General features: G+C 38.4%; 5 protein-coding genes across 6 annotated transcripts; 4 read left to right on the forward strand and 1 right to left on the reverse strand.

Annotated features, from left to right (window-relative positions):
• Window positions 1-57,688: 57,688 nt before the first annotated feature.
• On the forward strand, window positions 57,689-112,336 carry LOC145988837 (uncharacterized). Its single transcript, XM_083124065.1, has 2 exons — window positions 57,689-59,350; window positions 112,224-112,336. The coding sequence occupies exon 1, from the start codon at window positions 58,006-58,008 to the stop codon at window positions 59,338-59,340; it is 1,335 nt and encodes a 444-aa protein (XP_082980191.1). The 5' UTR covers window positions 57,689-58,005; the 3' UTR covers window positions 59,341-59,350; window positions 112,224-112,336.
• On the forward strand, window positions 78,065-112,291 carry LOC145988838 (uncharacterized). 2 transcript variants are annotated; one of them, XR_014441794.1, is made up of 3 exons: window positions 78,065-79,637; window positions 81,357-81,421; window positions 112,224-112,244. XR_014441794.1 is itself a non-coding variant. In XM_083124066.1 (2 exons), the coding sequence occupies exon 1, from the start codon at window positions 78,296-78,298 to the stop codon at window positions 79,625-79,627; it is 1,332 nt and encodes a 443-aa protein (XP_082980192.1). In that variant the 5' UTR covers window positions 78,065-78,295; the 3' UTR covers window positions 79,628-79,637; window positions 112,224-112,291. The 2 variants fall into 2 exon arrangements, 1 of the variants encoding a protein (XP_082980192.1); XM_083124066.1 differs by lacking the exon at window positions 81,357-81,421 and having other exon boundaries at window positions 112,224-112,291.
• Window positions 83,465-84,640, reverse strand: LOC145989095 (uncharacterized). Its single transcript, XM_083124390.1, has 3 exons — window positions 84,507-84,640; window positions 83,706-83,943; window positions 83,465-83,563 (listed from the first exon to the last, which is right to left on the reverse strand). Exons 1-3 carry the CDS (start codon window positions 84,638-84,640, stop codon window positions 83,465-83,467), a joined length of 471 nt encoding a protein of 156 aa, XP_082980516.1.
• On the forward strand, window positions 92,241-93,551 carry Teh3 (tipE homolog 3 phospholipid transfer protein). Its single transcript, XM_083124391.1, has one exon. The coding sequence runs from the start codon at window positions 92,247-92,249 to the stop codon at window positions 93,549-93,551; it is 1,305 nt and encodes a 434-aa protein (XP_082980517.1). The 5' UTR covers window positions 92,241-92,246.
• Window positions 112,337-112,553: 217 nt separating the features above from the next.
• Teh2 (tipE homolog 2 phospholipid transfer protein) lies at window positions 112,554-120,760 on the forward strand. Its single transcript, XM_083124067.1, has 2 exons — window positions 112,554-113,225; window positions 117,812-120,760. Exons 1-2 carry the CDS (start codon window positions 112,564-112,566, stop codon window positions 117,855-117,857), a joined length of 708 nt encoding a protein of 235 aa, XP_082980193.1. The 5' UTR covers window positions 112,554-112,563; the 3' UTR covers window positions 117,858-120,760.
• Window positions 120,761-121,896: the final 1,136 nt, after the last annotated feature.

Below are 121,896 nucleotides of genomic sequence, written 5' to 3' on the forward strand. Positions count from 1 at the left end.
CTGTACGGAGTGAACTGATAATTTTAAGCGTTGAAAAATATATCAATGGATGAGGCTTTATAATGCAGAAAACCCGGTGTAAATATCTCTTACGGTTTTCATGATATACATTTCCAAAGTTTGGATTGTGCGATTTTTGAAACACTCTGTATAAGATGCTGAGCATCACGGTATTCAAAACATCGCTAAATTATTTGAGAAAGCAGGAAATGGGGTGTTGGGGGACAAAGGGTAAGAAATTGTTACTGACTCTATGGAATGTTCACAACGTTGATAAAAAAAAAAATTGCTAACTTACGATGTATTGCAATTTGAACTTAGAATCATCAAAATTTCGTACATATTACAGCAAAAGATCACAGTCGCCAGGCTGATATTTTTACTCGCCATGGCGACCTGGCGACCGAGATTTTTCGAGCCCTGACTCATTATCGAAATATTGCTATTTGATGTTGCTCGAAGTTTCTTTTTCTTCGTTGTTTGTTCAAAATATCATCCCTTTTCTATTACTTATCTCTTTTTGGGGAGGGAGCAAGTGGCTCTGTGTGCCCTGCTATATCTGCCAATGCGACACAATATATTAAAAATTTGCCCCCTCTAGGATTGACTTCGCCCCCCCCCCCCCCTACAAAGAATTCCTGGCTACGGGCCGGGATTTGTACCACTTTTTTAATTGACGTTTTCAAGATAGGAAATATGTTGATATCACACGTGCAAGCTAACTCTCGGAGGATTTGAACCCATGACACTTAATGTAACAGGGAAAAGGGATAGAAGAAATTACTTCCCCAGCATTTGAACACTCGATTTATTTCTTAATAGCTTAAAAAAATGGGATTTCAACAAATTCCAACTTACGTATAAAAAATCTTTACACGAGCAGGATTTGAACACGAAAGGGAATGTAAATAGAAAAAATATTTTGACAGGATTTGAACACTGATATCTTTCACAAGATGTTTTACAAAAGGATGAGAAACACGCTGTCGAGATTTCAACACGTGGCATTTTACATTAAAAAAAGTGACTGGTAGGATTTGAACCCGTGACACTTTACGTTGAAAAAAGAGAGACTGGCAGAATTTGAACCCATGACACATAAAGTAACAGGGAGGAAAAAGAAATACCTCGTGAGGATTTAGAAACGCGATATCTTTGTCGAGAGCTCACAAAAGATGGGAAACACATTGTGAGGGTTTTAGCATGTGTTACTTTACGTAAATAAAATAAGAACTATCCTGGCAGGATTTCAACCCGTGACACTTGATGTAACAGGTAAAAAAAAGATTTAAAAAAATACTTTGAGAAGATTTGAACACGTGTCGCTTTGCGTTAAAAAAAAAAAAAAAACTTTTACTTGGCAGGATTTGAACCCGTGATACTTAATGCAACAGGGAAAAAAGCATAAAAAATACCTCGCTGGAATTTGATCATGCGGTATCATTCTTGACAGTTTAAAAAATTGGAAAACTCGATAACACCGTTATGAAGACCTTACAAAAGAACACAAACACGTTGCCAGGATTTCAACACATGTCACTTTACGGAGAGAAAAAAGTTACTCTGGCAAAATTTGAACTCGATACAGGGGATTTATTTTTAAAATAATACCCCGTCAGGATTTGATAAAACGATATATTCCTCAAGATCTTACAAAAGATGGGAAACACGCTGTCATGGTTTTTTAGCACGTGTCACTTTATTTAAAAAATAATACTCTGGCAGGATTTGAACCGGTGACACTTAATGTAAATGGGAAAGAAAATTTAAAAAAAATACTCCGAGAGGATTTGAACACGTGTCGCTTCACGTTTTTTTAAAAAGACTTTTCCCTGGCAGGATTTGAACCCGTGACACTTAATGCAACAAGGAAAAAAGGATAAAAAAATTACCTCGCTAGGATTTGAACTTGCGATAGGCCTATCATTCCTAACGGTTTTAAAAAATGCGAAACACGATAACAGCGTTTCAACTTGTGTAAAAAAAAAAAAGAATTACTTTGGCAGGATTTGTATCCATGACACTAAACGTAACAGGGAAATACATGAAAACAAATACCTCGCCAGGATTTCAACAAGTTCCAACTTGTTAAAGAAAATGAATAAGAAATACTCAAGCATGATTTGAACCCGTGACACGAAAATAATTTCCTGTTAAGGCTTAGGACATCTTGTCTTCTAGCATCCGACCAATCTTTTGTATGGCATTTCAGATACTTCTTTAGCGTCTCAGATTGCAGGTACTAAAAGGTGCTAGAAGAAAATATTATCTATCTTCATTCAACCGATATATCGCATCAATCGTATGATAACTTCACAAAACATAACTACTATTTCGTCAGTATCAGTACTTCCAAACACACACACACACATATATACATACTTTGCGTATTCTACCCCATCCCTTTTATAAAGTTCTTTTACAAAGAATTAAGAATATGATAGGTGGACAAACCACCAAATCGTTGTATAGCCTAGGTAAAAGGTGAATGTTTGTTTCTGTTTAAGTCCACTTTATGCACCGAAAGGCTAATCGTGACTGAACCTACAGTTTTAAAGTCGGATCCGAACCACTTTGTGCCTCCACCGCGGATCGAACCCGGGGCGACGACGCTACCACTAAAAGGTAAAGGTGAATTGCACCGCCCCATGAAGGCACACAGAGGGTGTGGAGGTGATGTGATCAGCACCATGCTCGGCCGCCTTTCCCCTTCCCCCAGGTATCTGTTAATGAGAGGTTGGGTAAAGCCTCATAGCCGCTTATATACGGACACCGTCCGAAAATTTTCTACCTAAGATCGGCAATCAAACCAAAATCTCTCACGTGGGAGTCAAACGACATACCGGAAGTCCACCGTGGCACCAGTCGTTAGTTCAGTAAATAAGAGCCAATGCTAAAAGTCAATGTTAGATAGGAATATTCTCAAGAAAGAGGATAACATGCAGATCAGTGTATTACAGACGGTTACTCCGTATCGTCATTTGCAAAGCATTCTGACTCCGCACCACAAATCTATTGGTTTTACTGAAATTATTATATTAACATGTTATCGGTCGTACCTGCTGTCACCGATATTAGTAAAGAAGACATTTTGTTTCCGAAGTTTAAATTTTACAATGCCGGAGAGACGAGCATTCAGTTGCATCGCCTTTATGAGGACCACGCCTGCATATTGCGTGATCGCACAACGTACACTGTTAGTTTGTGCGTGTGGGTTTGTATGCGAATGTGACGACATTAATGTTTTCTTCACTTATTCATTTTCTCTCTGGTTACAGTGACGGCGCCCCATTGAAGGGGAGGGAGCTCACTCCAGAAAAAACTAGAAATATGTGGTCTTAAGTTTTGTGGTATTTCGATATTAAATGACTACCCCTCAATTTCTTTCTCGTGCTGTCACTCTCACTGTCTCGTTAGGTGGCACATTATTTCTCCAGAGTTTGTCAGTTTTATGCGCAGATAGGTTAACTGAGACTGCTCTCACAGTTTTAATTCAGCCTGGGAAGAGATCTGTGAGAACCTGTAAGTTTTTAAAATCTCGTAAAGTCTTGTAAAGATATTGCCATAAACTCGTTTCTGTAAAAACTGAGAAATGTGATCTATACTAGTGAATCAAAATACGTAGAAAGACTGTCGGGGAGATTCAGCCTACGGCAAAAATCAGCGAAATAAGCTGGGAATATAGGATATACTATATTATTCCTAATTCATTCCAGACAAATGTTGGGGAGGTGGCACTTTAGTAAAAAATATGAAAACATGTTTTCATATTAATATCATGGATGCACGATCATTTTCATTTATGAACATTCCACAATATTTTGAGTGGTTCTTATGATGAACACAATAAAAATAACAAACCAACATTTCATCGCTGAAAAGAAAGCACTGTGTATAAATATACAGTAAGTATACTCTAAGTACAACCTTGGTGACAATGAAGTTCGACCAGAAAGGAATACGTGATTAAATTCACAGAGGCATAGGTGGTGGAATGGGTGACCCGCAGAAGTGACGCATGTGTGTAAGAGGAGGCGTGTGAGCAGGCAAGAATCGTGATCCCAGCATGTTGCACCCAAGGTCAAGTAAAGAACGAAAACGGGGAACTATACGCCTGACATTGAACTTCGACCAGGCACCAGACCCATACGGGAAATTCCAGATAGTGGCGCATTCGACGGAAGCATGACGTCACGGACACGATAAGGGAGTCCGCCGTATATAAGCGCGTGCTGTGCACCGAGAAACCGCAGTGCATCATCACCATGGCCAGGGGCAAACCTATTGACAACACCGTGAGGAGAAGAGTGGTGGAGTTGCAACGGGATGGACTCAATGAACGGGAAATAGGTCGCCAACTGAACTTACCCACGTCAACCGTCCACTGCATCATCAAACACCACCAAAATACGGGTACTACAGAGCCAGGTAAGGCCCCCGGTCGAAAACGCCTGCTGAGCGTGCGTGACCTACGGATATTTAGGCGCTATATCCAGACCAACAATCATGTTTCTGTGGCCGAATTACGACTGTGGACTCGAGAACGCTTTCACATTGAATTGTCAACCAGAACCATTCGCCGTTACCTACAGCGATGCGGTTACCGAGTGTACAAGGCGAAACGTAAACCCTTCCTTTCCATGTTGAACAAAGGCAATCGACTACGGTGGGCACGAATGTACCGGGGATGGACATTTCGGCAGTGGAACAGGGTTTTGTGGACGGACGAATCCATTTTGAATGTTGTGTACGGCAAAATACGGAAAACAGTCAATTGTCGGAAGGAGGAACAGAATGAAGTAAAATGTTATGCACGTCGGGTACGGAAACCTGCGTCAGTGATGGTATGGGGATGCATGACGGCATCTGGGGTTGGCCCACTACACGTCTGTGAGGGCATTGTGAATGCACACGCCTATACACGCATACTGGAGCGGCATCTTCCCACAGTGCGATGGCACCTGTTCCACAGGCGGCGTCTCATCTTTCAACACGACAATGCCAGGCCTCATACAGCGCGGCTGACAAGAGAATGGTTGACTCGCCATCACGTGCGAACTCTGCCATGGCCACCATCGAGTCCCGACCTCTCGCCCATTGAGAATGTGTGGCGAGTTCTTAAGCGACGTGTGCAACAGAGGGGACCCACGACAGTGGCTGCTCTTATCGCCTGCCTGCAGGAGGAATGGCACCGCATCGATGTGGAATACCTTGAACGACTCGTCCGCAGCATGCCCCGACGCATTGCCACAGTTATTCACCGACGGGGCGGCGTCACACCATGGTAAACAGGATTCCCTCTAACAGTGGTCGAACTTCAATGTCACTTGTAGTTGGACGAAAATGTTTTATTTTGTGTGGACACCATACATTGCTGCGTTGCAGCGGAAATTTATGTTTTCCTTTGTTCCATGTAGCCTGCTAAATAAAATATGTTCAGCATATGCATGTGTTCTCCTTCTTTCACAACGCACTCCTATATTTGTGACTGGTCGAACTTCATTGTCACTAAGGTTGTATATAGAGTCAGTTTCCCATGTTGACCAAAATTTCTTGATGCAACATTAATCATATGTCCTCCTGAAAAACACTATGATATATTCTTCCATGATCGTGCGCTCGGGTGTATTTATCTGTATATTTTTTTGGCCAGGGAATAATTATTAGTTTGTATTCGCATTTGTGAAAAAAATGTGTCGAAACGACGTACGGTTGCGTATTGCCAGAAAAAGTACTGTGCGTTTGTGTGTAAGTGGTTCGTGGATATAATTTAATTATTTCGATGGAGAAAAATCCGCATGGACTCCTCCAAAGCCTGATTTGACTCAAAGATAAAATTACGTCTGAAGACATTAATAACATCAGGGAGAATTGTGATTTTTAAAATAACAGTGACCAACCATTCATCTGTATTCCGACTGCACGACAAGTATCTTACGTATACGTCACATTAGGGCCGAAGAAGGCTTTGCATGTGTACAAACTTGCAAAACGAAAATATGTGCTGTAAATCCGGTAGATACTAAGGAGAATTCTTCGCGCCTTGAAAAAGTGCGGGCGGGGGATGTCGAATATTATTCATAACGATTCTTATACGTGGGACGGACTGGCACGAAGCCAGGATTGAGCGGCTTCTTATGCCAGACGTTTCTACATTGCAGAAGGTCAAACCTTCGAATTGCACGCCAGAGTGAAAGAAAGAATAATCCTGAAGGTGGCATCTGAGAGATTTTACATACAAGGGAGAGATACGTTTACGGCGCTAGTTACTAGGATGGGGATTTTTTCATATTTTATTTATTTGTATAAAAACACATGTTCTAATGTTTTTAATTAGTATCGCAATGTTTCGAGCCTTGTAACGCCTACATATGCCCATTTTGGCCGACCTCCGTGGAGAAAGTGTTAGCACAGGGATCCCGGCTTCGAATTTGGCTTCGCGATTAGCCAAAAGTGGCAGAAAGAACCCTACTTTGAGATTTGGTTTCTAATCTCCAAAAATGACATTTGGGGTACTTTTTACTTACTCCTGAATTCCTTCACTACTTTGGGTGTCTCTATAGCACAGTGTAGACGGTTATATCTTGTATGCGTGTCCTCTTAGCCATATAAATTTCATCTCACCACAATTCATTATAGTCATCGTCGCGATTAGCCAAAAATAACAAAAAGCGAATCGAAAAATAAAAAAATGCAATAGAATACAAAAAAATCGAGACAAGAGTGTAACTGGCTATTTTCATAATTTTGATACCTATCTGCTTGCCTATTTTACAAGTCGTTAGTGCCTATCCACTTGAACCAGAATAATCAATGTTCAGAGGTTTTACTCATTGGGCAGAAATGCAGCTTTCCTTTTCTCTTTCTATGAAAAATCGTCGGTTCTTCCCCACATAATTTATAGATGTTTTATCGTTGTGGTGTAAAGCGAATCCTCTTGCTAAGTAAGGAATTTCCCCAGAACGACGACTAAAACAGAAAATTTTCCTTCCCTAGGTCCAGTTCCGATCAGCATACCTTGAGCGTAAAGTAGACTTAAATCAAACTTTAAAAAATTTTCTCGAGCTTGTTGAACTTTGTGATAAAAAGACTGAAAAGTGAGTCTTCAAAAATATTACGCCTAATAAAAGATATATCCAAAAACCTGGCAGTTTGGTGGGGCGATCGTCCCCATCTCCCTCCCCGTAGATCCGCACATGGGAGGGGGTTTGGTTTGGCGCCTCTGTGGCCGAGCGCATTGAGTGGTCGAGTCCTGATCTTGCCATCGGAGGTCACAGGTTCGAGTTCCCGGCTGCGCATGGATGTTCCTTTGTGACTTTCTCTTAATCAATTTCATCTAATCATCATTCATCTCCGTCATAGTGATTAGCACGACGAGATAGAAAATCGACGTAAAGTAATAAAAAATACAAAATAAAAATCTATTGATCTTGACCCATGTAAACGACGTAAGCTGTAAGCGTAACCATAACATAACATCTCCACGTCATTTTATTGTTTTTAATTTTAATACACCTTGAACATTATTCGTTACGAATAATACAAATACATGCCCACTACAACACCACTTCATTCAAGAATAGATTTGGAAGTGGTCGGAAAAAAATCCGGCTTTTTTGGGGTGGGAAAAACGGAGTTTTTTACCGCGGCTTTTTTGGTCGGACTTTCTTCGGGTATTTTCACAAAAGTGTCTCAAATCACTGGAAATACAGGAGTTGGCAGTATTTTTCCTGTTCCATGGTTTTCGTTTATCTCCCTACTGTAAAATAGACAATCATTTCTAAATGTAAAATACAGTTTACAATATGAAATTTGTGGCTAGACATAAACAGTGTTTTTTTTAAAAAAGCTGGCTTTTTTGAATGGGCGGTTCCTTCCGTTATCTTCATATTTCGGTAGGCTTATAAAATATATCTGTGTAGTATAAACACATGCACATAACTAGAATAGTTTTGTATGTGTTTTTAGTGGAACCTAATAGTATGATACGATTTTCAATGTTTGAATTTGTTATACGAACTCATATATGAAGCAATAAAGAAAATATTGCTCTACCTTTTGAAAATCTAGTATCAAATCTCTTTACATTAAATTTGTGTTTAGTAAAATATACTTCTATTCTGACTTTCCAGTGCATCATGCATAATTTGGTTAAATGGCCGCTAAACCTGGTCACAGAGCAACTAAAGTGAGAATCATAGAACTTAAGACCTTCTGTAAACAAAAGCACGTGTACCCTAACAGTGTTGCAAACTTATGAAAAATAATAATTCACATAGCCTACAAGCTGTAAAAACATTCCATTTGTCAACAGATGCGGAATAAGCAGTGTATCACAGATGACCTGTTAAAAGTTATTGAATGTATGTAAAAAAAAAATGTACATCTTGCCTGTTGGCCAGGGACGTAGCTAGGTTGATCAGTTCGGGGGGGGGCCCAAAACTTAAGATTTTTTTTCTATCAAACCATTAAAAACTAACAAATTATTAATATACCATATAGGCCTACATAAGTATATGTACAGTATGTGTGTGTGTATGTATATATATATATATATATATATATATATATATATATATAAAAAATTGTTGGAAGAGAACATTATTTTCTCCTGTAGCCCCCAAAAATTTCTAGATAGTCTTCAAAAATCCATGTATTTTCTCTTATGTCAGATTTTTGAGACTCCAAGAACAATTTCATTAGACCTTACTCCTTAGACTTGTAAATTTCCTCGAAGAAAATTAAGAAGTACAGAAAACCCTCTTCCGTCAGTTTAGATATAAAAAGGTGCTGGAATCAGGTGCACAAGTATGACAACGGTGCGAAAATGAAATGTTTGTGTAATGAGTTCAAGATAGGCATCCCATGTATATTGTTTATACCAGAATAGAATCCGGTGGCCTTTAGTGCAAGGCGACACCCTTAACCACTATTCCATGGGACATGCACGAGTCTTTTGTGGCGTCGTACTGTACACATTGGAGAATGATGACGATATATATGAAATTTTATGCACACATCTAGTTTCTTAAAAGTAATCTTCTTTGCGCGTGCAAAACTGAATATATGATGGCATAGAAAGAACAAAATTTCCGCGCGCTCAAATTATTGCGCTCTAGTCTTTCAGGGTTCCATCCCTGGTAGAAACTCCAAAATTTCTGTGATGGCCTAACATCGTGAAGACAATTGAGAAGCTACTTGATATCAATATGTAAGCGAACCACTCTCAAAACTAGATGGGACTCGATGTGATAACCACGCGTCACCGAATGGAAAAACACTTCGGAGGCTTTGTCCTTCAAAATTAATTTTACTGAATAACTGTAGTTTTCTTTAGAGGACCTAAACATGGCTTTTTTGCACAATACAATGTTGTTTTCTTTCACCCTACTTTTATAGTTTTTCATTCAAAGGATTCCACTCCCGAAACATGAGCATGACGCACTACGAAACCAGAGGTCCAAGGTTCGGACCTTGGACAGGTGTGGTTGAATCATGTCTCGCATCGCTATTCCTTCGGATCATCATTCAATCTCATCGTCGCATTTAACCCAAGAGGTAAAAAAAGGCGTAAAATAACGAAATAGAAATTATTGATTGACTTGGATCATTTTACTTCACTTTTCTGACACTTTTTGGCTAATCGTGAAGATGAGAATGAGTTAAGATTAACTTGACGAAAGGACCATCACAAAGAAGGCACATTCTCAGGCCGGGATTCGAACATGGGACATTAGCGTAACCTGCTAACCACTCCACCACGGAGTTGTCGGCCCAAATAGAAATGAAAATTAGAAAATGCCGTCTTGAATTTGCAGGAACCGAGTTCACCAGCAAGGGCAAAAGATTTTCGCTCCCACTAGGATAGGCAAATAACAGAAAATGCTTGATAAGTAATTTGGCTCTCCATATTTCATGATATTATTATGTAAGTAACTATTATTCACTATATAACTTTGGATTAATTTTATTTGTATGTCTAGCCAACTTTCCCGCCTAAGCAGCAGCCACAGCGTCTGCATTTGCGGGTGGAAGCCAGAGTTGCTAAAGGTCCAGGAGAGAAAATCAGCAAGCGTAGATGGGTTCTGGACTGTAAAGAAACTCTTCATCTGTAACGTTTTCAATTCGGTCCATGATTTTCTTTGCAGATGAATTTAATTTCGGTCCAGGAACCTTATTTCCTGAAGAATTCAAATACGGTCAACGAACATTATTTTTCCGGATCAGTTTAAATAGGGTCAAAGTTCCGTCTTGAAATGAAACAATTCGCAACTTGGTACGAATTTAGATTGTGCGAGAGAAAAGGTTGTGGTCCTATAACGGAATCCTATAGACCAAATTAGAATGTATGCGTTCCCTAATCTTTAACAATCCCAGGTTTGTTAATGGTCCAGGTATTGTAAATAAATTCATTTCACATCCGGGAGAGAAAATCAGCAAGTGTAAATGGGTTCTAGGCCTCAATTCGGTCCAGAAACCTTTTTTAATGGAACAATACACTACGAGGACCGAATTTAAATTGTGCGAGAAGAAAGGTTCCGGTCCTGCAACGGAACCCAATAGAACCCATAGAAGTTATAGACAACCCAGGTGAACGCTAAATAAAGAAAAATCACAAAATATGCAGAATTTTGAAACATTATTTCTAGAGCATGCACACTACTATATAAACTTGACTACATACCTCGTTTCCTTCCTTAATTGAAATGTGACTTATTCTTCATCACATGTGAGATCAACCGCCCTGGGAGTCAAACCATGTCTCCTGTGTGGCACCAATTTAGAAAGTCAATGTGTTGGACATTTGGTCGATCAGTCGATCCTACTTCAATTTTTTCGAGAGGAAAACGAGCTGGCAGCTTCACACTCGAAATTTCACTTCTCCTACCCCCGTGGCGGAGTGGTTAGGACATCGTGCTACGATGCCAGATGTGCCGGTTCGAATTCCGGACTGAGCATGGGTGTTTGTTGTGTCCATTGATCAATTTAATCATATCATCACTCATCCCCATTTTCGCAATTAGCCAAATGTGGCAGATGAGCAAAGTAAAATGAACCAAATCGATCGAAATTTCACTCGCAATGCATGAAAATGAGATCTCAAGCACTCCGTGATCCTACCGGAATCTCACGTTTACAGAAGCTAACTATGAAACCACTTCTTGGATCAAACTGTTCTTCGAACTAGCTGACAGTCATCGATTGTCGACCAATCAACACAATAGGGCAAAAAGAAGCAGATGCTTCCTTGAAAATGAGTGGAAAGTTACCAAGGAAGGATATAAAGTCCCTTCATTGCAGGTTATGAACACAAGGGTTGAGTGTGGGAACCTGAAGGAACCGCGACATCTTTGTCATTCATCTCCCGCCAGAAAAGGGACAAACAGTAGAATTTTGTCTCTTGCAATTTGAACCATAAAGTAATTAACCCAGAAAGTCCTAGCTACCTGCAGTGCGTTTCGGCGCGGCCGATAACCAGAGCCACATGAAGAGAAGATTTTGTGGGAAGGGGTGACCTGGCTTAGGCCCCCTGGTGTGCATGAAGGGAAAGTGTGTTTATAAAAGCTCCCCGACTTCCCAGAAAGACACGGCCCATAAAATCACTGCATTTCCTACCAATGCATCCGTTTGTGTTCAACCAAAGTGTATGTCACCGTAGGATCCGAGCGCTTCGAGTTCCGTCGGTTGCGGGACTTGAGTCTTTTGTCAACATGGTGCCAATCAGAGTTTCTTTCTGCCAAGGTCGTTGCACCTATGAATCGGCTCTTCAGCTTGAGTGGCAAAAGACATGTTGTACGGAGGAAAGTTGCACCGGAAAAATTACCTTCTTAAATACGATGATACCTGTAAAACATCCACAGATAATTATTCGAGGGTGGTCCCGATGACAAAACTTCAATATTCTCAAATTCTTCGAACGGTACTCCAAAAACTGAACCTACTCTGCAACACAAGAAAAATGCCTCATTTAAGTATAGCACTACATTTTAAATAATGCTGATGGAATAAATCAAAAACGTTTGTTAAATGACAACGACTCCTTACCACAAGAATATAATTATTCTTTACGAATATCCCCTATAACGGTTGGGGGTTCGACGTGCTGACCCCACGTCACCCCATTACTGGTTGAAGATCTCCACACCTATAGGTAGGATTGTGGGAGGGACTGGCAGTCGGGAGATAGACCAAGGCCCTTCCGGGGTTGTCGAACCACGGGTTATTATTTACTTATAGATGCTTAAATATATGTGCAACCTCACATGTCTTTCCAGTGACTTATTGCAAGGGTTTGTTATTGTACTTGACTCAACAAAATAAGCTTACTGTGTGAGGCAGATTCATACGAACCAAAAATATCCAAAATAATAATAATAATAATAATTTACTTCAAAATTACAAAAATGTATTTACTTGTCCTTGTTTAAAATTTCGATTCTTCGAAAAGTTTGTCAAGGAGTTGAGTTGGTGTTTTTAAGTCCACTTTATGCACAGTAAGACTAATCGGGACTGGACCTACAGTTTAAAGTAAGATCCGGACCATTGTGTACCTCCACCCATGTATCGAACCAGGGACCCCTCGATTACAAGGCAACAACGCTATCACTGCGCAATCGGGGAGGCATCGTTTGTTAGGGAGGATTCTCAAAATCTGTCTTCACGATATCGAGAAAAATATGCGACTCGAGAAATCGTACAGTTTGTGAAGATAATTACTTTTAACACGTTGCGTGTTTTAGACTGTTTCAATAGTAGAATAGATATTTGGTGCGAATAATACTACTTACCCGGAGATATGAGGCATCCTGCCACCATTATACTTATTTAGCGTGTATTGCGCTCTGATTCGGGACCAGTTATAACTGTTTTCATATATGTGGTTTACCTCTGCACAAGCGGTCGTTCTTCAATCTACTCAAGCTCAAAACATTCTTTTGACGCAACGGCAACACTCAACGCCCAACCCTGCCTGTTGTTGACCTGTGAATGCTAGGGGTGGAAAGACCGCTCCCTCAAAATTCCGAGAAACAACGAAGTTCTAGGTTCCTACACTGACATCCACTATAGCTAGAACCAGGAAAACAAGGTTCGTGTTACTCAAATTAAGAACAGTATTTCTAACTGAAAGAAAAAAATACTGAAAAACTATTTTGCAATGTTTGTCATGAAAGTAACATTTTCAGCAAATGTAGAACAGTTTGCCGGGGCCACGTGAACGTTTCGAAGGGCCAGTGCCCCCCCGGCCCCCCCCTAACGACGTCCCTGCTGGTGGCCGACTTTCAGACTCATCACCGAAGTTCCCTGGCTCGAATCCCGGCATGGGTGTTATTTGTGCGTGTCCCTTCATCAATTTCATATGACGATCACTCATTCTTATCGTCGGGATTAGCCAAAAGTGGAAGAAAAGCAACGCTAAATTAAAAAATTCAAATACAAAATTTACATCTTATCCCCCAGGAGTAAGACGGTTCCGTACCAAAGGATTAATTTTCTCTCATATTTTACTAAAAAAAAACCTTGCTAGAAGAATGTGACACATTGAGATAAATTACGTTTTGAAACCGGGGTTTCTTCATTAAATTTATTTGATGTTTGAAAGTGTTATGATTTATTATTATAGATAATGAAAGTAAGCTAATACACATGATTTGATTGACTAAATTAATAATTATTAATTAGATAAAAATAATGGAAATAACTCATTTGGTTTGATTGATTCGCTTTATTTTACTTCCCCTCTTGTGCCACTTATGGCTAATTTGCGAAGATGGGGATGAATGATGATGATATGATGAAATCGATGAATGGACATTCACAAACATCCATGCCCAGGCCACGATTCGAACCCGGGACCCCTGGCATCGTAGCGCAATGTGGGGAAAGAAGACTGTAGAATACAGAGATATTTTGAGGCAGTCACATTTTATTGTACGCTACATATAAAATAAAATGCATATTTGGGGGTGAATTTTTAAATATTGTCACATTTTTCTTCTCTCTTGTTGAGAGGTGTTCATTTTAAATCAACCTCCCTCAGCCTACGGCCTGCCCTCCTTCACCCGCAAAAGTATTCCGGAGTGTGAGGATGTCACCATCCGGATGGTGAACACCTCTTGATTATATATATATATATATATATATATATATATATATATATTCGACTCCTGCGTCCCACTCCTCCCCCAACCCAGGAGGATCGTCACTGACAATGTGAAATCACACTATCATATGCCGACATTCCACATACCAGTTCCGCTTCTATACTTGACTTAGTGAGAAGTATTGAGGTTGGCAACAGCCTAATAACGGATTTCTTCCGCATCATGTAGTCCGTTCTATGAAAGTACGCTAATGGAAGAAAAATGTGTAAATTACATTGGATTATACATTTTAAAATATATTTTTCATAAAAGGTTTCTGTTTATAATAATAATACGTGATTATTGTATAAATTACAATCGATCACGTGAACAGCAAGAAAATAGCGCCAGTTTCGAACATGGCGACTTCCATGCGTGCAGGAAGGTGTCTCCCGTGTTTTCAGAGTACTCTTTCGGAAATACAGCCGTTTGAAACGTGGCAAGAATCAGGTTGTTCTTACCGTTTATGTAACGTTGTGTCGGTGCTATCCAGAGCAAGCAGTGAAGTTGGTGTCCAAGTGTAATTGTCTGTCTGCGTCTTTGTGTTTTCGGTGTGGTGAAAGAAAGGAAAACAACCGGTCAAGTTGTGAGTCCCGCGAAAAAAAAACAACGTTGTTGCTCGTATAAACAAGTACACCGATTTTGAGATAAGCGCAATACAACGCGAGGTGGTTTCATATTCTTCCAATGAAAGAGCCGTCCTGGCCACTGTGGGGAAGATGTTGATAGTGATGATTGATGACGATCTCCCCAATTTTATCAGTCGACGTTAAATCGCCTATTGTGCCACGTTGAGTTCCTTTTTGGGAAGCAAATTTGACAGACCGTACTCTGACAGGATGATGTCTAGCGCCTAAAATGTCTCAAGTTCAAAAAGGAACTGCTGAATCAAGGTAAGAAAATACATTACTTGCATGAGACGTGCGTAAATAATGTGCTTATTATCGTTTTCTAGTGCACGAGAAATCGAGAGAAAGATAAACAATCTCCTTTTATTCCCCGGATTATCTTTGTTTAGCTTACTGCTAAAACTGGCGATATATTTGTTGCACAAAGGAGAAAACAATACTCTACATGGAGAGATCAGAACGCTACATTTAAAAAGTAGCTTCGCTACAGCTACAGCTACTCTTCCAAAATGTAGCTTCGCTACAGCTACAACTACATTTACCAAAAAGTAGCTCGCTACGCTACTCATGTGCGCTACTCGCTACTTCGCTAGTTTTGCGCTACTTCTGCATAAAAAAATTAAAAACAACCATATGGATGGGTATTAAAAATCTCCTACTACTGGTAAATAAATTCTGTTATTTATTATTATGATTCCCGTCATTCAATAATTTTGATAGCATTGTCACTTCAGTTACTTATTTTTACTATAGTTTTTGAGAATACCATACCTATGCAAGTGGCATATCAATTCAAATTTGATATATGAATATTGCAATTAGGGTGTTATCCGAATTAATGATTAAAACTATACACAAATAAAATTTGGTAGGATTATGTAGCCTATTCATGTTCACATCAACATATTTTTCTTCAGAATAAATATTTCATTTTTTGTAGACTGATAGGAAGGCAGCATTTTGAATGAAAAGTACCTGGAGCCCTTTGATTACAAAAGGGCTCCAGGTTCGATACCCAGCGGAGGCACATAGTGGTTAGGATCCAGTCTCGATCAGCTTATCTATGCATAAAATGGACTCAAAACAAAAACTAGGAAAGACGCCAAGTTAGGAGGATGGGATCGTCCTGCTCCTCCATTCCCCACACTGCTCATCATTCAACATTCTTCCTCGTTCTCACAATTAGCGGAAAGTGGCAGAAAGCGACTAGATAAGAGAATAATTAAATAAACTATTCATACTCATTGTCATGATTGAGAGAAGTGGAAGAATAGATGAGGAGTTAAACAGAAGAGGACAAATGGGTGGTGGACTATACCAAAGCGTTCGAAGATTAATATGGAACAGGGGTGTACCTATGAAATGCAAGAAGGTAATATATAATATATACTATGTGCCAGTAATTACTGGATCAGAGACTTGGACAATGTCATAGAGAAACAAAAAGAAGATGCGGGCAGTGGAGATGAAATTTTTAAGGAGTATATTGGGGAAGACTAGAAGGGATAGAATAAGGAATGAGGAGATCCGACAGGCAGTGGGTGTGGTGAAGGTTCAGGACAGACTAGATCAGGCACACATGAGATGGTTCGGACACATGAAGAGGATGGATGCAGAAAGACTACCAGTAAGAGCTTATAATGCAAAAGGAGTGGGAATATGGCCAAGGGGGAAACCAAGATGTTGGTGAAAAAAGCAGATAGCAGAGAGTGTTAGGAGAAGAGGACAAGATTGGAACACCGTGGAAAGAGAGGAGTGGTGGAAGACCAGGAAAAAATGAGAGGCTTGACTTCTATGCCGACCCAGCAAGAGGCAGGAAACGGCGAAGGATGATGATGATGAGAATGTCATGATTAGCAAAAGTTACAGGAAAGTAGGAAAAATACATAAATTTGAAAACAATGTATATTAACTAAAGAAAATTGTTGTTTCTGCATACTTTTTGCAATATGATAAAATATATTTAGGAAACTGTCGTGTAAACCTGAGTGTTCTAAACGTATTGTAATTTTAAAATTTGTGAACAAAAATTATCGCGAAAATAATTGTAATTCCAGAAACTGTATATCATTCCTGTAACAATAATTTCTTGCTGGTGAGATTCTGTATACTGACGATGATCAATGCTAACGTACTGAGCCATTTATTGCTGGCACTATTCCCTTGTCACTGTAGTGGAAAATCCATCGCTCTTTTTTGCACTACAAGTTGTATCTTACACAGCAATTAATGACATTTTGATGTCTCTTACACCATGGATATCCACAGGATTTGTTCCGGGGGTGAAGCAAACGAGGCACTTTTTCCAGCGATGCAGCAAACGAGGCATGTTTTTCTTCAAAATAGCGATGCAGATAAAAAAACGTAGCTGTTAGCTGGAATATATTCATATATGTCAGTTAGTTATGTGGATATCTGAATTATTCAGATACTAATTAAATAAATTACGCGGATATATATATAATCTACAATCTAGATAATCTGTGTCTTCATGTAACAGACTATCTTAATGAACCTCCTGCAAAATTAAGGGTTATTGTCGATTTTTTCTGACGCTGTTGTCACATTAAATTCACCTCAAAATGCTGAGAAAAAATGTAGCTGTAGCGAAATTTTCGCTACAACTACAGGACTTTTGTAGCTTCGCTACCGCTACAACTACAATTTTCAAAATGTAGCGTCGCTACAGCTACAGCTACAAATTTTGTAGCTAGCTACAGTAGCGACGCTGCAAGTAGCTCGCTACTTCTGACCACTGTCTACATGTCAACAATGTTGGGCAATAATTTGGTGGAAGAGGAAGTAATAAAACCAAAAGGCTTGAATTTACTGAAACGAATCTCTAACTCTCTTGTATAACTTTGGCGCTGTCATAATGAGAGAGGAGGGGGGGGGGGGAAAGGGGGATCTGTAAACCCAGTGTCAGATAAATGGAACTTTTGGCGTAGAAAAATATGTTCATTCTTAAACAAGAACACGTATTTAATAACTTGTAGAAAATTTCTTATACTTCAATGTGTAGATTATCAGTTAAAATAAGAATACGTTTTTCCATGTTACGTAAAATTAAAGGTTGCGAGTGAGCAGCATATGATAGCCGCACCATTCACAAACAGCTGGCGCGGAGTGATACGTTACTCGAAGTGAGACGGTTGTTTACAGAGGGTCGGAAGGTTCGTGATTCTTACTTTAGTCACGTATTTTGGCTGGTTGTGGCAATGGTTCTCAACCTTTGTGAGACACAGCCCAGTAAATGTATTTCTTACAAGTCGATGCCCTGATCCCAAACGTTTCACTCATAAATACATTTCTGATCTTTAAAGTGTATGTGGAAATTAATATGCACCCTTAATTAATATTAATATATCAATAAATACATTTCTGATTTTTAAAGTTTATGAGGAAATTAATATGCACCCTTAATTAATATTAATATATCAACTATGCAGTGGCGCAACCACAGGGGGCATTCCCCCCCCCCCAAATCTTGGACGGACATGAGTTCTAGGGGGCAAACAAGGGTACCTGCAGGGGGCAATTACCGCCACAAATTTCAAATTTTATGTAAGTATAATAAAAATTCATTTTGAAAAATTTTCTTGCTCGCTTTGCTCGCATTGCTTCATTTTCTTACTCTTATCAAGTTCAGAGCCGTAGCTAGGGGGCGGCGGGAGTCGGCCCTGGGCGCCAAACGATGTAAATGAGAAAAGTTGGAAAAGAGAGAATGCTATGGCGCCCCGTTAAATTATTTGCGTCCTATTAAATCAATATTGATTTCAGTCTGCAAAAAAAAAAAAAAAATGGATCTAAAAATTTTCTTGCTCGCTTCGCTCGCAACATATGGTTGCTTTCTGTACTACATTGTAAATTACCAGAGAGAGAAGAAATACTTCCCTTAATTGATTTTGTCTCAAATGCATAAACAATTGTTTTGAGGAAAGGGAGCGTGCACATTTCAGAGACAATTTATATAATTCTTGCTGTTGGTTTATTATGAGGTCGATGAATTGATTGTGTAATGTATTTTAATAATATATGTTGTGTATACATGTATTAAAGAAACTTTGAATAAGTACATAATTTAGTGTTGGCACGTTGCATATGTATTTTTTAATTTACGTCGCTGTATGTTGCATATGTGTGAAACATAACATTCATGATATATTATACACGTTAATGTAAGAAAGAAAAAAATAAATTCGGTATGCATTTATCATGCATTTTCTGTCTTTCAAAAATAGTTTGTGTGCTTGTTTCCCATTATTAATGTGAAATTGAACGTGTTGAACAAATAATTCAAATCGTTTGTTCGACCAGACATGCTTTAGCACCCATACCTCTGGGTGTAATGGACCTTTTGCGGTCCGGCGGTTGAAAAATACTGGCACTAAAACGGAAGCAGAAGCAAATAAGACTGCCCGCAAATGGCAAAAAAAAATCTATTTAAGAAATCTGGACTTGACCTACAGTTTGAAATGAGATCCGGAGCACTCTGCCTCCACTGAGGATTGAACCTCAGACTCCTTCTTATTACAAGGCACCAACATTTCTTTCTTCCACTCCAGAGGCCCATTCATAATTATAACAGGAATCTTCTATAAAAAAAACGGTCTTTTTCCAACAGCACTACTTGCAATTTGTTCTCTGTGATTTACAGGCTAGATTAAATCTTAAATCTCTGATGAAGTAGCTAACAATCTTGTTAAGTATAGAGAACACATGTCAATGTGGGGTGTCACATTGAAGTGACAAGCAACATGGGCCCCCTCAATCTGTAAGGAAGAATCCACCATGCATGCACAAACAAGACCGAGGCGACATGATGTGCACCATTGAAGGAGCATTCAGACTGAAGTCACAGATGACAAGCGACACAGTCTCCTTCAGTATAAACCAAAACATTCACTGTGCATGCAAGAATAACAGACTGAAGCAGCACGATGCACGCCATTAAGAAAATAGTATGGACCGAGCAACAAGCAAGTGACATGTTTAGCTCGTTGTCGCACTTCAGTTGAAAAGGTTGAGTGGATTACTAAGTAATCTGCTTCCAAGTGACACACTTGTTGCTTCGGTCTGAAAGTTACCTGAGAAAACGGTACAGACCAAGTGACAAGCGACACTTGCAGCTTATGTTACTTCGGTTCGAAAGGTTGCATTTACTTCTAAGGGTTGGTTTCCAAGAGCCACGTGTCGCTTCTGTTTCAGAGCTCCGTTAAACAGGACACACATTCACGTACTACGTATTTTTAATTGTCCCAAAACATCGAATATCTTGATATTAACATTTATTTCATACTTTATGAAATCAACATTTAAATTGAGACACAAACATGTAAATCCTTGTTTTAAGTCCATTTCATGGTCAGATGTGCTCATCAGGAGTAACTACACATTTAGTTTTAACCCTAGCTTACCCGTGCCGTACAAGTAACTTGCATACCTGTTTTTTTTATCACTAAGATTCAAGAAACCATTTTATAATTGAATCACTGCTTCCTTTGCTGATTATATATGTGCAGTTATTTATTAATTATAATAATTACAAAAATTACTATTAATAAAAAAAATAACAACTTTTGAAAGTGTGTCTCACATATATTTTATCATTCACTGAAACTCACAAAATCCATAACGAATTTTTATTAATGCGTCTTTGTCTGTAGAAGTGCAGTTGTTTATTAAATACAGGGTGTTTCTGTGACCGTGTTACAGACTTGCAGGGATGATGGAAGGGAACAAACGCAACAAAATGAGATAAGGAACCCTGGTTCGGAAATGTCCGAGTCAAAAGTTACAAGCCAAAGCCTTCGAAGGGCACGAGTGTCGCGGCTGAATCCAGTACTATGGAGTATACGCTAGAGGAACTGGCTGATATGGTGTTTGTGTATGGACGAGCAAATGGGAACGCTAGGGAAGCAGAAAGGTTGTATCGGACCACGTATCCACGGCGAAGAGATCCAGCGCACACCATGTTTCCCAGACTTTTCCAACGATTACGGGAAACCGAGCAAGTGCGACCTCAATTCCACGAGCAAGGAGGACAAAGAACTGCAAAGACAAAAAAGAGGGGGGAACCCCCAAAATATGCCCTCCTCCACCCGCATACTTTCGGAGGTATGCGCTTATGCCCAGGTACGTACCTGAAAATTAACCCAGGGTGTCAGTTCAGCGATTTTTTTACGGAATCCCCCGCTTTCCTTTCATTTATCCTTTATTTTCCTTTTTTTTGTTTACAGTAATTCACTGTGGCATTGGTATGAATGCCCCAGTGTGAAGAACCAAATTTGTTCGGTTTTCCTGAACAAAGTTGCTTTTACAGCATTCTACGAGGAAATAAGTAAGATTAAAATAAAGGTTAGTAATAGTAGGAGGTAAATGTGTGTTAGTGGTAAACATTAATAATATTTATGAATACAGATTCAAAATTACATAACTATGTAAGTGGTTGGCTAATATTTTGTTAGGATAGGTTATATTGGGTGTCGTGTGTATTAGTGTTTATGAATGAGATGAGGGGTAGTCCTTAACACGATTCTAAGAATGTTAAGCAGGGTCTATGTTAGAGTATGTAATGTTTTAGAGAGCGAAGTATTATTAATGGCTTTGAAGTGTAAGTGTTAATACTAGGAATGAAGAAGGGATATGAAAGAACGAGTGGTGCTTGACGCAAGGATATTTGCGGGAGACCAGCAAGAGTTGGCCGGGCTGGGATGAACGTCGGTACGACGGTTGGTACCCGGGACATCATCAGGAAGGAAATAAGGAGGGAGAGATTTCCTGGGAAGTGTCGGGTTCTTTAGTATGTTCGGTATAAGAAATATGCAGAATTGTCAAGATTAGTGAGAGGAGTATGCAGTGTGTTTAGTGACAAGAATAAAGAATATTAAAGGGAGTGTAAGATCACAGTTAAAAAAAAAACAATAAAATAAAATAAAAAGAATTAAAAATAAATCTGAGTTCGAATTCCGTTAGTTTCTTAGTCGAGTCCTTGCAGTGTTATCCTTTGCTTTTCTCCGGGGAGGCGTGAGGGATGCATGCTTCTACTTTCCGCCGCAGCACTGTCTTGTGTAGTAGTGTCTCCTTCTTGATGTTCCTGTGAGTGAGTGGTTCTGCTTCATTATCTCTTGGTGATCTTAGTTCAAAGGAGGGATGTCCTGTTGTTGTTGTTGAGTTTGTCGATGGTGGATTCCTTGCGATCTTCTGGGAGGTATATTACATTCCGGAGGTAGGGGTTGAATGGGGAGGTGGGTGATGCCGGATATGAAGTTGGAAAGTTCCACTCTCGACACCAGGTTTGTTAAGTCATTTAGTAATGTGAAGTGCTCGGGATTCCTTATTAACTGGTACGTGCTGAACTTTGGTAGCTTTTGTCTTAAATCTTCGATTTGTTTGTTCGATGTGTGGCAATTGAAGGCCTTATGTTCCGGTGTGTCCGTCTCGGTATTACATTTCAGGCATTTATCAGTCTGTCTGAGGTTGTGCTTATTTAGGTGTTGACCGTAGGGACCGTGTCCCGTTAGGAAATATATGAGACCTCTCGTGGGGTGGAAATGGTCCATCGATAGTCGCTCTTTTACGTTTGGCAGGAAGCTGTGAAGTCTCCTTCCTTGTGTAGCTTGTGTCCATTCTTGTTGCCAGACGCTAAACAAGTGGTGGTGAATTTCTGGTAGGGCGTATTCCAAATAGGTTATAGATTTCATTCTATTCTCCATTTCTAAAATAAGCTTGAAGAAGCAATGCTAGATCCGGTGGAAGGAAAGGACAACCATCCATTAGTACACGGGCTGTGGCACGTGAAATTGGTGTGGCCCATAGTACTGTTTGGAAAGTTCTGAGGGAGCAGCAGCTGCGCCCTTACCACAGCGTGTCCATGCATTAGGTCTAGCTGATTTCGCACCCCGCGTCGTGTTTAGTGAATGGTTACTGCAGCGCTGTGTGGTCCACCCCCAGTTCCATGTCTGTGTGCTTTTCACCGATGAGGCCTATTTCACGAGAGACGGGATGGTGAATAGTCGCAATATGAAAATCCTCGTGCCACAATCGTGAAGAACCATCAAGACAGATTTACTGTAAACATGTAGGTGGGCATTGTCGGCGAACATTTAATAGGTCCGTATCTTTTACCGCCACTATTAACTGGACCAGTTTACACTGTGTTTCTGAGAGACATCCTCCCCGAGTTATTGGAACATGCCCCACTTCTCGTTCGTCAACGCATGTGGTTTCAGCATGATGGGGCTCCAGCCCACTTCGTAGCTTGTGCTCGTGATATTCCGACTCAGACTTCCCACAGCTGCGGATAGGGAGAGGCGGACCTGTTGCTTGGCCTGCCCGTTCACTTGATCTGACCCCACTTGATTCTTTTTTGTGGGGTCATGTCAAAAGTGTTGTCTACGAGACACCTGTGAATAATGTAGAGAAACTCTTAGCAAGAATCCTTGCAGCCTGTGACGTGATCCGAACGACTCCTGTGATATTAGAGCGGGTGCGACAGAGCTTATTGCGACGCTGTCATGTCTGTATCGAGGCAGGGGGGACGTCACTTCGAACAACTGCTGTAAATGATGGCTGCAGTTACTACTCATTAAAGCCATTAGAGTAATTCTTCTGTGTTTGTTTTCCACTTCCCCAGACATCTTTTATGGTTCCCCTCCGCGTTGTTCGTGGTTGCCTGCCCTTCGAAGGTTCTGGCTTGTAATTTTTGACTGGGGCATTTCCGGACCAGGGTTCCCTACCTCATTTTTTTGCGTTTGTCCCCTTCCATCATTCCTGCAAGTCTGTAACACAGTCACAGAAACAACCTGTATAATAATTACGATAATTACCATAATTACCAACCAATTGTACACTGTCACTGGCATCAGTGTCTCGAATGAGACGCATTCAAGTATCCCCTAGGCAAGCTAGGGTTAAAATTGTATCTGAAGCACTATGCAATAAGCGTCCACTGGGATTGGCCAACATCTGTCTCTTGACTGTTACATCATGTAAATTTTTTTTAGCTAGTTGTAAAATAAGTATATCAGTACAAACCTGCAAATTCATAACAGTAACTTCAAGTGAAATAAGTTAGCTGTAATTGTTAAAAAGCCAAAAAAAGCCAAATTTCCGTTGTTTTTTTTTTAAAAAAAAAGCCGTCAATTCAAAAACGCCGGCTTTTTTGCAACTCTATTCAAGAAGCAACTACATCTTAAATTGCTTGACCATATTTAAATAAATTGAAGAGCAATTCGCTCTAGGTCAGAACCTGCTAATTTTCCCGCATTAAATTTCAAAGGGGGGCTTTGCGGATGCAAACAAAATGCAACGTGCCCTCCGAGAAATGCGCAGTGTGCCTACATGCAGAGGAATATCGCTCGACGCCTTCGATATTGATCTAGGGGACATGGTTCCTTTTCTTTCCGCTAGATGGGGCAGCGTACGCGTATGTGTGGCATCCATACCATCGCACCGTGTGCTACAGAAACTTGAAAGGTAGACGATATATACATGGAAATTTCCAAAAAACATGGCAAGAAAACTTGTAGGTGAGTAGACACGGTACCTCTTTACTTTTATCGTGAATACGCATGTTAATCCTTGAAAGATCTGAAGCTAGATATGGCTGTTGTAAACACCATGTTTCTTGTCACTAGTCAACATGCTGCAGATAGTGCACTATGCTTGTTAAAAATACTGCAATGAAAATGTTTCCATCTAGTTTGCTGTGAATGAGTGCTAGGTCAAACTGTACAAGGGCAGTCTAGTAATTCCAATCATCATGTCAGAACGACACACCGAGATAATATCTAGAATCCGACAATCAATGTGAGTTAATACCGCATTACGACCCCCTAAATTTTTACCTGTTTAATACTTAACAGTTGAGAGTAGTGTTGTTCACTCATTAATATACAGTTACATTGATGTGTTCACACTAAAATGGCATGGTAAACAATACGTGCGATCGGATTATTGATACCAATTTCCAACAATTGAGGCATTGTTGCTCGATCTTGACATTGACCTATCGTAACAGTTTTATTTATATGAATATACTATTTGCCTAGATTATACACATTATCGTGTGTGTAGACCAGGGGTACCTTATGACTCCTACTGCTTGGAGGTAACACGATTCTTTCCGAGTACAACAATAGAACTGAAGGGGAAGCAGATATCCAAACACAGGATTTAAAAATGTGTTCTACTTCTTCCTCCCTTTGAGCATCATTTATAAATAGAGGTATAGGGATAATGCCATTCCCTCTAAATCCCAACATGTTTATGAGCAATATGCTTCACATGTTTTCGAAAATATGATCGAAATTGCGTCAACATAACAAGAAATTTTTTTGAAGAATATCAATATATTTTTTCGAATAAACATAACAACATTGCATGCTTAGTTCTAGCGGTTATAAACTTTTATCAGATTTTTCCTCTATGTTTTATGACACAGGTATCTCAGTTAAGTTTGTATTTTAGGTTTTATTGAGCAACCCAGCAAGACAATTCCAATTACATGTTTTAGATTACTACGAGGGATTAAAGAGGGAAATTTTAGCACTATTTTTAGAGGTGAATCAACATTTTTCTCTGATCATGTAGGAATTTAACAATGTCATGTTTTTATGACACCATAGCGCTGGTTTTACATAGATTATCCAGCTCCAAAGCGTATTAGAACATACCTACTTATTCTAGAGATAAGCAGACAGATAGAGATTGAGAGAGAGAGAGAGAGAGAGACGAGAGAGATTGACACACAAACACACACACACAGAGTTTATGTATATTGATTATATTAAAACGTTAAGATAACAATGTAGTTGATTTAGATTGTTCAACTCTCATGTTTATTTAGTGTAATAATGTAGTAGGCGAACTTGCGAAATATAAAAGTCTAAACTTATTTATTCATCATTAAATGTTCGTATCAGCTTTGCGTGAATACAATATAGGATGATTTACTGGCAGTAAAACTACAATTATACGATTGGAAATCAAACGAAAATCTTAAGTTGTTTTAGGTTTTCATCTAACACATTTCTGCATGTAGGATTGCATAAGTTCACTGCATTTTAGCATAGACTCATTGCTGATCCACATATATTTTCAAGTCTGAGTTAGTGTCTGTATATCTCAAGAAGAAGAATATTTGGGACGCACGAGCAGTCACTTGTGAGCCACTGCGAAAGTCATCCTACCAATCTGTCCTCGAACTGAGACCATTTGTAAACTTGCAGGTGTGTTAAGCGTGAACATAGATATTGAATTTTCATTTGACGGAGAATTTCTATAAGTTTTAGACTTCCAGAGGGCAAGAAATCACAGCTCTTCACTGGTGCAAGTGTGTGGAGAAGACGCCATTTTAAAGTTACAAAAATGTAGTTTTGAAGTTCACTTCATGAGAGTTCCAACCCTGAGGTTATTTTATAAATACCACTTGTTATTCCTCATGTAAATGTGAGCAGTCTCTCTTTATAATTATTTTCGAATATGTAAGGTTTCTAATTTGACTCTCCCTTGCACATGTGGTACAGCGATTTCAGACTTCAGACTGGAACAAAAAGAGTCGTAATTGAAAGAAAAAGTGTCAATCGAATGGAGAGCACAAACGATATAGGGATAAGTTAAATTTTGTTCAAGAATCATCATTAATTGGGTCTTCCTGCAATGTTGGAGTGTACGTGAAAATATGGTTCTCTTTTTCTAATAAATAAACAAATAAAAGTGCAGAATAGGAACACGAAATTACCAATCCCTAGATCAAAGAGAAAGCTTTGTTTATCTCTCCTAACAAGTCCATACATATGACGTGTAATTGAAGAATCGTATTTTTATATCAATACATTTATATCCAGCTTCATCTCAACAGGTGATCTCTCGTACACCGAACCCCAATTCTTTATTATTATATTATTCAATATAGGCCATACTTTATAATATTGCGCGCCTTTTTAGAATTACTGCATAATCTGTTTATATTGTATCACTCTGACAGTGTAAAATACTACAATGAGTACTACTGGAATAGATAGTCATTGTTGAAGTACCCACACGCAAGAATAAACTAAATCAGATTGCAATGCATGCGGTGAAAGTAAAATTATATTAAAACTTTAGTCATGACATTTATTGGCTGATCCGGCTTTCACGTTATGTACTGCAGTGAAATCAGTCTTAATTTTTTAATGTATTGGAGATACACGCTTGTGGTCGGCCTGTTGAGCTTAATTATAACTTTAAATTCAAAATTCACAAGTATTTTTAAGGATACCTTTGTTTAAAAGCTATTAATTTGATGTTAAAGGAAGCACCAAAATATCACTTAAAATGCAATGGCAAAAATTTGTCTTTAAAAACTTAACCACCAATAATTTACCTCAAAATATTGCACAAGTCGGGTAAAAAATATTGCACTTCAACTCAGAACAGAACACATATTAGTTTTTCCATCTCACCGATGGGAAGTTGCATCCTAGGATGTATGCAACCAGAAAAAAATACGCGATGATATGTGTATGTTGGAGGATGAAATCTTAATGTGGCCTTTTCTTTTCATGAGCTGTGATCATATTGTACCTCCTTCCTCTTCAATTGTGTGTGTTTTCTTATTGTTGTTACATCTTTCGTAACAACATAGATTATGGTTGACCAGCAGCGTGTGTCTCGACAAAAGTTCCAGGAGAAGTGTGACGAAACATAGCCACAAAAAGAAACATAGTGATACTTCTAGAGCAATCTCTATTTTTGTGAAAGTGGTCATCTGAGCTCGGAAGTTGATGAAGACTTCTCTTTCTCCGGCGACCTTGAAAACGGTAGGGCCGATCACTGTTGCCATGCACCCAGTGGCGTGCCCAGGATTTTCGAAAGGGGTATACTTTTTTTTAGTCCTCAGTCCTCATTTTACCATCTTCTCCTGCCTTTGACGTTCTTTTATTTTAGGAATACTGGGTCAAGGGGGAAATGTTATGACTTCCCACCAAACATCCCTTGGGCACGCCACTGCAGCACCCCTTTTTGCTTGATAATTGTTGGCACCTGGGAGGGAGGGGTACATATGAATTCATATAATATTCAGATGCTTAGATATAAGCTACTGTAACGCTACCGCACCGGCCAACTAAAAAAACAAACTAAATACTACATTGCTTATCATGTTGCATATCGTTTTCGATGTTCCTTTTGTGTTCTTTATAGAAAAACTATGTCATATTTGTAATAAGACAGCCACACTCCTGAAGACGGGCTCTGGTCCGATTCGTGATTTTTATATTCTGTAAATATGACATTTTTTTCGAATTTTGAAAACTCGTGGAACTATTTATTTCTTAGATTAAGTGGTAGAATATGAAAACCTACACCTGTCGACTTGCAATCAAAGAGTCCCGGGTTCGATCCCGGTGGGGGCACATTGCACAGCGGCTCAGACCACACTGAAAAATGCACGTAGAGTCCTCTTCTCATGAATGGGACAACAATTAATAACAGTTTATGTTAATGAATGAAATATAAATAATCAAGTACAAGCGTGCAATTATCAAGATGAATTTAACTTTCAATGTTATCATTTTTATCGTCAAACTTATCAACACCTTTCTACCAAATAAAACAATAACAAGGAAACGCTACTTGCAAGTATGATAAAAAAAAATACAAGTTCAAACCATTTTGGGTACTAAAAGTCACAGAGAAATGCGATATATGAACTTACCTGAAAAGAAATGTTCACCCCACCGCTCTGTGCTGTTTGTTTTGTTCATTAATGTTGCCACGATTTATTCTCGCCATGACGGCGTATTCTAATCAACAATCGGAAAACTCTGTGCCGTGAATTGCACCTTCTGTTCTTTCTCGGAAAATTCTAGGATAAACGTGAGTGCCTGTTAAACCCAAACAACCTAATATTGCACATCGTAAACTAGATTCAAATCTCCCCCCGCCCGCTTGAATTCCGAATGTTTACAAGAAGCCGCCACAATAATGGCTGCTCGATCCCACAATGCAACAGTTTGTGACGTACGTGAAACACACCTATAGGGAGAGATAAAAACGTATGTAGCTGCGGCATTGAACCTTCGGGTTTAGTAATAGCAAACGGTTAGTTAAATGGATAGCAAATGAGCTTGATCCTTTGCTTTTAAAACTGATGCTGTATTGCAAGACCTTAAGAAAGTATTCACTATATATTAAAAAAAATATATGTATAAGTAAATTATCCAGTATATATCAATCCTGTTCCATTCAAATTTAGACACTGAAAGTACTTCGTTTAGTTTCATTGAAAATTCTTCAATGAGAAAGACACGGCAAAAACGATTTGTGGCTAGGAAAGATGGGGAATTATAATCAAACGTCTGACAGATAACTAACCAGGGCATGGGCGCATCCATCGGGGGGAGAAAGCAAGCAGGGGCACTTGCACTCCCATTGAAAACGAGTGCTGAAAATTTTCATTCCGTTCATAGTACTTTTTTATACGTAGAAAGTAAACTGTTATTTCCTTTTCAAATAATTCAAACTGTAATAACGATAAGGTTTCTTTCCATCAAAATCGGCTTTACAACAGTCACGAAGACATGAATTGCCAAAAATACATTCTGTCCCGGGAAACTCTGGAGGGTCGTTCCATACCAAATCATCCAATGGTGGTTGCATGACCATTTTAGAAAAAAATCATTTTTCTTACATGTTTCTAGATACCAAAACCAATGTTAAAAAAAACTTGTCCCTGATTCTCAATTTTTTCAACATGGCGCATGGCTTTGTTGCTCATGAAGCAGTTTACAGGAACCTCAATATCTCAAAAACCATAGAGCTAGAGACCTGAAACAAAAATCATTTTGTAGATAAAGAAGTATACTTTCTGTGATATTTAAATATGGTTTGCTCAAAATTGCATCCTAAGTATGAAAATTATGGTAGAAATTTGGGTAACAATAGTTAAAAAATTGGATTTTTAAGCCAGATTTTTTAAATGAAAAGGTATAGTGTAAGGCTTGAATTTTTTTTCTGTGTAGAGCTACCTGCAGGGTGTCTGCAAATAAAACATCAGTGCTTAGAAATGCACCAATTCTTTTCAGCATGGGTTCAAAAATGGCTGTTTATAGAATTTTGACAGTTTTCGAGGTTAAATATCTCATATGGGTCCTCATGAAAAAACCTGAAATTTAGCATAAAGGAAGCCCTGTGTGAATCTAACTCACAGTAAAAATCTCGAATTTTAGACTCAATTCGTTTGGTCAGTATGAGATAGCGTATGTGACCTAATTTGTGACGTTGCGGAGTAAGGTTAAGCTACATGCATACCTATAATAATGAAACTTTAAAAAATGGGTTAAAAAGTGTCAGAAAATATAGTAAAATGGGATTTTAATGCTTGACTTACCAGAAATTGAAATTACAAGGTATGACAATTGAAGACTTGCGAAATCTCATTACAAAGGGTTTAAGTTATTTGATACCCACGTCCAGTTGGTATTGTCAGCTCCAGTTTCCTATTCATTCTCTTTGTCAAATCAGGCAGAATTCCTTGTTCTTTCACTAAGGTCCTACTCACTCTCACTAAATGATCAGAAACCTTCAGTTCATCACTGAAGGTTCATATTTTCTCTTGACGAAGTGGTAGCAATCAAACTGATGATTCTGACCTCTTCAACATTAGTTTTGGCTAATTTACATTTCTCGCTTTATATAAATTAAAGTATTGTACTATCCATGCAAAGGATTGTTGGGCCTTGCCGATATCGTAGTGGTAATATTGCCTTGTAATCAAGGGCACATAGTGTTTCGGATCCTACTTTAAACTGTTGGTCCAGTCCCGATTAGTCTATCAGTGCATAAAGTGGACTTAAAACACAAACTTAATTAATCAAAGGATTGTCACACTTTCTTTCTTTTCTTTCAGTTCTAATAATTTCTCAGAAACAACTATCTAGTTTCACTGGCACTCCTTGTGTGATTACATTTCCTTTAGTGTTTCTTTGGATGGCACAAAGACATCATCGTTTCCAACCTGGGATTTATGCGAGTCACTTTCTTCAGACATGAACATTTTAGTAAAACATGTCGGGCATATTGATTTACCTAGTCTAAGGCTTACTGGACACTTTTTTGGCCTTGCCATGTGATACAATTTGATTAAAAAATTACCTTACTAAACGTTTTCTTTACGTGCTATTACAGAAGATCACAACACACTTTACAACATAAAAAAAATATTTTTGAATGGCATTTGCATATTGTCTCAGTCATCCACCTGTAGCCTTGACCTAAGAAGTTTTTTTTCGTTTTTACTAAGTTCGTTAAGATTAATTAAGTCCTTGGCAACTTTTACCAAAAGGTTCTTTATAACAGTCCTGTCCAGTCAAAAATCCTACAGAACACTCAATTTCCAGTAAGAAATAACAAACATTCACAAGTTACTACTTTCAACCTGTCTAACAAAGGAAGAATGAAATCGCAGATTGTTCATGCACAAATCAACTCCTGGCTTGCGAACACCCTATCAAAACATGTATTTGAATCTTCTGTTGTGCATGCCTCATATCTACTTCTACGAATGTATTTCCTTGGAAAAATAAGTGGAAAGTACAGGAACATAAAATAATATCTTCTACCAGCGAGCTTTGACCCTCCCAAATAGATAGCTAGTCTACTTTTAAGCTGCATACACTGCTACATTTAAAAAATCACTTGCTGACACTTGGGTTCCAGTAAATAAAATGTTGAGGAAACTCACAGTTTTGGAGCTGACAACACCAATAGACGTGGGTACCAAATAAATCAACCCCTTTGTAATGAGATTTCGCAGGTCTTCAATTATCATACCTTGTAATTTCAATTTCTGGTAAGTCAAGTATTAAAATTCCATGTTACTATATTTACTGACACTTTTTTTTTAACCCAATTAAAAAAAAGTTTCATTATTATAGGTACGAGGGCTGCTGGAAAAGTTTCTGCAATCAATATGAAAAAAGACATGTGAAATTCTACGAATGGCTTTATTGTTTTTCAAAGTATTCACCCTTAAGATCGATACACTTTTGCATAGGCTACGCTCAAACCAATTTTGAAAGCATTTTTTCCACTCTGAAGCTGATACCTCAGAAACAGCTGTTCGGAATGCATCAACAGCTACTTCAGGCGACACAAATCGCTCACCACGCATCTTATTTTTCATGTGTGGGAACAAAAAGAAATCATTAGGTGACAAATCAGGTGAGTACGGACAATGAGTCATTAATTCGACATTTTTACTGGACAAAAAATCAACAGTTTTGTATGCTGAGCGGGAACTGGTGTTGTCGTGGTGAAGAATAATGCGATGATTTGGGTTTGTTTTACGCAATTCATTGATGATCTCTGGCAAATAAATTGTTGTATACCACTCAGCATTTACAGTCCTTCCATCTTCTAAAGCTATTGTTGCCACATATCCGGTATAACCGAAGAAACAAGCAATCATTTGCTTGCCAGCACTCCTCGAACGAACAACCTTTGTTGGTTTCGGCTCACTTTCAAACACCCAAACAGTGGATTGCTGTTTAGTTTCGGGTTCGTATGAATAGATCCAAGTTTCGTCCCCTGTAACGATGTGGTACACCAAATTTGACTTGCCTCGGTTGAATTTTACACCAATTTTACACGAGCCTGTTTTTGAGCTTCGGTCAAGTTGTATGGGATCCAACGGCTTGAAAGTTTCTGTACGTTCAGATGACCATGAAAAATCGTATGTATTGCTTTCATGTGAATGTTCAAGGATGCCTGAATCTCACGGTATCTCACATGCCGATCTCTCTCAATCATTTCACGCACAACATCAACATTACTAGCAACAACAGACCTTGATGGACGACCATCACGAAATTCATCACTGAGAAATGTGCGACCACGCTAGAGTTCGGAAAACCAATTGTATACAGTCCTATTGGATGGAGCTTCATCCCCAAAAGCCAAATGAAGTCGCTCGATTCATTGTTTCAGTGTTAAACTACATTTGAAATCATAAAAAATCATTGCCCGAAAGTGTTCACGAGAAATTTCCATTTCTCACACGAAATTACTTCTTCAAACTACTGTGAAAAATAAACGAATAGGCTTAAACAAAAACAATCAAAGATAATTTAAACATAAAAATTGTCTATTCTTCCAATTTTTATAATAGCCGAACACTAGCACCACTGTTGGTGGTAGTTTGCAGAAACGTTTCCAGCAGCCCTCGTACATGTAGCTTAACCTTACTGCGCAACGTCACAAATTAGGTCACATACGCTACCTCATATTTACCAAACCATTCTAAAAGTTGAGATTTTTACCGTGAGTTAGATTCATGCAGGGCTTGCGCTAAAATTCAGAATTTATCATGAGGACCCATATGAGATATTTAACCCCGAAAACTGTCAAAATTCCATGTGTGAGCCCATGCTGTATAAAAGGGTTGTATTTCTAAGCACTGATATTTTATTTCCAGACACCCTGCAGGTAGGTCTACACATAAAAAAATCAAGCCGTAGACTAAATCCCTTCATTTAAAAAATCTGGCTTAAAAATCCAGTTTTTTAACTACTGTTACCCGAATTTCCACCATAATTTTCATACTTAGGATGCAATTTTGAGCAAGCCATACCTGAATATCATATAAAGTACACTTTATTAGCTACAAAGTGAATTTTGTTTCAGGTCTTTAGCTCTAGTGGTTTTTGCGATATTGAGGCTTCTGTAAACTGCTTCATGAGCAACAAAAGCCATGCGCCATGTTGGAAAAATGGCCGCCCCAGGAGAACCAAGGACATGATTCTCTTAACACTGGTTTTGATATCTAGATACATGTACAGTGTCTCTCAAACGTTTTAGGACAACGACATTTTAAACTAGGCAACCCAATTTACACAAGGCGTTGGTGGGTTGCATGTAGAGTTAGGCTCAATTTCAGGGTTGCCACATGCACATTAGGTATTTATAAAATACGCGAAAGAAAGATATCCAAATATTATTGCATAAAACTAGAAAAAAAATCAGTATTACATTTGTTGCAATACTCTCAGAAAGAAACAACGTCGATTTTCTAGTATTTCATTGTTGATGTGGAGAGAGGAAACGAAGGGGAACAAAGGAGAGGAGAAAAAAGAAAGCAAAAGGAGAAGAGTAAAAGTAAAGAAGGGAAAAAAATAGAAGACAGAGGAAGTGGATAGAAGAAGTAATGAGGAGAAAGGAGAATGATGCGAGGAGAGATGAGGAAAATGGAGCAAAGAGGAGAGAAGAGAGGAAGGAAAGCGAGGTGATAGAGGAGGAGGAAAGGAGTTTGGAGAGGAGAGGAGGAGACGAGAAGAGGGGAGTGGAGAGTTGAGTAAAAGAGAGAAAGAGAGAAGAACGAAAAGATGAGGAGAACAGTGCCGTGGAGTCGGAAATATAAGACAGGAGGGGAGATAAGAGGAGTGGAGAAGAGTGGGATGGAGACAAGAGGCGAGAAAAGTAGGGAAAGCGGTATGAGATAAAAATAGAGGAGAAGGACGAGAAGAAGGAGAAGATAAGAACAGAAGGGACTGTCGACGAGAGGAGAGAAGGGGTAGTTGCAGAAAATACATCTCGGCGTCAAGAACTGATGCATTGATAAAATTATCGACATGAAACATTCATTAACATTTTATAATGTTTTGGAGAATGTATTAGATCGGTGCGAAATTCCTTTTGGCCGAGTTCAGAGCAAGATAAAATCTTCCACGTAAGATCTTTGATTTTACCTGCGATTATACCACTAAAAACATGAATGTAATTTTCATATTTATAAGAATTATCCAATTTTTCTCCTCTTCTCGGTTCGTTGAAATTGAGATTTTGTTATTTAACATTTCCCCTCCTCCCATCGTTAATTCCAAACTGAATCATTCCTATTCATACGGCGTGGACAATGAACGCAATGGGATATGTCTAAAACTTACGAAATGTTTCTGCCACCGAAGGGGTTTGAACCTACGACCATCAGATTATCAATCCTTAACGGTAACCACTACCCCACAAGCTTTCGCTTCTAAACACAGGTATAAGGAGTTGACCAATGTGAAATGCAGATCCAACACCCCTCGTACATGTCATGTGCAAAGAATACTTGTTTGTAGCAAAGAAAACGAAGGCTATACGGCTCGGCAAAAACATTTAATGGAGAATTGCACATGATGGAAACTTTTCAGTCGATATTTGTGAAGGTATCTTTGCTTTGAACTCGAGTGGAAAAAGGGGTAATATTAGTGTGTCCTGAATTGCCACAAATATAAATGGTTATTTCATTAATATTTGTCAATGTCTTTGAAGCAGAACACAATTATCGTTAGAGTATCATAATTCAAGATCTTATACGTGAAAATATCCCTTTGATCGTGTGTCAATTCATTTATTTGTTTATTTTTTTTTTTTTAGTAAATTCCAGTTTTAGGACAATCTATCCACCATGCACTATTATTACAAATAATGTTGCCATGCTCTTGTTTAAAAGAAGGAGAAATATTTTTTAAAAGAAAAAGAAAGAACACCTCGTATGGAGGATCGAACCTCGGACCGCTTACAATGCTCTCAAGAACTCTAACCTATACACTACGTCCTTAATTATTCTGTCGCCTCAATATTGTAAACGTTATCCTGCAAAAAAAAAAAAACGAAAAAGAAGTTCAATACTCTCATATTGCTCTGTACTTCTATAATTACATGCATTTGAAATCTTACTCTTAATTTCTTTCTTGGTATTAGTATACCTAAGGTTGTGAATATATTTTATTTGTAATTTTATAACGGTTACATGAACATCTACGAAATAGTTCCTTATAACTTGGTATCTGTAAAGAGATACATTCGAGTTTTCAAATGATTTTAGACGACTAGATTTTGGCAAGGGATTATGTGTGATCCGTGTCCAGTCACCATTGCATAAACAAACGTTTGAAAACTATGTGGAATTTTCATTCTGAGATAAGTTGCCTTACTTGCTACATGTATGCGAACTACACTCTGTCCCACTTATCTCTGGAGCAGGTGAACAAAACAAGTATCTGAGCAGCGATGAACACATGAGAGGAACGGAATTGCGTGGAGGGAGGAGATCCACTGCAGTTAGCAGCCTTTCCAGCAGCGTGTACTGCCTCGCTCTGTCAACTCGATCCCCCTTCCCCTCTTTCCCCTTCTCTTCCGCTATGCGCGGCTTTGCTCCAGACATGCTGGGACAGGGCACAGTTAATTGTTTTCGCAAGAAGTATCTCTGTGTGCCACACATTTAATTCTTACTCACATGAAAAAAAAATGTTGTCAATTTGCATTCAGGGGGTAGTTTCACAGTTACAAACTATTTTGGCCTTGATAAGAAGTTTAGTGTAAATAGTAATTTTGCTTATATTTTTTAAAAAAAATTGAGGTCGTCTAAGGTTGAAATCCTCATATTTAGGGCTTGAACTCGTCACGTAAGATGTTGAAGACCCCTCCTGTTCTTTCTGCGTGACCTTCTTTTTATTTTTCTATTCATTATTCATCCTCATCCTCGTAATTAGCCAAAAGTAAAATAAGAAAAGTCCTCCTCCGTGATCGTGCGTTCTAAGGCACTGTGCTTTGGACTCCGACTGCGGAACGGCATGTGTTCGAGTCCGCCTGCGTTCAGTCTCTGGGTTCTCGGCCTGTGTTTACGACCGGTAGCAACCCACCATCGTGAGGAAATTGGGGAGCTACGAGTGAGTAGCGTAACCAAGTCTCGTAAATCTCCTATGGGGGATGTTCCTGGGTAAACAAAAAATAGTCGATCAGACAATTCGATTGTCGAAGGCGATAAAAGAACTTCCGGTTTGAGCAAGTTTCCAATATAAGCTAGTGGAATACAGATTGTCTTCGAGCTTACTTTGTTAAAAAGGAGCGGATACAAAATGGATCACTTGAAATTTTTAAGTGACAGAGAATTAAAGATACCTCGAAGAAATTGACCAGTTCCCGGAGCCATTGGATGAAGATTTATGGAACAATAGAAATCGTTACTGAGACAATGTTGATCCTCTACCAATGGTTTCGTTTTTTTTTGTTTCGTTTTGTTTTGAGTTGATGTTTTAAGTTCACTTTGTGCACAGTAAGGCTAATCGGGACTGGACCTACAGTTTAAAGTGGAATCCGAACCACTATGTGCCTCCACCGGGTATCGAACCCAATGGTTTCGTTGGAATACATTAAACAAGAAAGTTCATTTGCTTATAAATTAAGCTACAGATGTTTTATATTAAAAAAGAAGTAAATAATAATAAATTATTAAAGGTAAAAGGAAGATTAAATACACCGATGAAAAACAATTATATTCTACTTAGCCTAATAGTTATAAAGTGCACATTTTATTTCTCATTAATAAAACCACAAATCAATTTTGTACTTAAAACAAAAAAAAACTTAAATGTACTCTGATTATATCAGAATGGATAATTTTTCGACATTGTGAATCTACTACAACACAGCTCTCTTAATTGTTCTTTCGTCCACAGATAATAACATGCATGCTTGTAAAAATTTACATCTTTTAAATTTGTTATGCCAACATATGTGCGTTAGAAAATTATAATTTAAAAACACTTAAATATTTCATTGGGTTTATTTAACGGCGATGAAGTGACGTGTCTAGGGCCTAATTTCGCTTCACAAAGATCATTTTGGGCGGTATTGAACTGAAAAACATGATAGCTAAAATAAATATAAAACAAAGAGCAAAAATACATGTGGCAAAAGCTTGGAAAATGGTGAGAATTCAATGACTAATATTACCCCTTTTTCCACTTGAGTTCAAAGCAAAGATACCTCCACAAATATTGACTGAAAAGTTTCCATCATGTGCAATTCTCCATTAAATGTTCTCGCCGAGTCGTATTGCCTTCGTTTTCTTTGTTACAAACAAGTATTCTTTGCACATGACATGTACGAGGGGTATTGGATCTGCATTTCACGTTGGTCAACTCCTTATACCTGTGTTCAGGAGCGAGAGCTTGTGGGGTAGTGGTTACCGTTAAGGATTGATAATCTGATGGTCGTAGGTTCAAACCCCTCCGGTGGCAGAAACTTTTCGTAAGTTTTAGACATATCCCATTGCGTTCATTGTCCACGCCGTATGAAACGGAATGATTCAGTTTGAAATTAACGATGGGGGGAGAGGAAATGTTAAATAACGAAGCGAGAAGAGGAGAAAAATTGGATAATTCTTATAAATATGAAAATTACATTCATGTTTTAAGTGGTATAATCGCAGGTAAAATCAAAGATCTTACGTGGAAGATTTTATCTTGCTCTGAACTCGGCCAAAAGGAATTTCGCACCGATCTAATACATTCTCCAATACATTATAAAATGTTAATGAATGTTTCATGTCGATAATTTTATCAATGCACCAGTTCTTGACGCCGAGATGTATTTTCGACATTGTGAATCTACTACAACACAGCTCTCTTAATTGTTCTCCTCTCGTCGACAGTCCCTTCTGTTCTTATCTTCTCCTTCTTCTCTCCCGTCCTTCTCCTCTATTTTTATCTCATACCGCTTTCCCTACTTTTCTCGCCTCTTGTCTCCATCCCACTCTTCTCCACTCCTCTTATCTCCCCTCCTGTCTTATATTTCCGACTCCACGGCACTGTTCTCCTCATCTTTTCGTTCTTCTCTCTTTTTCTCTTTTACTCTACTCTCCACTCCCCTCTTCTCGTCTCCTCCTCTCCTCTCCAAACTCCTTTCCTCCTCCTCTATCACCTCGCTTTCCTTCCTCTCATCTCTCCTCGCATCTTTTTCCTTTCTCCTCATTACTTCTTCTATCCACTTCCTCTGTCTTCTATTTTTTCCCCTTCTTTACTTTTACTCTTCCCCGTTTGCTTTCTCTTTTCTCCTCTCCTTTGTTCCCTTTCGTTTCCTCTCTCCACATCAACAATGAAATACTAGAAAATCGACGTTGTTTCTTTCTGAGAGTATTGCAACAAATGTAATACTGATTTTTTTCTAGTTTTATGCACTAATATTTGGATATCTTTCTTTCGCGTATTTTATAAATACCTAATGTGTTTGTGGCAACCCTGAAATTGAGCCTAACTCTACATGCAACCCACCAACGCCTTGTGTAAATTGGGTTGCCTAGTTTAAAATGTCGTTGTCCTAAAACTATTGAGAGACACTGTACAAAAACCTATGCACTGAAAAGGGTTTTTTTCTAAAATGGTGACGCAACCAATTATTTTAAAAATGGCTGATTTTGCATGGAATGACCCTGGAGCGAGCGAGCTAAAACAAGTCTCTGCGCAACTGGTGTCTCGAGAGGACTCGACCAATGAATGCGTGAGAGGGATTGGAATTGCGCGGAGAGGGGAAAGCGAATGCAGATACCTGCCATTTGTTGGAACGTGTTCTGATTCGCTTCGACAACTCACTTTCTCCTCTTCTCTGCGCAACCTTGATCCAGAGATTCGCGGGATAGGATATAGATTCTTACTAGTGCAGTGATTGGAAAGAAGTAACTTATTTCTTTCAATTGAGAACTAACGACATTTGCTAATTACTTTTCTGTACGATTCAACAGTATAAAAAACAAATATATTTTTAAAAATCTTCATATATCCATTTTGTTACGAGCAAATGTTGAGCGCGACGTAATGTTTACAAGAATAAGTGTTTACTTTCATTGCTACTGCCTCGAGCCTCTAAACTGTCAAATTTAAACATATAAGGTTAAGTGTAATTAAGGTGCTGATTCTGACCTTTTTGTGTCTGCTTGCAATCTAGCATGAAAACATGCTACAGTAGTTTTTAGCATATCCAGAAATGAGTAACTTAATTTTTATGTTTGTAACTGAGCCAAATAACTGTAGAAGGTACTGTAAATGTCAAAAAACTGGATGTTAATATACTTAGCCTCCTTCAAGTACTTGTAGGAAAAGTTTTATGGACGAGGTAGCATTTGCCTATTTGTTCTCCCCATTGGAATGCCAGGTACTTGCACTTGCTAAGTGGTTATGGCTTAACGCTCGAGAAAACATTAAGTAATGTTACCAAACTGATGGTGTACGTAGAGTGCAAAATATCAGCGAATCGTTCTGCTAACAATAACACTAACTCTTCATGTTTAAAAGAAAACGTACTGAAAATAGTGATGTTCAAATGTTTCTATAATCGCCCCAGTAATTTTTCACGTGTAAACGTTATTCTATACCCGTCGTAAGATTGAGGTTAATGTAAACAAATGCACGTGATTGCGAGAAATCCTATTGGTTGTCCAAATGGAGCTGTGCGCGTAGGACTATACTGCATAGAGTACTGCATGGGACCACTTTTGCTCGCTCGTACTCGTTCGATTGATTGATTGATTGATTTGGTTTATTTTACTTTGCTTTTCTGCCATTTTGGCTAATCAGGAAGATGAGGATGAGTCATGATATGATGAAACTGTTGAAGGGAAACTCACAAAGAACACCCATGCCGGGATTGGAACCCAGGACCCCTGCCATTATAGCGCGCTATGCTAATCACTCCGTCCCGGAGGTCGGCGTACTCGCTCAAGTATCCCACCCTTGAGCGTGCTACGCTCGAGCGCAATGTTATTTTAATGTTACAATAATCGTAGACACATACCCACAATCCACTATTTCATTTTCATATATCACTGCGTATTGGTAAGATATACTAAACTACATTTGAACTAGGAGATGTTCACTTAAGTTTCAATTTCACTGAGTCTATCATTTCACGGTCCATATTTGAGGGCAAACTACAACAGACAAATTACGGTTATACGTGTACTACTGGGCTTCGAGTGTATGCCGCTCGTTTTGCCTGTTCGAGCATTATCCGGTCGCGTGAAGAAGCTATTAATTCCGTAAGCTATCTAGCGTCGTCCGTCCGAACTATTTGGTGCTCGAGAGAAATCCTCTTCCTGCAGCACTATAAAAGTGCATGTGATAAAGCCATACCACTCAACGTAGCTACTATCTTGAAGTTATGGGGTCTTGTATTATAAGCTGTAAAGCTACAACCAATATATTCACGGTCAAAATAATATCAGTACTAACACGTAGGGAGGGAAATATTTCTCATAAGTCACGTGATTTTGTTTACATTAACTTCGTTCTTACAATGGATGGAGAATAACATTGTTAGGAAATTTAAAGCAACGAAATACACAATGCAGACATGCGAACCTTGCTATGAAACCATACTTACTGAATTAATATAAGGTTTATTAATACATAAAATCAGGGCCGGATTAACCTATGGGCAACTGGGGCAATTGCACCGGGGCCCCACAAAAAGAAAGCTGTGAAGGGCCTCCATCAAAAAAAAAAAAAATTAACTAGCTGGCTATGCTTGTGAAAAATTGTATAAGAAGTTGTATTAAAAAAAAAACTTCAATATTGTCGTATGTCTACATTCTTCTGGATTCAATTGTAACACAGCTGTCAGTCGATCTGTTTGTAGATATCTGAACCTCAATATACTTTATACCATGGATTGATTTGGCTGTGATGTGGAAATAAGGCAAACTTATTCAAACAATGAATACATAACTTTCTTTCGTTAATAACATCGTATTAGAACTGTGAGTTTTTTTAGGGAAAAAATGTGGACATACTAGAGCTCTCTCTCGGTGCATCAGTGAACTACGGGACACCTAACTTTAAACAGCGCTTTATCATCATCGCGATTAACTTCAATAGAAAGAACAGTGACGTTGAATAAAGGAAATAACAAATAATCGTAAAAAGTTGGCAATGATGTTCCGGTTTATAACAATAATGAAACATACTGCTACTCTATCAATTAAATATTTTGGTTATTGCATTTTAGTTGCCTTGCTGTTGAATTGTCATGGATTGTCAGTGGCGACGTGTGAACGTTTTACTTAAAATTCACTTAGCTTCAGGATATATGTTGAAATGTTGAATGAAAATTTTGTGTAAATGTTGATACCTCTTTCTCTAGTAGTTCGGTAAGAGATTTTGTGACTATTTTAAAGTGTTTTATGGGGATGTTCTAGGAAAGAGATCAGTATTACAATTTTGCATGCACCTACCACTCAATAGATATGAGTACAAGGGCACGAATGACAGAGTTGGCTTGAAGCACAAGAAGACAAACAGCCACATTTAAACGCAGAATTTTACTGCTGCTATAGCGCTACAATTTTCGTCCTGTAACTTTATTTTCCTGCGCTATTCTCCCTGCAAACCTATCTGCGATATGTTCGATTGTGAATGACTACTGATTCTAAAATCAGGTCTACCATTTCAACTGCTGAAAATTGGTGGTTAACATATTGAGCTAATAAAGCTCCTAGTAAAAAATAATAAAAAAATGGGGGGGGCCCGCAAAACATTTTGCCCAGGGGCCTCCACAAACCTTGATACGGCCCTGCATAAAATGACACACCGTAGTTTACATAAATACGAACACTGCGTTGTATCCAAAAAGAGTGATATTTATGGAAAGATTGATTGATTGATTGATTTTGTTTATTTCACTTTGCTTTTCTGCAACTTTTAGCTAATCGCGAAGATGGAGATGAGTGAAGAAGAAATTGATTAAGGGACACGCACCAAAAACACCCATGCGAAAGGCCGGAATTCCAACACGGGAGCCCTCGCATCGTAGCTTTTATGGAAACAGACATTGCTGCCATTTTCAACAATTAAGCATAAACTCAGTAGTTCCAGTAAAAAAGCTAAAGGTATCCCTTGCGCATAACACCGTGCTTGGAAGTGGGGGTAGGACCACACGTTCTCGTTTTGGTTACAGCGAAAGGGATATGATCAGCACCACGTCTTGCTGCACCACTTCGCATACACATACTGATTTGTTCTCAAATTTGTTTCGGGAGAGAGAGAGGGAGGACTAAATGTGTTTGCCAACTGACACCATTCCTGATAAACACACACGCGCGATAGAAAAGAAGTGAAGGGAAGCAATACTACAGTTTAATTAGGGAATAATTACATCTTCAAAGGGTACTTAGTAACGGCCGGTTTGACCTTTTCCATTATGGAAACATTTCCTATTCAGGTTCGTGTTATCTTCATGTTCCAGTAATGATTATTCCAATAAATAAATAACACGAAAAAGGAAATGAAGCAGACACGGATATCTTATTGAACATGCTCGTGACGCAAAGGAAGGTAAGAAATCTAGAGGCAGTCAATACAAATCAGCATTGATCTGCTGCTGTGCATGTGTGTCCATTGGAAATGCATATCAAGAAACCTCTTTCTGAATCTTAAAGCAACTGGAAACGCTTATGTCACCATGGTGGAAACTGCAGAGATAATCGAAAGCAGAGGAATCGTGGAAACCAAGAGTGGCACGGGGCGGTGACGACTTTTAAGGGAGACGAAGTATACGATGTCTCCCCAACATCATTACATATAAATGATTAATAACCGGAGTACAAAAGCAGGAATATTTACATTCGTGCCATACTTCAATTCTTGCTAACCTCCGTGGCGGTGTTGATAGCACAGCACGCTATGAAGTCAGGGATCTCGGTTTCGAATCCCGGCATGAGCATGAGGGTTCTTTGTGAGTGTCCCTTCAGCATTCATTATTGATTGATTTGATTTGATTTATTTTACTTCGCTTCTCTGCTACTTTTGGCTAATCGCGAAGGTGAGGATGAATGTTGATAACATGAACGGATGAAAGGACAATCACAGACACAAAAGGACATCACCCAACACAAGCTCCTACTTCCCGTGAGTCCAAACGCCAGAGCCTCGCTAGCCCAGGATGTACTACGTGGAAGTGAGGTTGAAATTGGAGTGTCGTTATGGTCACCTCTTACACCCCATATCATCACTCATCCTCATCGCAGCGAATAGGCAAAAGTGGCAGAAAAGCGACGCTTAGTAACAAAAATAGAATCAAAGGAAGAGACTTCAACTCTTGGAAGCTGAAAGGATTTCCCCAATGGCTCATTGGTAGGGACATTGAATTTTCGCGATGCGCGAAATGCGAAAAAAAGATGCAATTTTGAACATTTTGCACGTAACTACACCCCCAATGATGAAATATGCATGAGTTTTATTCGCGAAGTAATGCGAAATGTGTGCTTTTCCACGAAATGAACGCTTTTTCGCGAAATAACCGTGAAATATCATCAAATTAAGTAGAAAGCACGCAAAAACCGGCAATCGAGGTTGTGCGCGCAAACTATCGATTTGTAACGAAACGTTTGCCTAAAGTTTCCTACCACTTGCAGCTGAAGAACGTTTTATCTTCGATCAGATCAGGAAGACGCTGCAAATTGGGATTTCCCATGCACATAATCTCAGTTCGAAAACTTCGCTCCCTTTCAAGCTGCATTCCTTTCTTCCCCCGAATATGAAATTTAGAAATGAAGTTATTTTGTGTTGATGTTTTCTTTTTGGTTGGACAGCTAAGTACTTGTGTATGTGTACAGTATATGAAAATGAAGTAGTTTTTCAATTTATAGCTCTTTTGTATGTTGTTTCCTCTCATAATGAAAAAGTGTGTGCCAATTTTTTTTTTCAACCGCTGGTATATACCGCTGACCTAACATAGTTTTTATTTACCATAAATTTGTGTCCCTACTCGTTGGTAACGTCGTCACCATGATAGTTTGCAACACTGGAGGAGATGCTTTTTTTCGGCAGGGAAGACACGTCAAGTCCTGTCTCTTTTCTGGAAGCCACGAAAAGTAGCAGACCCTCACGTGCCGCCGATACTTTCATAAGGCATAAAAAAATCGAGAAAGCTACTACACTTACTTTTACGGGGTGCCCTGGTAAGTTCTTTCCCAAGTTCCAAAACAGCAATCAGTGGCGCCAACCATCACATAATCTCCCCGTGACTGGTATAAATTGGCTTATTATCCAAAACCTGCATTCGAACTGAAGGAGAAGCCAGGGTATCCCCCTCTTCCGGGACTTTCGACAGGCTCTACATTTCTAAAGCCATTTCCAATGGAGAAAAACAAAATCTTTCAATTATGATCATATAATAGTTACTTATTATTAGAGCCCGGAAGTTCAGGCATTTATTTTCGTTATAATAGGCAAGCAAAAAGGCTTTTATAATGTGGAAAATAGGCACTCAAATGAAAAAAAAAGGCAATATAAACCGAAAAAAGACACATTTAGAAGTCGCTTACTTTTATCTATTATTTCTTGCAAAATGTTAAAATCTACATTGGGAAGAGCATTTCGATTTTCTCCTTCTTGATTGCACATAACTACAAGGTGTTTTTTAAAGTTCTCAACATTCATTGATAGTCGTCTGTCAGAGAGAATATTTTTCATAATAGAAAATGATCTTTCTACTTCGACAGAAGTTATTGGAGCTTACATAAAACAAGCTAATGTAGGTGGACTCATTTCGGTAACAGCATTTTCACCTTTTAGAATATGACAAATTGTTTTAAATCGTTTCAAGTCCTCTTTTGCACTCACTACCCGTTTGCACTTTTCCGCAACAGCTGACCCCTTTTCTCCTAGCACTTCCATCATCTGCTGCATGGATTCCTCGAAGATTTTCATGGATGTCTCTGGCAATGCACCATAATGTGCAAAAATAAACGACAGTTCATTCTTCAGTTCTGAATAGCACAGGAGGTTTTGCACCACTAATTGAAGCCGCTTCATTTTCTGGAAGAGCATCGATCACCTCACTGATTTTTTCAAGGTTGTTAGCATAATATATAGCTGCTGATATCCAGGTTCCCCATCTCGTCAAGACTGGTTATGGAGGTAAACTAAGCTCAGGCGCAACTTCCTGAAATTTTCTGGTTCGAGAGGGAGATTTTCAGAAATATCTTCTTTGTGTTCGAAATCAACCTGTTCACTTCTGGGTGCAACACTCTTAACTTCTTCGGCGATTCTGTGCACTGCGTGGGCTACACATGTGATATGAAGCATGTTCGAGAAGAGAATTTTCAATGCCATGGCAGCCTTCTTCATATAAGGAGCTGCATCACTGATAAAAATTAACACCTCATCATGATGTACACCATCTGGCCAGAGCAGAAGTAGGGAATTTGAGAATAACTGAGCAATTGACAAACCATTGGCTCTCTATAGTTGTTCTGACGTGAGAAGAAATGACGAGGATTCTCCGCATGTTGGTTTCGTAGTTTATATGATGACTTTGGCTATGTAGTGTCCCATACCGTCAGTACTTTCATCTATTGAAATCCAGATCTTCTTTCCACCAACTTCAGCACGAATTCTTTGCAGAGCTTCTTCGTAGCAGACGCTTAAATATGTTTTCCGCAGCACCGTTTCTTTAGTGTATTTCTCCAGGAATTTCCTCAGTGACCTGTTTTCCACTTTCCAGAAAGGTATTCCTGCTTCCATGAAAGCTTTGCACAGTTCAAGAGAAAACTGAGATTGCCTGTTGGATGAAGTGCCCACTGTTGAAATTAGGGATATCTTCTTCAGTCCGATCATTTTAGCAGCTACAGATTTATGCTTTGCTGTTGACACATGCTGAGATATAAAGTATTTTTTCTCATGGTTGATTGTTTTTTCACATATCTTGCAGAGAAGAATAGTACCATCTGTCAAAAATGTGCTTTCACCAAATTCACGCACGTAACCATGTAACTTACCACTTAATGGCACACTAAATTTCGGCATGATGACAACTACACAATCCTTTCCCTCCAAAGTGCAGAACTAAACTAAAGATAGAGAATTTGATTTTGGAATCCATGCAAAGGCCCTTGGGCATTAGTGCTATTTCTTGTTAATAACCTCCTGACACGGACGCTGGACGTGATGACGTAATTGTGCAAGTGTTTTGCAACATGCACAAGGAAATGTTAACCGAAAGGCATTATCCTAACCCAGCATGAAATACTTTTTTCTCACACTTTTCTCCTTCAGCAATGTTGAAACATGCGAAATTATTCACATAATAAACGGACGAAAAATAAATGCCAACAATGTTTTTTGGGAGAAAAATAATTTATATACATATTTTGTTTTAGAAAAAATGGTCAAATTTCATTGAAAAGGCAAAAAAAGGCATTATAATTAAAAATAGGCAGTGGAGTCCCAAATAGGCAAAATAGGCAAAATGAAAAGGCTTCTAAAACATTCGAAACAACATAAAAAACGTATATCCGGAAAAAAATTATCAATATATGCAGTAGATAAAAAGAGGCATTTTGCCAAACTTCCGGGCTCTACTTATTATTCATAAATTATTTTCAGTATTATAACTGAATTGATTTCGTAATGTTACTAAAAGTACATATCAAAATACGGTAAAATAAATTTGTGAAGTCCTTGACCCCCTTTACAGATAGTTAACAGCAAGAATTAATCCGAAAATGTACATTTTTAATACACACTGTACTATGTATAATACGTATAATAGTAGTGTGTCTGAGAAAAAATATACCAATAAAGAATTTAAATAACTCAACAATCGTTAACGACAGAAATGTCAAATAACGTTTATTTGGAAGAGAAAATTATAGAATTTTTTTAACCAAAGAACAAGAAAAAATTTCACCTTAGTAGATCTCAATGTGTGCTCCTTTGGTGGAGCGACAAATATCAAGGCGGTACTCAACCTCCATCCAAGTGTTCTTCAACATTTGATGAGTGACGGAGCCACATGCATCGATAATTCTTTCACGGAGATCATTGAGGTCTTGCACAGGTGTTTGGTAAACCATAGTCTTCACATAACCCCAAAGGAAAAAGTCCAAAGAATACAAGTCTGGTGACCGTGGTGGCCATTTAATGGGTCCACCCCTCCCAATCCAATTACCAGCGAAATTGTTATTAAGGAAGTTAGTAACACAACGGGCATAATGTGGGGGGGGGGCATCCTGCTGAAACATGTACCCATGAGGTATACGAGGTACAGCATACTGTTGCAACATTTGCAGGTAACTTGCACCTGTAACTGTAGCTTCCTCAAAGAAAAAGGACCCAATTACGGAATCTCGTGTCAAACCACACCACACATTCAACTTGGGGCTGTCGCGTTCATGTTCAACAACTGCTCACCCAATATACTACAGTTATGCCTATGCACTTTTCCGGAAATGTGGAAGGTAGCCTCATCTGAAAATGTTACGCGTGTCAGGAATTCATTGTCATCATCAATGCGTGATAGCACTTCACTAGCATAATCAAACCGAGCGGGTTTATCACTGCACTTTAGTTTCTGAACAAGCTGTAACTTGTAGGCTCTAAGCCTTAACCTTTTATGTACGATATCATGCACAGTAGAACGTGGAATTTGAAGTTGAGAACTAGCACGTCTCACAGATTTACGCGGGCTTCTCTGGAAAGCTTCCTGAACTGCAACCACTTTATCCTCGCTCACACGCTTCCGACCACTACCTTTCTTCCTCAACAAAGACCCTGTTTTCGGCAATTGTTTATGCCATTTAACAATGTAATGACGTTCTGGTGCTTCCTGTCCATATTGTTGCCGGAATCTTCTTTGTACCGTTACAGGAGACTTCAATTCTGTAAACCAAAAGCAGCACTCAACTTTCTGACGAACAGTAAACGGCGCCATTGTACAGACTACTCACGAACAAAGCCGCGCATGCGCTTAATTATGTTACGATTTTTTCCCTTCTGGTGAAAAAAAAATCCTTTCTTCCCTTTTCCAAATAAACGTTATTTGACATTTCTATCGTTAACGATTGTTGAGTTATTTAAATTATTTATTGGTATATATTTTCTCGGACACACGTATCTGACAGCTGGCTTGGTGGCCGACTTTCAGTTTTGCCTTCCAAGTTCCCGGATTGGAGTCACGGTGTGGGCATGGATGTTCTTTGTGTCCCTTTATCATTTCATCTTAGAGTCACTCATCCTTATCGTCGTTATTAGCCAATAGTTGCAGACAGGCGAGTAAAAATGCAAAAGGATATAAGTACTAAATTGGACAATCCTTATATTTGGCTGGCATGTGATCTCTCGTTCCATTATTTACAGCTGCAGGAAAATAAGCAATTCCACGTTTAATTTCCCACAGGGAAGCGTAGAAGTCCTCGTTTTCGTTTGAGTTGTTAAAGGTTCACGAATTTTACATACACTTGTAATTACGGTCTAGGGGAGAAAATCAACAAGCGTAAATGGGTTCTGGACTGTAAAAAACCTTTTTATGTGTACAGTTTTTCAATTCGGTCCAAGGAACCTTCTTTCTCTCTCTCTCTCCTTCTACCCCTATCTCCCTCTCTTCGTGTCTGTGTTCGTCCCTCTCTTTGTCCAACTAACACTTTGTGATCAACTCCTTTCCTCTATCTCCCCCCACACACTTTCTCTCTCTCCTTGTATCTCTTTTTATACCTCCCTTTGCCTATTTGGATCTCATGTGTCTGCTAGTTTCTTCTTGCATCTCTTTCTTTGTATGTCTCCCTTTGTCTGCCTGCATCCTTCCCTCTCTTCTTCTTCCCCTTCTCTCTCTGTATCTTTACATACACCTCTCTTTGAATTTATCTCTCACTGTTTCTCTCTGCTCGTGTGTGTGTGCTGGTCTGTCTGCCTCTCTTTGTTTGTCTGCCTCTCATTTTTTTATTTATTCTTCTTTGTCTGTCCCCTCTTCCTCTCTCTCATTGGATCTCTTTATATACACCTTTCTTTGCGTGTCTGGGTCTTTCTCCCTCTTTCTCTCTTTGTGTGCTTCTGTCTGCTTGTCTCACTTTCTTTGAATATTTCTATTTGTCTCCTCTCTCCCTCATTCTCTTCGTATTTTTATATATACACCTCTTTTGTCTCCGTCTTTCTTTCTCTCTCTCTCTCTCTCTCTCTTTACGTGTGTGTGCGTGTCTGCCTCTACACCTCTCTCTCTCTATCTATCTCTCTGTATCTCTTTCTTTTATATCTCTCTTTGTCTGTCTGCGTCTTTCCTTCTCTTCCTTTCTTTCTCCCATTCTCTCTGTATTTCTTTCTTTGTATATCTCTTTGTTTCTGTCTTTCTATCTGTCTCTCTTTGTACCTCATTCTTTACCGTTGTCCCCTTATCTTTCTCTCTCTCTCTCTCTCTCTCTCTCTCTCTGCGCGCGCGCGTGTGTGCGTCCGTCCGTCTGTCTATCTTTCTCTGTTTTGGAAAAAGTGGAATAACTCTTGATCAACATAAAATTCCACTTGAAACAACAAAAACACATGAAACAGTACACGGCACGTTCTTTCTTCACACATTCTTCCATCTCCACAGTATGCATAACTGTAGCTCGATTAGCTTTACGTTATTAAGCCTACCATAGATGCATGGCGTTCCTCGTCCCGTCCCTTCTCGAGTTATCACTCGACTGCGGGACACAGCCGTCTAACACATGTTCACTTGTTGCCCTCTGTCGACCAATCGGCCCCCTTACCGCCTCCATGAGTAGAAGAGAAACTGGAGCTGTTTTAGCTCAAATTTGTAGTTCCCTCAGAAAATATTCACGCTCGCACCTCCCTGTCGCCCTGGCTGCGTCACTGGCCCTATTTCGCAAACATTATGGCCACGGGCGTATTCCAAAGCATGAAAACGTTTTCCTACTCAATGTTTCTACATTTTAAGAGAATAAAGTAATTTTCGTTTCTTTTTAATTAATAACCGATAGTTGTTATTTTTCATATAGATTTCAAGGTTAGTATGTGTAATTGACGTCGCTCAACTGAACCAATCCGGCATGGATGAAAGAGAATAGGGTAGCAAAGTGAGTTGGGACTTCACTGAATGTGTTCTCGCAGCATTCGCCTGAAGCGACTGAGGAAAACTACGGAAAAAGCTCACTGAGGATATCCAGTCGTGGGATATGAACCTGTGATATACCGAATAGGAATCCGTTTATTTTAAAGTGTGACAAATTTTACAAAAACTCGACTTCTTGTACCTAGATGATTGGCCAACACGCTGGAGCATCACCTCCGAACTTAACCTTGATTCCATTCTCTCCATTTCTGTTATTTTACGTCGCTCCTCTACCTCTTCGATTAATCGCGACGATGAGAATTAATGATAAACTGTTGAAATGGCATACATAAATGCAATGTGTTTATGTTTGTTGTTTAAGTCCACTTTATTCACATAAAGGCTAATCGGGACGAGGCCTATAGTTTAACGTGGGATCCGAACCACTACGTGCCTCCACCGGGTATAGTACCCGGGGCCCCTTAATTACAAGGCGACGACGATACCACTAAACCATCGGGGAAGCACAGTAAACACAACGACGCATCCATGAGTTAACTAAACGCACGGTCATGAAAATAGGCGGCTGGGCAGAATGCGCTGATGTCACATGTGGGAAAAGCAAAGCGAGAGCGGGACAAAAGTCGCTGGTTCCCGCGCACTATGTGGCAACGTCGACAAGGCTGCGTTGCCTAGTTCGAGCGTCAGACCAACCTCTCTCCGGGTCACTTTTGTGCCATACCTGACCTTTCGAGCAAATACTGTCAGTTTGTATCACATGGATTACAAAGACCAAGCCTACAACGACATATTTCATTCTCTTAAACCTTCGAACACACGGGGCTGTGCTCCGATGTGGCAACAGCGCGAACTTCTGCCACCCGCCTAATTTCATGGTCCTGCGTTTAGGGTTCGAAACTTGGGCTTCTGGCTTCGTAACATGTTTCGGTCACCACTTCGGAACGCAGGTCAGCAAAAGTAATTTATAACATGCGTGTTGTTGCTATGTTAACCATACTAAAACCAGTGCTAAATCACCTATGTACTTTTACATAAAATACACCCATGAAAGTAATAATAGCAGCTTGGTTTACATCGCCAATGATAGTAATACATACCGATAAATAAAAAAAAACATTACAGTGTCCCTCCCCTAGGGTATTGAGTGCAATCTTGATCGACCGACCTAATGTGGACCGGGCGTTCATGCACGCATACGATGACTATTGATCCTATGCAAAGAAGGCGGCTATGGCTAATGTGTGTTTGGCCACCAGTTGGCAGCCACTCCTTGCACGAAACTTAGCGCAGTGGCGTGCACGAAGGGGTAGCAGGGGGCATATCGTTTTATTACCACGCATAGCGTACCTTACGTTTAGGGATGGTACAGAGACAATACTAGGCATTCTCTCGTCTCGTCTCGTCTCGTGTGTGAGGGGTCTGCCTTGTTCTCGCTCTCAGCTCGATCTGTAAGCATTCGTCTCGTCCTCGTCTCGGTCTCGAAGCGGAAGTCCTAGAAAGGAACATGTAGGGCTATAGGGTTGCAACAATTTGTTGCAGCATACAGAGGTCAATGTTTTTCTGTTTGACTTCCATGCCACGAAGCAAGCACCCTCCAAAAAAGGGTTTCCATCCTGAAAGTATGCAACCGTGCTGCACAGGTTGACAGTTATCCCAAACGGATTAACTTTGCAATTAGGATGAAGCAAAATGCTATGAAGGCATATAAAGGCACACTCTCACAATCTAGGACCTTCATGAAGCTGATGTAATCAGCACCACGCTTCGTTCTCTTTACCTCCCTTCCTCAACCTGGGTAAACTACAGAGCTCTATGCAGGGATATTGCTGTAAACAATCATTAATGCTAACTAATACACGACCGGGCTTCCCTGATGGCGTAATGGTAACGCCGTCACATTGTAACTAAGGGGTCCCGGGTTCGATACCCGATTGAGACAAATTGTACAGTAGTTCGGATCCCTCTCTAAACTATATGTCCAGTCCCGATTAGCATGTATGCGCATCAAGTGGATTTAAAGCAATAAACAAAACTCAAACCTATTACACGAGCATCTTGAACTTATATGTTATTTCCTGATTTATTATAAGTATTATGTAGCACTTCCTCTATAATGTGTGTCTTTTCCATTATATCTCTAGTATTCCTAACTCTTGTAGGTTTCCGCGGTATAATATACGGACCAAATATTGATTTGTTTGAGTAACAGATCTCTTTTGCTAAACCCAAACAAAAGTAGCTATGTTTACTAAATTTGTCAATTGTTGACTAAAATACTTGCTAATCATAGGCGTAGTTTCGTCCGTCCACTTCGGGAGGGGGGGGCTAAATGGAGATAACATGATTCATACTTTTATCTATTACGAATAAACATCATGCCCGTCTCCTTAGGAAACATCTCTCGACATCTTATCCAAAACAAATGGAATTGTGTTTATGTCGAGTGTTACTTTTAGGAAAGGAATAAATACACTATTATAGATGGTTGAAAATTTAATGAAAGCCACATTTCTTGTTTAGGATAAAGAAGGTATAATTTTAGTGTGTTATTATTGGTTAATCCAGTGTTCATGGTAATGAACAAATTATAATGTTGCAAGGCAAAGCACTAAGAAGAACTTGCGATTCGTTTCGTGGAGAAAAAAACTAAAATATTACACAAATTACATAGTTGTCTTATTTAAGTGCTCCTTTTTGCTCTTCTGTAAAATTCCTTAAGAATTCTTTGCAATTTCCCTTTCTATGATCAATAGTATCTTGCCTCATAGTTGATCTTAGCCCTTTTTTAAAAAAGTTTTTTTGCAGATAAAGACCGTTCAGGTGTAACCGAATGCACTGTGCAATGTTCAACATTTTGTGCAACTGAAAATGAACATCTACCCAGGGTGCAATTTGTGTCCCCACCCCCTTGCCTTCGTCAAGTTATGCCTATGCTTTCGGATCTTAAGAAAAAATACTGAAGAAATTAATTAGGGAAACCAAGAATTCCAGACTATTACAAAATTGAGAACCTAGTTTTCCACCTGTTCAAGCGGCTCCGGCGCCCATCCAGCGTCGCCCATCCAGGGTACCTGGAGGAAACTTTGAGTAAAGGCGGCCAGGGGAGTGGTGCTGATCACATCATCTCCACCTTCGGCCGGGATCAAGAAAGTGTGGGGCCCTTAGTCCACACCGAGTATACGCCTTCAGAGCGAGCGCAGGGGAGCACTTTACTTTACTTTTAGTAAGTTATTGAATTATCCGCGACAGGTGTGCTATTCTTCGTCTCTGTGTATGCTTAAGGATAAATTTGATATTTTATTAAAATAATTATCAAAGGGCCTAAAGAGAAGTTCTGACTTAAACCTAATATAAAAAAGTATACTACACATACACTGGCGTGAAGGATACATAAAGTTAAATTATTCAATTACCCTCTAAAACTAGACTTTTGATTGATTGATTGATTTGTTTCATTTTACTTCGCTCTTCTGCCCAGGCGACTTTAAAAGGACACCAAGTATGGCATTCAAAACAGGTTTTATAAGATCATTTTGCATATGCATCCTTTAATTTTCTTTCTCAAATTCAATAGTGTAAGTATGTTTGCTCGGCGCCTGACTTTGCTATTAACAAACTCTTTAATCAAAAGGAATGATCATTTTGTCATGTGTTACTTAATTTCCTATGTGACATGTATGTGACTTAATTTCACAAACAGTATGAGCAAAACATCAAATAATGATTTTCCAATAATTTCCAATCTCCAAAAAAAGATTAAGATTTTTGCTGTTATGTAACCAGCATAAGCAGGCATCCTTTGACGATAATCTTACCATTGGTTACTTGAAACAACAAATAAGCTTCTTCTTTCCTCCAGAAGAATTAATCTATCCTGAGACTCCAAGAGATACCTGAGATTCCTAGAGCAGCACCATTGGAAGTGATCCAGAAGATTCGCCCGTCACTAGAGTTGAACATAACTTTCAACTGTACTGATAGAAAATTCAAAATATCTGCATACACATTCGTGAACGTGGTGCAACGTACACAAATAACTTGGAAAGGAACGATTTCACCAATGAACTGTAATGATCATTTAATAAAGTGATTGCGTGCGATCTACACGATCGCGACACATTTACATTCACACGACATTCAGGAGTATGTCTTTAAATGGCCCGTACGCAATGCAGATCCGCAGGAACTAACTTCACTCTTTGTTCTGACGCCTTTCCCCCCCATCAAAACTGTTATTCTATTCAAGTATCTACAATGAATTGTTATTTTTATTTTTTAACTCCACTTCACGCACATATATGCTAATTAATCCAGTCCCTAGCCATAAGACCCGCAGAAATGTTGAGGTGGACGAGTTTTCTCTTTTGATCCTGTTAGGGCATGCCTAAAGAAAGGAAAAAAATCTTGGGTAGACTTCTGGCATACCGGGCCCAAGTTTTCTAGGGGCCCATAAATTCAAGATGGCCGCCGTGGTAGTACGTAGTTACAAAAATTACAATAATATATTGTCACTTGCTATTGATTAACAGATAATACCTCTGGAAAATTCTAATAAACGAACCCTAAATCAGGATATGGACAGTGCTCAGAACCTCTGTGGCGGCCATCTTGGATACCCGACACCATGTACCTTATCTTGAGACATTGTTCAGCAAAACATCTAGTATTATACTTGTGATTGCATGCCTCATAATGAAGGCATCCTCCATACACATGTCTTCCCTTCATTCAAAAACCCAATTAACCTACAAATGGTCAAAATGACATCTGAATGAGATAAGGAGACATGGTCGATTTTCTTTGTTAATGTCTTCAGAGGCAGCCAGCCATCTTTGATGTATAACGTCACACAGGCCATGCGCCACAACAGTAGGCATCACATCAACAAAGTATCACAGGCAGTAATTGTTTTGCCCTTTATATGCCAGAATGTCAAGTAAAATGTAAAATATTGCTTAGAATCCTTGCAGAGAAGGGTACGGAATTATTTCACTGAATATATCTCCATAACAGTGCAAGATTTGAAAACAACTGTAAGAATATTTTTGTTCCGTTTTTAATTCTGAACAAAATATGTCCTTATGCAAAATTGTCAAAAACCAATATTAAAGGAGTTATGATCGATTTCTTTTGTTGGTGCGTGAAGCGGCGGCCATCTTGAATTTATGGGCCTCTAGAAAACTTGGGCCCGGTATGCCAGATGTCTACCCAAGATTTTTCCTTTCTTTAGGCATGCCCTAACAGGATCAAAAGAGAAAACTCGTCCACCTCAAAATTTTGTGTGGGTCTTATGGCCAGGGACTGGACTAAATAGGAACTGGTGATCTACAGTTTAAAATGGGATGGGAACCGCTGTGCAATGTGCATCCACCGGGTATCGAACCCGAGACCCCTTGGTTACAAGGTAAATTCTATACAATGACGGCTCCTTTTCATGTTCAGAAATACTCAATTGTAGGAAGACTTGAAAGACTCCATTTATTTTAACACTGTATGCCAAGCAGCTATTGTTTGAAAGTAACAACATTATTGTTTACCAATTGCTCCAAGGTGGAATACCAAGAGAAGGGAGGACTACAAGTGGTAAATGTAGTAAGTGCCAAAAGCGAAAGTGTTGGGAAATCGCAAAAAAATGTTTTTCCACATATCTGGCACTTAACAACGTTTACGATTTTCACTCACCCTCGACGTGAAACCTCTTTTGGTACCTGAAATAATAAATTAACTTTATTTTTATGAAATGTTCATTCTTGTGTATGGAAAAACATGTTTCATTATCTGTTCCTGTTTGTAATATTCTTTTTTACGAGCTTGTTAATATTGTTTATTTAAATTACACACAGTGGTCTCTCTTGTTATATTAGTTTTCTTTTCAATTTATTGTTTGTGAATTTCAGTAACCTACGTACAAAAATTATAATAGTTTTATAGTATTATTATTATTATTATTATTTTCAACACTACAAATAAAAGTGACGAGATTACCATAAAAAACCAATTTCCAAAATATTATTTTTAATGAAAACGAAATGAGTGAGTTATTTAATAACAGTGATATATTTTCTTTGAAATCTCGTCCGTACATATGGTCCACAAAATCCACAAGGACTTCAACGTTTATAGAGAATAAATCGCACCCTGCATCTACCTTCTGTTGTATATTGCCTTCATCAAAACAAAATTTGAACTTCTATCCTTAAGTATGGCTGCCACATCACAAATTGATGATGAATTTTCTAATTTCTTGTGAAGCTTTCTCTCTTTCGTTAATTATTTTGTGCATATGCCGAATGCAATTTGGGGGTTATGCTAGGCTCTGGGGGACTTAGCCCCTAGCTCCTACATAACTACGCCCATGTTGATAATGCTAGAAAAACGGGTCATTTTCGGTTAGGATTACTTTTAAAATGGTGCTGTTTACCCATAATTTGTCTGTCGCCTATTGAAACTAATTTTTGGTCAGCTAGTCCTAACAAACAGTAGTTTCTGTGACGTAGGGGGATGGTGAGAGGTGTCTCCGTGCAGGGAAGAAATTCTAGATAAATAAACTTTTAGCAAATGTATGCATTTCTTATATGATGTCATAAGTGTGACCGTCCCCTACAAAATATCCCCCTCCGCAATTTTTTCTGGCGCCGTCGCGGGTGGAGTAAAATTTTGTGTTTATACGATATTTTGGTCATATTTATAAATGTCGCAGTGACTTTTCAGCGTTATTCTTCAACTAAAATTTTGTGTTTTAGTAATTATTATGAATTTGCGTTTCTCTTTTGTTGTTTTGGGTAATGCTGGTGAAATTTCGTATATTTTCTGTGGTCTCGTCCCAATAGTTGGAACGGAATCTATACTTCTTTGGCTTCGATCGATGCCTTTCCAGGCCATGGACAGAGCGGCGTCAAATGTTGGAACGGGCTCAACTGTCCCGACACGAAAGGTATTCTTTTTTGGGTCGACGTAAAATAAAAAAGATCGATATAATGTCTTTCCTTGGAGCGAGCAAATGTCCACACATTCGTCACTCTCGAATCAACTCTTCTTATTCCGGCGTGGGAATGGAGATTTTTTTTGTTTGGTATAAATTATTTAGGAGGGGGGCGTAGGTGGTTGAAAATTCACGTTGCCGAAAAGAGGGGAACATGCGGCACATGCCGACGGTGAAGGGACGGGAGGGGAAGCGCGGGGATCTGCAGCGAGGACGCAGTACTGATTCGGTCGGAGCACACTCCTGCCCTCTCTCGGCGGTGCACGGAAGCTGTACGTCTCGTCACGCGAACATCGCATTGCGCCTACCGAAAGTTGCAACATTGACTCCAGTGCGGTAGAAACAACCCGTGGAGTACACGTGTGTGCGGAGGAGCGCGTTGATATGTTGGTGCCTTACAGGGGGTGAGGGGAAGGAGGAAATCGTCCACATTATTCCCTTCCGTGAAGGGTCTGTCCATTGGAATATATCGGGACGTGTTTTATTTGCGGTGTACGGTAATGGTGTCGTATTGCAGAGAAATTTTTTTGGTGGAAGTTTCGGAAAAGTTGGGGTGACGTTTGGCAGTTTTTAACGTACATTTCCTGCAACATACAGAGCATACACGATGGGGAAGGAAATACCCCCAGAAGAACTCTTGATTCCGCCACAGGACAGTCGCATCTGCGGGACGATTTGCATCTGTCAGATGACTGCGGTACTCAGCTCCGTCGCATTGGTGTACCTGACGGTGGCCGTGTACATGCCCTCGATGAGGGCCTTCGATTCGGGGATGATCGAGACGCCGGTCATGTGCACCACGCTCAAGAACATCACGGTGGAGATCTGCGAGGGTGGCGGTTCGTGCGGCGAGTGGTGCCTCAGCAAAGGTTCCGGCGGGTGCACCCAGATCTTCGTCAGCATGAGGAACAACGGCACCAACATACTTTTTCAGAACTGTTCCGACATGAGCAAGAAGGTCTGCTACGGGGTGGACAAGGAGAAGGTGAAGAAGTACAGTTGCATCAGAGATCAGTGCAAGAATCTCACCGGTACGTTCAACTGCACCATGGGGGAGTGCATCAACATCACGAATGTGTTCGAGTGTAAGTTCGTGGATACTGAAAGACCGCTCAAGTGTACAGGGAATAGAGGGAAGGTGGTGTGCATAGAACTGGATGGGTTGTACGACTGCTCCAGAGGCAAGTGCAGCAGAATACGTCCGCCGTACAACTGCGAGCGGAAGTGCAGGGACATCCCCACGAGGTACAAGAACGTGATCGTAATGAGCGGGGACGAGGTGTTCTTGGGGCAATGCAAGAAGGGCATAACGAGGGAGGATACGAACGACACCGAAAGGGTGGTGTGGAAGGAGACGGATGACATCCTGATGACTTCGTGCCTGACCTTCGACATAGACTACTCGGCCAGAGAAGTGTACGCGCAGGATTGCGTCAACGGGACATTGCTGGAGAAGAACACCCTCGGAGACACCACCAACTACACCGTTCTCAGCAACATCAGCTACACCAACAGCCGCCTGCTGGACGAGAACATGGAGATCACGCCTCCAGAGAGCCAGTTGATAATCGCCAACGAGTCGAAGCTGGTCATCAACCTGGAAGGGTGCGTCAACACCCTCAGAGGGGAGTGCATGGAGTTCTTCAAGGATTACGGCCGCGACGGGTCGGACCACAACGCAAGGGCACGCTTCCCTTGCTTCTACTCTGAGCTCGATCCTCAGAGGACGGCCGTGCTGTATTTCGACCTGGAGGAAACGTACAAGCAGTTTATGGTCGCTTCCATCCTACCGTCCGTCCTGCTGGTGGTCTCCTGCGTCATCCTCGTCCTCTGCCAAAAGACCGTGGAGACGGGAGAGGACGCCAAGTTCCGCTTCAAGGCCTGTTCAGGAGGCGACAATGAAGCGACTCAGGAGGAAGACGACGGGGTTATGGCTCTTTGAGACACGTCACGTAAGACTATTTGTTTTTGCATCGAATTTTTCTCTAATGCACGCATGACAATACACAGGCAGCTTCATTGGCTTGTCGCTCAGAAAAAAATACGCTTTGTTACGATTGCTGCTATTATTATTATACCAAATAAGAATTCTATTTTTGGAAATGGTAGCTTTTTCATTTTCATTTATCCTCTTTGAGTGCTTACATCCACTTGGAAGGATCACTTGGATTTTGATTCACCAGTGCATCAGTATGGTAGCATTGAATCACGTTATTGCAACAACGCTCTGCATCCACTTCTTCAAGAAGGCTCCTGATGTCTTTCAAGTATTGTTATTATTTTTATTGCATTTCAACTTCTACGGAAGACAGATCGCTGAATTTTGGCGCACTGAATGGCATACTTACAGCTGCTTTTATGGTATGGTAATCAAAAACTAGGTTCAAGGAGCAACTTTTCAGTTTCTCCTCTCCTAGTATTTTTTTAAATTTTTTTTTTGCAAAGTTTTTCGAATCTACTCTAGCATCCAAAATTATCAATCTTGTCCTTTCGTATTTGAGAAACGGGATAATAATTTTCATGTATGGATTGAATGCACAAAAATAATAGTAATACATTCTTGTTTGTTTTAATTGTTAAGTTCACTATATGCACAGATAGGTTAATCTGGACTGGTCCTACAGTTTAAAGTGGGATTCGGGTCACTGTGCAATGTGCCTCCACCGGGTATCGAACTGGGGACCCCTTGATTACAAGGATACGAAATTACCATTATACCATGGGAGAGGCCCCAGTAATATATTCTTATTCCATTTTTCAACTTTAGGCCTGCAGTTAAAAAAAGGCTCATTGATTATCTGGGTATGGAAATTGCTCATGTAAAAGGTAATCGGTAATTTAACTAATTAAGAAAAAATCCTGTGCATTCTCAATACACGCACACACGCATACAGACACATACATTCATAGATACACAGGGTGAGTCTGTAATTTCCAAACAAGCTAATAGTTCGACACCAATTGTAACTTTGCAGACACCAACATCACTTCACGAAAACAAATGCAAGACCCCAGGTTCAAATCCCAGTGTTCTTTGTGAATGTCCCTTCATCATTTCATCATTCATGCTCATCGTCGCGATTAGCCAAAGTTGGCAGAAAAGCGACGCTAAATAACAAACCAAATCAAATCGAAAACACATGGGACGAAATTTTAAAGTATGTGTAGTCCCGCCAGGGGGAACCTCAAAAATTTTAATTGGTGAAGAGTGTCGAGTGGCACCTTATTTGATAGGTCTTTTAATTTCAAACAACTTACTTTAAAAAAGGAGGAAAGAAATAAAAAGAACGGATGCTCAAAAATGTTTCAACGAGTCTCAAACTTTCAGACGAAAATATTTATTTTAAGAGGAGAACACATCGCAAAATCGTCCTAAGTGAGAACCCGCAGGGTAAGACGAAAAGTGGTATTTTGAAAATTCCTGTTGTCAATTTTTGGAGAGAGGAGCAAGTTTCTTGATATTTTTAAATGGTAAATAAGATAGAGTGGCTTTCCCGTGGTTGCCTTGTAATCAAGGGGTCACGAGTTCGATGCTTAGCGGATGCACATGGTAATTCAGATTCCACTTTAAACTCTTGGTCCAGTCCCAATTATCCTATCTGTGCAAAAAGTGGACTTAAAATAAAACTTCAAATGAGGTAGAGTGACTCCTTGATGATAGGTATCTCTTTTTACACGAAACAATTTTTTTTTCATATGTATACGCCATTACTTTTCGTCTTTCCTTCATATTACAGTGATTTTGTAACAGGCTAAATGCATAGGCGGAATTAGAAAAGAGAAAAGGATTGATATTTTACCCATTGCCATTTTTCGAATTCAGAATAACATTTTGTTACAGAATGCAAAATGCAAAGAGCTTTAGTGACGCTGACAGTTTCTGTTTATCCCTTGCAAACTCAAAGACACTTTGTAGATTCACTTTTAACTTGCAGTGTGAGGATTCGAGCCCAGGACATTCGTGACGCCATCGAATCACTGCCATTATGGTAACTTTGCAGCAAGTCATTCAAACATCTTAATTTTGAATTCCTACAAATTTTCTTAAGACCGAAAAAAGATGGATCCTATAACGAAACGTTATGCTAGAACTCAGTTAATCGAAAGATGTAAATTAATATTCTGTACTAGTCAACACGACAGACGAATTTGTAAGAGTATAGTATCTGGGATGTGTTCCAGTTTGGGTATCCAGTAGGCTCAGAGGTCAATCCTGTTTCCTGTCAGGTAAGTTTCTTGAGGGATAAAGATGGGCGGAGCGCGGTGCCGACTACAGTATACCTTCATGTACCTACAGTATATTCATGATGTGAAATTATGAAATATTGAGAGTAATGCAAGGATAGGAATCCTTTTAAATTTATCCAAACTATATTTTACATAAATATACAGAGTGTTCCATTAAAATATGATCAAAATTTGGGTAGCATGTCCTTGGGCCAGAGGAGAAAAAAGACTACATCAAGATTGGTCCGAAAATTAATTTTAATTTTCTAACGCGCTCAAAACCATGTATAGAACGGCAAATAGTATCTTTACTGGGTTACAACAATTCAAAAATACTGCCGGGAAGAAATGGATATGAAAATGCAAGGTATTGTATTTGCATCCCCTTTTCTGACATTTTAGGCTAATCGCAACGACGAGGAGAAATGATGATTGAAGGGACACCCATGCTTAGGTCAGGACTCGAACTCGGAATCTTCGTTCGTTATTGGAAATATAATATAGGAAGCATATAGGAAGAAGTCAGCAAGTCAGTGGAAATGAAAAAAGAGAAACATTCTTTGCTTGGCAATGATAAGTATTTTTTTTAATGAAGAGCGGATTTTTCAAACTAGTCGAGAATTTCTATGAAACTCTCATCAAGAGTTAAGCTTAACGCCCACTGAGACGCGGAGAAATGCGGAAACAGAACTTCTGTTGTCTGCTTTTATTGAAGTCAAATGGTGTAACGCCCACTACAGGAAAACGCGCGGAATTTCCATGCCAGAAGTCTGCAGTTTATCTTAAAGGTTATCGCCCACTTAGACGCCGAGAACGCGTCTGTTGCCGCGTTTCTCCGCGTCTAAGTGGGGGTTAAGCTTAACTTTCTAAAGTTGCTGTCTCGTTCCCTAGTTTTGCACATTTTGTCGCTTGCTATTCTAGATGATGTGACAAATAAACACACAGAACGGAGTTGGGGTTCGCTTATAATGAATAAAGTCAAATTTGGAATTTGAGAGACGAACAAATGTCTTTGTCGAACGGCATATCACAACATATTGACGCATTGCATATCAGTGAGCAGGAACAGTGGCAGAGAATTGTGGGGAAATAGACACTTTCGCAGATTATGTTTCTAGCTTTGCACCACTCTCATGTTAGCCCTTTTTCGACATTCAAATCCTTTTGCCACCCATTAACATTATGCAAGGTGACAATTTGTTGTGTGTTTCGGATTGCTTAATTATAACTAGATCGGATTTTAGGTTTATAAGCTATTTTTTCCTTTGTAGGTAAATAAGAAATAACAAGTTACGTCACCGTTTCATTAATAAACGAAACAACTGACGAAGTTTTATAGTAGCTAAAATAACCTATTTTGCTTGTTAGAACCTATTTTAGGTTTATGCAACTAAATCAAACCTTTTTTTAGGTTTTTATATATATTTTAAGGTTTTTTCAGGATTTTTATGTCACACAGAGGTATTTGATCGGTTTGATACCAAACAAATTAATGACTAACGTGAATGAAACACATTTTCTGTTGATTTCCCTCCCATTATTTACTACGCAGCTTTCCTTTCCTTTCCTTCTTTGATAAAAATAAAATCTAAACTGTGAAATGCGTCAGGGCATTTGTAAATATGTATAAATTCAATGAGATTTGCATTAATAAAAGTTGCAAATTTTCACGTCTATGCAGAAAAATTCACGCAGAATTCCCGGAGCCAATAATTCACGGACAATTCCCGGAATTTAAGGAATTCCCAGTCACTAGCCACCCTGGTACTGTGCAGCAAATCATAGATACTTAATTCACTCTTTAGATCAACAAGTAACTTTTGCTAACAACACAAATATAGGATTACAATAATTTGTGGATAATTTTGAAAATGATGTATGGACATTAAAATTTGGTTAGAAAATTAATATTTGGTTGTTACATATAGCTATTAAAATTTCTTACGGTTCTTTTAAAATTTTGTTTTTGAAGATGTCCGAACTCAGTATTTTTCATGAATTTTGAAGCATTTGGAACCTACTTCAGGACTTTTCGCGCCTAATTTAAGATTTTTAGAACCTATTTTAGGACTTGTAGAACCTATTTTAGAATTTTCAGACCCTATTTTGGGATTTTTAGAGCCTATTTTAGTAACCTAAAAGCACACTGTTTAGAAACTAAAAATCCGAGGTCTACTTATAAGGATGAATTGGATCCCAACTCACTTTTGCTCGCAAGTGTGAGATCTCCGATCCATTTTGAAAACGATGATGGCTCCAGTGTTAAGACAGCGGTTAGTGGGAAAGTTTAAAAGTACTCTTAGATGAAACTGAAATTTCCTTCCGATACCAATGACTCATGTGGGCATTTATGCTTCGAGAAATTTTACGGAAAAGTAAATCCTGACGGTCAATTCGATGGATGATGATTTAGATATTAATGAAAGAACTTCATGTCTTGTCCAACGACTAGAATCCACGGTGATTTTAAAACGAAAATTATCAAACGCAATGGAGTTTACATCTCTCGTGCGCGTCTACACAGAGTGATACAATTTCTTCTAGCATATTTTCGTAATCACAATTATAAAACCAGATGGAACTAACTACTTTGTAGTACGACAAATAAATTACTGCAATAGGGTTTCAAAGAAATCTTGAAGTTTCAATATACAAAAGGTGTTTAAAACATTGAATACGCCTGCAGAAAGGTGGAGTATGTTTATTACATGTTTCGTTTTTCAACATTTGTAGATCAAGAATGCAAACCTTGGCTCGCAAAAGCAACACTTTTTCTTTGGAAGTTATAATAAAATACAGTGATATTTGCAACCGTGTGTGTTGAATTAAAAACTGTTTCATTTGAGAAAAAGTGTTTATAACAAATCTAGGAAACATGCTTTAAATATAGTGTAAAACGTTAAAAAAAAATAGCTGGCACACCATACGCACTATTTACTAACAACGAATGTATGTACACCTCAATGCACTAAGCTTACAAAACTCTTCAGCTTATGTAGTATTCAACTGCATATTTTTTCCAGTTCCATTACCTTAGTCACGAATATAAAGTTTGTAGTAGGTTTGTGAGGATGCTTTCATGATCACGAAATTAATGAATGATAATTAAATTGATGCATGGCAGTTTCATTACTAAATGATCACACGTCTGCATATGAGTGCAAAATCTATTCGTTTTTTCTAAGCTTTGCAATAGCTTTGGGTCACGTGATTTCTTTGCTCGCTATTTTTTTTATCTCGAGTTTGTGTCTAATAAATTAATATAACACGTCTTTTCGTATCTGCTTATTAATTTATCTCTTGCAGAAATTACTGCGGTTTTTTTTTCAATTCAAGCATTGCATTTTGTCATGATTCTAATTCGCTCGAAATTTTCCCAGTTTTCTGGGGCTTGTTTTCAAGGCATGCCTATCTCTGAATGTAGCTTTTTTTCAGGTATAAACTATATTTTTGTAGTATTTTTGACATCAAAGAATGGTTCTACATTAAACGCTCTTCTTGTAAATGTCGCGATAAAGTATTCTGAATGACGTGGAAGTGAAGAAAACTTTAGGTGTAAGATCTTTTATACTTTCTGTCTTAGTGACTATAAGTACATGAAGGTTTGGCATATCTTTGTCGATTTTAAAGAAGTCATTTCCTGTGTCGGAACTTCATTGAAACATCATTGGGTAGAGAGTGCCTTAGAAGGGCATTTCCCTACAAATCATGACCTCCACTCGACACGATTGAACACCGGTTTCCCATGACTGGCATTCACTGGAAAATATACTCCAACATCATATTGTTCTGTGGTCGAAGTTGAAATTTGAAATGGTTCAATCTCGTCTCGAAATTCGGGACTAACGCTCTCAGAAAAATTTCAGACCGAGAAGACACGCGACACAAGCCACTTGGGAACGAGTCAATCAACAGCAGCGTTTCACACGTAGCGACAGGACAGGCAGCACAAGCCTGCGTTCGACTGGTGAAATTCTCAAGCGACACGCTTCACGTGCAGCTTCGATGTAAAATCACCCTATGAGTCTCGACTCGTTAGACACAATACTAATTAGAACTTAAGATATGAGCAAATTTAAACTTAAATCAAAATTGTTATGTGTTGTTTAAGTGCAAAAACTTGATATTAAGTTGTTTTGAATAAGTATTTAAAAAAATCTATTATTTTCGAGAGTGAAGACTAGAGCAAGACAAGTTTCCTTATTCCGAGATAAGACGAGGTTGGGCAAAGTCTCGTCTCGGTACCATCCCTACTTTCTAAAAAAAGGAATAATTTTCCAACTATATGCAAGTCTTTCAGATTTTCAAGGTAAGTGAACTATTGGACAAAGAAGCGATAACAAGGTGAGAATTATCGTGGTTCCACTTCAGTGTTTTCAATCGAAAACTTTGGAAGCACCATACTTTTCTTAACTGTTCAACCCGAGTTCGTTTACAAACAAAGGCAAGTTTGTTAAAAATAATGATTGTGATAATATTACAGAAGAATCCCGATAATTCGATGTGGACTGGACCGGGACTAATTTGAATTACAAAAAACTGGGACTATACTGAATAACCTAAGGAAAATCGGAATAGGCGAAATAAAAAAACAACATAACAAAAAAACTACAGCATGTGAAAAATGGAATATACAGTATCATTATGAATATTGTACTAACATTGTTCAGTATAGTAATAACAATGTTACTACTATACTGAACTCATGTTAATGAAAAAAATAGTAGAACAATATTAAACCTAGCCGACCTCCGTGGCAGAGTGGTTAGCATAGCGCGCTACGACGCCAATGGCCCCGAGTTTAAATCCCAGCCTGGGCATAGGTAGTCCTTCACCAATTTCATCACATCATCAGTCATCCTCATCGTCGCGATTAGCGAAAAGTGGTTAAAATGAAAAATATTGATTTTACACTTTAAAAATATGTCAATTGTTTTCTGCTTCTGGACGTGGCATCATTTTCGTCCACAAACCTATTTACCTGACCACTTATCAGAAGAAGAATGTTTTTGGCTCCGATTATGCGGAACATCGCATTATCGAAACTACTGTAATGAAGTCAATGATTTCACAGCCGTAAACCAGAGCTTCACTTTTGTGAACTTTTGTTCACGTATTTTAAGGAGGTATCCATATTTTCCAACAATACCTTTAGGACTACCGAATTCACAAACCACTGAATTATGTTCTTCGTCTGTTGTATGCTTTCCATAATAATTTCATATGTATTTGGAGCCGAGATCATACGTCCTGACTCGCTATTGACTTCCGCTGAAGGGGCTTTTTCGTTTTCGTATCACGAAAAATGCTTACGTGCACGAAACAGTAATCGATTCAGAAGGGTAAATGCGTCATGAACCTATCTTAACACACAGCGATCTTGCATGCGATGTGCAAATCAACCATTTCCCAAGGAGAACGGAGCCAGCTATGGCTGAATTCGTAGATCTGGAACGGACGAAAAGTCCTGTAGTACCGTGAGTGGAATTTGGGAGTTGCAAAAGTGGGAACCTAACCAAAAATTACCAGAAAAATACAGAAATACTATACTAAAGCCCCAATAAGTGGTAAGGTTTAGTCGCGACAATTCTTCTTTTTTTTATCTCTGACCCGATATTTTTTTTTCTGACTGCACTCGGGGCGTGAAAATGTCCCGACTTTTCTGTTACAACACATTCAGGCAAAATCTGTCGTTTCGTTGTAACTGCTGTATGCTGATACGTATCATGAAATTATTCTTATTCTTGCTCATGAGGTGAAACGGTGAAATGAATTTGCAGTTTTATAAAATAATTTGAACTTCCTATCATACTTGTTTCTTTAGTTAGAATGCCTCAGAGACGTGAGGACAACTTTCTATTCTATTAAAATGAAACATCTTCGTGGCATTTGAAGATTTGAAGGTATAATTTTGGAGCTTAATCAGATGCACTGTCTTAATTCAAAGCCTCGTTGTTTCACAGTTCCTGATTTGTAGAAGCCATGGCTTCAACACTGGCGAACCAAACAAGGATTGAAAAGAGATTACGCAGGCCCCGATTTATTATATGGAGGCTCCTTTGCAAGTGGAGGTCCGGAACGTTGAAAATTTATCTATCAACAGCCGCTCTGCATTACGACATGGTGGATCTGCGTCAGAAAACCTTATCATAAAATTATTGCTTACCTCTTTCTCATACTCCCCTGCATTACGAAAGACTTGCTCCACCAAAAGAACAGAACTAACTAACTAACTAACTCTCTAGCCTTCTTAAACCCGAAGGTTCTTGGCTGCAGCAACACAGGCCTTCCATCTTTCCCTATCTTGAGCAAGTTCTATATACTCTTTTCCATCCCAACCGATTTCCCTTAGGTCCATCTCAACGTTGTCCCTCCATCTTCGCCTTGGCCTTCCAACAGGTCTCTTACGATCAGGTTTCCCAACAAGAATCCTGTAAACTCCTCTTTCCTCTCCCATTCGTGCCACATGGCCTGCCCACCTAAGTCTTCTTGATTTAATTATTCTAATAATATCTGGACATGAGTACAAATTATGTAGTTCTAAATTATGTAACCTTCTCCACTCACCTGTCTCCTCATCCCTTTTAGGGCCAAAGATTTTCCTAAGGATCTTATTTTCAAATACTCTCAATTTATGTTCCTCTTTCAATGTAAGGGACCAAGTTTCACATCCATATAATACTACAGGCAAAATTACTGTTTTGTATATTTTAATTTCTAGTTTCTTAGATATTAAACGAGAAGACAAAAATTTATGAAGAGAGAAGTAACATGCATTTCCTGAATTAAGCCTACTTTTTATTTCCTCTTTAATATAATTTTCATTTGTTAATATTACTCCTAAGTATTTGAATTTGGAAACTGGTTCAAACGAGTTGTTATCAATTATTAGATTTTGATTATTACCTAACACTTGGTTTCGGTCTGTAAGCATATATTTAGTTTTCTCTTTGTTAACTTCCAAACCTATCTCTTTAGCAGTTTTGAAAAATATTTTAGCATTATTCTTAATTGTATTCACATCATCCCCCAGTAAGTCTACATCATCTGCATATGCTAACAACTGAGTCATACCATTTAATTTTAGTCCTTCTTTAGTTTCTTTTACCTTCCTAACAGCATATTCTAAGGCAAAATTAAAAAGCAATGGAGATAATGCACTCCTTGTTTTAACCCATCATGAATTGTAAATTTGTCAGACATATTAATACCCACATGAATTTTACTTTCTGTTTCACTGGTGCATATTTTTATCATACTAACAAGCTTCTTGGGTATTCCAAACTCGACTAATATATTATATAATTTATCTCTTTTGACCGAATCATATGCTTTTTTGAAATCAATGAATAGCTGATGGACATTTTGATTATATTCCCACTTTTTTTCAATTGTCTGTCTGATGTGAAAAATCTGATCTGTAGTTGATCTGTTACGTTTAAATCCACATTGATAATCACCTATAATTTCATTAGCATATGGGGTTAGTCTTGTTAAAAGAATGTTAGATAATATTTTATATGTTGTTGAGAGTAGAGTAATTCCACGGTAATTATTGCAGTTCATTTTATCACCTTTTTTAAACACAGGAACAATTATGGATTCTTTCCACTGTTGAGGGATTTCTTCTTTATTCCATATTAAACAAATTAATTTATGAATTTGACATATTAATGAATTTCCACCATATTTAATTAACTCAGCTGGTATTAAATCAATGCCAGGTGCTTTGTTATTCTTTAGCCTTTTAATAGCATCTTTAACTTCAGTCAAGTTAGGTTCTGGAACTAAAGGTTCTTGAACTAAAGAACAGAACAGATTTTAAAGTTTTGGATATGTAAATATATATTTAGTTCTTTTAATCAAACTATGGAATTAAGTATGGCAATTTTCACCTAGTAAAATAAAATGCATTACGCTTACATGACATTACTTGTAATGCGAAATTCAAATACAAAAAATGCTTTATTTTCTGTTACCAAAACAATGGATTACCAAATTTCCTTTTAAGTTCTGAAACGTAAAGCCCCTCCTGTTGTCTCTACAGACAGATTTATATCGACTAAAACTGCATTCAATATTTCATGATGTAATGGGAGTATATTTAAAATATGCAATGGATTTCACAGCAAAAGCTTGAGCTTGCATTCTCTATTGTTGAGATGAATGTTAGATTAACAGACGAATTATCTATCGTCAACATTTAATATAAACAGTGTACAAAACGAACAAAATCCAGATAAACGGGAAATCTTAACACAAGAAGGGAAAATGTAGTAACAGTATAAATATGGAAGATATGTCGGAAAATGTTTGAAAATATGGAAATTATATGTAAAAAGAACTAACTAAAATATGTAAAATATATGCTAAAAGCTAATATATGTAATAGCATTTCTCGAGCTTGTGCCAAGATAATACAAAATAACATTGATTTTAGCATCGTATGAAGTTCGTTCCCTGCACATGAACCTCGTGTAGCCAAACAAATGTCAACGCGCGTTCGGGGTTGGGTGAGAACCAATATTATTGCGAGGCATGGGTGAAGACTAAATTTAAACGGTCTGACTCAGTTGTTACCATATGCAGATGATGTAGACTTGCTAGGGGATGATATAAATACAATTAAGAATAATGCTAACATATTTCTTAAAAGCAGCTAAAGAGATAGGTTTGGAAGTTAGCAAAGAGAAAACTAAATGTATGTTTACAGGCTGAAACCAAGTGTTAGCTAATAATCAAAATTTAATCCCTATAGGATATAAAAATGTATGTATGTATATGTGTATGTGTGTGTGTTTGTTCCAGCATAATTTTCGAACGCCTGGAGCGATTTCAACCAAACTTGGTACACATATCACTTGCAATCAGGAAAGAAATACTGTGGGGGTAAGACACCCCTGGCACCCCTAGAGGTGGGGGTGGGAAGGGGTGACATGTAAAAACAATCGAAAACGACCGATATTAGTGTGGAATAAATAGTTCTCGGGGTTGCTAAGATGTACAGTGTCACTCCAAATGCCGTTCAACTCCAAGACACCTCTGGCACCCCTAGGGGTGGGGGATGGGAAGGGGTGACATGTAAAACGACCGATATGAGTGTGGAATGTATAGTTTCCGGGGTCGCTAAGATGAATAGTGGCACTCCCAATACCGTTCAACTCCAAGACACCTCTGGCACCCCTAGGGGTGGGGGATGGGAAGGGGTGACATGTAAAACGACCGATATGAGTGTGGAATGTATAGTATTCGGGGTCGCTAAGATGAATAGTGACACTCCCAATGCCGCTCCACTACAACACACCCCTGGCAACCATAGGGGTGGGGTGGGAAAGGGGTGACATTTAAAAATAATCTAAAACGACCGATATTAGTGTGGAATCCACAGTTTTCAGGGTCGCTAAGGTGAATAGTGACATTCCCAATGTCGTTAAACTCAATGACACTCCTAACACCCCTAGGGGTGGGAGTGAGAAGGGGTGACATGTAAAACGACCGATATTCGTGTGGATTCCATAGTATTCGGGGTCGCTAAGATGAATAGTGTCACTCCTAATGCCGTTCAACTCCGAGTCACCCCTGGCATCCCTAGAGGTGAGGGTGGGAAAGAGGTGACATTTAAAAATAATCGAAAACGACCGATATTAATGTGGAATCCATAGTTTTCGGGGTCGCTAAGATGAATAGTGTCACTCCCAATGCCGTTCAACTCCGAGTCACCTCTGGCACCCCTAGAGGTGGGGGTAGGGAAGGGTGTGACACGTAAAATGACCGATATTCGTGTGGAATCCATAGTTTTCGAGGTCGCTAAGATGAATTGTGACAGTCCCAATGGCGTTCAACTCCAAGACACCCCTGGTACCCCTAGGAGTGAGGGTGGGAAGGAGGTGGCATGTAAAAATAATCGAAAACGACCGTTATTAGTGTGGAATCCAAAGTTTCGGGGTCGCTAAGATGAATAGTGGCACTCCCATGTCGTTCAACTCCCAAGTTTATTTTACACTTTAGTTAGAATTCATGATTTCCCTGTCTAATAGAAGATTGGGATAAATAAATACCCGGGCAACGCCGAACAATCAGCTAGTTATTGATTACAACTCGTTTGAATCAGTTTCCAAATTCAAGTACTTATGAGTAATACTAGCAAATAAAAATTATATTAAATAGGAAATAAAAAACAGACTCAATTCAGGAAATCAATGTTACTTTTCTCTTCATAAACTTTTATCATCTCGTATAATATCTAAGAAACTAAAAGTTAAAATATACAAACCAGTAATTTTGCTTGTAGCATTATATGGATGTGTCCTCCTCCGTGGCAGTGCGATCTAAGGCGCTGTGCTTGGAGCTCCGACGGCGGGACGCATGGTTCGCCTGGGTTCAGTCTATGGGTTTTCGGCCTGTGTTTAGAACAGGTGGCAACCAGTGGAGAAACCACAGGGAGGCATTGCCCCCACCCCAACCTTGGACCGAAATGAGTTCTAGGGGGGGAGGGGGCAGGGGGCAAACATTGACGGCCAAGTGTACCTGCAGGGAGGTAATTACCGCCCACAACTTCAAGTTTTATGCAATATAAAATACTTTTGGTAAAATTTTCTTCCTCGCTTCGCTCGTAATGCTTGCTTTTCTTAGTCTTATCAAGTTTAGAACCGTAGCTAGGGGGCGACGGGAGTCGGCCTTGGGCGCCGAATAATCTAAATGAAAATAACTTGTAACATTGATTAATTGATTTGTGGTTTTAAGTTCACTTTACGCATTTTACGCACAGAAAGGCTAATCGGGATTGGACATACAGTTTAAATTCGGATCCGAAACACTGTGCCATGTACCTCCACCGGGTATCGAACCCGGGGCCCCTTGAATAGAAGGCGACCATGTTACCACTACACCATCGGGGAGGCAGAAAAGTTGTAAAAGAGAGAATGTACTGGCTATCCGTGAAAATATGTGCGCCCTATTAAATCAATATTGATTTCAATCTGCAAAAAAATTGGATCCAAAAGTTTTCTTTCTCGCTTCGTTCGCAATTTCTCATTGTTCTCTCCATTATAAATTACCAGACAGAGAAATAAGACTTGTCTTAATTGATTTTGTTTTAAGTACATGAACAAATAGAAGGAGCGTGTACATTTGAGAGACAATTTATGTATTGATTGATTGATTTGCTTTATTTTACTTCGCGTTTTGTGCCACTTTTGGCTAATTTGCGAGGATGGGGATGAGTGATGATGTGATGAAATTGACGAATGGACACTCAAAGACATCCATACACAGGCCAGGATTCCAACCCGGGATCCCTGGCGTCGTAGCGCGATGTGCTAACCACTCTGCCACGGGAGCCGGCTGACAATCTATGTAATTTTTGCTGGTAGTTTATTGTGAGATGGATGAATCGGGTGTGTAATGTATTTTAGTGTCCACGTCGCTCCATGTTGCATATACACAATGTGAAACATATCGTACATGAAAGTTATACCTGTTAATGTAAAAAAAAATCAAGCATTTTCTGCTTTTCAAAGAACATGTTGAAAAGATAATTCAAATCGTTTGTTCGAACACAAATGCTTTAGCATCAATTTCTACCCCTTTTTGCATAATTTACGAGGGTAACACAATCTTTGATACTACTACTACTAATAATAATAATAATGTTGGTCCCGGGTTCGAATCCCAGCTTGGGCATGGATGTTTGCGAGTGTTCCTTTCATCAATTTCACCATATCATCACTCATCCCCATCTTTGCAAATTAGCCAAAAGTGGTACAAGAAGCGAAGTAAAATAAAGCAAATCAATTATAACAAAAACAAGAACAATAATCACGTTATAATAATAACATTATTATTATTAGCTTTATTATTATTAAAATAATAATTATTATTATTAGCATTATTATTAAAATTATTATTAATATTGGTACGTTTATCCTGGTACTTGCCCCTCCCAGACAAAAATTCGTGGTTGCGCCCCTGGTGGCAACCCACCATCGTAAGGAAGTTGGGAAGCTACGAGTGAGTAGCGTAACCCCGTTACGGACATCTCATACAACGGCTCAGGATTCGACGTGCTGACCCACGTTACCCCATTTGCTGTTGTAGATCTCCACACCTCTAGGTAACATTGTGGGAGGGAGGCTGGCAGTCGGGAGATAGGCCAAGGCCCTTCGCGGGCTGTCGCGCCATGGGCAATAGTAATTATTACTATTATTATATGGATGTGAAACTTGGTCCCTTACATTAAAAGGGGAACATAAATTAAGAGTATTTGAAAATAAAATCCTTAGAAAAATATTTGCACCTAAAAGGGATGAGGAGACAGGTGAGTGGAGAAGGTTACATAATTTAGAACTGCATAATATGTATTCATCTCCAGTTATTATTAGAATAATTCAACCAAGAAGACGTAGATGGTCAGGCCATGTGGCACGAATGGGGGAGGAAAGAAGAATTTACAGGATTGTTGTTGGTAAACCTGACGGTAAGAGACCTGTGGGACGAAGATGAAGGGATAACGTTGAGATGGACCTAAAGGAAATCGGTAAGGATGGAAAAAATTGGATTGAACTTGCCCAGGATATGGACAGATGGAAGGCTTGTGTTGCTGCAGCCATAGACCTTCGGGTTTAAGAAGGCTAGAGAGTTAGTGGGTGAGGAGGTGGGGAGGAAGAGGAAAGAGGGGGAATGAGTGGTTCTTGTTGACGTGCCTGGAAAGAGAAGTTTCACCCTGCGTAGTGTAGGTGCACAGTGACCTTTTGTTCACTCTATAGCTACATTGCGACTTATCTCTCACTACCGAGTTCTTTGTCTATTGCGCAAAAAATGGCGAGAGGCGGTGCTGCTGCCAGAGTCCCTCGAAATAGCAAGCAAATAGTCGTATTGGTTATTTTTTTCAGTATTCAGAAAGCAAATTCTTTCCTGCTCCGTTGTGAATGGGTGCCTTCAGGGACGCTCAACATTGGAGGAAAACGAAGTAGTGAGACCACTGGAAGCCAGGCCCGTAGGGCGCCATGCACAGAAGGGCACCATTGAAAGCTTTTTCCTTTCTTAAAAAAATACAGTAAAACCTCGTTAATCCGGACGAATGGGGGATAAGTTGACCGGATTAACGAAAGTCCGGATTTACTTAAATAACCTAAAAGAACAGCAGAAAGTGCATTAAAGTTCCGTTTATAGCAACAAAACACGTTTATTATGGAGTATTTAAAGGGCATAGGCCTAAATACACTATACAGTACAGTACAAAGTCTGCGGGAAGCAGAATTTCATCAGTGATTGATTGATTTAGTTTATTTTACTTCGCGTTTTGTGCCTCTTGGCTAATTTGCAAAGATGGGGATGAGTGATGACTTCTAGGCACATTTAAAACTTTGCATTCTGCTTTTTTTCCCCTTTTGCCTGTCCGAATTAAGCTAAGTCCGGCTTATCGGGGTCCGTATTAACGAGGTTTTACTGTAACAAAGTCACAATATGCGAAGGAGAAATTTAACTTGACAGAGGCAAGAAGAGAAGGCACTAAGACATAACTGAAATGTTATAATCTATATAATTTTTCATGCGTTTTTCTTTGTCTCCTCATTGCAAAATATGTAAGATGTAAATACAAAGGACATACAAACAATGGCATAAGAAGAAATATAGAAGGGCGCACATAAAATGCCGGTGCTTGGTAGTACGAAGGTGGGGTGCAAACCACAATCCTGCCTAGGGTGCCAAAATATGTAACTACGGGGTTGCTAGAGGCATTGTCACATGGATGTGTAATATACCAACCTATTTTCCGAAATCTCATCTTTACAATGATGTACGATACACATGACAATTTTGTCTAATAACTGCTGCCACAATTTTAGAAGTTCCTCTCGCGATAGAAAATACGTAGAAACATAGGGAAACGCACCTGACGGATTTGTTTGGTCACAATCTTACTCAGTTGTCCGCTCGTGACGTCACACCTATATGGTCCATTAATTTCAATTTGGGAACTAATGCATACCATTCAGGTGTCAAAACTGACAACTCAAACGCCGAATACAATTCAGTAAGTCATGGTGTCGTCACTAGCGCATAAAAGAAACCAGAATTTCTGAGCTTTGTAGGACACGGAACAAGGAATATAAACAATGCAAATGCACATTGAAGAAATAAACTATTCCACCTTCCGCCATTTTCAAATATCGCGGAAAATAGTGCAGCGAGTCCCTTACAACGTGGACTCGCTGGCTGATGTTATCGTAACGCGAATGTTATGTTATATAACTTTCAATATATCATTTCTGCCCATAATAATGGTGTCTGACGTGGAGATGTTTGGCCTACCTATCGGCCATCTTGAAATAAAACACCATGATGAAATTTTAGCAGAGTTATTCTTACAGAGAGTTTTCTCAGCAATCTCTCGGTTCCATCGGACTTTTGTAAAATCGATATCAAGGTTCTTAAATTAAATCTGATTTTAGAAATGGTCTTTACACATTCAATAGAGGCTAGGTGAGCCCCAGAGTCACTTTATACAGGGACAAGGCTGGAAAAATTTTTCCTGCGTGGCAGTCAGACGCTTTACTGACTAGACCACATAGGATCCAGAAATGGTCTTTAACAATTGTAAAAAAAAATAATTAAAACCTCGAAACTTAAGGAAGGGTTGCGCGGGAAAATAAAAAAAATGCTCTGTTCTAAAGTCGTGTCCTCTTTTCAAGGCAACGATTAACTCGTGTCCTTTTTTGCATTTAGAGAAATAATTGAACACGTGACATATTCCCGCGACCGACAATACTGGTAGGAAAAGCCACCCTCGTGGTAATTCAACGTTCCGTCACGAGATGGCATGCGATACAGATTTCTGATGTCCGAGCTCTGTCGTTCCACTACGGAGAGTTTGCGCAGTTTCCCTGAGAAAGCGGCCCAAAAAAGTGTCACTGTACAACTCTAGATTTTCAATTAAGCCCACAGGTTGTATCTATCATATATCATAGATACATCCTTCTCAGTTTCAACACAAACTTTATGCACACATTTTAAACATTGTAGAGATATACATCAAACAAAAATAGAAAAAATATATTTAATTATGATATTATTGCCTGCAGAAAGAAAGAAAAAGAGTACATCGACTCCAAAAGTTTCTCGGATATATTTCTATCATTACTTTCACTGGATGCGACTTTCTGTGTCTATCACGTATTAAAATTACAATTGTAAAATATCGATGACAACATTTTTAAACTGCGTACGATTTTATTGTTTTTACGCCTCGCTGGCAGAGCGCGTCGAGTGCTCTACTCTGGTCAATGTATGTATCTTTGTGAGTGTTCTTGTATCAATTTCATCTAAGCATCACTCTCATTGTAGTGATCAGCCATAAAATGGTAGAGTGACGTAAAATATGAAAGATACACATTTTATCATTTCTAAAAGATGGGTATACACTCAGATTTGACATCTGAGTGTATACCCATCTTTTACATGTATTTCTCTCTCTTTCTCTCTCTCTCGTTCTGTGCACAACTACAACTTTATTGCTTTAACAATTTCATTATGGTACTAAAGAATACTTGACAATCTCAATACACCATTCCATACTCCGTTAATATCTTAGATCAAATAACTTTCCAGTAGCTAATATAACTGCTTCTTCAATCAAATGAGTTGAAAGATTTCCAAATCTGTTTCAGCTTGTTTCTGTTAGTAGCTAAAATAGTGATACGTTTTCTTGTTTTACAGTAGAATCAGAATAGGAAGGCAGATTTTTAATTAACGTTTTCTCTGTGCAATATAGAGAGCCTTTAGATAATACGAAAATTTCAATTTAACATGAAATATTTCTACGTCGCTTTTCTACCCCTTGAATTAATCGCGGCGATGAAGATGAATGGTGGCTGGACAAATACAATGATACGTTCATGCCTGAACAGGACTCGAACTTAAGAAGTTTGGCTTCGTAGCGTACGTTGACCCTTACACGACGAAGGCCGGCAAGGGAATATTAATTTGACAGATACGAAGATCATTCAAAGATAGGGAGAAACAGTAATAATGAGGTGTCAGAGCTCCCCCACCCCCTTCCCCCTTAATATGCACCCGTGTACGAAAAATTAGGTCATTACCTGTTGTTCCGTGAATTCCCAGCATCTCTTTCACTTCTCTTAAATTTCGTGAGGATGAATATTTTCGCGAAAGAATTTGTTTTAAACATTTTTGTTCGCGATAACGTGTGTGTTGTGTAGCAAGATGGCAATTTGAAAAATTAAGCACCTTATTTTCAATGTGGACACTAAGAGGGTTGAAAAAGGAAGCCACTGTTGCCCTCTAACGTGGAAACACGAGGTATTGATTCGGTCGCTTTATGGTGCGCAGAAATAGAGTCGGGAGCTGGAGAAGCAACCCCGTGCTGCCCTCTGAAGCAGAGCATCGACGTTACGAAATTTGCGTCAGGAGATCGGGTTCGGGCTTTCAGAAGCTGTGCCGGTGCGTGCAATCACCTGAAATGCTGTGCAGGAATTTGTAGTGGCCGAGCGAGAGATTCCGGGAGCTCAGGAGCTTCAGAAAGAGCTATAGCTCTCCCTGCTAGGAGCTCAGTGCGACGAGATTTCGTTACGAAGAGCCGGGAACGTTTTTGAAAAAAAAAAAAAAAATCGGGTATGTCTTGCTGTGTTTAGTGCCTGGGTATAGTGATCATGGGTCGTCAATCTCTCCCCGAGGACCAGCTCATACCCCCGCAGGATAATCGCATATGTGGTGTCATTTGTTTGTGTCAGATGACGGCCGTGCTCAGCTGCGTGGCCCTGGTGTATCTCTCGGTGGCGATCTACATGCCTTCGATGAGGGCATTCCAGTCTGGGATCAACGAAACGCCGGTGATGTGTACCACGACGAGGAACATATCGGTCGAGTCCGGGGACTGGGGTTCGTGCGGCGAGTGGTGCCTCAGCAAGAGCTCCGGGGACACCACCCAGATCTACGTCAACATCCGCACCAACGGCACCAATCTCGTTTTCCAGAACTGCACCAACACCTGGGAGAAGACGTGCATCGGGATAGACAGAGAGAAGATCAGGAAGTACACCTGCATCAGGGACGAGTGCAAGGGGCTGAACGGCACGTTCAACTGCACCATGGGGGAGTGCATCAACATCACGGACGTCTTCCAGTGCGAGTTCAGGCACGTGGACGAGCCCCTCAAGTGCAACGAGAGGCGAGGCAAGATCACGTGCATCGAGATAGACGGGTTGTTTGACTGCAAGAAGGGTAAGTGCCAGAAGATACTGCCCCCGTACAATTGCGAGCGACGGTGCGTGGACATTCGCACGAGGCTCAAGAACCTGGTGGTGCTGAGCGGGGACAGGGTGTTCCTGTCGCAGTGCAAAAAAGCGATGGTGCTCGAGAGCGAGAAGATAGTGTGGACGGAGAGCGACGACATCCTGATGACCTCCTGCTACCACATAGAGGTGCTGGAACCGCAGGAAGACATGACGGACGTCCACGCCACGGACTGCGTCAACGGGACCTTGCTGGAGAAGAACAGCCTCGGAGACACAACGAACTACACCTATCTGAGCAACCTCAGCTACTTCAACACCAAACAGTTGGACGAAACGGGGGAGGTGACGCCGCTTGAGAGTCTGCTGATCATCGCCAACGACTCCAAGCTGCTCATCAACCTGGAGGGCTGCGTCAACACCCTCAGAGGGGAGTGCTTGGATTTCTTCAAGGAGTACGGCCGCGACGGGTCGGACCACAACGCCAGGGCACGCTTCCCTTGCTTCTACTCGGAGGATAATCAGGAGTTCGTGGTGGCCAGGTTCGACCTTGAGGAGACGTACATGCAGTTCCTCATCGCGTCCATCATCCCGGCGACGCTGTTCGTCGTCTCCTGCATCATCCTGATCCTGTGCCAGAGGACCGTGGTGGTCGGGGACGACGCCAGGATGAGGTTCAAGGCGTGCTCCGCGGAGGAGATGGAGGGCGGCGCAGAGGGGGGAGGAGAAGAAGGGGCAATGGCGCTTTGAGACACGTCACGTAAGGCTTTTTCTTGTGTCTGTGTGGATGTAGACGTAAATATGCACGTACTGGATGTCTCCATTCCCCTAGTCATATTTGCACTGAATGTTAACTCTGCACCCCCCACCCCCTATATTGTAGTATTGTAATGAAGGGACCAAAATTCGATTCCTGTTGCATAGTGGTTGAGATCCTACGTTAACTGTAAATTGAGTAGCGACTAGCCTATCGGAGCATAAAATGGACTTTTTAAAAACAAACTATTTTTTTAGTGTTAATTTACCTGAATCTTCCTAACATGAACCCATGCATGCACCAGTTGAGCATTAAGAACTCGCACAAGGGGTCATTTTAAAGCAAACTGAAAGAGATATATTCTTATCAGTAGTAATTTCTGCACTACGTATACAGTACTAGGTATATTCAATTTATACATAGATGACATCGTTACTTTCCGGGAGAGGCACATTGCACAGGGTTTGTTTGAAGTAAAATAGTTTGGTGTATGTTGCACTCTTCATGGAAATATCCCCTTATCTAAAAAAAATCCTTACTTAAGGGTTAAAATAGGGGTATAAAAAGCCCCTCGAGAAAGACTGCAATGGGACCGCACAGAACAAACAAACACAACGCATTAAAAAGTAAGAATATACTAAAAAAACTAGACAGTGGAAGACGCCAGTTCTTCTCAAAAAGGTAGAAACATATGTTAAAACACTGTCGTCATCTACCAACAGGAATGATAAACAGTTGGGAAGATTAAAAGTCTGATTTTGATTTGAATTTAAAATTTTGGGAGCGTCAGCACTTAGGCTATTTTGCTCCCGTCACATTATACGAGGGCCAGCCCCTTACCATTACAAATAACAACTCTAACGTTGCATAACTAAAAATCTTAAAATCTTCTGACTTCTGTTAAAAGCTGAGGCTGTAAACTGGCACTGAGCACACACAAGGACAAAAAACAGGACAACACACACAAAATTATACTGGCCATAGTGCCAGTCGCCAGAGCCTCGTTAGTCTTTAGTCCAGGGTGCACTACGTGGAAGTGAGGTTGACTTTTGGGCGCCTACGTGGAAGGTACTCCTTACACCCCCATTAAAAGTCTACCTGAGTAAAGTAGAATCGGGACGTTCAATAAGAATATGCCGAAAACTTAAAATGGCATTACAGTGGAGGATGCAAATTATTTTTGCGAAACGTGATTTTTACCAGAAAACTTCGTAAAACATCACTATGAATCACTTTACAGTAATTTAAAGCTGCAACTACGAAGCCAATGACTATATCTACAGTAGTTGCAAGAGGCAGAACTTTGAAAAGCAGTTCTTTATGACAACTGCAGGATCCTTATTAGGAAACGTGGTGGTAAGAGACCTGAAGGGTAATATTCTATTTCTAATAAATTCGGGGGGTTGAGCCCCAAACAGCCCCTCTCGACACACACCTTCTACCTTATGATTGTTCCGATCTATGTAATCATCATATGCACTTTAATTCTTACACTACACTCTTTACTCGATAAACATATTAGAGGGAAAAGAATTGTAATTAACAAATATAAGGCTTGTTTCAAATTGGTTGGAAAATGCTGACTAGTGAAATACTGCGTTATAGATAACTCAATCTTCTAAGTGGAAAAAAATCTAATGCTCAAATACAAATTTAGTACTTTCGTTTCATTAGAATTTGGTTACAAATTATAACTAATAGTTGGAACATTTGTTTTTATAGGGAAAATGCAGTGGTTACTTTCCTATTTATTGTATTCGATCAGGAATTATGGATTACAAGACAAGGTATGTGACCAAATTATAAACCCACGTGAAATAATGGACAGGGCATTAATTGTATTAAAACTTTCCAGGTTAAAAGATGATAATATCCAAAATGTTCAAGTTAAACTGGCATTTTTAAGATTTAGATCTGTTTAATTCGTTTTGGAAGTCTCTTTATCTATTACATGAGGGCGTTCCTAGATGGCATTAGTATATCAACGACATGTTTTTTATAAGCATGGGCCGTGGCTGAGTGGAAATTTGAAATATTAGAAACAATAATTCATACACGAATATGTGTAATGAGACTAGTAATCGCTTTGTAATTTCAGTTCATATAATTTAATTATACTTGTGAGGCTATAGACTCATTTATTTACAACTGAATGAATGAATGAGTTACAATTTTTGGGTTCGTCGGCACGTATGGTCATTTTGCACCATTCAAAGTTTGCGAGGAAAACATCCTCTTATCGAAAATCCTTACCTTAATGTTTAAAAAAGGGGGGTTAAGGAGCTCCTTAAGAAAGTTTAAAAGTAAAAGGTTGTTAAGGGACCAGCACAAGACAAACACAACACATTAGTAAAGGAAATATTTCATGTAAATTCCATTCACATTACACGATTTCCATGAATATACAATGATTCTAGTAAGGAAATCCTGTATCGAAACCAGATGAATTATGTATCAGTAGGGGAAAATGATTGCCGACAAATCCCTGAATGGAACACTTGATAAGAGAGATCTGATTGTGGTTAAAGATACAATAATGTTTTGAAAATATATGAAACTTATAATAATCCACTTATTTATCGAGTTTTCGGTGTAGTGTGTAGTTTCCAAAAGAACATTTTATTTGCTCTAGATAAATTTTCACTGCAAGAAAATTTTCACTACATTTCATCCAATTAGATGGAGACATTCAATAAGAGCCAATCAGAAGAATGGCCTATTTTGCTTGCTTTATTCTATGAAGATGAAACTTGATCCACGATAATTTAAAGAACAAACGTTAGTTTGTGTGCAAAACGTGGGATCTTCGCTCGAGTCTCACGCCCTCTCATGTTATGATTCATCCAATTCCATTCAATTTTTAATGTACTAATAGAAATGTAATAATATCTGATGATTAGGACTCGGAATTAAAATTCTCAAAAATGACCTTAATATTATTTTTAAGAGTGGCTTATATAGTTAGATGTTAAGGGGGGATGTACCTGAGATAGAGGCATATCCAACAAAATTCAATTTCTCAGATGTTATTACATCTATATCTTCGACACTTTTTCTGTAGCTATATATGATTGCATAAACTGCTTCAGTTGAGTGGCGTGTAGCTGCGGTTCATGCAACCCGCATTACGCACCGTTGAAAAATATAAGAACTCTAAAAAATATTTGTACTTCTTTTTCGGAAACGGCTAAATAGATTTCAATCAAAATTGCAGGTTTTGTTTACAACAATATTCTCTTTTTTATGAACTAAAACTAATGCAAAAGCTTAAGTGTGTGGTTTGAGATAATGTGCTGTATTTTACGTACTTCTAAAATACATATCAGAAGAACAATTAATTATCATAATCACATGTTAAATATTAGGTTATCAAAATAATTCTAGTTCACAAACATTGTTAACATTAGTACTCATACCACACCAAATATCAGAACAATGGACCTCAAGGTGTCTGAGAAAAAAGTACATATATGTCAAAAAATGTACTGCTGAGATTAACTCATATAAAGATTTGCAGAATGTTTACAAATTATCTGCTATTCGGAGCACCTAGAATGCACCATATCCATATTGTTCATTGCCTTGTGTGTCTTCCTCATCTTTCTTTTCCTTTTTCTTTGGTCTTTTGTGAGTCTTTCTGTTGATAAATCTGCTTTTGCAACACGTTTTAGATCAATGTCCCTAAAAATTGCTTCTGTGTATTCACCTGGTATCAGTCTTAACTTCTTCAAAATCTCACACCTGATCGAACAACCACTATTAAAACACAAGGTATCATATGCAGCTATATGTACCACTCTTGTACCAGCAAACGAGGTTTTTGGGCAGCGTTACCAAATCATGCTATTGAAACTTTTGTTTGGATTCTGAGTCTTGCCGTGAAGACATTTCTTGAGAATCTGTTGGTCAGCAAGTGCTCTAAATGTGGGCTATGATTCATTACTGTTTCTGGTAAGGAATGTTTGTGTTCGTAATGCTCCCCTGTAATTCTGCTTCTGTTGTAGCCACACCATGAATTCTCTCCTTTTGGACACAGCATATGTGTTGGTATGTTGTCGGTTGATAACTTGCCCACCCAGCCTTTCGCATTTCTTCAAGATCATGCAAGTTTTCCCTTATGGCTTTCCCATAATATACCTGTAGGGAATCGATTTCCTTTCCTGTAAGTCTACCCTCACCACCAAGTGGTTTTCCATCTTCAAGTTTCAGTCCTTTGTTTTCTTTGAGTAGACGTCTTAGTCTGCCACCCATTATCTTCTGCACATGACCAATACATTCTAGTTTTACTATTTCACACTCATCACTAGGACTCGGAATAAATTGCCAAAAAAAGACCTATAAAAAGATCTAAAAATAAAAAAAGGACCTAAAAACGGAAAAAAGGACGTATAAATGTGATCCAAATTAATTAATAACTTCAGTTTTAATTACATATTTAAAGAATAAAAAAATACAAAATTCTGGTGGTATGGAACACACAGTGCGAAAAAACTATATGAATGAAATGCATCTTCTTTCAGTCCAAAAATGTTTTTATCTCGTTTCAGGGATGGTTCAAATATATTTCTTTCTTTTTTTTTTATTTCTTTACTACAGAAAGGATGTTTAAGAGGTGATGAACTGATGATGATTCGAATTGAGAATGGGCAGTGAAAACGTAGTCGAAAGAAGGTGAAGTTACAAAATAAAAGCCGTTAAGATCCAAAAAAAAAAGGCTAAAAAAGGACCAATAAGCCAAAAAACTCCAGAAAAGGATAAATAAAACCCACTTTCTTCTGGCCTACAATGACCCAAAATGAACATATATTATGTTGCCCCTCGTTTTCGGACACTAGGAAAAAAGAGGATTTTTCCTCAAGTTCCGAGCCCTACTCATCACTATATGGTTTGCTCTCAGCCATTGACTTGAATGCACTGGAGTCACCATCACCAACATATTGTGTATACCGTACACCAAATTTCTTCTCTGAATGGTTGAAAATCATCTTCACAGCCGCAACTTCCATACCTCCACTCGATCCACCGTAATTCTTTGAACATGATGATTAATGGTTTTCCTTCCATTCTGCATCTTCATTATCCAGTTTTGGTTTAGTAGAACAAGCATGACAATATTTGGACATGCACTGCATATCTAAAACCTACCCTGTGTCTATGTTATAACAGACGTTACTCCATATAAGGAAGTGTGGCCTCTTTTCATCCATGTTCCATCTACACTTACACAAATATCAGTCCTACATTTCACATCGTCATTCATGATATCAACAATCCCTGCATGAACGAAGAAAAATGCCACTTTCGTAGAAACTATCCTGTAAGGAAAGAACGAAGCAAGAGCTGATCTCAGAGCGGGAAATTAAACTTAACTATTTCTTTAAAAAATCTAACATCTTCACACATATAAAGTAAAGTTTTCGTCCCTTAGACTTTTCATTCATTCATAAAATTTACAGGGTGTAACGAGGAAGTTATGTACTTCAAGAAAATACATATTTTGAAAAATCTAAATTTTGACCCCTCATCGGGGACATCCCCCCAGAAGCTTGAGTTCTTCATTAAAAAATTGTCACGTAATTGAATAATTCAACGCATCTGGATGTTTGATAGTTTCAAATACTATTTGCAGCTGCTGTTAATGTTAATTCATAGATTCTTTCTTATCTTTGTAGTTATCTGTGACCAGGCGCCAAGAGACGCCTGTTCTCTTTCTCTCCTCTCTCTCTGTCTCTCTCTCCTTACCTCCCCTCTTTCCCTCCCTTCTTTCTCTGTCTCTCTTGTTCTGGGAAGTAGCAAAATGCAATAACAAAACTTACAAAAAGAATATAAATGCAACAAAAACCTGCAAAAATACTGAAAAATGACCAATAAAGCCTCCCAAAATGCTTAGAAAATGCACAATAAAAACATTTCTTGTTCCGACTGACTGCTACTTTGTTTACCATAGTCCTCAGAGATAAAAGAAGATGACTTCTCATCAACTTCAGAGCTCTGCTGACAAGGAACGAATCATCGGTTCTTCTATTTCTCTGTTTAATCTCTTTTATAGCATCTCAGTGCTCAAGTAAAATTAGGGAAGATTTCTGCCACACAGCCTCCGTAGTGTGGAGGTTAGAATAATACTGCACTGGTTCGAATTCAAATTCAGACATGAATATTTCTTAGCCGCTGTTATCTCGCTCATTTTATCAGAGCATCATCCATCCTCAGCATCCGTAATTTGCAAGATAGTACATAAAATACATAAATTACAACAGTACTTGCATCATATTTATTTGTAATTACGACATGACTACAATTACATGTTTTTACACTGCCTAAGCACCTCCCAAAAATGGTGTCATTTGGCCCTTCCATGGTTGGATGGGGTGTTGTTTTCTCCGGGTTTTTTTATTTGGTTGATTGATTGATTTGGTTTATTTAACTTCGCCTTTCTGCCACAGAGGATGAGTGATATGATGAAGTTCCTGAAGGAACACTCACAAGGAACACCCATGACTAGGCCAGGATTCAAACCCGGGACCTCTGGCAGGGTTTTTTATATGATTGAGCTGAGACAAATGAACGCTGTCAGGTGTGAAATATGTGCTCATTGGTTAGGTTCAAAATATAAGCGTGTGCATATTTAGTTAATTAAAGCGTGATAACCAGGAACTAATGAGTTTTCAACGGAAACTTATATGCTCCACGAATTCCACTGTTTCTCGTAGCTTGCCTTGGAAATGCGGCAACGTCATGAAATCCGCAGAGGTTCGTAAAATGCCAGTCATTACACGTTTTATGCTATCGAATATCGATAACCTGGTTATGACGTGGCTTGCGGGTACAAATGCAGACATTCTAGTGATACGTACTGTGAGCACGGTGTAAGCAATGTACTACAAGAATGTAGTCTCTAGGATGATATAGGGTGCCCAAATGAAGTACTTTTATTCCTGCAGAAGATATTCTGCTTAATACTATTATGAGGAAATCCACAAAGCTTGGGAATATTAGGTGGAAAAGTTTTTTCTTAATTAACCAGGTTCATTTAGTTAAACACCTTTAAAGATATCAAATTGTATGAATCCAACGACTTTGATAGTTCAATTCTGTTTTTAGCATGTTTACTTGGTATTTAACTTAATTTGTAGATCATTCGTAACACCCGTGACGCAGGATTTTTTGTTTTTCAATTTTGAATTTAACAATGTTTTCAAAAGTAAAAACGTTGAGGATTTACTTCGTTATTTAAACATGTTACTGCACCAGAGCGTTGCTTTCCACCAACAAAGACCACACGTGACAGCATATTTCCATCAATTTCTCTAACAAGGTTTTGTTTCAGTTCACGTGAGTTTGTCCGCAGGATATTGATTTACTATTTCTGCTTCTGAAACAAAAGTAGGCCACACTAACATTACAGTTAAGAAATGGAGGGACAATGTAAAATCCGTGACATATGGATCGGCTCTTAAGAAATATCTCACAAGTGGATGTTTTGCAGCCATCTTTAGATTTCTGTTGGACTTTGATTGTGTTGAGCTATGTTCAGACAAATGTGTCGCCAGGAAATTTCATTCGAGGGAGAATAGGTGCTAGGATGGAAAACGAGACTAGCTCGAGAGAGCAAATCCACACGCATAATAGGGGAGATAGGTAGAAACATGCACGAAACAACGCTGTAGGTTTTGGAACAGTGTCTCGTTTGTATGCGCTGGTTGTTTTGTTTATTGTTGGCTCAGTTGTTTGTGATAACTTTTACAACTCTAAACTCCCCTCTTGACACTTTGACGCCGACTTTACCCTGTGTGAAGCTTCAATGTCGTTTCAGAAGCAGGGAATCCTCACGGAACCAGTTCTATATACTGTTTCACCGTTATTTTCATCCACACAAGAGCCTCGTTGTATGAGTAGTTACCGGGATTTACCACGTGGAAGTGAGATTGACTTTTGGGTGGCTTCACAAAATATCACCCCTTACACCCCTTAGCTTTAGAGGGCACCCGCTCGCTCGTTGCTCTCATAAACATCGTCTACTGAAAAACTAAATATTCTGACCAAGGCAGTAATTTATTTTATTAAAAACATAAACTAAATGTAACGTTTCAACCTTCTAGCAAGGTCTTCATCAGACTCTGTATCAAGTACAAAAGTAACAAGATACACAACAAGGGCATTATATATACACAAACATTACTCCCTCCAGACTTTAGAAAGTTGTTAGGAACTTTCTAGCAGGTGGCTTTCACTTGCCAACTGTACTTTCACCTAAAAGGCTAAACATAACTACTTTCATATAGAATGTGGTTGGACTTTTTATCTCACGCTCTTTTTCCTTCATTTTTCTCCCTTCTCCTCTCCTCTTTCTCTCTTGTCCTTTCCACTCTTTCTAACACCATCTTCCATTCTTTGTTTAACTTAAGTTCCCCATTCCAGTTCATTATGTCTTCTTCACCTTTCTTCTCTATTTCCTTGGCTTCCTTCCATTTTCTCACTAGCATTCTCTTCTCCCTTCCTATCTGCTTAGCCTCATCCCACTCAATGTCATGTCGTGTTTCTCTTGTGTCTTTAAATACTGCATTTCTCCCTCTCTTAAGTCGTACATCATCCCTATGTTGTTTCAACCTATCTTTCAGCCTTTTTTTCGTTTCTCCTATGTACACACTCTGACATTCTTTACATTTCATTTCGTAGATAATCCCTTCCTCTTCCTCTTCTCTGTCCTCCTTTTTCTTGTTTGCATTCTTCGCTATTCCTACGATGCTTCTCCCTCCCTTCCTGTAAGTTTTAATTCCCGCTTTCCTAAGCACATTGCATATCTTTTCTGTGGTCTTCCCCGTACTCCTTATTCCAAACCTTCTCTCCTCTTTTTCTTTCTCTTCCAATTCTCCCCTGCCCGTTTTCTTACTTCTTCTATTTATGACCAGTCTATCCTGCTTCTCATAGTCATTCTTTTCCAGCTGTTTCCATAGGCTATTTATTTTGCCTTCTTTTTCACACTCCTTCGTGCATATTTTCGTTATTCTGTCCTCCATATTCTTTATGAAATTTATTTTTGTCACCTCACTTACATCACTTCTTTTGTGACAGAATACCCCTGCTGCACACTTCTTCTGATGCCAAGCGGTTTCAATTTCTTGTCCTCTCTTCCTTTTCATCAATATATCTAGGTAGCTTAATTTGTCTTCTTCTTCTATTTCATGTTCCAATAATATCGCTCTTTCTTCATCTTGTATTTCTTTGGCAAAAATGTTGTTAATGAGTGAAGGACTAAATATAGGTTCTAGTCTAAGCCCAGCATTGGCTGAATTGGTTATGAATGAATGGGAAAAGAAAGTGATAGAAAAAGGACGTGACAAAATAATTCTGTTTTGCAGATATGTGGACGATTGTTTTGGCATATGGAAGGGAACGAAGAGGCAGCTCGACATTTTTGCCAAAGAAATACAAGATGAAGAAAGCGGGATATTATTGGAACTTGAAATAGAAGAAGACAAATTAAGCTACCTAGATATATTGATGAAAAGGAAGAGAGGACAAGAAATTGAAACAGCTTGGCATCAGAAGAAGTGTGCAGCAGGGGTATTCTGCCACAAAAGAAGTGATGTAAGTGAGGTGACAAAAATAAATTTTATAAAGAATATGGAGGACAGAATCAAGAAAATATGCATGAAAGAATGTGAAAAAGAAGGCAAAATAAATAGTCTATGGAAACAGCTGGAAAAGAATGGCTATGAGAAGCAGGATAGCCTGGACATAAATAGAAGATGTAAGAAAACGGGCAGGGGAGAATTGGAAGAGAAAGAAAAAGAGGAGAGAAGGTTTGGAATAAGGAGTATGGGGAAGACCACAGAAAAGATATGCAATGTGCTTAGGAAAGCGGGAATTAAAACTTACAGGAAGGGAGGGAGAAGCATCTTAGGAATAGCGAAGAATGCAAACAAGAAAAAGGAGAACAGAGAAGAGGAAGAGGAAGGGATTATCTACGAAGTGAAATGTAAAGAATGTCAGAGTGTGTACATAGGAGAAACGAAAAAAAGGCTGAAAGACAAGTTGAAACAACATAGGGATGATGCACGACTTAAGAGAGGGAGAAATGCAATATTTAAACACACGAGAGAAACAGGACATGACATAGAGTGGGATGAGGCTAAGCAGATAGGAAGGGAGAAGAGAATGCTAGTGAGAAAATGGAAGGAAGCCAATGAAATAGAGAAGAAAGGTGAAGAAGACATAATGAACTGGAATGGGGGACTGAAGTTAAACAAAGAATGGAAGAAGGTGTTAGAAAGAGTGGAAAGGACAAGAGAGAAAGAGGAGAGGAGAAGGGAGAGAAATGAAGGAAAAAGAGCACGAGATAAAATGTCCAACCACATTCTATATGAAAGTAGTTATGTTTAGCCTTTTAGGTGAAAGTACAGTTGGCAAGTGAAAGCCACCTGCTAGAAAGTTCCTAACAACTTTCTAATAGTCTGGAGGGAGTAATGTTTGTGTATATATAATGCCCTTGTTGTGTATGTTGTTACTTTTGTACGTGATACAGAGTCTGATAAAGACCCTGCTAGAAGGTTGAAACGTTACGTTTAGTTTATGTTTTTAATAAAATAAATTACTGCCTTGGTCAGCATATTTAGTTTTTCATAATCATGGAAACAAGGCTTAATGGTGTTATAATCGTCTACTGCTACTGCTAAATTGAGCAAGTAATGCCTTTGAAATGAAATAATAAAACTTACCCTAAGATCACCGCTTTATTCACTCCTTTAAGGTGTAAACGTATAACAAAATTTAAGAAGATGTTAGAAAAGTGTTTTACCGCTTTTTACAATGCTTCGAAGTGACACTATTATCGCCGTTAATTTCAGTGACATTTTCAACTTTATGTTCATACAATTGCGTACAATGAAAAATAATTTTTAGTTTACTTTTAAGAAACATGTCTGCCTTGTTTTAAGTTAAATATCTGAGAACTGAATATTTTTTGCAGAAAATTTCGTTTCTTGTAAGAGTTTCTACACTCACAAAGCGTAGCAAATGGGTATTTTGGATTTGAAACCAAGTTTATGAACTCTTCTGGTTTTTCGGTAGTTACAGGCATTTAAACGCGTTTTTTGTGTAATGTTTCGGGAGAATACACGTTCCCTTCATATGTTCTCCCGAAACATTACATAAAAAAAGCGTGTTTAAATGCTTGTAATAACAAACTAGAATAATAATTCTACAACACAAGGAATACGTAAATACAAGAACTTGGACTTTGACATAATTCCCTTAAGAACAGGCCAACTTAAATATCTACAAGCACCCGATTTGAAACTGAAGCAATCAGCGTTTTCCACTTAGCACATAAATCATTCCAAACCTTTAATCTGGCAATCATGTGCACTATTAACTTCTCCCTTGGTACGGGAAAATACGTATGGATTTTTAACGTATAAATTACTCTTTAGAAAAAGATACGTAAAGCTACTTACGTTCTTGCGAATTAAACGTAACTTGCAAGAAACTAAAATATATAGTAGATATTAACGAAATGATTTTGACAAATAGTGAATATAAAAAATTAAAGTGTCTCATATAATATGCAAACATTTTGAAAAAGAGGCATGGAACTGATCAATGTTATGCAGACCAATTAAATTTCACTAACTATGACATTAAAACATTAAACATTTCCGTAAAAAATGCAGGTTCGAATAAGTATAATACAATCCGGTACTCGAAACTAGCGAACTTCCTAACAATTTCAAAACAAATACGTAACGTTTAAAGGAGGAGCTAGTATGTACGTACATATTACTTCAAAATCAAATCTCCTCAACTTTTAAAAGCTTTTAGTCAAAATTGCACATGTTTATAATCAGAAAACTGCAATGTAATGACAGAGATTTGTCCTTGCTTAGTGTGCAGAATTATATGTCTTACGGCCACAGTATTTAGAAATGAGACGAGTTGGTTAAGTCTGGCACAAAGAGTGAAGAAACAGGGCAAATACGTAAACATTAGAAACGCATATATAAGTTTCAGCATGATAAGTTAACATTTTTATTGTCGCGTAACTAAAATCACAGCTAGTGGTTCCCCATGGCGTTAGCCGTAAGATTTTTTACCCCCTCGCGCTGTCCCTGCCCACGCCCTTTGACCTATCACCCCTCGTGGCTTTTGAAGCAGTCTACGTTCCCAGAATTCAGCGGCCGAAATTCTCTCTCCTAAATAGAAGCAGCCCGCACGGTATTGATTCGGCGGAGAAGTCGATGCGCAGAGCGGCAGAGAGTCGGCGTTCGATGACCATCTCCGTCAACCCCCATGGATCCAGGCTCGGCGGCAGGGGAGCATCCAGCGGCAGCATCAATGTTTTGTGACCCGAAATTCTGGTGTGTAAAACCCCAAGTGCTCTGCGTTTAACGACCCCGCCCTCCCCTCTCATCGCACGTGCGGTCGTCGTGCTGTTCCCGCCGAATGATCCTCGCCGATTTTCCAAGTGACGTGCACGGATCGTTTCCAGCCTCCGCGTAAACACAGGAAGTAGGACGCATGTCGGTACCTTGGTGCGTGTTCGGGATGCTGGGACGTCTCGGCGTTCAACAGATGTCTTCCGGCGTCTAAAGGGGGGGCGAGGGAAGGTTCAAGATGCCGAAACAAACAGAGGAGCAGCTGGTCCCGCCTCAGGACAATCGAATCTGCGGCACGATCTGCATCTGTCAAATGACGGCCGTGTTGAGTTGCGTGGCCTTTGTGTACCTGTCCGTGGCCATATACATGCCCTCCCTCCGGGCGTTTCAGTCCGGGATAAACGAGACGCCGATGATGTGCACCACGACGAGGAACCTCACGGTGGAGAACTGCTTGTGGGCGTCTTGCGGGGAGTGGTGCCTCAGCAAGAGTTCCGGTGCGTGCACCCAGATTTACGTCACCCTGAGGCAGAACGGCACCAATCTCATTTTCCACAACTGCACCACGAGTGCGGAAAAGACGTGTTACGGCATCGACAAGGACAAGGCGAGAAAGTACACGTGCATCTTGGAGGAGTGCAAGAACCTCACCGGCACGTTCAACTGCACGGACGGGAAGTGCATCAACATAACCGACATCTTCGAGTGCATGTACAGGAGCATCGTAGAGACCGTCAAGTGCAACGGAAAGAAAGGGAAGATAAACTGCATGAAGATCGGGGGGTTGTTCGACTGCACGAACGGCGTGTGTCACAAGATCAAGCCGCCGTACTACTGCGAGAGGAGGTGCGTGGACATTCCCACGTGGAACAAGAACGTGATAATTCTAAGTGGGGACAAGGTGTTCCTCTCGCAGTGCAGGAAAGCCACGCTCTTCGACGAGGAGAGAGAGGTATGGACTGACGACCAGGACATCCTGATGACGTCGTGCCACACGGTACACAACACGAGCAGGGGAATCGTGGGCTACGACTGCATCAACGGAACCCTGCTGGGGAGGAACGTCCTCAACGAGCAGACGAACTTCACCTTTCTCAGCAACCTCAGCTACACGAACGGACGCCAGCTGGATGAAACCGGGGAGGTAACGCCCCTCGAGAGCCAGCTCATCATCGCCAACGAATCCAAGCTGCAGATCAACCTGGAAGGTTGCGTCAACACGCTCAGGGGCGAGTGCATGGAGTTCTTCAAGGAGTACGGCCGCGACGGGTCGGATCACAACGCCAGGGCGCGCTTCCCTTGCTTCTTCTCGGAGTTAGATCCGGAGTTCGTGGTGGCCCGTTTCGACCTGAACGAAACCTACAGCCAGTTCCTGATCGCTTCCATAATTCCCTCGTGTCTTTTCGTCGTATCGTGCGTCGTGCTCGTTCTGTGTCATAGGGCGGTGGAGGTTGGAGACGATTCTAGAATGAGATTCAAATCTTGCGCCGGCGGCGACGTAGAGAGCGCAACGGATAGGACTAACAGTATCATGGCGCTTTGAGACACGTCACGTAAGATATCTCGATGTTGTGTCGTTGTTGAGAGACATGTTCGTTCATCCTAGACGCAAGTAGCTTCACCTTAAGACTGACGTAAGCGTGATATCATCAACCCATTCCCTATCCTTCATATTTTCCTAGAATCAGATGTGATATTTTCAGAAGCAATTTTTACAATGTTTTCTGAAACAATAAAGTGAGTCTTTATTTGTGTAGTGTAGTGTTTATTGTTGCTAGACTTGGTGTTGCATCCGTTGTATTGAGTAGCCTTGGGTGTTATACGTATATAAATACTAGCGGTGCATTAAAAAAAAATAATTCCGTCGGTCTTGTTATCAGAATGCATGCGTAGATGCTGTTCAGAACATTGCAGAAGAGTATATAGAGAAAAAAGTATACCTCATTTCGTAGAACTTTACCAGGCATCCTTTCTCTTCCCACCAATAAAGTGTGAACTGCCCTATGCACGGAAGTAACTTAGAGCATGAATAAAAGTTGGTAGTGTTCGTTTATGTACTTGCAATAGAACACACTTCCCCATTACAACTTTTAATTCGTTAGGTCGCATTACACGATATTTTTACACAACACGAAAAACTGATACATGACCTAAGTTTGAGTTTCAAGTACACTTTATGCATACACAGACTAATGGGACTTGGCCCATAGTTTAAAGTGGGATCCGAACAACAGATATCGAACCCAAGACCTCTTGATTACAAGACGACGACATGACCACTTGGTGTATACATATGTACTGTACGTGACATAGCTTTTGCACACATAATACTAAAGTCATAGAGGTTACAAGGTAGAAAATAGTGTTATTATCCATAAATACATTAATCAAGCCTTGTATGTACAGTCCAACTCTACAGCGAGGACAGAACTTGCTACTGAAAATTCTGAATAAAGTTCGTTCACCGTAGGGTTACGCAATACACACAACGCATTTCAGGGATCTAGGTGTCCCACTTTTATTGCTGATGACTGTACATGCAACTGCATTCCACTAAACAGTGAAAAGACCAAGTTTCCAATTCTATTCATTCATCACCTAAACACATAATTGCTTCGCATGGTGAACACGGAAGAAGAGTGAGAAATCATCATGATATACACATAAAACTGTGGAGCTAGTTGTGACAATCTAGAGCAATGCTACTTTTTTACACCTCATATTTTGGTGTACGAATGCGGCTTGTGTATTTTCAAACGTAAGTGTTCTATATTTCATGCAAAACGTTTTGTATTTCGACATGATGTTAAAAGGTATCAGTCAGTATAATTATGATTTAACGTTGGCAGAGAAGAGAACCACTGCCATGCATATCATTCCTACACAACATACTGCATTAAATATGAAAACAGTACGCTCCCAAAACATACAATACAATGGTAACATAATGTATACATTATTTGTATAAAACAGGTAAATATCACACAACATAAATAAGAAAGTTCTATTCTAAGTATTTCCTCTGTACTTTTATGGTAACTTATATTCCACTTCATATGTTTTTTTTTCTGAAATCGTCAAACATAAATCGTGCTTCAGAGAACATGTTGCATTAAAGTAAACTGATTTACTGGAAAAGTAGCGAATGAGATCAGGATATTGTCTTCCACTCTTAGTATCGACTTAATATAAAAATAAACTTAATCTTACTTTCAGAAGTAACGTAAAGAGTGTCGTTAGCACTCAAAATTCCAACAAAGAGAATGAGTTCCAGACAATTTAACAATATACCAACTGATGAATATGGCCTGAAACTTTTTCTACGTTTCTTCCATCTTTACTGCATCATATTTACATTGTTCTGAATTTCCACATAAATGAGCTAGACAAAGATTAAATGATTTTACACATTATTATGATGTATTCGCGTTACGAATATATGGTAAGTAATAACTGCAAAATACACACACAGACGTATATGTATATTGTGTGTTTCTTTGTGCATATAGAAATATTGACATATTTTTTCAGTTGCTAAAGATAACACCGGCCTGCATGGGTTCGGATGACTCGCAGATGACTGTTGTCCCTGAATAATTTCAGCATGCTTTTCCAAAAAAGAAATCCATTTTTACCCATCACATCTAGTTTTTTTTTCAGAAAACAGCAATATATTAACTGCCTTAGTTTCACAATAAAATGTGTAGTTCTATTATTTACTCAATAGATGAATCTGTTTACATGGTGGTAAAATATTGCTTTTCTAGATTTTCTTTTTTTTTCTAGATTTCTCCAATTTTGAACTACAAATGCATAGAATAGTAAGCATTTCATTCACCTTCTGTCTGCACAAGACACATTGACATGACAAATATAAACATTAATTACATAAGTTCCATTTTCGAAATACCTCATAAACGTTTAATTCACAAAATGTCCAAAACTCAATGGTATCGTGTAGTGGGTTGACGGAAGTTAATGATGTGGAGAAAAATCCTCATCTAGGGAAGAATCCGGACGTGATGGGAAGAAATGTGTCATATTCGTCATCAGCATTCAAACTATTTCGGTTTGTAAACAACCGAAATTTCCCATCCTTAAATTTATTTTGTTGCGTTCTGTAATAGGTATAATGGAATGGTGAATATGAGAATTTTGATTGTGAAATTGTGAAAAATCCTGACGTCATGGGGGAAAATGGATGTCATGTACGTGATGAGCAATCAAAATACTTCCGGAATCATCTATTGGTTTGTAAACAACCGAAATTTCCCTCGCTTAAATTTATTTCGTTGCCTTCTGTAATAGGCATAATTTAATAGCGAATATAAGAATTTTGATTGTGAAATTGTTAAAAATCCTGACGTGATGGGAAAAAATGGATGTCATTTCCGTCTTCAGCATTCAAAATACTTCCAGAATCACCTATTGTTTTGAAATCATCCGATTTTTTCCCCCAAAATGCAGGGCTGTGTAATATATTTACCATATATTTGTAAGGAATACATCGTAATTACATACAAATTCATTTGAATTTTATCTCCTACATATAATCTAGACTCACACATACTACCACAAAAAACTATATATATATATATATATATATATATACATACATACATGCATACATATATACGTATATGTGTGTGTGTGTGTGTGTGTGCAGGATGTGTAAAATCGTATAAGTAAGAACGTAACGTAAAATGCGGGATTAAAGAGTCGTGTCGGATACAAACAATACAAAGTACTACATGGAATAATAATAATAATAATATTTATTTAAGTGATGAGCACGATTTGACAACCAGGTACATCACAATAATATAATCAATATATGAATAGTAGTAAGCAAAGTCTGGTATTTAAGTGATGACCGGAAAGAAGGAAATATAAAAGTCTGGACCAGGTCGTAAACATTTTGAGATTTTTATGTGATTTCTTTGTATTGTTTCTACATATGTTTGTCATGTTCTAGACACGGCTCTAACTCATTGAGGACTCGCTTCTCTCCACTTGTGTGTGTAAGGAGCATCTTACTTGATGAAGCTGGTCTGGGAGCCATTAATTACGTGGGTCCGCATCTTTATCTTGCTACAGATCTTGTCTGCCTCAATATGTCCGCACCATCTTGCACTAATTAGTAGAATTGTGTCCAGACATAATGAAAAAGCCCGGCATCTGAAAAACAAGCTGGAAAGGACAGCTCTTTCACTTATCTCCCCCCCCCTTTCCCCTTTCCTGCCATGTATCTTCTCAGTCTCGGCGGATGGAGCCAGTTCTATCCATTTGGTGCTCGTTCATCTGGCACACTCGGACACACTAAATGCATCCTGACTCTTTCTGGAAACTGAAGAAATCTCGGCTAGATCATGCAATTACCAGTAACGCAAATGGCCTCGGCAGCTAAATACTTTTGTGCAGTTTCATTATAATTTGAGGGCGTAGTTTTAGACGACGTGCATGCAAAACATTCGTGATTTGGGACGCGACATGAATCTTGAACCGAAAGTTTGGGTGTGTCTAACACGCAACCCACGTAGCGGTTAAGACAAATGGTGTTTGCGGATATTTTCTGGAGCTTTCTCCGACACGCACGTGCACATGAATAAAAGTAAGCTAATTAATTACTCGTGCGCATTGGAAGTTATGTTCTCGTACGTTTCGCAAATAAACAATGTCCTAAATGAAGAGAAAAGCAAGTGTACTGTACATTTAATGTGAAGCCAAGAAAGCCATATTTCGAAAAAGATTCACTAAAACTAGACCCATATTAATTTTATACGTTGTATTTATATTTTTGATATATTTAGTGAATTAAATTCGAATTGCTTTGCTGTTATATAAGGTAATGCAAATTTCCAGTCGATAATTTTGAGAAATTTCTAACCTCCCATTGTAAAAACTTACATGGTGACTAAATAAGTACGTAAAACACTAACCTAGCCATGTTAAATTCAATGCTTATACTTTAAGAAGAAGAATTCATGTAGGTTGGGTTGAATAGAGGGAAGTAAATTTAAATGAAATTATTGCATTTATTAATTATATATGTAATGTAATGACTGGTAAAAAAAGGTGACACTGCCACTTTAACATAATCTAGTCATTATTAGAGGGTATGTGAATTGCAAAGTCTCTTAATGCAGGGATATTGTCGGAAAAAATTCCGACCTGAGGTCAACCACCCCGGCAGTCAAGACACCCTACCAACTACACCGCCGCCGCTCTCGCATAAAAGATTGAAGACTGCCAACCACAAAAAACCTTCATGCTCGAAGTTCCAGATGATTCATAAGAACATTTCAAACCCTCTGCATCCGATTGTTGGAAAGGGCACAATAAATGGACTTGTTAGTCGGTCAATCTTACTGCAAATCAATTATGGGTCGCAGCATATTTATACCACTAAAATAACCGCAGGATTTTTTCTAAGGAGGGCAGAGTAAGATTTCACATCTTGTTCTACACTCCTAGAAATTTATATTTTACCGTTTATCATTATTATTATTATTTTACAAATCATAAAGTTGTAATTGAATTCAAAATATTTTCACGTTGCTGACAAGTTCAGACTTGAGTCCACTCTTTAAATAGAAACTGGATTCCTCTTGATTCCTTTCCATAAATATTTATAAATTTTTTATGAATAATTCTTTGTCTTTTTGTACTTTTTCACGATGCACTGAGACCACTTGATCTGCTCTCCTTCATGGTACCTCTGATCCATGTTTTTACGTGCAGAACGGTAGTGTAAAAAATAATAACTAAAAAGTAATTCAAAATGACGGTCTGTGAATTGTCAAGGTCAGATCCCGACTTCAAGAGGAAATGATTTCACGACTTTTTGGGATAATGAACCGTCGAGAAGTTCCAAAGGATCGTATTTAATAGTGGCTAATTCTTGGTATTGTTTGCACTAAGTGCCTCAAATTTCTCACACTTCTTATTCTAGAAGTGCAAAAACAACCACTTCAGGGGAACATAGTGTGTAGAATTCGAGGTTTTCACGACGTTTCGAAAATGTTTCGACCTAGTCAGGAAACGCCGATTTTTTTCAGTCCCCAATGTCGGGATTATAAAACGTCATTTCACAATCCTATCTCTGCTAAATATTTTTCGTCTCGCACAACTCTTGTTACAGCAGTCAACATTATTCCAATATATCTGGTACAAATGTTCTATCGTTATTTATTTGTTCTGGCAATTAATTGCCTTAACTTACAGCCTGTAAATCGCAGAAAACAATATTATATGTTATAAATTATTGCTACAAATTCACCATTCAAATTACATGAACTTCCCAGATACCTCAGTGGGGGGGGGAGTCTCCCTTCTGGGTTCCCTTGCGAACGCCCTTGGTAGCTGACCAAGGAATGCGGCTAAGAAGTGATTTCGGAGAAAAAAAACATGTGAAGTTTCAAATCCCTGTCACAGCAGCACCAATTCATATCAGCCTGAATTCTAGACAACCCGAAAAACATTATCGTTTTGCGGGATGCATAGAGTCACGGCTGTCTGATTTGTGCGGATTTATACATATACTAGCCGATTGCCCGGCGTTGCCCGGGTATTTATTTATCCCAATCTTCTATTAGACAGGAATATAATGAATTCTAACTATAGTGTACAATGAACTTGGAGTTGAACGGCATTGGGAGTGTCACTATTCATCTCAGCGGCCCCGAAAACTATGGATTACAGACTAATATCGGTCGTTTTACATGTCACCCCGTTCCCACACCTAGGGGTACCAGGGGTGTCTTGGAGTTGAATGGCATTGGGAGTGTCACTATTCCTCTTAGCGACCCCGAAAACTATGGATTCCACACTAATATCATTCTTATTACATGTCACCACCTTCCCACACCTATGGGTGTCAGGGGTGTCTTGGAGTTGAACGGCATTGGGATTGCCACTATTCATCTTAGCGACCCCAACAACTATGGATTCCACAGTAATATCGGTCGAAAAGTTTTTTTTATTATTGCAATGTTTCAGGTTGTGTGGCCATTTTCCCCAAGTATAAAGATATTTCCAATGAAAAAGTTAACGATATTACGATATTCTATATACAGTTTGAAATTTTCCAAGTTTAACATTTGAAAAGCATTTTAAGTATAGTAAGTTTTTAAAATGGAACTATGTAACTTTGATAGTCAATTGCGATTCCAAGTTTGAACTAAATTAAGTAGCCTACTATACAAAGAGTCGCATCACCGAAAATCAAGGTTCGAGTCCCAACATGGGCTTCATCAATTGTATCTAATCATCATTCATTTGCATTGTTTCGGTTAGCCTAAAGTGAGAGAAAAAAGACGTAAAATAAGAAAAACACAAAAAATAGACGCTCATTTGTGACGTCAGGTTAACCGTGAAGTTGGAAGAGAGGAAAGTACAAAGATATGAAATCAAAGTAAACGGTTTGAAATGTGGGAGCTCCACAATGTAAGGATAAAAAAAGGACGATACTTATGTGCAAATGGAAGAAAGTTATGAATCTAATTTTTATTAATACAGCTGATTCTGATAAAATCGATTAAATGTAGGGTCACGATGGAATAAATATACAAGAGAAACACACACAATGAGCATGTTTTCTCCATGTGTGTTGTGCACAGTTCAGAAAAAGTTTAAGAGATTTAAATCTGGATATAGTTAGATCCAAAACAGTTAACGTAAGACACTAGAAGCCTAATTAACAGATTTGATCTGACTAACTGTGTTCATAGGCTAGTCTGGAATATGACTGACTAGAGAATATATGGTATATCCATATTATAAGTGCGTATGAATATAACTCACAACTTAGAACAACAATATAGTAAAGTGAAAGCATGATATACATATTTTGCATGGACTAGTTGAGGAGATGCAACTGATGTGGAAAGAAGGAAAATGTTGTTTTTACTGAGAGATTTATCTGCGACTGTAGAAATGCTGAAAACTTTTATAGAGGAATTTAACAGGACTATATCTGCCGTCAAAAATTTCAGATACACCATGAGTATTTACCATTAATATCGTTCTTCATATTTCCAAGTCTGCTTGAATCAAAACAAAGAAATGTCAAATTGACAATTCCGTAGCTACGCATATAACATTCTGAAACTTTAATTTTGTGTTATGTTTAAACTAGTCATACAAAAGGATTGACCTTACTGAAGAAAGTTGATAATGAGACCAATTTTACACAGTTATATTTGAACATTATGTAACTGTCTTAAGATACATGCAATCACCAAATCACGTTAAAATTGGACTCTCTTTACATCTAAATAATCTCACGAACCCTACTTGCAGATCCATTTGCCCACATAACTAAGAATTCTGTTTTAGGGAAATTTTAAGTGGATACTGTCAACACTGCAGAGAAGTGAATTAAAACTTTTATTCCACTAAATTCGATATTAACTTTGGAGGGAGATTAATTAACATTACTAAAAAAATACAATTGTTTTGTGTCCCGGCATTAGAAGATATGGGCGACTCCAAAAGACTTAAAGCAATAGAAAAGCACAGATGACGTTGAAACAATCGATGCCTTTGCTTTCTCTAACAACGCTTCGGCACTTCTCACTTTGCTTTCGTTGGGTCAAATAGTTAAATGAACGCAATATGGTATGTGCAGGAACGTGATTTATGTGCTTTCATTACATATATTTCTAAATCAATCAGCACAGTGTACAACTTAAAATAATTGGGATAATCTTCAATAATCTTCACCTGCATGCAGTTGTAAAGCATGACAAAACGAGTAGTTATGGAAAGATCACCAACTATCCAAACCTGCAGTTTAATGTTGGTACCGATCCAGTGAAACATAGATATGAAATATTCATAATGGCTTCAGCCCGAATCCAACCCAGATACTATTGATTGGATGCCAATAATGTAAAAACCCTCTACCAGGGAAAAGTTCTCGATTACCCTTTGGAATCCCCCATCCCAAAAGATGTGAAAATATTTCAGTACAATCAGAAAAAATATCAAAGAAGCTTAATGCTATTAGTAGCAGATGATCTTGTAGGTACCGAATTTATCTGTCGACCTCTATTTGCTATATTCATCGAAAATACATTAAATGTTCGTTATCCGAAAAGATTTTTAGTAAACTTTAAAAACACGAAAAACCTTAAAATTAATATTTAAGAGCGTACCCAAGCGAATCCACGTCATAATCCACCAATAATCTACAGTGCGCTACATTATTATATTGTGTCATATTAGCTGTATTTTATTAATATACAGTCCATATTTAATCAAATATATTTCGAGATATTCAAAATGTTCTTTATCTTAAACGGCCGCGGTCCCATCAAATTAGGTTAAACGAGTGTTTAGCGTATATTGCGAGTGTTAGACATATCGGAGAGGGTTAATAATATTTACCCTTGCATTAATTGACAGTTTGTGTTAATCCTCCACGTCTTTGGGGGTTAATACCTCTTCGGTCCCCTTTATTCCGTTGTAACAAACGAGACCACACACTAAAATGAAATAACGCAGTAGCAATACAAGAACACTGGCACTAGCTAATACAACGAAAATCAATATCGCGACCTTTAAAACTGAAAAAAAACAAAAACATGGAGATGAGAAGTTGTAAAGACGCAGCACGGTTTCACAAAACGGCAGTACTTTGATTTTTGGTCAATTCCTTTAATAGTTTCAGCCTTGATTAATAATTCCTTCTTTTGAATGAATCATAATGTCCTCGATTGCATGTACTGCTGCTCAGACGTGGGTCTTGGGAGACTTCTGGTCGCAATCAATACTCGGCTATGCGGCTGTTGCCTTCGTGACGACGGAGGAAGTCGTAATGCGATCGATACTCCGGGTTCCACGCAGAGCTACCAGATCATGCACGGAGACAGATCGCGAAAGAAAAACGGCAACCGTTGCAAATGAGATTTCCGTTATTTTAAATCTAACCATTGATAACAACTCGTTTGAACCAGTTTCCAAATTCAAATACTTAGGAGTAATATAAACAAATGAAAATTATATTAAAAAGGAAATAAAAAGTAGGCTTAATTTAGGAAATGCATGTTACTTCTCTCTTCATAAACTTGTGTCTTTTCGTTTAATATCTAAGAAACTAAAAGTTAAAATATACAAAACAGTAATTTCGCCTTTAGTATTATATGGGTGTGAAACTTGGTCCCTTACATTGAAAGAGGAACATAAATTGAGAGTATTTGAAAATAAGATCCTTAGGAAAATCTTTGGACCTAAAAGGGATGAGGAGACAGGTGAGTGGAGAAGGTTACATAATTTGTATTTATGTCCAGATATTATTAGAATAATTAAATCAAAAAGACTTAGGTGGGCAGGCCATGTGACACGAATGGGAGAGGAAAGAGGAGTTTACAGGATTCTTGTTGGGAAACCTGATGATAAGAGACCTGCAAGTCTAACCTATCCGCACGGACACACAACATGTGTGCGTGTTCACATATTCCTGACAACAATTTGAACGTTGACTCTTACGTTGTTGTTTTTTTCTGAAATTATGTGTATTCACTTTGTGTCAGCGTAAACTTGCACTAATGTACAGTATTAACTATTTGTGCTTAGTAAAAATGTTTTACTTGCGTCTTAAAAACAGATACTGAAGATGAGTTGACTCCTTCAACTGCGGACACGGTGCACCAGTCTTTTATACAAACCCACGCATGTATGTAACACGGATGACTGCATAAATACTTATCGAATCTCTAAATATGGAAGACAAAAAGCTTCAGAAATATCGAAATATAACTACATGAGTGGCTAAAAGTCCAATTCCATCTGTAGCACGAGACAACAATGGCTGATCACCCATAAAGACCAAAAAGCATAAAACTAAATCAACCCCAAAATAAAACAATGGTATAAGGGAGATCCTGACATGAACAATCCAATTGTTGCTATAAATATCATAATTTTCAACTAATAGTAAATAGTTGCATTTTCACTAAACAGTCTATCATTTTAACACTATTTACTTACCATATCAGATTCACAGAAGTTTTACAGGATACCACAGAATTCACATATCTATTGAATTGATTTGATTTGATTTAGTTTATTTTACTTCGCGTTTTGTTCCTCTTGGCTAATTTGCGAAGATGGGGATGAGTGATGAAATTGATGAATGGACATTCACAAACAACCAAGCCCGACCGGGATTCGAACCCGGGACCCTTGGGGTCGCAGCGCGATGTGCTAACCACTCGGCCACAGGGTCGGGCACATATCCATTGAAGTTAGTATCGGTTGGTAATTATCGTTCTAAAATAAAAGCAAACGTAAACAAAATTAAGCTAATGAATGAAAGATTTCACATTAAAAAAATGTACAATGACATTTTCTTTATGATAATAATATTTTATTTTTCTGAATATATAGCAAAGGCAATATGCCCTAAATTTCCATTGAAATTAATATTGCATTGGCTAAATCCCTAATACCACACACACACACACACATACACACACGTGTGTATGTTTGTGTAGGAGTATGTATGAATTAATAAATTTAGCTTGAGGGGTCTGGACTATAGCGATATTCATTGAAAAGAAAATTAAAGGTATGTTACTTACATATTATACAATGTACATATAAATCGTTATACAATCTTACTTCGTAATGTTTTCATGTTGAATTGGGACCCACTACCACCATTCCACGCTGCTCACACACGAGAAATATTCATAATTTAGTGCACAAACACATATCAACATTTTACTGAATTTGTTTTTCTTTAAATTAACCTTTATTTGAAAAATAAATTAATTTCTTTCATCAGATACTGCAATATTAACAGGTGTTAGAGGATGAGAAATTAATTTCTTACAAAAATTGCTCGGCGAGTCCGTGCCGTATGAGCGGCGAGGTGTTATTCGTTTATTGTGGTGCGGGGGACGAGCGGCCGCGGGTGTCCGCGGGGGGTGGAGCCGGTGTATGGGGACAAGTGTTTATTAGTGCAGTGGTCGTGCAAGGAGTTTGAAAATGGACGGGAAAATGTGGAGGACAATGAGCGATCGGGCCGACCTCGTTCCTCACTGACACCGGACAACATTACCCATGTTGATGAAATGGTGAAAGCTGATCGACGTGTTCATCTGAAGGACATTGCCACTGAACTTGGCATTTCCTATGGTCAATGGTTGTCGGTTAATAACTTCTGTGCACTTGTTCCCATGCACTGGCTCCATTTCATTGTGGATGTCTGTGGCTGTTTGTCCTTTGCACCATAATAACTTCGCTACAATAAACACTTCGCTGCTCGTGTGGCGTGGACTTCCTGAGCGCTCTGGCCATCTTTGCCGGCTGTCAGCGGCGCCGTGCCGTGGGGGGGGGTCGGGGGTTGCAGTGGAGCCGTTCCGGGAGGGGCCTGCTGCGTCGTTCGTATGTCTTGCTTTCGTGGTGGCACTTGTAACGGGCTGGAGAGGAGTTGCGTGCGGGGACTTTTCGATTTGCCCTCGTATTAGTAACAATGTTTAAAGTGATAGTATGGACAATAATAATAATTAAGTGTGTATGAGTGTGTGTACATATCTGATTTACTTTTCCTACTTCCAATTTTAAGTAAATATATGTAAATATATGTAATGCAATTAAATATTAATTTATTCTCTATATAGACTAGAGGTCTGCACGGGCCTAAATTGTAAGGCCCGAGTCTGGCCCGGCCCGAGGAAAAGAAACCCGAACCCGACCCGAGTCCGATAATAAGTAAACATGAGCCCGGCCCGAGCCCGAAAACATAATTAAAATTACTTTCCAATTCAGCATTAATTTGTTTGTGTTTGTCTTGTGTAGTAGTTGTGGTGTGTTTGTATTTATATTGTGTTATAGTTGTGAAGTGTTTGTGTGTGTCTTGTGTAGTAGTTGTGCTGTCTAATGTGTTTGTGTTTGTCTTGTGTAGTAGTTCCTCCATTCATATTGGGGGTTAGGCGTAGAGCTGACAACTCTGCACTGTAAAAAGCCATGTCAAGAATCAGCAATATAAGGCCATGGATGTTCCCAAGGTAAAATATTCCGGAGGTAAAATAGTCCCCCGTTCGGATCTCCGGGTGGGGACTACTTTGGGAGGTCCCTGGACTAAGGATAAGATCTACGTTAGGAATAAGAAAAATATTAAATTAGGCACCTGGAATGTTCTGAGCCTTTACCGGCCTGGGGCATTTCAGTGTACAGTTAATGAGATAGTCAAGTATAAATTAGATGTAGTAGCTGTCCAGGAAGTTAGGTGGCCAGGAGAAGGGAATTGTAAAACTAAAAATTATACTTTTTTCTATGGTGGTACTGAAAATCATAATTTTGGAACAGGCTTTTTCATAAATAATAGAATTATCTCGGCTCTTAAAACAATAGAATTTATTAATGATAGGATATCATATGCAGTTTTACAGGGTAGGTGGTGTAAAATTATTTTAATAAACATACATGCACCAACGGAAGATAAAGATGATAATACTAAAGATGATTTTTATACAGAGTTAGAACAGGTCTTTGATAAATTTTCTCAGTATGATATGAAAATTCTGTTAGGTGACTGTAATGCACAGATTGGGAAAGAAGAGACATTTAAACCCACGATTGGTAAAGAAAGTCTTCATGAATTAAGTAATGATAATGGTATAAGATTGATTACTTTTGCAACCTCAAAGAATTTAATTGTGAAAAGTACCACTTTTAAACATAAAGATATCCATAAATATACCTGGTCTTCTCCAGATGGTAAAACTCATAATCAGATAGATCATATTCTCATTGATAAGAGAAGGCATACTAGTATAATTGACGTTCGTACACATAGAGGTGCTGACTGTGCCAGTGACCATTATTTAGTAATTGCTAAATTAAGAGAAAGACTCTCAGTGATAAATCATAAGCAACAAAATCTAAAAGTTCTAAAATTTGATACAGGAAAGTTTACTGATGAAAGAATTAAGAAAGATTACCAAATTAAACTGTCAAATAGATTTGAGGTTTTGCAGGATTTAAATGATGATGAAAATATAAATGAAACAGACGTAAATAAGAATTGGGAGCACATACGTAATGCAATAGAATCAGCAGCTAAAGAAAGTATAGGATACCATAAACCGAGAAAAAGTAAGCCATGGTTTGATAATGAATGTCATAATCTAATAGAAATAAGAAATCAGGCTAGACTTAGGTGGTTAAATAACTCTGATGATACAAATCTAAACAATTATAATAGAATAAAGCGAGAAGTTAACCGCACGTTTAGAAGTAAAAAAAGAGATTACTTGAAAAGCAAAATTAACGAAATTGAAACAAACAGCAAAAATAAAAATATCAGAGATTTATATAAAGGTGTAAATGAGTTTAGAAAGGGGTGGCAACCTAAAGTAAACTTGATAAAAGATAAAGACGGTGATTTTCTAGCTGACCCAAGCGATATTCTAAATAGATGGAAGAACTACTTTAATGACCTTTTAAATGTCCATGTAGGAGATAAATCAGAAGTAAATGAAGTACACACAGCAGAACCTTTAGTTCCAGAACCTAACTTGACTGAAGTTAAAGATGCTATTAAAAGGCTTAAGAATAACAAAGCACCTGGCATTGATTTAATACCAGCTGAGTTAATTAAATATGGTGGAAATTCATTAATATGTCAAATTCATAAATTAATTTGTTTAATATGGAATAAAGAAGAAATCCCTCAACAGTGGAAAGAATCCATAATTGTTCCTGTGTTTAAAAAAGGTGATAAAATGAACTGCAATAATTACCGTGGAATTTCTCTACTCTCAACAACATATAAAATATTATCTAACATTCTTTTAACAAGACTAACCCCATATGCTAATGAAATTATAGGTGATTATCAATGTGGATTTAAACGCAACAGATCAACTACAGATCAAATTTTTCACATCAGACAGACACTTGAAAAAAAGTGGGAATATAATCAAAATGTCCATCAGCTATTCATTGATTTCAAAAAAGCATATGATTCGGTCAAAAGAGATAAATTATATAATATATTAGTAGAGTTTGGAATACCTAAGAAGCTTGTTAGTATGATAAAAATATGCACTAGTGAAACAGAAAGTAAAATTCGTGTGGGTATTAATATGTCTGACAAATTTACAATTCATGATGGGTTAAAACAAGGAGATGCATTATCTCCATTGCTCTTTAATTTTGCCTTAGAATATGCTGTAAGGAAGGTAAAAGAAACTAAAGAAGGACTAAAATTAAATGGTGTGACTCAGTTGTTAGCATATGCAGATGATGTAGACTTACTGGGGGATGATGTGAATACAATTAAGAATAATGCTAAAATATTTTTCAAAACTGCTAAAGAGATAGGTTTGGAAGTTAACAAAGAGAAAACTAAATATATGCTTACAGGCCGAAACCAAGTGTTAGGTAATAATCAAAATCTAATTATTGATAACAACTCGTTTGAAACAGTTTCCAAATTCAAATACTTAGGAGTAATATTAACAAATGAAAATTATATTAAAGAGGAAATAAAAAGTAGGCTTAATTCAGGAAATGCATGTTACTTCTCTCTTCATAAACTTTTGTCTTCTCGTTTAATATCTAAGAATCTAAAAGTTAAAATATACAAAACCGTAATTTTGCCTGTAGTATTATATGGGTGTGAAACTTGGTCCCTTACATTGAAAGAGGAACATAAATTGAGAGTATTTGAAAATAGGATCCTTAGGAAAATATTTGGACCTAAAAGGGATGAGGAGACAGGTGAGTGGAGAAGGTTACATAATTTAGAACTACATAATTTGTATTCATGTCCAGACATTATTAGAATAATTAAATCAAGAAGACTTAGGTGGGCAGGCCATGTGGCACGAATGGGAGAGGAAAGAGGAGTTCACAGGATTCTTGTTGGGAAACCTGATGGTAAGAGACCAGTAGGAAGGCCAAGACGAAGATGGAGGGACAACGTCGAGATGGACCTAAGGGAAATCGGTAGGGATGGAAAAGAGTATATAGATCTTGCTCAAGATAGGGACAGATGGAAGGCCTGTGTTGCTGCAGCCATGAACCTTCGGGTTTAAGAAGGCTAGAGAGTTAGTTAGTTAGTTAGTCAAATGTGATGATTTTTTTTATATTGCAGTAATATTTTAGTATAGATATTATAAGTTAATATAAATATCGCATGTCAAAATAGGTACAGTAAATGATCTTTTTGATTTGGGCTACAAATATTTATGTAATGAAATGATCTTTAACAAACTGGTGGAATGCTTTTCCCAAAGTTTCAACAATAATTTGAAGTAAAAAAAAATATTATATTACCTTTATATACTCGAAATTAGGGTAAATGCATTACTCAAATTGGAGGTATTTAGTTTATTTATGTAATGAAAAACTTTTTTACATGAGCGTAGTGATAGAGGAAGTCGAAAGAAGCCAAATTAACTCCCCTTAGAAGATAACTTTCATTTATGATTACTATTAATATAAAATTACTTTCAGTAACTTAATATTCACGCATCAGAAATGTGGGTGACAGCTACATCTCTGAAGAATCAAAGGAATACTTAATTAACTCTCAAAGAAGGAGAGTTTCATTACATTCAGAAAACGGATAACTTTTGATATTAAATCACCTAATCCAATAATATTTCATGTAGAAATTCTGAAGAGAATAAAATAGTTCCACGAGGGAAAGTTTAACACATTGAACTTGTAATATGTTATGTTGAAGGTTTTGTGACAAAAGTTTTCCTCTACTTTAAAATAATTTCTAAATTGAACTGAATAAAAGTTGTAATAAAATATCAGAATTACTTTGCGTTGGTCTCACAGGCAAGTATTATTGATATACAATCACAATAATTTGACACATCCCTCAAAAATACCTGACTACACCCTTGATTAGGGAGGTAAAACAAGGAGTGTAAAGCAGAAGCAAAATGGGCAGCTTCACTTGTCCCTCCTGTGCAGTCAGTATTTTCATGATGATTTATAATAATATAACGGGGTGTCTACACTTTCGTATAAACAAAATTCCCCGACTTTTCCAGACCAAGTCATTAGGGCAATTCATGTATTTACATGTGTGTAAAAACGTCGCTACATTTTAGATAACCATCACACGTAGAGTCCCACTTAACCAAGTTAACAGTAAGGGAAACTGAACAGATATTTCCCGTTGCATAGGGGTGAGCTTTTGCGTAATAGTTGCCACGTATTGACTAATGGTAAATAAAGAATTATTTCTATTAAAAAAAATTGCAATTATAGCACAAATAATACATAATTATAAACTGTAGTTCCAGTCCAGATTAGTCTTACCGTGCATGAAGTGGACTTAAAACACCAAATCAATCCAATACATAATTATAGTAAAATTTAGTAACATATGCATTAATCCTAATATCAACCAAAGAACCCAAAAATTGCAAGAAGAAAGTTGTAAATGCCAATAGTCACTTACTGTACTACCAGCAATACTCATTATAATGCAGTATGTTGATTTTTCCAGAAACACAGTAAATCTTCCGAACTTTTGCAGGATAACCAGACTGGTAGACACACTATGTAATATGTTATCGTTATTGAGTTGGTGTTTTAAGTCCGCTTTATGCACAGTAAGGTTAATCGGAACTGGACCTACAGTTTAAAGTGGGATCCGAACCACTGTGTGCCTCCACCAGGTATCGAGTCCGTGACCCCTTGATTACAATGCGACGAACGCTACCACTGCGCCATCGGGAGGCCCTTTATCGTTATTGTGTGTGAATATATATTACGAGTACAATTATAGTTATAAGAAGTATAGTGTACAGAAATATCAGTTATTCATTATTCTCCGTCCACTATGAGAACAAAGTCAGTATAAACAAATGCACGTGACTTGCGAGTACTTCCAAAGACATATAAATTCTGCAGCACAGGAATATAATGAGTACGATAAAGCCACAAGGGTGAAGTTGAGGGACCTAGATATCTATCGGGAAGCAGAGTTAAGAATTTACGAACAAGAATGCAAATATTTAGTACACCGTGGGCTTTTGTTTTCATCGATTTGACTCTTCCGGTGCACAGAAAATAGTCATTCAGTTTTTTGGGCTGTAACTCGCTAAAGTTCAGGCATTTTTAAATCTTAGAGTGCAAGGATAGTTCTAGTTAAGTTTAAAAGTAAACTGAGCACCTAAATTATCGTAAATAAAACGTTTGGACACAGTTTTAGAAGTGTGTCACAGAAATATTGTGGGAAGTACAGATTTATGCATTAGTCGCAAGGGTTCCCGCTGATGTGGAAATCCTGCTAAAGAAGCGAAAAACTCATGGATTTTTCTTTTTTGAAATTCTAAAAATAATTCTCGAAAAGTCAGGTAGTATAAAATATCATTGTTGTACAGGTACATCAGGTGGTTTTCTTACTTGTTCGTCAATACTATTCTTCTACAACAGATATGTTGTATTTGAAATTAAATACTTTGTAAAAATGGCGTTTCTAGCACCTGAAACCAGTGTTTTCATATTTCCATCGTACAAAACATTCTGTAAGCAGAGGAATAATAAAACATTCAAGAACAATCTCAAAATATATCTTAAAATGTCTGCAAAAAAACTTTTAAAAAATAGGAAATTTGATTGAGGAATGAGTGAGAACCCTGATAATTGAAATAATAATAATAATAATAATCGATAATCGCCTTTATGAAAAGCAGTCTTGGGCCGCTCTTACAACCAACCCTTCTCAATAAGAAAGTGAGAGGAAAAATACATGAGGAGTGATAATAGGCCACAGAAAAAAAATGACGGATTAATAAAAAGTGACAATAACACATACACAGATAAAGTGATATATATATATATATATATATATATATATATATATATATATATATATATTATGATACTAGTAGTGACATTATTTTATGGTAAAGAGAAACTAGAATATAAATTAGTAAATGGTATGTAATAATAGGAGAGAAAATAATAAAAATGAAAAACAGAAATAAAAAAAAATCGAAGTTCTTCGATTAGTTTTTAGCCCGTTGCTGAACTGATTGAGGTTTCTCTTAAATTTGATACGAAAGTAAAATTAATTTACAGAAATATTTTTTTATGATTGTTAGTGTAAAACTTAACGTTTCTAAGATCTAACGCAAACAAAAAGATACAAACACATCACATTTCAATGAAATGCACGTGTTTTGTTCTTAAGCTTTTAAAGGAGCTAATGCATCGTTGTGTTTCTTTACAGGCATGCCCCTCCTGCTCCACCAAAGTTCGCCTGATCGTCTGCACCCAGTGTTTTCTCTTCAAGACAACTGAACGAGCAATGCTTTTCTACACAATTTTTGGCTGCTGAATTTTACTGCTAGTGTGTGTTCCATTCGGCACACTCTTTTTTTAAGTATGGATTGATAGCACCGAAACTACTTCCAGGCGAAGCTGCCTTCATGTTACGACTGGATCGTGGTGGAGAGGGAACTCTTCAAGCAGGAGGACATTTTCATTATTTGCAGGTCATAGACTGCACGAACTAGTGGTGTCTTCGTTAACGTTTTTAATAACAAAAAACATAACTCTTGTGTACAATTATGGGTGCGGAAGAAGAAGAACCGACATTTCTTGAAAAAGCCAAATTCTACACTTCACTGTGTATGGGCACAACGGCTATCGTAGCAGTGTTTGCCTTCCTCTTCCTGATACCGTTCGTCGTGGATCCAGCCATCTCAACGATCATCTCCGATTACGACCCCGTGCCGGTGACGTGCATGACCGTGGAGTACACGTACGAAATAGGACTCAAAAACTGTTCGTGGTCGTCCTGTCGCGAAGGGTGCACGGCGGCCGCAGTCAGGTGTCCCATGATCCTCGTCAATTACAGCAGCAAAATGACGTACGATGAGGCCAATAGGACCGCGCCGTGGTTGCAAGACCCGGACTTCTGGACTGTCAACTACACGAGGTTCTTCGTGAACACCGAGGGTTGCGGTTATCCTCCGAGAGTCAACTGCACCCACTTCACGGGGAACTACTCCGATCTGGGTAAGGTGTTCCCTTGCCACTACAGCCGCACTTATCCAGAGAAGGTGGTCGCCGTGTACAACTGGAATGAAAATCTTCGAAACCTTATCCTTTCGTTAATCGCTCCTCCCATTCTCTTCGGGATTTCTATTGGTGTTCTCAGCTACTGGTACTGTCCGAGTTGCAATCGTGGATGTAAGAAATACGAGGAGACATATCCTTCGAAGGAAGAGTAAGTATTATTTTAATTGCATTACATGAAATGGCAACTATGTACTTTAATATTTGCAGAGAATGAATTCGCATTATCAAATTCAACAAACACAAATACACACAATGTTTCTCTGTTATTTTCCAATTGTGTTTTTGAATAAGACCTAAATGACTGTACCACAGTGGTTCCGATTCATAACTTTTTAAGCTCTATTTTATGGAAGCATTCTTAACACACGAGTTCACTAGAACAAAACTGTCTCTAAATATAAGCATGTTAAGTCTCGCAAACACTTGACAAAATGTAACGGATCTGCAAAAGCTTTCACCAAGTGTTCGAATTGAAGAGGAGAGACAGGGAATTTACCCGTCTCTAAATTTCTTTCCCATCCTCTACATCTTTAATTTAGTTCTCAACCAGGGAAAGAAATCCCCCTTCTATATTTTCTGTGATTTATGTTATTATTAATGTAGATTCGAAGTAATAATTTGTCCTCTGATTTCAAGATAATTTTACTTCAATAAGTCAGCCTAAATTTTCGGTTTTTATACTAAAATTTACAATCAATTGACGGTTTGTAAAGGAATTTAGTAAAACTTTATTTACTCGCTCCACTCGCAAGACAAACATTCTCGTAAAAGCCGCATCAAGTTTTATAGGGTTCTATAAAATAATTATAATAATGCATGTTGGTGGATTTTTGTATGATATTTACTTTAAGCCCCCAAAATTTAAATAAATCGGAGTGTATGTAAGAGATAAGGGATACTTGACCCCCCCCAACACTACAGCTATATAGTGCTCAGGGGTCTTTTGAGGGTTACTAGAGGGTAGAAGCTCAGAATAGTTAATAGATAACTCGGTTTCATATTCCATAAGATTTATTCCTCTAAGTTCAAGCATAAAGTTATGTTTATACAAAGTTCTTAACTCTAGCTAAATTACTAAGTTCCTACAGTAAATCTACAGGATAGTATCTAAAGTGCCATGCTATCAAAAATAATGAAGTCTATGTACCTTAATTGGTAACACAGTCTGTGGCCGACAGCAATTCCCTTAGCACAGGATGCTGTTTCCAAAAAGGGAGGGTTTTTATACCATTCCTGTTTTGTCCTAACCTTCAAGTAGCCCTTCTACTTCAGTGGCCATTTTCGAAGTCCATTTCCTGTTCAGAGAACAAAGCTGTATATCTGAGGTGTCCATTTTCCACCTATCTTTTCCATACGTGGAAAACTGGTAACATATTTGGTCACGTTGTGCATGTGAAAGCCTTGGATCCTTGTGGTCTCTATCCGTCCTATGAAACCTTGAATCACATTTGCCTTGGTAGGCCACATCCGACTTCACAAACCTTGACATTCACCAGGGAGATAGTGTTTTTTTTCACTTCCTGCAATCTTTCTTAGGAGAAGCATCGGACAATCTATCATTGTGGTTTTGTCTTGTGGAAGAATCCACACATTGGATGTATGGCCAAGACTGATGTCTACTAATGTAAATATTTGGTCATTGCACCTCGTAAAAAAACTGTGCCTACGTCCTGGGTCCAAAGTACTACAAAATTCACATTTCAGGTGAAAAATTTAAAAATGTGAAGCTTTGGAATCTCCTAAAATTTTCTTAAATTTGAAGATTGCATACCACTACATTTTATGTGAATTATTGTAATAACAGAATAATACAGAAGAGAGCTCTGCTTCAGTGCTCATGGCTACTAGAATTCTCACTCCCTCTCTTTCTATCTTTGTACCTTCTCTCTTTCTGTTCTCTTTCAATCTTCGTACATATCTCCTGTCTCTCTCTCTCTCACGTTTGCTTCATCTGTTTCTCTTACTTCTATTTTCTTTTCATCTCTCTTTTCTATTTCTATCTTTTAGTGCGCCTGGTTCTCTCCCTCTCTGTCTGTTTTTCTTTCCATATCTATTTCCATCTTTCCTTTTCTCTCTTTTCCCTCTGTTTCTTTCTTTCTTTATTTCTCTACTTCCCTCTCTTTCTCTCGTTCCTCCTCCTCTCTATTCTCTTCCTACATCTATTTCTATCTATCTTCTCTTTCTCCATCTTTCTTTCTTCCTCTCTTTCTCTACACTTTTCATCGTATCTTTTGTTCTTCCTGCATCTCATTGCATCTGGTTCTCTATGTATCTGTATCTTCCTTTCTTTGCATCTATGGTCCTTTGTTTCTATCTCTTTCTCTGTTTATGTTTTTGTATCTAATTATATAATCCCTCTTCCGTGTGTGTGTGTGAGAGAGAGAGAGAGAGAGAGTAAGAGGCTCTAATACAAATGACTCTGAATGTTTATCACCACATAGCCATTTGGGCACGCAGAGACTATTTCACAGTGTGCTAGTGCCCACTGCCCACTGCCCAGGAGCGATGCAATGACGTAACACCACAAAAGAATACAAAAGTAATTAGATAAACTAAATGTCAACTAGATAACACAAAAACTTCGACAACAGAGAAATTGTTGTTCAACCTATTCAAGTAGGAATAACAACCCAATGTAAGACACCAATTATAACTGCTTTCAATGTAAGTAAATGCAAGGCATTGGAAAGTGCATTGTGTCCCTTGGATATAACACTGGGTGAAAACGTAAATGCAGGAACACCGTGAAAATAATTATTCCTGTCTTCATGTTCTTGTACTCTGTTTTATTCAGGTACTAATTGTAATATTAGACACCAAGGCACATATTATTAAGTGTTATTTGGAAACCCTACTATATTTACTAATTTACATGTTTCTCGCAAACTATTCTCAAAAGTAATGGGACTCAGAAAGTGAAATTTCACAGATTCCCTCCAGCTGAGACACTTCACTAAGTGCATGGAAATTCATAATGCACATTTCAAATGAAAACAGCTAGTAAGAGTGTTTGAGGCTGTAATTTTTGCTTGGCACATATGAAGAGTTAATACAGATCATAACAATCCAAATAACCAGAAATACTAGCAAAGACATATCCTCGAATTGACTGTCCAGTAAATTATGTAGGACACACAATAGAGGACAAAACATACACGTTGCTAAGTTTAAGATAACATTTTTATCATTAATTTAAACAATATTTATTCACATCTACACATGCATATAGCTCCAAAATTCATAATTAATTACTTTTGTTTCTTATTAAAGAAGCTTGTACTGAGAGTGTTGATTTTGTGTCTACTATCAAATAGAGTGCAATTTCCGGTATCCATTACACCTTTCCTCTTCCATGAAATCTCTTGAATTGATACTATTTGTGTATTTTATATTTGCCCCTTTCCTTTTTCAATTCTTTAAACTTTCCTGTTCTGTGTAAACTTCATACATTTCATGTTAATAACACCAAGTAATTCTTCTTTTACTTGACATGTCGTTTATCCGTTTCATCAGTCTGGCATTTCTGTATTAGTTTCTCAATGATGTACTGAGTCATTTGGTTTAAGGGTTTCCATCCCCCACACTGATTAGTTTCACCGGAGCTTTCGAGTTCAACCTCTGCCTTATTCTGGTTATGCTTTCCCTTAACCTTTGAGGTCTCTCTCCTCAAAGCAGTGGTTTCCCCTACCCCCAGAAGCTTAGCATGTTAGAAGGTCCAACATTACAACTAACATTTTGCATTACAGTTCAGTGTGTTTGCATGCTGGAACTTTTGTATTAAAAATATGTAAATATCAAAGAATCTGTAACATGCCTGGGGTATGGGGGGGGGTAACTGAACCTGAGGAAACAGTAACATTTTCAAGTACAGCAAATTAATTTGCTCCATGCCCATAGATAAGTGTACACCAGGCTATAGAGAGTCAGATAACAGCAATGATGGGAATCACTTGTGCTGGTCCGGAACAAAGTTTTAAAAAATCTTCCTTCAAAGTGTAAGAGAAGCTGTCACAATTGCAACAGTGTAGAATAAAGATATGTAATTTTATTTTGCATCACTTTTCTGCCACTTTTGGCTAACTGTGGCAATTAATTGTGATTAGATGAAATAATTAAATGAACACCTACGCCAGGACAAACCCATAATTTTGAGGCTACATCATCATCAACTGTTCAACAACATAGAGATTGCTATGTTGGACTAAAAGAAAGCTACTCTGCCTGCTGTAGTCAATGTAAATAAATGCATGTCGCTTTGGAGAAATCCTATTGGTTGGTTGAATGGCAAGTGTGCAGGAATCTCTTGCATAGGAATATAGTGCATGTGATAAGCCATACCTCTCAATGTACCTGCAATATCATAGTTGTGGGACATTAAATTATAAGCCACACAGCTACGATCAATATACTCATGCACAAAATAACATAAGAACTAACACATAGCAAAGGAACTATTTTTCAGAAATTATGTGGTTTTGTTGACATTAACTTCGTTCTTACAGTGTATAGGGAATAGGTTGATGTGTAACATGGGAGCTGAGATAGGCTAATTAATAAAGAATACATTTCTCACAGCACAAATGAATGATTAACTGCAAAAAAATAATTATCTGTTAAATAGGTGTATTTGAACTTAGTAGATATTCATATATTTATGTTGATAGTTCATATTTGCTGAAGTTACATGGCTAGTGATTGGTGCTGTTGTATCGATGTCTTTTTCTACTTGCACAGTGAAAATGATGAAGATGACGAGTATGATGAAGATGAAGACTACTGAGAGGGATCGCAACTTGATCAGCACACAAGACTTGGTGTGCCTTTATTCTTCTGTGACTGAAGTCTTTACTCACTCCTCTCTGAGATAACCACATTGGTTAGGAAACCGAGGAAGGTAGAATATCTGCTTGAACTGTTCAAACCCATGGTAGTTAATAACCAGAATTCTACGTACACTGATTTCTGAAGCTGCTTCGAGCTTTAAGAATTTATACAGTTTTAGTTGCAGCTGTACGAAGCATGCTGGTTACAAATAGTTGAATTCATTCTTATGCTTGTTTACAATTTTAAGAGAGTGCTGAATGATTCTAATATCTTTTATATTCGATATATTTCTAGAGTATTAATGATAGATCACATAGAATTGATTCATAATTTAAGGTATATAATATCTTTTTAAGGTGAATTAACTATATAGATAAAGGTATTTTATCATAACTGCTCTGTGTTTGAAAAAGAGCTCAAATACGGGTGCTTGCACGCCACAGCTTCTATGTTTAAAAAACAAAATGTTGAATATTTTGTAAAAACTTTCTGTTCCTTCCTTCACTTTTTTGCTACACACACACACACACACACACACAAAACACACACACATATCTTTTCTTGCCACATTGCCACATATGTATCACAAATGGTTTCATCACATGCTCAGTTAATGTCTGAAAATATTATTTTGCAAGTATAAATATTTCCTTTTTTACCTTATTAATCCGTTAAAATATGTAAGTCTAATCCATTTATTTATCTTAAGGTATTGTGCATATTTCTTCTATGAAGCTCATGTAAAGATGGTCATTTATATACTCATAGCAGCTAGCATTCCCTCCAATTTATCAAAAAATATATATATAAATAAGTACTAGTTACTGTTACATTTTACAAATATGTACATAAGCAAAGTCAGTTACATTAGTGCAAATATTATCTACCTAGCATTACATCACTACAGCTGTGCCCAAAACTTTGCACTTAATCATATCAATGGTTCTCTATATCGCTGCATAGAAAAGGCTGAAAAATATCTTACCTATAAAAAATATTGTAGGCAGATTAAAAAATCCATCTTCCTCATCTTAAACCATACTCGTATAATGAGCACTATAGGATTGCATATAGTATTACAAGGAATGTTTGACAAATAAGTGTTAATGTCAAATTGGCTGTGATATTATAGAATAACTACAGTGCATGGTTACAGAAAACCAACATAGTAGACAAACTCATATGTTTAGAATTTGTTGCATGCCACATTATTATTTTTTACAACTGAGATACACGAAACAACATAGCAACAATAATTTTCTTCAATTCAAGTGTCTTCAAGCGCAAATAGTTATAAACTTTTTCTATGTTCAGTGTTTCTAGTGTCAGACAATGTTTTTGTTTGGAGAATTATTTCCCAGCCCAAAATAAGTTTTGGTGAAAGTAACCAATAGACTATTTCATGTGCATTACAGAACTTAAAGTCATTCAGTGTTGGTGGGTGAATGTGCATTTTGTACAATTGTTACATCATGAATGTGGTTCTGTTTGTTAAACTTCTTATGTGCAAAAAGAAACTCTCAGATGACAAAAAAAACATGTGTGCAGTATGTATACAGCCTTGTGTTTTATGGAAGAGTGTACTTCTCATCAATCTTAGCTTGATGTTTCTTTTTCAAAATATGTTTCAGAATAATAGGACGACTTGAAATGCAGATTATATGTAATTTGTACACAATCTGGCATATTTGTTGCTGAATATGTACACAAATATGTACAGTGTTGGTGCATGTGCTGGTACAAAAAATAGCTCTATTTAGCATTAAGGTGAAAATTTTAATGTCAATGATACACAATTAGAAAAAAAATATAATTGAAATTCCCCATAGTGCATGTAAAGTGAAAATCAAAATCTAATTCTTTGTAATGGTATAGCCACTCAGAATAGGAAAAACATATATAGGGTTATACATGATTTGGAAGAGTTCAATAGCATTGTTAAATATATTAATCATACATAGCTCACATTTTGTTAGTATGTTAGGACAGAGAACATGCTAAATAATAGCTTTAAAATCAGAAATTTTAATAATAAAAATATTCACCAGATAAAAAAAATAGACACTACAATATTGGAAAGTATAATAACAATAAATTCATCACCAACTCAAATACTGTTTTATGCCCTCATCTGCAGTAAGGGGGTTCATTTTATCTATTTCCCATATACTTCTCAGTAAAATCACTTCATTATTCTTGTGAAACTGATAATGACAAACACATTCACCTGAATCATTGTTTTTTCATGCCAAAGTAAGTTTCTAATGTTTTTCATCGTAAAGATAATTTAAGACTGCATCATTATAAGCTTGTCCACAAGTGTCCCAAACTGCTTCACACTACTTTCACACCATTGATGAACAACGTGAAGAGGACTCATTGTAAATATATCATTTTATTGATGGCATACCGTATTGATATTTCCAAACCACTATGCTTGACTGCACTTCACATTTTTCACACATTGCTTTTTTGTGTTATGTTACAAATATAAATTGTACTTTGAACACAGAATAAGATCACCTGGTAAACCTCTAAATCTTGCATAAGAATGAAAACAGTTGTGGTTGCTTCAAAACAATATGAACATTTATTTTAAGATTTGTTGCTGAATAAAATGAAAAACTGGCTTGAAACGCATTCAGTTACGTAACATTGTTATGTACACTTGTTTATGAAAAATATGTAAAGAAAGGAACATATGCTTGTTGTAATGAGGCCAGAATAAATTTATTGTTTTATCATTTTGTAAAAACGTTGCAAGAAGTGTAATTCAATATAATATTTGTTATCAAATTGATACTTTACCATCCTGTTCATTCAGCATATATATTTTGTGAGTAAAGCTTGTGAAACTTAGTATCAGTGTCTCTTCAATTACAGTGTGTAAGTTAGACTAACAACGTCCAGTTTTATGATGTTTCTACTCAGTAGTGTTGATATTAGCTTTGGGTCCTTTTGAGGAAATGAAGGGGCCCCATATAAATAGAGTTTAATAATGTTTCTTGTATTTTTCAGCAGGTAAGGTTTCACATGTAAATAATCGAATGAGGATCTAACAATCTGAATTCTGAATGACAATGTTAATATGAAAAAGTGAAATAAACATTAAGTTTTTGTTATATTAATAATACTAATAATAATATGGTTACATCTTACACAATGTCATATATAATACAGAAAATTGTTTGTACTTACACTAAAATATTGGCCATTGACTCTAACTTGAACCCTACTGCTTTGGAAGGAAAACTTACACCACTATACACTATATGCATTTTGTTAAGGAGAGGAGATACAGTTACGCACCAATAGTTTTATTTCCATATCGCCCGAATGGGCACTGCTACTAAAAAAAACCTTGGGTGTATCCAAGAGTATGAATTTCTCTCCATGTTAAAGTGGACGCACTCTCTTATGTTGATTATTAAGCTGGACACGATGTTTGAAAAATATGATGAATAAGAATTTTCGGAATCCCAAGTATTACTTATGGGGAATCAACTTCAACATCAAGTTATGGCTAAGCAAATGGAAGTGTCGGCTTTTCCGCTGGTGAAATGTATCTTCAAACTGCCCTCTTCCCGTTGACATCTTTTTCAATTCCATCGAAAGTTTTATATTCCCAAGAGAACAAATCAAGTCACACTCCCATATGATCAATGCTTTTCTCCTTGCCTCCTGACAGTGTTGCAAAACCTGATGCGCTAAAAGAACTACATTTCACCTTAATAACATATTGGTTACGTGCGTGTTACTCACTATCTATAAACAAAAATATGTTAGAGTATTCAAATTGGTCTACTTACGCAAGTGAGTATGTATTCTTACGTGGACGACGTTTCGGAAGCTTTACTGCTTCCTTCCTCAGGTTGTCGTTTTCAGCTCGGAATATCAAGCCATGTCAGAGAAGTGTCATGTAAGGATACTGGGTGAAAGGTTCGGGTTAAAAACACTTCATAGTGCTTGACCTATACAGAATTAAAACCACTTTG

This window comes from Lepisma saccharinum, chromosome 6, assembly GCF_977018435.1.
Source record: "Lepisma saccharinum chromosome 6, izLepSacc3.1, whole genome shotgun sequence".
Taxonomy (NCBI): domain Eukaryota; kingdom Metazoa; phylum Arthropoda; class Insecta; order Zygentoma; family Lepismatidae; genus Lepisma; species Lepisma saccharinum.

Coding starts and splice junctions, on each gene's coding strand:
- LOC145988837 (XM_083124065.1), top strand. CDS start 58,006: ATGGGGAAGGAAATACCCCCAGAAGAACTCTTGATTCCGCCACAGGAC.
- LOC145988838 (XM_083124066.1), top strand. CDS start 78,296: ATGGGTCGTCAATCTCTCCCCGAGGACCAGCTCATACCCCCGCAGGAT.
- LOC145989095 (XM_083124390.1), bottom strand. CDS start 84,640: ATGGAAGTTGCGGCTGTGAAGATGATTTTCAACCATTCAGAGAAGAAA. Junction 83,944..84,506: donor AGCAAACCATATAGTGATGA/GTAGGGCTCGGA, acceptor ATTTATTCCGAG/TCCTAGTGATGAGTGTGAAA. Junction 83,564..83,705: donor AAATGCGAAAGGCTGGGTGG/GCAAGTTATCAA, acceptor AATGAATCATAG/CCCACATTTAGAGCACTTGC.
- Teh3 (XM_083124391.1), top strand. CDS start 92,247: ATGCCGAAACAAACAGAGGAGCAGCTGGTCCCGCCTCAGGACAATCGA.
- Teh2 (XM_083124067.1), top strand. CDS start 112,564: ATGGGTGCGGAAGAAGAAGAACCGACATTTCTTGAAAAAGCCAAATTC. Junction 113,226..117,811: donor ACATATCCTTCGAAGGAAGA/GTAAGTATTATT, acceptor CTACTTGCACAG/TGAAAATGATGAAGATGACG.